Source organism: Dermacentor variabilis, chromosome 7 (genome assembly GCF_050947875.1).
Source record: "Dermacentor variabilis isolate Ectoservices chromosome 7, ASM5094787v1, whole genome shotgun sequence".
Classification (NCBI taxonomy): Eukaryota; Metazoa; Arthropoda; class Arachnida; order Ixodida; family Ixodidae; genus Dermacentor; species Dermacentor variabilis.
In genome coordinates, this window is record NC_134574.1 from 135,343,554 (window position 1) to 135,487,732 (window position 144,179).

At 43.7% G+C, this 144,179-nt stretch overlaps 5 protein-coding genes across 13 annotated transcripts; all 5 read left to right on the plus strand.

The window, feature by feature from the left end:
• Positions 1 to 831: 831 nt before the first annotated feature.
• LOC142587948 (tissue factor pathway inhibitor 2-like) lies at positions 832 to 27,108 on the plus strand. 2 transcript variants are annotated; one of them, XM_075699339.1, is made up of 7 exons: positions 832 to 943; positions 2,590 to 2,634; positions 11,259 to 11,441; positions 14,204 to 14,386; positions 18,023 to 18,202; positions 21,404 to 21,463; positions 21,528 to 21,818. In XM_075699339.1, exons 1-7 carry the CDS (start codon positions 892 to 894, stop codon positions 21,560 to 21,562), a joined length of 738 nt encoding a protein of 245 aa, XP_075555454.1. In that variant the 5' UTR covers positions 832 to 891; the 3' UTR covers positions 21,563 to 21,818. The 2 variants fall into 2 exon arrangements, with proteins under 2 accessions (XP_075555454.1, XP_075555453.1); XM_075699338.1 differs by lacking the exons at positions 21,404 to 21,463; positions 21,528 to 21,818 and adding an exon at positions 26,720 to 27,108.
• A 2,302-nt stretch (positions 27,109 to 29,410) lies between these two features.
• On the plus strand, positions 29,411 to 48,936 carry LOC142587151 (carboxypeptidase inhibitor SmCI-like). Of its 2 annotated transcripts, none has more exons than XM_075698038.1 (6): positions 29,411 to 29,512; positions 34,835 to 34,870; positions 37,523 to 37,705; positions 41,796 to 41,978; positions 43,025 to 43,204; positions 48,553 to 48,936. In XM_075698038.1, exons 1-6 carry the CDS (start codon positions 29,461 to 29,463, stop codon positions 48,801 to 48,803), a joined length of 885 nt encoding a protein of 294 aa, XP_075554153.1. In that variant the 5' UTR covers positions 29,411 to 29,460; the 3' UTR covers positions 48,804 to 48,936. The 2 variants fall into 2 exon arrangements, with proteins under 2 accessions (XP_075554153.1, XP_075554154.1); XM_075698039.1 differs by lacking the exon at positions 29,411 to 29,512 and adding an exon at positions 33,013 to 33,070.
• Positions 48,937 to 54,238: 5,302 nt separating this feature from the next.
• On the plus strand, positions 54,239 to 71,715 carry LOC142587152 (uncharacterized). Of its 4 annotated transcripts, none has more exons than XM_075698040.1 (4): positions 54,239 to 54,377; positions 60,833 to 60,952; positions 61,794 to 61,976; positions 71,462 to 71,715. In XM_075698040.1, the coding sequence occupies exons 1-4, from the start codon at positions 54,248 to 54,250 to the stop codon at positions 71,572 to 71,574; spliced, it is 546 nt and encodes a 181-aa protein (XP_075554155.1). In that variant the 5' UTR covers positions 54,239 to 54,247; the 3' UTR covers positions 71,575 to 71,715. The 4 variants fall into 4 exon arrangements, 1 of the variants encoding a protein (XP_075554155.1); XR_012829371.1 differs by having other exon boundaries at positions 54,240 to 54,377; positions 60,833 to 61,015; XR_012829372.1 differs by lacking the exon at positions 54,239 to 54,377 and adding an exon at positions 60,715 to 60,777 and having other exon boundaries at positions 60,833 to 61,015.
• Positions 71,716 to 75,790: 4,075 nt separating this feature from the next.
• LOC142587153 (amblin-like) lies at positions 75,791 to 114,980 on the plus strand. 4 transcript variants are annotated; one of them, XM_075698043.1, is made up of 6 exons: positions 75,791 to 75,897; positions 78,831 to 79,037; positions 94,241 to 94,298; positions 95,898 to 96,080; positions 105,699 to 105,878; positions 114,826 to 114,980. In XM_075698043.1, the coding sequence occupies exons 2-6, from the start codon at positions 78,936 to 78,938 to the stop codon at positions 114,837 to 114,839; spliced, it is 537 nt and encodes a 178-aa protein (XP_075554158.1). In that variant the 5' UTR covers positions 75,791 to 75,897; positions 78,831 to 78,935; the 3' UTR covers positions 114,840 to 114,980. The 4 variants fall into 4 exon arrangements, with proteins under 4 accessions (XP_075554158.1, XP_075554159.1, XP_075554157.1 ...); XM_075698042.1 differs by having other exon boundaries at positions 75,797 to 75,951; XM_075698044.1 differs by lacking the exon at positions 94,241 to 94,298.
• Positions 114,981 to 117,702: 2,722 nt separating this feature from the next.
• LOC142587154 (tissue factor pathway inhibitor 2-like) lies at positions 117,703 to 140,877 on the plus strand. Its single transcript, XM_075698045.1, has 6 exons — positions 117,703 to 117,835; positions 120,172 to 120,207; positions 128,141 to 128,323; positions 129,724 to 129,906; positions 134,108 to 134,287; positions 140,112 to 140,877. Exons 1-6 carry the CDS (start codon positions 117,784 to 117,786, stop codon positions 140,546 to 140,548), a joined length of 1,071 nt encoding a protein of 356 aa, XP_075554160.1. The 5' UTR covers positions 117,703 to 117,783; the 3' UTR covers positions 140,549 to 140,877.
• Positions 140,878 to 144,179: the final 3,302 nt, after the last annotated feature.

Consider the following 144,179-nt stretch of genomic DNA (forward strand, 5'->3'; position numbering starts at 1 on the left):
ATGTCCGCCTTTTTCCGTCATCCATATCAATGACTAAAATTATGGTATTCACCACAGGTGGTGTGAAATGAAGATGTGATATACACTTACAAATATGTACACTGAGATCCCCGTTAGGGGAGGGGGGGGTATATGGTAATAAAGATTTAATTTAGCACACGACTGGCGTAAATCCGAGGGGATATAGCGTCGTCCGTGTAAATATCTGATACCGCATTGGGGTAGCAATTATTCTAGCTGAAATTTACTGTTTAATGTTTTTGGAGCAATTTAATGTGCACAGACCTTAAGAGTTCCGTTACCAATTTGAACCCTACGAAACGTCAGAACGTCACTTTTATTCGGTAATATTTGTATTGCCAAAAGAAGGAATCACTCTGTGCCGCTCCCCATTCCACATCCTAGTAGACTTGTTTTCCCTTAGAACTAAACTCAACCACAAACCTGTCTCAATCGCTATTTTCGTACCTGATCAAAAAATATTTCTGTGTTGGAGTATAACTAAAACTATTATTTGTACATAAAACTGGTAGCGAATGTCCCTTATTGCGAGGAGTCTATTGCAACTTTTTGACAAACATAGCGGCTACGTATTAGTCAAACTCGGAACGAGATATGCCGGTAGCAACAAATGACGAGCAGCAAAGAATGACGAAATGTCTTTTGTTCACGTCCCAGTTTCTTTTTTTCAAGAACACAATGGGAAACTGCTATCTTTGTCAGATATTACATGAAATAAAGGCTTGTTTTTTGCCCACGTAAACTGTTTCAAGGTCAAAAATGTTCTTTATTGGAAAGAACAATGGCTGTAAAAAAGTGGTCAGAAGGATATCTATTTCTCATTTGACGGTGCAGCAGCTCTGCTTAGGCAACTGAAGCAGACACTTAGCAATGATGCTTCTTGCCAACCTTATCGTGCTGGTCTCCCTAATATGTGTGCATGGTAGGTAACCCCGTTATATCTGCACATGTTGAGCATGAAAACATATGTGCGTCGGCTGAATAATTCTGTCAAATTCTTTCAAACGTCATAGTTCTTAAAAAATCTTGAAGACAAATGAACTAACTACACTTGCACAGAGCATGTTTGACTCCAAAGATTTTAGCTGATTCTACTGACTCACCGTTTTATTAGATAGCGCTCATCACGCCGGCGCTTCCATACTGCCCTTCCCTCTGCGAAACTGATAATGGCACTGGTCCACCGTGGCTGGCAGCCACTGCACGGCACCCCTACCGGTGAGTGAACCCTGCAGAGCACTGCACCGAACTACGATCGGCGAAGCAGGCAACGTCCAAGTCGCGAGGGTACTCCAGAAACTCGAAGTTCCTAAAGTAGGATGGCTCCCTGGAAAGTTCGCCGGAAGGCGCCTCCGCCTGTTCATTACCACCGCACCATGCAGGTAACAGGAGGAAAAGATCGCAGATGGTGACCATCGCCGCTCGAACGGTGTTGCAGCCGCAAGGAAGTGGCCTCGAACTGCCGCAATCTCATCGGAACGCCAGACAACGCTCACTACGCCCTCCCGAGCCAACTGTGCCGAAGTCCGCACCCTGAACCGCAGAGGGAAAAGCCGCTCCCGGGGGCGGTGTCGATGATATCGCGTGGATGCTGTCACCCCCGCTGGCAGTGCCCTTCTACAACGGTGGCGTGGAAGCTGCAGGTGCGCGTAGGAGACCACGCCGAACCCTGCTTCCACGCGAGGCCCGATGACGGCGACAGAGTTGCAGCAACTCAGGACGAGCTCCTCGTCAAACATGAGAGCTGCAGCTCGCACCGCGGAAATCGCGGCGCACCAGTCTGTCGGGGCAGGAGGCTCTACTGGCTGTGGAAATGGTAGCGCCGCCTTTCCTCCGATGATGGTCGGTTCCGGAACGTAGCTGGGGCCCCACGGTACGGGTGCCAGTGGGGGAAGAGCGCGGTGCCACAGCCCCCGCCAGCTGGCGTGGCCAGCCGCGCCCAAGAGCGTCTTGCCACGCCTATATATATATATATATATATATATATATATATATATATATATATATATATATATATATATATATATATATATATATATATATATATATAATTATGTAGAGCGTTGCTTGTTTTGCTTATATTGCCGCAGCGTGAGATTATAAGTACTTGACTTGTTCAGATGGTAAAGTCTAGGCATATATCGCCGCGGCTTCGTCTTGAACTAGAGAACAACGCGGAAGACGACGACTCGGAAGAGGCACACAACGTCTACAGATTCAGAAGTCTCTGCGTCCTCTGCTTTCGCGTTGTTCCCTAATTCAACGTGTTCAACGAACTTACCGACGTGTAAAATTTATCACTGTTAGAGTTTGTGAAAAGCATCCATATCTTCATTTTCGAAGGAAATTTGTGCTTGTCACTTTCATTGCTTGAACGTGCAATTGGAGTTGCTGTTTAGAAGTGTTGCTACACTCTGTTTTGCTAAAAGCGACTCCCCATTGTCGACATTTCATCAATTCAAGTTCTGAAAGATAAGGAAGAAAAACACATGCAAATCAAGGTTATCTAAAATTAGGAAGAAAGAAACTTTTCTAAGCAATTGATAAGCTGCTGCATGTTTATTTCAGGCTTCAACATGTTCAAAAGTGGGAAAGGAAGGAATGGTGTAAACGGTAAGCGGCTTTTTACATTTTTTTCTAACATTTTTAGGAGCACGCTCGGCTTTATTCTGCCTCGTCCTCACAGGGCCCTTAATTTCTTTGAAAAAGTAATTCCTGAAATTCTATAACCAATCATCATAGCTTTGTTGACAGACAGCTGGGAGAAGCATAGTGTTATGACCAATGAAAGCTCCAGAAGGTGTCAAATAATGCTTCTCAAGTGGTAAAACTGGTTTCAAGTGGTATGGATTCGTTCGTTACTAATTGTTCAAGCAATAGACAAAGCGAATATTATGTTCTGGGAGATATTAAACCACATTTTTTTACTGAGCATAGCCGTTTTAGTGCAAAAATGGAATGCAATATAACATAGATGACACGGTGGAGATGGCTTCAAAGATCAGCTTGCACTTCGTGCATGTGCCCTGAACATATGCAAAATTGTCTTGAAACTTTGTATCACGCAAAACGATGCTTTATTATAATAAACCCATAAACAAATATCGTTTTCGCCAGGCATTGTTGTAATATGGAAACGCCGATTTCTCGTTGAATCAAAGCGAGTTTTGTTTGAGAGCCTCATTCAACATAAACGTCATATTCCTACTATTGCTGTTCCCGACAGCTTGCAACGCAATGGTGGAAGAAGTCAAAGACTAGGTGAAGGCTCCTAACTGGTCAAAATTATGTGCTCTATAATGCAGTGAAAGAAGCCACCGCTAGATTCACATATAAGAACTATTCAAGTTTTTTTTTTCTGTAGTTATACTTCAATCATGATATTGAGAACAGATGCATAACTTGTAGGGCTGCGGCTCCATCCTAACGCATTTGGAAGTGAGTAGCTTTTTTAGCCTCCCTGGCTCACAAGTTCTGTGCAGCAAGTGGACAGCATTCAATGCATTGTTGGAAGACACCTACACGCATTTGCCGTCATCGACACATCTAGTACAAAACATTATCACAACATTGCAGAAATAAACATCATATAGCTGAAGCAATACCCTAACACCTGCCGTAGTTATTCGAGCAGCAGCGAGCCATTGGACGCCGTGTGGAAATGAAGTATGAGGGGACTTGCTTTCGCTGTACCCTTAAAGCATCATGATGCGTACTAAAAATTGTGCGCCACATCAAAATGAAGTAGGTAGGCGCAACTGGAGGTCCTTCTGCAAAAAATGTAATCCAAAGAAAGGCCCTTTTCTAAGATTTCGTGAATGGTTCGTGACCTGCCATCACTACCACACTCGTAATCATGCTCCATATAAATTCCTCTTAAAACATTGCTCCCAATGTTTCAACTGCAACGGGCGTGGCTGTTATGTGTATCCGAGTTGATTAGCGAGTTTTATCGGGATCAGTAGCTGCCTTTCTGTTAGTTGTCGCCTAGGTAAGTCGAATGACTCATAATTAACCGAAACTACCAATTTGCATTGGTTGCCGAATTGCATGTTTTGTCATTTGTTGCATTCGCGACTGTGAAGCCGTGCCGTATCCTTATCTCATCTTTCGGCTATATCATCTCTGTTTAGCCTTTAACCAAGGCCCTCTTCTGTATTTGTTCTTCCCATGAAACCTTTCTTCGAATACGTAACTATAGCCTTGGGAAATAGGATTCAGCTTTCAGATCATGTCCCCGTAAAGCACAGGCATGATTTATCGTGATTGTAGCCTCACGAAGATTGTGTAGCATTGCGATTTGCTTTAATGTGGGTAATGTAGTACGAATCTACACCAAATCATGACACCGGTATGACACCGGAATGCAGATGCTGCAGTATTTACTGCAGTCTTTCTCAAGAATTTACAAATGCTATCATTGATGCTACTGAGTACTCACTGACGACATAGCTGTTCGCAGATGCACCTGGAAATTTATGTTATTTTTGAGTGCAATGAATGCATGGGTAACTGACTTATGGGTCATCTCGTGGCATCAGGTTACACAGACCATGGTTTGCGTCACCCATTTGTATGTTATAACTAAACTGGTCTGACATTCCCATTAGACAAGTCAGCATCAACTTTTCTTATACATTGGTTGTATACCTCAACCAACAACATGAAAAATACTTTTCAGTGTAGTATGATAAGAGCATTGATTTATAAAACAGTTGTTTCATTACTGGATTGCAGGCCAGATGTGATATTGAGGAACTCAATTACAGGTAACATAACTGAAAATGTGTGCCAAACGTAGTTACAAATACTATGTGGAACAGCGCTGCGTATATAACTAGCTAGAACTACTGTAACCATGATCCAGCTAGTAAACAACTGGGACCCCGCTGCGTATACAACCCAGTAAAGATAACCAAAGCACTGGTCTGGATATCTTAGATTTTATCAGGGGCGCAGTGTACGGTTAGGTGCACGCAACTTTTTTTTGCAGAAAAGTTCTGCCTACTAACTAGAACTTATGTGGAAGCGAATTAAAAGTGTGTGGCAGTGGTACCGATTCGACATGTTCGCTCCACATCAAAATCGCAAAGAAGTTGATGTCTCTAAAGGTTCCACCTAAATCATGCAGATTACGCGTCGGCGGCTGCAGTGCAAGAGCACCGTTTTGCGCCACCAACTACAGATGATCGCATTCACCCGACATCGTCCTTCATGCCCCTAATGCTGGATTTCTGCATCCATGCTTACAAGTTTATCTGGACCTGAGGGTATCACTTAATCGGCGCTTTTCTATCTCGAATCAGGAGCAGTAATAACAATTATTGATTTGTACAAGTTATGCTGGGAGCCTTCACAAGCATTGAAAAAGAATTCGCATTGTAACTTTACGCATACCTGAGAAGTCACGTTATGATATCCAGTAGCAAAGGCCGGTTTCAATGTAAAATCACGGAACGAATCATAATCTACACCCTGGAAGGTTTCTTTGTAGAAATAAAACGTGTGCCGAGCGACAATGAGATGTTTTTTGCAAGTGCAGCTCATCAATATACAGCGTAATTGATCTGGTTTCTTGCATAGAACATGATAAACGGCGTCACAACATGAAAGCGTCTGTATATATAGACTATAGACATTAAAGAAGAAGTGATACCCCTTAGATGAAGCTAATCTATAGGTCACTAAGAACTATAGCATTGGTAGCCCTCTGTATTATTGGACGGCATCCAGCCTTAGAGACAGGCTGCTATTTACGAGCATACTCAAAAGAGACACAGGATACCCGTATATGTGACGTGCTCTTCACAAAGCACAATCCTTACTTCAATGCTATTCAACATCAGCATTATAGGTATTTCTAGTAAGTTACTTCCCTTCATTTAAATATATGTGTAGGCCAATGACATATGCATCTGCACTTCAGATGTGACACGTCAGCACCTAAAGATTTGGCTCAAGTGAGCTGTCTCTTCCGCGCTCTCTTACGTTTCCTCTGCTGTGCCATAGGGTAGTGTCCTCGGTCCACTACTTTTCCTGATATGTATTAACAACTTACCAAAGAACATTTCTTCTCATGTGTGGATTTTTGCTGACGATTGTATAATTTACCGAGAAATTGCTAGTACTGACGACCAACTAAGTAGGTCGTCAGTACTAGCAATTCAGTTCAGTACTAGTAACTAAGTAACAATTCCGTCAGTACTAGCAACTAAGTTGGTCGTCAGTACTAAGTTGGTCGTCAACTAAGTTGGTCGTCAGCAGTTGGTGTAGCACCTGGCTAATGGCGCTTAATCCAGATAAATGTAATGTCTTTCACTCTCAAACATTTCCTTTCCTAGTTCTCATACTATCTGTAGTTACTTCTTTCAAATACCTAGGCGTAACCCTGACAACAAGCCTTTCCTGGACTACACATATCAACAACATCTGCGGAGTGCGTCCCGATCCTTGGGATACAAACTCCGGAACCTCGTAAGACACCAACAAATGTCCGCAAATTAGCCTATCTTACATTTGTTCGCCCTTAACTTCAATTACCTTCGTCAATATGGTCCCCTCATTACACTTATTTAACCACTATGCTAGAATCACTTCAGAATCGAGCCGCTCGATTCACTTCCCAAAATTACAACTGGAAATAAAGTATAACGCAAATTAAAAACAATTTATCAATTCCTTTTTTCAACATTCGTCGTGATGTAGCGCTTATATTGCTGTTTCACAAATACGTTCACGGACCAAGGCCATCACCAATAGCTCCATTCACAATTCACCTTACGCAGATTGCATAATCATTTTTCTTTCACGCGCATCTACGGCAAAACAGACGCTCTTAACTCATCTGCGCTTCCACATGTCATCCGCTTGTGGAACGACCAACCTGATATTCTGGTAGCTGAAGCTAACAAATAAAAATTCTGTCACGACATAAGCATTCATTTCTTCATCAAAAAAAAACTTCTTGTATGTCTTTTTTCATTTTTTATCTTGAAATTTTAGAGTTTGTGTAAACTTGACTCTTCGTTGTAATAATATTAACAAAGCATTGTATAGTTGTATAATCTTGTATAATTTGCTCTTTATACTGTGTAAAATTTTTGAAGCTTCCCTTACCCAATGCCCATTCTTCGGGCCTGTGAGGTATTTTGAATAAATAAATAAATAAATAAATAAATAAATACTTAAATGCAACGCCGACTTCTTCTGTTGTTTACCAAAGTGAGGCCACTTTTAGCATTCACGAGTACGCCGATGAATTGGCAAGCTTTGACGATTGATGACCACAGCATACCAGTAGACAACCACGAGAAGCTCATTAGAGGATCGGAATATTCCCGGACCAGGCACATCACAGTAGTGGCGAAAAAGAATTGAACCTAGGTCGTCCTATTTATAGCTTCGAAATGATTGAAATATCCAAACCATCTTTTTAGCAGCTGTGTAGGCTGTCTGCGACATAGTGAACCAATATTTTCAGGAATACATGCTTCTGCTATTATAGCTCTGGAAAGCATAGATTTTCAAGGCCTCAGTCTTTCCTTCTGATCATCAACTTTGACGTAGATTGCAGATCAACATCACTTGGGCCCAACGCCATCACGCGCGTAACATTCTTACGGCCAAGCTTAAATTTCTGAACGGCAATAGTTTAGCACTTGCAAGATTTGTCCTGTGATTACTTGCTTTTTCCAATTCCAAGTATTCCACTGTAGACTATGCCTCATCTTATGGTCGTATTAGTGTTCTCTGACTAAAAAACATATTGCCGACAGCTGATTTAAATAACAAACTTTGCCTTGCATTAACAAGAAATACTGAGTCATTTGCCCAGTGTGTTTGCAGACGAACGTTTTGAAACAAAATAAGAAACATGGCGGGACGTCAGTACTACAAACCTAAATGACAGGACTCTGTCTTTTGTCGTTGCGTTACAGTTCGAAAAGTTCTCAAGATGGAAGTCATTGAACTAGCCCGTTTTCTCATCTTGCTAGACATGTTTTTTCAAGAGCAGAAGTCATGATGCTTACAAGCAGCTTAAGGCGAAGCTTCAAGATCTCTCACAAAATATTTTCATAACCAGCGAAAGTAACACCTGTCCGTAAGGTATTGGAATTCATCGGTATTGACGTACCGCGGTAGTGGACTCTACTATCGAACTTTAAGTTAGCTCGGTAAGGAGCCGGATATCAGTTGAAGAGAGGAGCGAAACGAGCAACTGATTATAGAGGCAGTTCTTTTGTATAAGAAAGCACAAAAGAAGGTTCGAATTACATGTTGCTGCAGTAGTTGTCAAACCATTGCAAAATTTCCCGCAGTGAGTCAGCAAATACAGAAGCAATGCTTGCGCATACCGACGTCAGCTCAGAAACCATTGCCTTCTACAAGCACGACGTTACAGCGCTGCTTTATTCTGCGATAAGGAGAGCTGACGCTTTGCACCGGGCTAATCCAAACGCCCCACAGGATTGCGTGTATCCGCTAGATCCAGATTTACTGTTTAGGATTCTACCTAAGGCAAAGCACAGTCATACGACTGTACTATACAAAGTGATACTCGGGGTGGCGTTCACACAACGTTAACTTGTTAACAGAGTTTTTTGAAAATGGATCCCCACGCTCAATAATGTTATACTACAAAGACTACGTTACAGATACTTTGAAGCTGTCCTTGTTACAGCACAGAGCGTAAGAGACCTAGTGCCATATTTCCTGGTTAGGATGACTGGCGCCTGCCTATTGGAGCAGCAAATCCTAGACCCATGACACAGAAATTAAAACGCCCTGGGAACATGAAAACCCGAAATTTGGGACGAAAGCTTTAAGTGGCTTGTTGCAATGGCTCATAGCTAAAAGAAAGCGGGCATGCAGTCGAGTGGTTCCAAAAATATTATTTTCAATTAGTGCAAAAAATTTGAGCAATCATCAGCAATGGCTTAACCGGAAAAAAAAGACAATCTGGAATGATTAATGCCCCTGTAAGCAAGAAAAAATACAATGGGGGACTGTGAATGAAGGCACGAAAGGAAAAAAAGAACGAAGGAAAAAAAGAAAGGAAACACCAACATCAGATATAGCTCCTACCACCGCAAGCAAACAGAGATTCAATCTCTGATCATGAAAGAAGAAAGGAAAAAAGAGCGTACGAAAGAAGGAACGAAACAAAGAAGAAAAAAAAGAACGAATAAACAAACAAAGAACGGGAGAAAAAAGAAGGAAAGAATGAAAGAAAGCAAGAAAGATAGTAATAAAGCATTCAAAAAGAAAAAGAATGGAGTAAGCTTTAGATAGTGCATTAGCGCTCGCCTTTGTCGCTGAGGAAATCGACCTACAACGCAATACGTTTACTTCCCATTGCAGCTCCGTTACAACATGCAAGAAATCTGCCGCTCATTCAGATAACGATGCATTACCAAGTGTGCAACAGGGTTTCGCCTTCACCTGTTACAGGAGTGTTACGTGCTGCCGATTTCATTTTTAATGGAAAACAGCCTTATACCTCCGTGCTCTACACCTTCGTCAAAGACGGCTCGGCATTGTGACTTGGTGACGTGTGTGAGCAGAACATGTAGTACGCGTTCGTACACTGAACATCTTCGTAGCTCACTCTGCAGTGTCGTCCTCATCCTCAGTCCTACTTTCTCTCTTTCATTCTGTTTCCCTCTTTTCCCTAAGCAATGTTGCATGCCAGAGACAAAGCACCTCCCGGCCCTTCTTTCTGCTTTTCTGAGACCGAAATATGTGCTCTCTCTACATGAACGAAAGTCAGCAAAACGAACATAGTGCGGCGGTCTTCACGGTGGGAGAATGGTGCTGTTGCAGTGAATTAGTTCACATCAGGAAGAATCTCTAGGGAAAAGCCTCGTCGATTTTCTTGCATTCTCTCGGCAGAGTATGTTAGTGAGCAGGTTTCCTATTACTAACAGCCTCTTTTAGAATTTTTATGTTGTATTTCTCATCAACTTTGCTTAATGTGACCCTTATTGGAATACTATATTGTTTCAATGCTTCTTTCTTTGTGAACTTGAATATTGCGTGATTGTTGGGAATAACATTAGCGTTTATCTTGTAGACAAAGAAACACATTCATTACAGATTTCTTATTTTAATTTTCGACAACTGCGTGGCTTGTTTCTGTATCACAATTACGTGGGAGGTGTTGACAAGTATAAAGTGACACCAATGATTTGGCGAAATAAAAATTTGTAGGACGCTTATGTTCGCCTTTAAGAGAGTAACGCGATAGCATTCAAATGTCACTGATGGCTTCTCACTCTTCCCGGCAATTGCAACTTATGTAACCGTAATATAAACCGAGAAATTCTGGCGACGGACGGTATGCACGAAGGAGAGCTTTCTGGTAGAAACGTGGCCTCTTGCGTGGGCCACGAATGTGCGGAGGCGAGCGATCAGGATGGTGTTGCTGCAAGTAACCGGGCTCGGCGCTCCACTTTACAAAGAGTTGAAACGCTGGAAAAGGGGCTTATGTTTTAGTTTCCGCGTAACAGAATTGTGTTCTCTCGTACATTCGAATTACATTCCGAAGCTATCATTTCCGTAGGTTGTGTGTAAGTTGTACTTTATAATTTTTCTACGCATTTTACTTTCAGAAATTCAATTATTTCTGTAACGTATCTGTGTTACCTGGAGGGCCTGGGTTGTAGGCTATGCGCGGTTCGGGATGACGTTTTGCTCAATGACGTTCGACGCTGGACGAGTAACGCCGAGACCTGATTTTCTGAGAACCCAGAAGCTCTAATGATATCACGTTAAAATTCCATGACTTGTTCTTTTTCCATAACGCTATTTGTGCATACACTGAAAAAGCCGTTTGCTTCAGTCTACTTCTTCTATATTTTTTTTGAAACGCCAATAAAAGGATTTTAGGCGATTCTTGAGCCCTATTACAAAACGTTGATTCCTAATACGACCACTGCAACTGGGACGCCAACCAATGCTCTTATGTAGCAGATGGGCGTTTTACTCCTCCTGCTGTTTTTGGGGAGTTCGCCGAACAGAATATAAAGAATAAAACAACATCAAATAAGAAATAGGTTTGCAAACTACTTGCCTTGCGGCACTGCATGCCAATTTACACTCCGTCACCCGACAAGGGTACCCATTTGGCTTCAGCCGAGTCTTTCGTAATACCGTAGCTGCTGCGCGGGGTCGCAGACTAGTCAACGCTGCAATTAAGGCACTTCGAAATAGTGACCATTCTTTTTTCTTTCTTCCAGCTCCTCTGGAAAACCTTCCAAAACCGTGCAGGAAGCCGCCGTTTGTTGGCGTCTGCCATCCATTGAAGGAAGCTTGGTATTACGAACAAAATTCGAACTGCTGTAAAATGTTGCAACCGGGCACATGTGCAGGAGGCAACAACCTGTTTCCGACAATGAAGAAATGCATGAAAGAGTGCATGCGTGAGTACATTGTGTCAAATAGGAGCTCTCGTTGGATCTTGCGCTGTGCTTGCTGTGCTTCGTTTCGTAGTGAGATAATCATAATATATATATATTTATATATATATATATATATATGGAAAATGGCGACCGGCCTTATACCGTCCGCCCCCTGCTACGGTTCCCTTCTCTTGGAATCCAGTCCGTAGCTCCTAATGACCGTCGGTTATTCTCCTTCCTCATTACATGTCCTGCCCATGCCCCTTTCTTTTTCTTGATTTCAACTAAGATGTCACTAACTCGCGTTTGTTCCCTCACCCAATCTGCTCTCTTTTTGTCCCCCCCTCTTTAACGTTACACACATCATTCTTCTTTGCTTACCTCGTTGCGTCGTCCTCAGTTTAAGTAGAACCATTTTCGTAAGCCTTCAGGTTGGTGCCGCGTATGTAAGTACTGGTAAGATACAGCTGTTCTGCGCTTTTCTCTTGAGGGATAATGGCAACCTGCTGTTCATGATCTGAGAATGCCTGCCAAACGCACCCCAGCCCATTCTTATTCTTCTGATTATTTCAGTATCATGATCCTGATCCGCGGTCACTACCTGTCCTAAGTAGATGTATTCCCTTCATATATGTATATAGGGCTTTCTTTTCAAACTTCAGCACGCAATACCGGACGTAACATATGCAGGAAAGAGACGACTAACGTTTTGGAAGAAAGGCGTGGTAAGGTTTTCGGCTGGTGGACCTGCGCTCGTTGGAGTGCAGTGTTCTTCAGAGTACAAAAGGTTCGTCGTCTCTTTCCTGCGTAGATGTGTATATGTATTAGCGCCGACATTTATAACCAACGCTTGCACACCGCCAAAGTAGTGCGAATGAGCACCTTCCTGTTATGCATAATCAAACTATATATGGCGGCACGAAACAAATATATTTAGTGTATCCACATAAGTATCCTTGCGAGGGAAGCGAGTGGGTCTAAAGAAGGCCGACGCAAGCGATGCGTGCTTCACGAGACACAACATCCAACTGATCCAATTTTTGGGCCCTTCAGACCTTGGCAACTCCACAAGGCCTCCTCGCACTATGACTCCATGAAAGAACTCTTGGGTTATACGTCCCACAACCCCGATTGGATTGTGAGTCACAGCGTGGGGGGGGGGGGGGGTTCCGGATTAATTTTGACAATCTCGCGGTTGTGAAAGTTCCCCCAATGCACGTACCACGGACGTTTTTTTTTTTGCATTTAACCCCCATCGTAATGCGGCCGCCACGGCCGTGCTTTGCATAGCAGCGCAACACCGTAGCGGCTAAAGGGATTGTGCCATTCCCCATCCGTGACTAAACGATAACCTTCGACTAAACCGAAAGTCGCGAGAAGACGGTTCGCCCACCTTGTTCATGTGCGGTGGCATTTCCCTGAGTCCGTCACAATATCTCCAAGGCATATGATCCTATTACCTTATAGCGTCTGATATCGAATGGCCGAATTAGTTTTCATAATTTAGATGCCCGCATTCTAAAAAGCTGAGCATGAGCCACTGGAGGCTACACACAACGGCATTTTTAGAACAAAATAGTGACACTTATCAAGCTTATATACGATGTGCATTTTCGCGCATTATACTACAGAAGATCTGCAGGTACATAAGATGTCTAAAGCACACTACTAATGGTATATGCTAAGCGCACAGTACTCCTTATAGAACAGCGGCCGATTTCCTATGCAATCTTTGTCGTTTCAGTATTATTTATGATACTTTGGTGCCACTATTTTTTACTGAGTATGTGTCAATTATTGCAGATAGACATACAAGTAGAAGCCCTTATTGTGTTTTCGTGTGCTTCGCACTTCACGCTTCCTCTCCTCACTATTGTTCCAGCGACCTAAATCAAACATTGCCTTCCTCTTCTTGGCATTTCTGCATCGACGTCTCATATTGTGCTCACCCCTGAACTGCTTTCCCGTCTGGGCATGAGCTCTGAATAGTGTAGGCATAAACATCAACATTACATGATATTAGATATGGTAGCTGTACGGCGAATAAACATAAATATCGTACCATGACACATGCTGCTAGCCAAGCGATACCCGCGAAACTTTCCTAAGGATGCCATAAGTGAAAAGAACACACCGTACGCTGACCTCCTGAGCCATGGAATATAATAAAAAAATCACGCAGCCATGTCACGTAGTTTTTTTTTATTGTGCTCATGTTACTCTTGTGAACAATATTCTGTATATTTCTTGTCAAAAACATGATGCCTTCCTTGCTAATCTTACAAATGCCATGAAAAAGTAATGTCAGAATAGTACAAATACGAAGCTACGACTGCTTCAAGGAAATTCGGCTAAGACACCTGTGTGGTTGGCATGGTGGCACCTAGTAAACTCACGGTCAGCTGCACAGAAGTAATTGTGAGCTCCAGTCTGCCGCAATGGAAAGAGGCATGCGATGAAAGACTCCTTTTTAACGCATAACATAGGCAAACACATTTTCTTCATGAGATATCGACTGCATGAATGGGCATAGATTTACTGTAGAAGTCCTTTTTATTGTCTCTGTTCACAGGGACTGTGAAAATAATGCGACGGAATAATGTCACACTAGAACCTGCATTTGCAATCTATTTTAACTACATGTATGCTTTCTTCTTGGTTGGTGACGAAACAAATGTACTCATGTATTTGTAATGGACAACCAAGTTGCAGGAATCAACTTCGCATAGGCGTATTTCCTGTTCAAGGTGCTGTCCCTTTAATAGAACGCTCATTTTTTTCAGCCCTCACACCGAGAAATTCGAGAACCTGCCTTCAGCGACCTGTGGAAGGGACCTGTGCGCCACTTCTTGTTGCTTGGTATTTTGATACCGAGAGCAGCTATTGCAAAATGTTCAACCATACTATCTGTGGTGGAGGTCCCAATTTGTTTTTGACAGAGATGAAATGCCAGCAGGCCTGCCTACGTGAGTAAAAACTATGCCCACGAGAGTCGACGAGACATCATTTGATGTGAAAATGATTGGCGCCAAGTGAATTACGCTATCAACGCAGTCTTCTTTACTAATTATTAACACATTAATTTCTTGAGTTTCAGGCATATGGTCACTTTTGAATAATGCTGCTTTTGTTACGTTGGAGAAATGGTGGTCCAAACTTGCGAATTGTGATCATAAATCTTGCTTTTATCTTATAAGTCATTGCACCTAGGCCGTCGACAATGCGCACACACAAATGCTTGTTCTGGAAAGTACTGCCAACGTTTATTCACTTTGAATATGAGAATGAATACTAACTCTAGGGCTTTAAATTTTTAAATATGTATTTGTGATAACGTACCAAAAATGTTTAAGGAAGGAAGTATACACAATACGTAAGGTATCAGTAGACTGATTTTCACTCTAAGTACCTTGGTAGCGAACTATTTAGCGAGAAAGAAAGCACATGCCTGGCAAAGTAGGCATTACGAGACCTAAATAAGTACCCGCATAGAATATGTATTCCTAATTTAAAGTACCTGTGGCCGAAAACTGTATTTGTTAGTTTATAATAAATCCACTCTTGTACGGAAGCCTGTATCAGCAGTTTCTCATTTTCTTCGTGTTGCTTCAACCGACTCGGACCTACGCCTGCAACATTGCTATTTCCATGGCATCACTTCATCCACTTTGAAGCGATTTGGATTCTCTGGTATACGCCCTCTTTATAAGTTCAATTACACTTTTGCCTCGTAGTCAAAAGTAAAATATCTACCTCAATCTTATGCTCTGTAATCCATGGATATAGAGATATGTTCCTACTGTTTCTTTTCTTATTTAAGCGCTCGTTGCGCAGAAATTAGCATGGTTTAACAGTTCTATTATCCCTCAAATTCCAACCACATTTGTAGAATGCGACTGTCACATTACGTCTTTTCATAGAACAAAAAAGTGTGACTTACTGATTACAAATTGTTTCAGAAAGCTGTTGTGACACCGAACTACACGTATGCATGCCCATTTTGGCCTTGGTCTTGTTCCACCAGTTTTAAATATCTGGGTTTTCAATTCCACTACACTAGGCAACCACAAATTAAAAGTACTTGAAAGACCATCTAATAACAAATTTACCCTATGCGCTTGTTTCTTGTTATCTTAAGAACATGCATCATACTCACTATAACTATCACTGCTTTTGAGTGTAGTTGTTGAGTCGGCTACACTGTGTGTATATTTAGCGTGCTATTCTCGCAGCAGCATACAGTTTCTTAATTTTTCCTCATATGTTTCCATAAATAGTTTTTCTTGTATTGGTGGTTTTCGTAATTATGAATTTCTCTTCCAAAATGGAAATTGCCCAAGTTTCATACTAACTCATTTTCTTGTGAAGCACATCTTGTCTATCTGTGTGGTCCATTTTCACGCTAACAAAGAAGTATATTAGATACACTGACACGTTGTGCGAACTTTGATGACAGTGGAACCATCATTGTAGTGCTTACCGCACGAAAGCCGCAGCGTAAATATATATAAACAACATTTTCTTGCTAATATCATTTACTAATTCGCGTGAATAATATGTTGGGCCTTCAATTCGGATTTCTTCTGTGGCTATAGCTGCATGCTTTCTTTTTTTTCCGAGTCACTTTTGAACTCTCAGGTGCCCTGCCTTTTGACCGTGACAAGCAATGTCTGGTACTGGTGCTTCCAAGCACTGCCTGAAAAAAAATGGCGGAGCGATCGTATAAATAGCGCATACAGAAACCAAAGGACTGCAAAAGCGCAGCTTCGGTTCGAGCGAAATAAGTGCTAAGAGAAATAGTGCGAAGTAGGCCCTGGGCATTACGTTACGGCAGCTTTTACAAAAATAAAAAAAAAATCTGTACCCATTCCACTCTGTGATGGTGGATTACCAGCGCATCTGTATAGGTCCTATAATGCACAACACAGGGGTGCTTGAATATTTTGGTGCTGTTTATTGTTTCACGGAAGGTACTATAGCTATGGGGTAGCTATGGCAGACAGTCAAGGGTTCGGTGACCACGATGGGCACGTTCCTGGTGAAGGTCCAATCCCAACACGAGCGCCCAGCGGTAGTCAGCGCCTTGGGGCCCGTCTAGCACTGTAGGTAGAACCGTTCCAGTATAAACGAGGGCAGCCAATTGCCATCTGTCCGCGACACGTGGACGTTGAAATCGCCAGTGACGAGGGCAGGAGTTTGATCGTCACTGGCCGGATGGAGCAGCCATCCAGAGTGGTCGTTCATAAAGCCCTCTACGTCGCGCTTGGAAGAGGCAGAGCGAACGTCCTCAGTGGAAACGACCGTCCCATCGGCGCTGTTACCGGCACACACGTCGGAACAAAACACCACGCTTTCTAGTTCTTGGGTGGTGGAACAAACGTGGCTGGCACGACAGTGGTGGATACGTCGTTCATCACGTATATGGCAACTCCGCCAACTGGTTAGTCGACTCGACGGGCGCATGCGACACCGCTGTAGCCGTCGACTTGAAAGAAGAAATCGGACCACGTCTCGCAGACACACAAGAGGGACAGCCGTCATAGTAGAGCGTCGTAGACCGCAGGCGCAGCGACCTGACGTTGAGAGCCGCCAGCTAGGTGATCCCACGATCCCATTTGCTCTATGTTCGCGGATGGCCAATCCACGTACGAGTAAACCGCGGCGAGCCCGCTAGCATGGTGAATCTCAAGGGAATCGGGACGTTCTCGTTGGCGCGGAGTCACCGGCTTGTGAAAAAACACTATTTTGAGCATGTCTACTGGGCTGGTGAGGATATTTGTTTTAGAGCGCAGCTGTTAGGCACCCGTTCCTACACTGATGGTCGGCGTCCTCGGTGTAACCGAGCGAACGAGGGCAGCTAAGGATCAAAGAGCGAACGTGGAGCGCAGCGGAGGATGAAAGACGGCGATAGCGAAGAGAACGCGACGAGGAAAGCGGAGGAGGAGGGTATGGCGAAAGCATGAGAATAAAAGCGTAGGGCCACGCAAGATGGGCTCTGCGGTGATCCCCGCTACGAGATGGCGTCAGAGTAGCGCGCCGTCGTCTGTTCACAGATGACGCTATCGATAAGGTATGCAGAGAGCGCGTCCGCCGGTACCATATACGCAAACAAAGCGCTGCATGAGCAGAGCTTTGTCTGCGGAGGCAGTTGTAAATCACTCTCAATCGCCACCCACGCACTACCTCTCCCCATCTAATGATTAGCGAAGCAGTCGCGCCACACTGCGGTTCTCTTGCAATGTGCGGCGAGCTACAGATTGTTCGCACCAACCACGCTATCCACATCGCTCACATTCTAATATAAATCGTGTACCTACGTAACGATAATACCAATAATTGATGCGCATACGTCTTTAACGTATAGCGCTTCGCTCAAGTTTTGCATTAGGGAGTATCGTAATGGTCGGTGAGCTTATTGGCTAATTCTCACATAGTAAAGCAACCTGAAACTCCTATAATCTGGAAATGCGTCTTTTTGGTCCAAAATTGCAATTCTTTGCCTCTTATCCCCCCTTGAGATTCCCATCGTACACATTACCTAATAAGCTTTTTTATAATGTCAATAGAATGGCTGCTAAGTAATCAATTCCATTATTTTTCAGCAAAGGAAAAACCAAAGGCCTACTGTAGCATGGCGCCAACTCCTGGAAAGTGCTGGGGCGGAAAGCGCCACTGGTATTTTGACGAGAAAACAAACAACTGTTACCTTTTTGCTGGCAAACGTTGCGGAAAAAATAATAACGCATTTTCATCGTACCTGAAGTGCATGCAAAGATGCAGCCGTAAGTTGGCACAGTTTCTTCATAAGCATGCCATATATGCATGATTTCTTGTCGTTACTTTAAGGCCGGGACGGCCCACGTGTAACTGATGTAAGTGCACCAATAAATGTAATGTATATTGGTAATTGCATGCTACAAACGACATGAGAATGACCAGTGCAACAAATGCAAGTGATGACACAGTAAGTTTTCCGTTTGGTATTTCCAGCCCATCCTTACCCTTGTGCCTTTTCACGCGTTTGCATTAGATATATCACTATCATCCAGTTGATTGAATCGTTCTACTCTGTACATGTCGCTCACATTAAGGTTACATCAAGCGTACTACGCCGAGAATCCTTTTCAACCATTCAAAATTTCAACATTGAATTGCTTTGTCGTTATCACTGCAGATAACACTGAAAACAGCAGCCTACAAGAAGGTACATGTGTTCGTAGACGTACGCAATAGCGGACATTTTCAGTTGCCTGGAACTCATAGCGTTATGAACCGTTTGCACACATCCAAGCGTATAAAAGGGCCACAAGATGACAATACGGCACAAACCAACTGTCCTCTAGAACAAACAAAACTTCCTTCAATAATGCGCACCATTAGGAAAACCTCTACATCTCATTTTGCGATATGCAATGGAAGCAATCACGCAATCGACAATTAAGCCGGGATCTCAAAAATGCAGACTGGCTTCATAGAGCTCTTTGTATTTGCATTCCTTAGTCCTCCAGCAACGTGAGTGGGGGGGGGCGGCACTTGAAAAGACAGTACCCCAGCTGACGTCACCGCTAAATGTTTCACAGATGAGTGGTGACAATATTCTCAACTGCTGTGCTCCACTTCCAAGAGGGTGACGTCCATTGACTGCATACGGCGAATATCCTTAAGGTTCTTAGTTTTTCGTATGAAAGAAGCCCAACAAACACCTGAAACGCTTCCGAAAATGTTTAGGAAGGTAAACTTTGATCATGTTTTTGTGTGAATCGGGAGGTTCTAATAGAAGAAATGAGCGGTATAGAAAATACTCCTCATTCGGGCAAACCTTTAACAAGTCATACCTGCAAGACTGACAAAAGGGTTCGAAATACAAACAAGAGTCGTCGGTACAGAAATCTCAGAAGCTACTTGTTTCCATTTAAGCTCTTGTGAGTGCAAATTGAGTGTGAAGGTATTCTTGCGGCGTGTGCTAGCGTTGTGTATTGCCCATGTGCTCACAAATATTTCATGCAAAAAAGCGGAAATCACTTTTTCTTTCAGAACATGATCCAGATAATTACATTGAAAGGGACCAAAACTTTATTTGTTGAAACATTAACCTAGGTAACGTACGTTCGAGCTATATAGGTGCGATTCCAAAACCAAGCAAGTTTTTAGTTAGCTGACGAATTCTTCTTCACCAAGGTCAGAAATATTCCGGAAACTGTGCCCCTTTGAAGTCGTTTATCACCGTTTTCAATTTTTTAGGATAGTTTGGAATTATGGTGGGTGCATTGGCTTCGGCTAAACAGAATGTCAATCCCCAATTTTACCAAAGAGTATTATAGAGATTGAGTAGGAATGTCTGAGCGAACTGCGCAACCTTCTAGAATGGTTATGGCTTTGACGTAGTATTTAGCCTCTCAGATATGGGGCAGAGTCGCTCCCGCACCTTATTCACGGACCGAAGTGTCCGTGCTTTCTTTTTTACTGAAGTGAATTTATTAAAGTAAAATGACTTACCACTGCAAGCAATATGAAGAGAACTTCCGAGAAACGACTCGACATCATTAGGCTTGAGGAGCTCTAAAGTTACTCAGAGCAGTGAGAGGAAAGGTTAAACACAATTACTGACTTAGGTAGAGCTTATTTTGAAAGGAACTATGTACATATTGTTCTAAATAAAAATATTTTCAGGCCCCCTTAATGATTGTGCCCTGTAAGAGGCCAATCGGCGAAGAACAGTTCATGCTTTGAAAACATAGCTAACACCCGGTCTACTGCACGACATCTACAGTATATGCAGCTGTCTTTACAAACGCGGTACCAGCCAGCTTTTAAAACGACGGCAACTACATGGACACTGCATAGAAATTGTCCGTGCCGGTGAAGGCGTCCCGTTATGTTCCGGATATTAACGTATATATATATATATATATATATATTCCTACGTGTAACCTCCGTTTGTTTAGATGATAGGGCGCGGTTCCTTCTGTGCACTAGGCGTTGTGTTAGTAGTTGATGTCGTAGTTCACACGCAATTAGCGAAGATATGGGTAGATTATTGCAAATTAAGACCGCAAATAAATACCAAAGATGCGTGTAGAGTAAGTTTTCGTGGAAAATGGAATTACATGCTGAAATGAAAGCAGTAATGGAAGGAAGAATAAATAATCAATAATTGCAAAGGACATTAAAAAGCAAAACATACAGACTTAGTACGGCAATGGGTTGAAATAGATCAGAAATTCCTGCACTGCCCAGAAAAGGTCGCTGCTGAGGTAAGACCAATGTTAGAGTGGAGGCCCCAAAGAGGGGAGTCAAATCGCCACGCGAGACCCCCCTATCGTTGTCAGTGCTTTGACTTTCGGGAGAAACTACCCTTTCTCTTGTCTACCGACAGCGACTTCGCTGTAGCGATTAAACAAGTATGAGCGCTACGCATTACCTAAAGTTACATTACATCATAAAATGCACTCCTTAAATAAAATGAACTGGTGCTACATTTCATTCCACCCTTATTTAACATTGTTTTATAAAAACAACTTATTGTCCGCGAAACAAACAGGGACCATGAAAAGGAGCAACAACGACGAACGCTTCTAACAGCTGGTTTTATGTTTGAAGAACCGCCTGTTTAAATGCCCCCAGATCTGCGAGATCTAGTCAACAGAACAAGCCTATAGCACATATAACAACACTTTTGATAAAATGCCGTTGATCAGCGCTACCCGCTCAACATAAAAGCAGCAAAGCGCATAAAACAAGCACATAAGTTGAAAATGCGTTGAAAATATGATACACATGATCACATGATACACATGATCACACGTCATAGGAATCTGATAAACAGCGTTCTTCGCGCAATCGACAAAATGGTTCTTACATGGGTGTTTAATACTACATTCTTTCTTTGCATCATCGTTACTTCGAACTTACTTTTAGCCTAGAACACACAGTACCTGTTGTGTTTCTAGCCGAAAACACCACTTTTACTTCGTAACTCCCAGCCACCCTTTTAGGTCGGTGTGACAGCCCGTTTACATACGGAATCACTGAAGCCTTGGAAGGTAAATCTTTCTGCCTTTGATTCTTTGTGCATAGTTCTTTATGCTGTTTAAGTTTTTTCATTAGTCCAGCGACAGCGAGCGGCTCCCCAGCCTTTCTAAGCCGATCAACTTGCTCAAGAAATGCAACGTTTACAGTGTGGTAACATGACTTCAACAACGCTGACCGGAAACAGGAAATGACTATACCATTCTTTACAATCCTGGAGTGGTTTGGGGCATAGTTCATTAGTGGTTTTCGAGCTCGGGGCGAGAATGACCAACAAACATGTTCCGGTACAAATTCTAACTTGGCGTCAAGAAACTGTAGACTGTTATCTACCGGTACTTCCGAAGTAACTGTCAAACCCTTGCCCAGAGAATTAAAGGCTTGTACTACCCTATTCCTGAAAGCATCCTTGTCTTTATGACCGCCAAAAATCAAGTAGTCATCTACATATCTGTATACCTTATATACTACACCTTCTAAATCTTTGTCCAGCTCTCTATCTATGCTGCCCAGTAAAATGCTGCTAAAAATGGGAGCTACCTTTGACCCGATGCACACACCCCTTGCTGTATATACGTTTTATTAGAGAATCCTAGATGTGTATACGCTAAATAAAAATGCTGAAGTTCAAGAAAAGATTCCACAGCCATCCTGCCCGTGTTGCGTAATGACACCTCATCTTTCTCATTTGTTATACAATGATTAACGCTGCACATTAGGGTCCCATGCGGCAAGGAATAGTAGAGACCTTGAACATCTATGCTGAATCCCCAGCTGCACCTTGTAGCATCTGATGCCAGAAAATTCACAAGGCCTTCAGAGTTTTTTAATAAGTATAAATCCTGTACTTCTAAGGAATTCAATATTTTCTGCAGGAACCCCGCTTCCAGAACCTGCCAACACCCTCACTCGGACACAATTGGCCTTTACGGAATTCCTTGACCTTTAGGTTTTTAGCGCACAAAAGGGACGAGAGACAGAGGTACGACGCGGAGTGTTTTCTGTCTATCGTTCCTTTTTCTGCGCTAAAAACCTAAACGTTGTGGAATACCAACATGCCCAAACCTACAATCTTTCACGGAATTCCTTGCTTGAGTGTTCCTGCAGTAAAAAATATATTCAATATCATTATTGTTGAGTTCTTTATGTATGACGCGAGCTTTTCTTGGTTACATTTTTTCAATAGCTCCACCGCCTTCTTTTTTACGTTTTCTACAATCACAGCACATTTCCTAAAGCACTTGTTCACCGCTAGGAACGCCTTTTTATAAATAACAATCATTTGGTACAACAATCAGAAAACCTTCCTTGTCTGTTTGAACCACACGAGGATTGTTCTCAACCAAATACTTAGCAGTGACATCAACATTAGGTCTGGACCTATCGCTTACCAAAGCGTTGGCCACCATGTCCGCACATTCCACCACACATGGTTCTTCGAGGAGCACAACGCACGAGACTGACGTAGTGGCCGCGTCGCGGTAAAAGCTTGTCCTCCCTGCGTGGAGGGAGCCTAACCGACTATGCAGGCATTTTCAATAAAGTTGCTCTCTCTCTCTCTCTCTCTTTGGTACACTCCTGGCAATGTCCCTTGTAAGTGCCAACCTGTCGACGATGCCGATCCTTGGCTCCATGCAGTATGTTGGCCCCAATTTGAGCTGCTCTTGATGCCGTTATTCCACCGTTGCGCCCCCTAGTATTAGAAGGCGTCTCTCTGGCACTTACCTTTTCTTCTTCTTAGGCAATTTCCGACGCACATCGTTCCACGTAGCCTCAGTAACAATATTTGCCTGTCTGCACCTGTCACGAAATGCTTTCACATTGAAAAGACCATTGGAAGCGGACGAACAGGCCTCCTCTAGACATTCTTTGAAATGCCTAACCTGTCTCCGGCTCTCTGATCTCAAGATCATGATCATTCTTCTCACGTGTCCTGCAGACGAGGGCAACCACCCAGTTACCAGCAACACCCCATCATGCCATTTGCCAAGTTTAAGGAACCAGCTTAAGAGGAAGCTTTAGCTCGGGTGCTCCTATCTAAATTCATGTAAAAAGGAGAATTCCTTTTTCTCGGCAAGCAGTGCACCAAATTTGACAAGATTTGTTGCATTTAAAAGAAAAACGTAAAATCTAGTGACTGCTGGTTTCGAATTTTTGATTTAGGTGGCAAATTTTTTATTAAAAATTGGCAAGAATAAAACGTTTTCAAAAAACGAAACTATCAAGTTTACAACTCCGTAACTCAGCAACGAAAATTGATAATACAATTCCGCAAATTGCCTCTAATAGTACATCTAAAGCGGACAAAATAATATGTTACACATGAATCTCAAAATATTCCATAATATGGAAATATAGCTGTTGCAGAATCCTTGTAAACAACGTAACAGATTCACATAAGATATAATATTACATATCGAATTTGTCCGCTTTCATTGATATAATGGATCCCGTTTACAGAACCGAGATATCTGTTTTTTATGCAGAACAATGAATCTGTAAACTTCGTACATCTATATTTTTCAAACTTTCGAATTTTCGAAGATCTTTTAACGAAAATTCAAGACAAAAAGAAATTCCGCGACCAGCAGTCACTAGAATTTCGCTCGTTCTGTCAAATGCAACAAATTAAATCGGTGCAGGGGTGCAGGGTGCAAATAAATCGGTGCAACATTAAAATCGGTGCAGGGGTTATCTCAGAAAAACATTTTTGCGTTTTCACATGTATTTGAATACGCCGCGTCGGAGTTGGGCCCGAGCTAAAGCTTCCTCTTAACACCCGTGCTCTCCATTCACAGACCACGATAATTGGCACTAGAACAGCTAGGTTGTTTAAGCCATATGCGGCCAAGTAGAAAGTGGGCCGGAAGAACTAGAAAGGAACTGAAGCATAACTGTGAATCGGCCTAGTTGGAACAGATTCATCTTTAAAAAACCCATTGGGCGCAAAACAAAGAGGGACGAAGAAAAGGAGCAACGAGGACGAGCGCGTTCTTTCTCTAGCACACTCCTGGCAATGTCCCTCGTAAGTGTTAACCTGTCGACGATGCCAATACTTGGCTCCACGCAGAGCTTTGGCCCCAATTTGAGTACATATTGATGCCGTTCTTCCACCGCTACGCCCTCTAGTATTCAAAGTAAGCGCTCGTCCTTGTTTCTCCTTTTCTTCGCCGCTGTTTGTGTTGCGCACAATAAGTTTCTTGAAATGAATCTGTTCGAACTAGGCTGATTCGCAGTTATGTTTAATTTGCATTATTATGATTTTATTTTTTTATGTTTGATTCTCTGTGCAAGGGCTTGATATTTACTTTGAAAGTACCGGTAGAGAATAAGCTACAGTTTCTTGATGTCCATTAGAATTTCTACCGAAACATGTGTGTTGGTCATTCTCGACCCCAGCTGGAAAATCGGTAATGAAGTATGGCTCAAACCATCCCAGGCTTGTGAAGAATGGCATAGTCACTTCGTGTTTCCAGTGAGCGATGTTGTTGTCATGTTACCACAGTGTAAACCTTGCATTCCTTGAGCAAGTTGATCGGTTGAGAAAGGCTGGGTAGCCACTCGGTGTGATGCTCGCGCCATGCACTAGGCCAATGAAAAAACATAAACATGAGAAAGTCCTATCCACAAAGAATCGCAGACAGAAAGATTTAGCTTCCAAGGTTTCTGTGAATGCGTACGGGCACGGCCTGTCACACCGACTTGAAAAGGTGGCTGGGAGTTGCAAAGTAAAAGTGGTGTTTTCGGCTAAAAACAAAATAGGTAAAGTGTGTTCTATGTTAAAAAGTAACTTCGAAAGTAAGGATGATGCAAAGAAAGAATGTAGTATTCAACGTCCGCGTAACAACCATTTTGTCGATTGGGCGAAGAACGTTGTGTATCAGATTCCTATGAAGTGTGGTCATGTGTGCGTAGGGCAGACTGCGAGGTGCATTAACACGAGACTAGGGGAACACTTGTCTAGTCTGAAAGGTCGCCCTAGTACGCATTTTGCAATGCGTTGTCAAGAACATGCTTGCTCACCCTGTCTTAGAAGCACCGACATATTGTTTAGGCATAGAAATCAAAGCGTGAGCAAAATTGTGGAAGCTCACTGGATTGCAAAACTTAAGGAAAACTGCATCAGCCATCCTCCTGTTTCATTTCTGGATAAAGAAAATTTGCTTCTGCCATCATATCTTTAACAAATTTTCATCCTTAGTGCTTGTTTTATGCACTTTGCTGTTCTTATGTTGACCGGGTAGCGCTGATCCGCAGCGTTTTATCGCATTTATTGGTTATGTTATAGGCGTGTTCTATTGAGTAGATTGCACAAATCTGTGCGTATTTAAGCAAGTAAAGCCAGTTGTTAGAAGCGCTCAATCCTTGTTGCTCCTTTTCTTCGTCCCTGTTTGTTTAGCGCAAAATAAGTTTAAGAAGAACAATGTTAGGTAAGCGTGGAATGAAATGTGCCACCAGTTCGTTTCATTTAAGTAGTGCATTTTATGTAGTAATGTAACTTTAGGCAAAGCGTAGAGCTCATACTTGTTTAATCGCTACAGCGAAGAAGTAGCTGTGGGTATAGACAAGAGAAGTGGTAGTTTCGCCCGAAACTCAAAGCTCGTACAACGATTGGCAGGTTTAGTGTGGCCATTTGACTCCCCCGTTTGGAGCCTCCACTCTAACATTGGTCTTTTTTTTACGTTCCAGTGCTGGCTTAACCATTAATCATAGTTTTTTGTGTCTTTCTCGCAATGGGGGCATTCCTCCTATTGGGACGGTGTAGCAGAAAACTTAACATACCCTACACCACAAGTTACGGATTCCTGGGTCAACTGCTTGCTGGCCGAGTGACAAATACGAGAAATCTTCTCATTGCGAAAAAAGCTGTCAACGCAGTATTGCAATGAAAGATCGTCCAACTCGCAGCATTGCCACCGTGCCACCATTCGAGACCGCGAGAATGTCCTACCAGCGCGCTTCGAAATATTGATATCTTGCACTGTACCGCGTTTGCTCTTTCGACTCCACAATATTTACCGCTCATACCAAACGGTCCCATGAATAATGCACATGAACAAAATCTCTACGCAATTGAAAGTTTAATACGGCTACAGGAAACATCTCTACAGCGATGTTTCCCCAGACTTTTTCTCTCGTCTCGTTGAATATAGTAAAGTTCACACATTCAGTCTCTAGATTGCCCACTGCCCATGGCAACAGCCACTATGCTTCCGGGCAAGCTATACACCTATATCTCCGTGAGCGTGCCATCATCTATTCTTTTGCAGATAGGAAAGCTGTTGCCTGCCCAACGTGCACACAAATTCAACAAAATGAGCTGCCTGCCCCTCAAATACCAGGAAGTATCGGCTACCCTGGCGTGCCAAGCCTGCCAAGCCAAAACGACCTCCCCGGCGCACAAAGCCTACCGAATCTACCAAGCACACAAGGCAAACCTGGTCAAACAGTGCTACCTAGTCAAAATTTATCGGCGCTACAGGGTCAATAAAGTCAGCTCCGCCCCAATTTTCAATCTGTCCCTTAAAAAAACTGCTTCTAGCCCCTAATGTGGGATGATTGCAGAACATGCTCGCAATAATAAAACTGACACTTCTTTTTCTCTTTCTACAAAACGTTGTAGGTTGTATACGACTGGATAAATGTGGCTAATCCGCAATTACGCCGTAGCAAATCTGCAAATATAAACTCCAAGAACGTGCAGGTATTTTAGGCTGTCCGAAATTGAAACTTATTTTCTATGATGCTCAAACTGGTACTTTCGATAGTCTTATGTACACTGAAGCCTGACTGCACGCAGACTGCCAGACAGACATACTTAGCCAGATGAAAGGGTCACATGCATCGAATCTACTGTTACTCAAAAAAGATGTTCAATACACTCTTGCAAATCTGAAATAAATTCATGAAAGACAAGATGATAGAGCGTTAAAAGCAAACCCGAAGACAGTATTACAACCTTCCCTCTACGTGTGTGTGTACTTAGTGCTATTTGTTCTTTTCACAACTCCAACTCACCCAGCCACCCTGACCTTTGCGATGTAGTTTTCTAGAGGGAAAAAAACACCGTCGAGCGAAGAAAGTTTCTTTTGACGGTCATAATACGGCTGAGGTTGGCGCATGAGGTTCGAATGGTTCGTCGCCAACTAATTAAGACGAGGGCGACCCCTTTCGCGCCCCATCTCAACGTTGTCCGTGTAAGGCTCACATCTCACATGAGCGTTCTTTGGTTTCGGTGGTGCCAAAAAAACTCCCTTCCTGTATAAATTCCTAAGGTTCTAGAAACGGCTATATCAAATTGATTGGTTTTTCGTCCAGCAAATGAGCTATAGTCAGCGCAGTCACTTTCGAAGATTTCCCAGGGCTAAGCGAATTTCGGGATCGGTACGAAGCTGCATGAAATGTCGGGTGCGGACCTTCCTTAGGATAAGTACAAAGATCTGCGAAGTGCATATTTTGCTCTTACGGTGAATGCCGCCTAGAGGAATTTACGCGCAGTAGTGTGGTCGCTTATTCCGATATATAAATCCCTGCTCAAGGGAGCGTTTATTCGCCTTCCGTGGTGCTTACAATTACTTGTAGGACATCTGAAGCACGTACGACTTTTTGTTTCTTCACAGAGAAAGTTTACCCCTCCCAATATTTAACTTGATTAACGCGATATCATCGTTCGAAAGTACTTTTGCGAAACAAAAACAAATTTGATATCTCCATATTTGGTTCCTGTTACGCAGCAAGAACTTGCTGCCCAGTGGACTATCCCAAATTTTATTCCTCTCTATTGTACATTGTTAACAATATTTTTGGGGAACGTTCCGCGCCGACATCCTCGAGCGGACCCTGTCCCGGACTATTTAGTTGCAATGACGGGTTTGCTGTAAAAGAACAAAACTAGCTTAAACGCTGACATCACCTGCACTGAAATAAAAAATTCAATACTCCGGCAGATACCCACAGAATGTCTGATGTGTGCCTGATTCCTATCGTTTTAACAAAAATTATATGTTTGTTGAAACAAGCCGTTTATACAGTCTCTTTGTATTAGGTGGAGTTCTACGGAAATATTAGCGTTTTCAATATCGTGGCTCAACGACTAGCCCATCAGTATCTATTAACCACAGGTATATGCCTAAAAAACGATAAAACTTTAATATATTATACACAAGGTTTCGCAATTATAGGACATTACTTTTTGTGACTATATTCTGAACGAAAACTCACTCTGAAGGATACAAACATAAAGCCAATTCTTCATAAACCCGTGTCCCGCAGCGAGCTATTAGTTTTAGCTACTTGGACGCAGTCTCAAAACATTTCAGAATTCTTACCTCCAAATCTACAACGTTTTCAAGCATAGTGGGAAAACGTATAGTTATTTAACTGTATTTCAAAAGAATAAAAAAGATGTTTAATAAGTGCATTCTCAGAAACAGCTCACGGCAGTCTCAGTATTAGAATGGCTCATTATTTTGTTTTGTTTTTACTGATGGTAGAGAAGGCACGCCTACTGTAGGTGATTTGTGAAGAGCCGGACGGCATTGCAAAACGCGTTTACGTTTTAGTAAGAGCACCAGACATATTTGGGGAAAGTGAGGGATAAATAATATATCATAGTACAAATTTGTCAAAAATGTGTCCTTCAAGCAAGTAAATGTTTCTAAGGAACGTAAAATTATATATTCTCGTTAGTCTTTCTCCTCGATTGTGTTCTTTTATCGTCACCGTCTTTTAGCTGTGGGCCACATTGCATGCTTCAAAGCTTCTCTAAGATGAAACATGTACGCTGTCCAACGTGCACGCCGAAGTTCTTGCCGGAGCGACAGATTCGAAGAAATGCAATATATGAGCAAAGTAAGGCTTGTTTTTCAACGATAAAACATTGCTCAAGGTTAAAATTAAAAAAAGAACAATGAAGGACAATGGCTATGTGTAATACACGGCATACGGTGATATATCTCAGCTGCAACACACCCGCACTATATATGTCACTGCCGCCCAAGGAAGGTACGCAATGAAGCCACTCGCCACTCTTGCTATCCTCATCTACGTCAATTCCATCCACGGTGAGTTAATTTTCGTAAGCTTTATCTATTCTGCCCCTCAAATCGGTACCTATACTATGTATTGTTCGTCGAAGGGTATGTGCGTATGTTTTAAAGATACTGTGGCACTTTCGTGTGAATGTCTCATCCAAGAAAGTTTGTCACTACGAGCTTTCTTTGTCCGTTTTGATGGCTCGGCAGCCGTGGTCGAAAACTCGCGTTTCTTTCAAGTGCATGGTGCGAGCTTTCACCGTAGGGACCTACGGTGAAATATACCTAAGGCCACATACGCCTTGTGTCCCCTTGGGATCCCAATTCCGAGTGATGGGCAAAGAAGGGCACAAACCAACAGCACACGCGCAATGCCCAGTATGTATGCCGAGGCGCATACCCTCTGGTACTTACCCACTGACCCAAACTGTCTACTAGGCCTGCCAGCATCAAGTTGCACGTTCGGCATATACACAGTGGCCCGTTTTAATTAGTCTGCAGGACAGCAGCCGGAACATTCCTTATTTGCCTCATGTAGAGAGCAAATTGGGCCGCTGTGTGTTTTCATATACTTTGACACAAATACCAAACTGATTAAAGCTTCTAAAGAACGTTTCCCGCATTCAAATGTTGGTTCTCTTTCTAGCAACGCTGACCGCATCGTGAATGCCGCTTTTGTTCTCAGCCAATTTCTGAAACATAAGTGCTTAAAGTGTTTACTTAGTAGTTTGCCGTGTAGTGCCTATCTTTAGTGAACGTGATCCAAACGCGCTCGCGGCCTCACGAATAAGTTACGACCGTCCACAATGGTGACTTGTTTACGGCTGATGATACCTATTTCATATCTATCCTGTTTTTGAGAAAGGAGACAGTCAATAGTTTTATTTGCAGGCAATTTAAACGGATTATAGAGCATTGACTTCAAGCACAGCGCTCACCTAAATTCATCTCAGTACACCAGGAAACCGAATTGCAACGTATTCTCAAAATAAAAACCCTCAGAAAAGATGTGTTTTCGGAGGCACTAAATATGAAACTGTGGTTCCGAATTCTCTGAGCTCTAGAGGAAGTATCTTTGAGTGAAGCTGTATTTCTCGCGAGCTTCCCTGCATGGTGAAGCTTACAGGTTACTTAGTGTCGCCACTCTAATATTAAAAGCAGCTCTAATTTCAGATCCCATTAAGCTTTAAACAGTTTCATGCCTCATGTATGTAGCGCATAATAAGGGTCATCAGCATAATCATGGTTGCAATTATAATACTTATAATATTCAGCCTAACTTGTATGAAATTCTGGATGAATGCCTCCGCCACGGATTCATTATTTGTTGGTACATTTCGCAAGCTCACTCGGTCTTGTGACAATACATTTCGTAATTCAAATGCAGAACTTAGCACTCGAATCCCCTTTCCGACCCTTGGCAGTGCCCACTCGGCTACTGTAATGGACCAGAAGTTATATGCCTTATGCATCCGATGGCCTCTCTTATTGTATTTCACTCTCATTATCGCAAATACACTGCAGTATACGCTACTGCTTTTACCACTTAATCCCAAACCGAAGATGTGTAATTTGCCATGCTCAATTACGCCCTAGTATCACAGAAGAAGAAATTCGACAAGGTTGGACACTGGGCGAAAAGTGGCAACGGAAAATACGTCCCGCTAGCATTAAGGTCATCCGTTAGCTGCCATGAGCATTGGAAAAGAATGCGAAATGCAGTTAACCGGAATTGTTTTTTGTAATTATTTCCTGCTAGAACTGAAAGCTTTGCGTACAAGTGAACGTATACTTTGCGACTGATATTTTTTGCGTTACCTAACAACAAGCTAAATACATACTTGACGAGCTGGATGCATGTGTACGTATATGTACACATGGTAGCGAAGGTTCCATGACGTCCATACGTCCTGTAATGGCGGCTTGTGGAAGCACGGTAGCGCCGTCTGCAATTCCTGGGGCCAACTTCTCGGTGGAAAGGGAAAAAACAGCTTGCCGTACACTCGTGCCAAGTCGGCTATAGCGCCAGGTATAAAGTTTGCGAAGAGGAATAAGGTGCCTCAAAAAGGAGGGCCAATGTTTTCATAGGAGGACGTAACTTCGTCAAAGGCGGCCTCGTCATCCTCGGCTTGTTAGTTTAAAGGTCACGTGCAATTTTTGTCGGTGGTGGTTGGTTATAAAGTTTTCCTCTTGGTGTCCCCCCCCCCCCGGTTTTTTGTCTCTAATTTTTTCTCTTTTCTTTTCTCCCCGCCTTCCAAGGCCTTCCCACTCTCCCGCTCTTGTCCCCTCGTCTTGGGAACGACGCTCGCAGACGTCAGGCGACAGCGCTCATTACCTCTGAAGTCTCTCCCTTTATAACCAAACGCTACCGACAAAAACTGCACGTGACCTCACTGCACTAAACCTTTAAAACTAACACGCCGAGGATGACGCGACCACCTTTAACGAAGATAGGTCCTCATATTGAAACGTTGGCCAGCCTTCTGAGGCACTTTATCCCTGTTTACAAACTTTACACCACAGTGTGCTATTCCATCTGTTAGCCCCCTTCTTCATTAGAGCGCCAGGTAACATCGCATCTCATATACAAAGCACGCAACAGTACAAATGAAGCGTAAGTGAGAATGTTCGCCACAACATTGAGTCACAACGGAATTTGGATACACCCATATTTATATATAGACCTCCTTTTATAACGGCACGCGTTACACGGGTGAGCCTCGAGAGCTTTACATGAATTCATAGGAATGGGTTCACGCAGGTTTTGAAATAAGTAACGTATGCATGTATCAGTAGTGCCAACACCACCTGTTAATTTGGTGTTAAGGTAAATTCAACATAACATTGAAATAATTCACAAAAATCACAGTTTAACGTTCACTAACATAGCACGCGCGCCACCTGTACTTTTTATATTGCTGAGTACATACAAAAGCTTTAATTTGCAACTCCCTTTTCAATAAATATGAAGTTGCCATCTAAACCTTATAAGCTTATACCATACATATTCCCATTAGCTTTTATGGCTACGTATAAGAGAGTTTTGACGACATAACAACGCTAAATACGGTGTTCCATTGTCGGCTTATCTCAGCGCGCGTCGCCATGAGCAAACTTATGCAAGCCTTCACAGTTTAGTAGTCATAATTATTCGTGGATGGAAGAAAACAGGCTACGACTTCACATTTTTTATTGTAATTACATTGTCTGTACTTTTTTTCAAATGTTTACACTGGTGACCTATTGGATGAATAATTTTAATCAACTAGTGTTTTGCCGCACGATGTGTAGTCGCGCTTCAATCGCACGACCATTATCGATGTAGCTGCGCATTTGCTTGGAACCGTATTTCAACCTCGCCTTCGCCACCAGGTGCGTTGACCTTGCGTCATGCGCCAGACACGCCACAGAAGGGAGCGAGGCCGGCTGCGCATGTGAACTTCGCTTGTTCCGCGGTCCGTCTTTTTTTTTTCTTTTTTTTTGGGGGGGGGGGGGCGGGATGTAGTGTAATTTCTTGGGCTGTCGCTATATTCTAGAGTTCCTTCTTCGCTTCGACGTGACATCGCTGCACTACTAGACTAAGACAAGGTGAGAAACTTTGCTTGACAGTCTCCACGCATTAGAAGCTATCATGCTTACTGCACATACCGTGGCTGCTAATTTGAGTTAATGACTGGTACTGCAGGAGGAGTTTGCGACGCTTTATGTGAGTGCCAACATTACTGTAACTTATTTCGGTTGTTTTTTGGTCACGCGCGCCCCCACTCAGCTTTGCGACACTGCGAGAAGCAGCTCGGCCGTGTTACGCAGTTACTTTCGCGTGTACAGTATCCTGCTGGGACAAGTTCGTTGACGCATTCTCTGATCCGCAACAATGCTGTAATTAATTTCGTGACAGGCGTGGCGAGGCCCACTCGCCACACCTGTCGTGACGCAGTGAAAAGCAGCTCGGCGTGCTGGACAAGTTTGGCGTGTACTGAATATTACAGGGACATATTATTGTGACGCTTTCCTATGGCCCCGCAACATGTACCCGCTTTTGGCCCTCACTCTTGTCGAAAATGCGACGAGCGATTGCCTGGAGTGATAACACGTGAGTGTGTTGCTTCTGCCGGATTAACGCAGAAACGATAACGCTGAGGAGCAAAAGAATGCCACGAACTTGTAATTGGAGAATTCTGTCGTAAGAACAACTAAAAACAGTCTTTGAAGCCATGCGTTTGCCTTAAGTGTCAGGGGAAGGCATTGTGCGAGCGTCTATCGCGGTCTAGATTAGAGCCTGCGTTGTGGCCTCCTCTGCCGACGTAGCATACCATCGCGACGGATGAGCCCAGCCTCTTTTAGGAACAGGCCCGCGTATTGGTGCTCTCAAAGTACAGGAAATAATGCCCTGGTATGCGGGAATGATCGGAAATCAAACGTTTTCTTTGTATTGTATGGTATTGCTTGGAATGAGTGGAGTATTTTCTACGTCATGTATGTAAAAGTGAATTTCTTTTGTTTCTAGTGCCGTCCATCCACGGCTTTGGCACGTTTCGCCTCAACACGTGGTTTTTCTATGTGGTCTAAATACGAAAAGGACACATGCTTGTAATTTTTTTTTTTCAGCTGATGCCAGCCGGTGAAGCTTCGTGCGGGAACTACTGCTGCTTACGTGGTACCGCGACGTTGGATACGCACAAAAAGCCCGGAATTAGCATTTATGTAGAGCGAAATAAACACTTCATTTAACTAGGCGTATTGCGTCTGCATTATAAAATTTCCCGTGGCACAGATTCTGTGGAGGCTTGCAAAGATCGTTCGCAATCATTTTTACGAAATAATAAAACGATCGCACACAGACCGCGTGGGACTGAGCGGTAGAAGCGAAAAAATGCCTCGCGCATCGGTTCAGTCAGCGTGACCCGTACCAACTAGTGTACAAAATGCGCTCGCTCAAAACCGAAGCCAGAAGCGTTGTTTAGGTATTAATACCGGCGGCTTGGTGAGCTGCAATCGATTCTGCCACTGGGCTCTATGGCAGTGTCCGCTCTTGTTGAATTTCTTTATGCTGGAAGGCTCGACGAGTCATGTATAAAAGCCTATGCGCTTCATCCGCAGATTAAATTTTCACCGACTGCCGACGGTGGTCGCCGCGGTTGTTATGCTTATCTGTTGTTTTTGTTCTTCTTAGCACCGTTTCGCCCAATATTGATTTACTTTCGTGAGTTCAGAGTATTCGCTACCGTGTTCTTCACCGTCACTACAACGTGAGGTACGGAAGTACGAAAAAAATTATTAAAGTAAATGGCTAAACCATATGTTTCGCCTAAGCGCAGTGGTTTAATCCGTATAACATTTTTTTTCTTGCAGGGCAGAATTGGTTCCAAGGTATGAAGAAGGGAGAAGGTATTAATTTATATTCCCTAATCTAGATTTCTTCTAGAACCTTAGTCTTTGGTATGTGGCATATTAGCTTGAGGGAGCGTTGCATGGCCCGATACAACGTATACAGGTAGACATCGTTGAAACGATCCTCCAATTGGATGAACACAGAACATCTGGAGAGATTGCATTTGAGGCAGATGAAAGGGAAAAAGACGTTGATGCTTGTTTTCTCAATGTTCGATCACTTGCAGCTTCTTTCTTGTGCTTTTATATGAAGGCCTTCGAATAATTTAACTAGAATTTCAACTAATATTGCACAAAAACATCGAAATGAACACGAGTGTTAGTCATAGGTTTTTCTGCTCGAATAGCAACTTCGTGCCCAACTTTGGCACCCTTTATGCCAGTTCTAATTTATGAAGCTGAAGTTATAACAAATAAGTGCCCTCGGTACTCCTGCAGAAAATATAGCAAGGAAAGTAAAAGATCTCTTCGAAGTAACAAAGAAGACATTGATAGACTGTATAGGAAACCTAGCTGCAGTGGCTTGTCTAACGTCTTGGGCATGCTCCTCTGGGTCCGTGGGCACTAGTGTACAAAAATGACGTAACTAAATACACTAGAAATATTTATTAACCCATTTGATGGCCCTACAGCCTTATTTTGCAATCGTTCTCCCTCCCTATTGGTAGTCGGCCGGCCGTGGTGAAAACTGTTGGTTGCAAATTGACATCCCCCTGTCGTGCCGCTGAAGTCTTCACGCTATTTCTGTTTTCTGCGGGTTGAACGAGGGATCGTATTAGCCGAACGACCTGTAAATTTCAGCAACAAATAGATTACTTGTAGGTGTTTCACCACATGGTAAAGTTAGGCTTGAGCTTTATCGAATATAACTAGCGCTGCCAAGCTGTGCCTCTCTGAAAGTCTATCGAGATGCTAGATTTAGCTCAGATTGCGCCGTGCGACATGTGCAGAAACACACGTATGATTTACTAATGTTTTCTGAAGTGAATCGCGTAGATTGTATGGCTGCAAATGCATGACATAATATTATAACCTGTTTTCAAGCGAAGCTTCTATTGGCTCGCAAGGAACCCGGTTGCTCCCAGAGCAGAGCAGCTGAGGCAAAGGGCAGTTTGATGATTTCACAGCTGCGCCAGTACCAGAGCCAGAGTCATTAGCGAAGATTCCTGCTGCATAGGCGCGCGCTTATGCCACGCACCCAATCAGAGTCGCTTTGCTTCCGTCGAGCAGGGAAAGGTTCGAGAATGTTTCGCGCCCGATGCCACCGGCTTCGTTTGCGTGCAGTTCAGTTTCGAAAAACGGATGGGACGCCCACACATTGTGCGTTCCCCTGAGAAACAGCCTGCTTTCGACGAACGGCAGCGAGAACTCGCCTGTGAAACGTCTCACTGTCGGCGCACTGATCTAGCCGATACAGCAACGAGAAGAACGTTCCGAGCTGAGGGAGCGGGAGGCCGAAGCAATCCATACCGTCACCTGTTGGTTACTTAACCGTGAAGAAGGTCGGCTTCATGCAGGACAAGCTTCGCTTACCCTAATTTTCCGGTAGGGGAAGGGTTGGTCACTTATTGTTACAGACAGTTTGATCAAGTTATATCTTTTGCTGATTGAACTGAGACGTTTCAGCTCAAAAGAAGAGCGCTTCAGTTAGAGTGCCATTTTCTTCCGAACTATTATTAGGGATCAGACAGTTGTTGTGTTGAAAGAACAGTAAGCAAGAACGAACTAAAGTTATTTGTTTTTTCAATCGTGAACCAAACAAAGATCGCGACCACTTGATACACTAGCAGATTAAAACCCGGAACAGCTTGCATCACATTTGTAAGGCGTAGGTCGAACTGCCAGTAGTCCTGCATTTACTAAGAAATGTACTACATAATGCGTGACGTTTGAGGCGTCTACAGCTTTGCAAGCACGCGAGTGATTCCACCAACAAGTAATACTTGAGTAGCTGACCTTCGGTATTGTAAGAAAAATAACTGTGTTCTATTTCTGATGGTTTCAACCAGCGCCCCACAACAAAAGCGCGTGTTTTAAAGCTTTGTCCTTGCTGACGTGAAAGATGTTCTTCGTTATTTCCCGCATGGTGCTTCAACTGAGTGGTAGACCTCGGCTATGTAGGCTCAGGGAGATGCCAATGTCAACTACAGAGAGATATGCAAATCGATAAAGTACATATCGTACTCTTGATTAAGTGTCAAGCCATGGCATTCGGATTGTCTGAGTGCACCATTAGTAGCACAGGCTACAGAATTGGTTCGCGTTATAAACCGCCTTACCCACCATTTATTGTAGAATTTCTGGTATGCGCTCAATGCAATCATAGGGATTGGTCCAGCTTTACCGTACTAATGATAGAATGCCAAACCTCAGTGAGAAAGGCAAAGGAACATTTCATTGCTCTGCTATAAGCTTCTCTAAGGAACATCCTAGCCAGCTTTGAAAAGATATTGCGCATCATTGCTAGCAAAGGATTCAGCTGTTCGACCAAGACAACATAGCAATAGCTTCTATCAATTTTGTTAATATTGAAGTAATTAATTTTTGGCAATGAAACTAGGATATATACAACAGGAACTTACAAGCAAAAAGGAACCTCTTTCTTTTAGTTTCAAACAGCACTTGACACTAATGTACGGAATCTTACAGGTCGTCCAGAAGACCTGCCGAAACAATGCTCGAAATCACCATTTATTGGCGTCTGCCATCCGCTAGAAGCTGCTTGGTATTACGACAAGAATGATAATTCCTGTAAGTTGCTCCAACGTGGCACTTGCGCTGGTGGCAATAACCTTTTCCCCACAATGAACCGATGCATGAAGGAATGCATACGTGAGTAGTTTTTTGGTTTTATTTTCGAACTTTTCGGTTTTCATGCCTAAACAATCACTAAATTACGTGTTGGAAAGATAAGAACTCCCTCATATCTACTTCTCTTCTGCAAAGTACTTAGACATAGTCTATGACCCCTATGCTTAATAAAAGACACATGAAAAGATGATTTTTGTAGTACTCTACCATTGCATGGAAAAATTAAGGCAAAAATAAATGGATAAAATGGCAGTTCGAATAGGCTCACAAAGATTGTAGCGGAATTGTTGAACTTACGTTTGAGAGATATGAACAAAAGTGTGCCCGCCAATGAAATAATGCTGGGTATTAAGCAAGCCATGCTTCTGAATAAAAAATATAGGTAAGCAAGTCCTAAAATAATCAAACATATCACCTCTCTTTTCGGCAGTGGCACACATAAGTACGCGCGCACGGTTTCATAGAAACCCACACTTTTGCTACGCCAGCATGCTTATAGGGCACGATGCCCTATACTTTGGATAGTTAACTCTGTACTTATCAATTTAACATTTTACCACTTGTTAATACCCAGAGCACAACAGCAATCAAGAAACCACAGTGGAAGCCAGAAACATTTGCAGAGATAAATAACGGCGGATAGGCAGTAGTTAAGGGGAAACCAAGAAACATTCCCCTGTGTTACACGATAGTATCGAATGAAACAATTTTTTCCGTTAGAATATTTTCTCATTGATGATGTCTTGCGTCAGTCGGAGACAATAAATGGTGAAACTAACAATAAATATTGATATTTACTACTTAAGATTGCTTCTCGGAAAAAAAATGAACGCATACGAAATAATCTGACTGAGCTGAAGCCTTGCAACTTGAAGCAGGGCAAGCTGCAAAAAAGTTGTTTCGGTGCCTCTTCTGCTCGGCGACTATGCCGTACTGACAGCTCTTGTTCCGACTCGGTCTGCATCCTACGCGGTCGGCCCTAAGATCCGACGCGCTTCTCTCGTTTGTGGTCATCGAAGAAACCTGAATAAAGTGATCATCTGAATGAATTACAGTACCTATTCTTTAAAAAGAAAATTCGCGGCTTCGAGCCACTTGAACAGTTTCCAGAGCGTTCCTTTCTTCTAAATTCGACAATACGTTTCAATATTTCAAACAAGTAGTTTACTTTTTACGGTGTCGTTCTGCTTACCCATATAGCGCGTAACATTATCATTTTGATCACGTGCATCATTCTAAGGCACTTTCGTTTATGATAGGACAAATGAGCTTCCAGCCGATTTCCAATAACCTCTACTTTGCACCAGCAAATTGAATAACAGGCCCAGGCATTTTGGAAGCTAAACGCGCCATACTTTCGGTTCCTTGGTTGCCTGTTACTTTTTTTAAAAAAGATTAAAGCTATCAGTAACAATATACAATATATTATAACTTAATGTTCAATCACCAAACACGAATCATAACCAACTTGGACGTCCAATTATTCTAATGCAGTGTTTCCACTGATAAAAACAAAATTATGTGCAATAAAGCAATTTCAGAAATTTTTGCTGCCAGAAGGAATGGCGGATTTCAAGTACACTGCCTTGAAAAAGCCAGCAAATCTGTCCAGAACTTCAAACGTCCCACCAAGGTCTAGGTAGAGAGCCGGAATAGCAATGTTGCAACTGTGCACTATGTAGTAAAAAAAATTAACTGTCGTTGCTTGCCATGCTTAACCTATTTTTGGCTGCTTTGTGTTCTAAATTATGAGCGTAAATACTGGATGATGCAAGAAAAATTTCTGTGGAACCACAGCAACAATGAAATAATCGTCAATGCAAGAGCGTCAATAAAATGTCAGCGTCAGTATGCCTCCGATGGTCCACAATATCAGATGCCTGGGACACGTAACTTTTCCAGGCATATAGAAAGCGTGCAATTTAAGCAAACTCCCAAGAACTGAAAACGTAGCAATTCTATTAGGAGACTAGTTGAATGTGCGGTAGAAATGGTCATTGGTGACAATTCATGTCGAAAACACAATACCTAAAAGAGAATGAGACTGTTCACGATATCCTATATACAATGGGATGCTGAAAAGTTGCTGGCTTGGCCCCCTTGAATTTAGAATTTAAACATAAACATGGTGTCATATAAAAGCTTAATACCTTGTTTAGCAATGGTGAAAATGAGAGCCTATCTGATTTTCATAGCTATTTTAATTTCAGACAGAACCTGAGATGGCAGTGGCACAAGCAAGTTTCACGTCTGTGAAGCTGCGGGGTGTCATGAATTTTTTGTCTTTAGAGAAAGTCTAGAAAAGAGATTGACACAGAGATGTCAGAAACATTAGGGGCGAAGTGTCCGGTCTAAAGCACAATACATACCTGGGTTTCTCATTGCAATACAAGGTTTTTACCATTGAATACGAACCCCGCAGTGGCCTCCTCGTAACCTCAACCGATCCGGCAACGAGCGATTATGTACAAATGCGGATTCCTCAGGATAGGCGAATATCCGCCAAAAAGTAAGACCAGACCCTCGACATCTCCTGGGAGCACGTTGGTTTCCTTACTACTAATATCCAACACATGTGCAAGCTTTCAGCGAAGTGGGCACCAAAATCTTTGCACATTGAACAGAAAGAGGTACGAGTTGAGACATTCTCACCTGTTTTGGCCCATTGTGATGATAAAAACTAGTTTTTGCATAGGTTAGTGGCCGAGGATGAAACCTGGCCCCACAAATAAGACCAAGAAACCAAGGAAGATTCATGGGAGTAGCGTTACAGTGGGTCATCATAGCCAACCCGCCGTGGTTGCTCAGTGGCTATGGTGTTAGGCTGCTGAGCACGAGGTCGCGGGATCGAATCCCGGCCACGGCGGCCACATTTCGATGGGGGCGAAATGCGAAAACACCCGTGTACTTAGGTTAAGGTGCACGTTAAAGAACCCCAGGTGGTCGAAATTTCCGGAGTCCCCCACTACGGCGTGCCTCATAATCAGAAAGTAGTTTTGGCACGTAAAGCCCCATAATTTAATTTTTTCATCATGGCCAAGAAAATTCCGCACCCATAAATAGCCCCCCCCCCAAAAAAAAAATGAAACAGTTATGGCGTCCATTTTCTGGGACAAAGACGGTGTTTTCTTGGCGGACTATCTGCCTCAGGGCTATTATTTAACGGGTGAGTACTACACCAAGCCTCCTGGAGCAGCTTAAGGAGGCCATAAAGAAGAAACGCCGGGAAACATAGACCAAAGGGGCCCTTTTTAAGCAGGACAATGCATCTTCGCGCACGTCCGATGTTGTGGCTGCGAAACTGAAGGCCGTGGGTTTCCAATTTTTCCACCATACCACCTATTCAGCTGACCATACGCCTTCCGTCTACCGTCTGCCTCCTAACTTGAAGATACACCTGAAGGGTTACCAGTTTGACAACATTGTTGATATGAAACATGCTGCTGAGAGCTGGTTTGACGACCAACCAGAACATTTTTTTTTCTTAAATGGACTATAAACGCTGAAGAAACAATGTAACAATTGTATAAGTCTAAGGGCGGAATGTGTTGGACAAATGTGCACTTTCAAAACTGTGACTGTATGATGTTTCTGAAATCTTTGCCATATTGCGGGAACAGCGCCATGGCTACTGCATGGAGGCAATTCGGAAGACGACGAATGATGAAAGCAGCGCCGTGACAAGATCCGCATGACGAGAGCTGGGTTACGAAACTATATGCACGGCGGCGGAGCGACCACGCCGGCATCATGGCCTATTGGCCCAAGCTGATAGATAACTAAGTTGACATGGTCATCTTGACAGATATATATAAGGGCTAATTGCGTGAAATACATGCACATTTAAGGTTCATGTTGAAATCAATATATGCTCAAAAATTCTTCATTTCAAGGACCGCGTTGCGCAGCATAGGTATATATATTGCACACCCAGCCGACAAACAAAGGCCGCTCCTGCTGTACGACCCTGCCAACCGCAGATTACACTGTCTCTGGGATACATCCAGCTTTTACTGCATCATTAAAAGCCTAGTACACGAACTTAGAATTATCTTGTCACTAGTGATATTTGTAACCTATGTAACCGCTAATTGAAACCAAAATTTTTCAGCCCTGACTCCAAAAAATTCCGCGGTATGCCTTCAACGACCAGTCATCGGCACCTGCGCTCCTGTAATGCTGGCCTGGTTTTATGATGAACGAAGCAGGCACTGCAAAATGTTCAACCACACAATTTGCGGTGGAGGCGGCAACTGGTTCCTCACTGAACTCAAGTGCCAGGCAACTTGCCTACGTGAGTACGCATTCAACTGACCACACTACTTGCAGATTAAGTAAAATATGTTGCTAAAATTCGGATAAATATTGCTTGGCTTGCTTGAACCATATAAAACGAAGGAAGACACCTGCTTACTGCAAATGGGCAGACTTGCGATATATATATATAGATATGAACAGGAAGATAATAAGCGTTAAAGAATGGGCGCGAATCAGCTAGCTTAAGACGCGTCCCCTGTCTTGAGCTACCTGATTCACGTCCGTTCTGCAACGCTTATCATGCTCCGGCTATCGGCCCTATGCATTAGTTTCCCCTGGTTTGTTTTTCCCTTACTGTGACTAGTATATCGGCATATCTCCGTTTTTTTCTCTCATCCACGGCGCTCTTCGCTCTTTTGCTGTCTCTTAACGTTGCACAGCATTTCTCGTTCCAGCACTCTTTGCGTGGTCCTTAACATGTTCTCGAACTTCTTTGCTCAGACAATATTACACCTGGTAAATACCAGCATCGTTTGTTAAGATTTACGTTTTCGCTGCCAGTCTGTGTATTTCTATAGAGGATTCAAATAAAATAAAAAGATCATAGGAAGAAGGCTAGAAAGACAGCAGTAAGAAATGAAGTAAGCTGTCAATAAGAACTGATGCATCTTTACTAACCTTTTATTCAAGCGCGGTCTTCGTCGGAGAAAGCAGCAACCCAAGAGGCTTCCTATATTCGTATTTGTCTGATTGTCGGTAATGATATAACCTTATTATGGTGTAAAAATGAAAATAGCAGCATATACGAAATAAAATTATAACATGCAAGAAGATTACCGGTATTTAGGTTTCTTTAACTAGAACTATGGGTCTAGTTTGTGTGTTTCTAATTCATTTTCTAAATGTGCTCCTTTGTATTAACTTACTAAATCCATTTCTTGACGCTGGCTGATTCAATTGCGACCTTATTCAACTGGCGAAGCTGGCATTGTTGCAGCCATATCCTATAAGCTTGAACCTGTAAAGCTGTTTCAGATGTCAGAAATGTTTTAGGATGTGACTGTTCTTTCACTTTATTTGCAGCAAAAAAGAAGTCCAAAGCCTACTGCAGCTTGGCGCCAAGGCCTGGGAGGTGTTTTTTAGCAAATCGAAAGTGGTACTTCGACGAGAAAGAGAATTTATGTCGCGTATTTCTTAACCAACAATGCGGAAGTAATGACAACGCTTTCGCAACAAAGGAGAAGTGCTTGGAAAGATGCAGTTGTAAGTCTCCATTATTGCTTGGCCTGTTTGTACTATGCTTGCTTCATTTATTCTTGCGAGCCTCCATACTTCGAAGAAATAGTTGATCAATAGTTGACCCTTATGCTGCACTAGGCGTAAATATAATGAAGCTCATAATTTTGTTACAAACCCTGTATTTGTACACAGACCACCGATTTGATATGCACAAGTGGCTTCCCTTGTAACGTGCGGCCCTTTTAATATTGACGTATCAATGTAGTGAACACATTTCTTTGGAACGTACATATCCTGGGGCCCTAAATATGCTCACAAATCTATTGAAACTGTTTTATTGGCATATGAACAAGAAGAATAATTCTAGCCCTGTTCCTGCACAAAATAACCCATAATGCAACTTCAGTAGAAACCACCGGCACCTATAGTAGGATTGACGATTGTTACTCGCATTTTAACCCAGATTTTATCAGCGGATGCTACAAACTATTTAGCTTGACAACAAATGACACGTTAATTTCTTTGACGACTTAAGTAATCTTATTATCGTTGAAGATACTTTTGAAGCGGCCAGCAACCACACCAAACTCCTTGCTATATTACCTCTACTGTTGTAGGGAATTCTGTCCTACAAGATAAGATATGGGTTATATGCTCATTATTATCTTTGTAAGTTTGCATGAGACACCGTTACCACAAAGCTTGGGTGAGAAAGCTATCTGTTCTGTGAAGCGGTTAAGCAGCGCCGATAACGGTAGACGTGTCCTTACCGCGACTGGAAAAGCTGGCAGTAAATGATGTGTAGCAAGATGAAGAAGGTACGCCACCCTAAACGACTAGTTTGACATCACCAGCAAGACTGAGACTGCTTCATTGCCCTGCTGTTAAGTGCCCGCCGGTTCGCATTAACGTGGTATCCTATTTTAATATTTTGAAGGGTTTCTCTATTTCCTGCAAGAAGGTAAGCACGTGATGTGTAGCTCGCTAGAAGCATCTCACTTTGACATAAGAACTGAAAGCTGGGCGAGTACGTGTGGCTTCATTATTAACTGCAGCACTACATAAAGACAAATAACATGAACGAAGTGAACACTCAGAACACATTAACGTGCTCTATGATTTTGTACAAGCCTTTTATTGATATCTCGACAATTGCAACGACAAATAAACAATATATATCCCGAAAGATAAATGAACGGATGCCAGGGAAAAAAGATCTTGTCGCTTCTCAACAACACTCTTAAGAGCACGTAATTGACCTTACTCGGCTATGGTGATCAGTGTTTTTTAAACTCAATGCGTCATAGCTGGGACTCTCTGCACACAAGCGCGCACGCGCGCACACGCGCACACACACACACACACGCGCACACACATGCATACAATCCAGTATTACTTAACAAGTAATGTTTGTGCCAGAGGGCGATGGTATCGTAATAATAAAGTCGCAATTTCGCCTGAAAGGCGAAGCATCGATGGCGATAGCAAATTAGTGGACAGGTATAGGAAGTAAGGATAGTACTTTTATCGGCTGCATAAGCTTCTAAACATTGGTACACTAACTTAATTAACCAGCACGGTTTCACGCGCGTACAAGCAAACATAAACACATTCCTCTCGATGATCGTGATTACTCGCTGCCATACCATGGCCTGAGGAAACCCGGTGGCAAGTGTGAGCGAAGTGGCATTCGTGCTGTTTATCGCTTTAGTGCAAGTTCAGCCTCGAGTAGAGAGAGCACGCACATAGCTACGAGCAGCCCACGCACCTAGACTGTGCCCCCAACGCAGATCGCTCTGAAGATACGGCCGTCCGACTGCGCGCACCGACCACATGCGCAGTTGAAGCCGGTGTAGAATTTTACCCCCTCCCTCTCTTCGCCACACCCACCACCTCTGAACGTTGGTGTGCCTCGCGCACGACCGAAGACGGCGCGCTCCCACCCCGCTTTCGTCTGTCGCGCAGGCGAGATTAAGTCGCAGTCGTAGGCTCTCCTCACATGCCTTCACTCACACATACAACGTAGGTCACGCGGTGACGGTGTTATCGCCCTTCGACTTATACGAAACCTCAAGGCGACGGCAATGCCAGCGGCGGAATGTGCTTGGAGCGTCCATATAATTGCTGTCGCAATAATAATGCGGTAAAATGCCAAGACCCGGTAGAAAGCTGCGCGCCGCTCATGTACGAAGCACGCAGTGGTCATTTCTGTTAATTTGGCGTCGGACGAAGAGACAGGCTAGAAAAGAGTCGGTGCACTGCATTTATTGAAAGCGTGTTAACCTGATTGTCGGCTACAGAACGTAGCATGGTGAGCGACCAACATTTGTGTAGGTCATGCTTCACCCAACCAATGCAGACTTCATGCAACTACGCCAAGTAAAAGCAACTGTCGGGGCAAAGTGGGACACCATGGCATCGCGTGTCGACCTTACTGACGAATGTGACGACGCGCCGACCACTCTGGAATCCAAAACAAAACAACCAACTCGAATTACATTAAGGCTTCACGAGACACGCGGACCACGCCACTAATACTGAGTTTTTTCGCTGCTGAGAAAGACAGATAGGAAGATGAGAAAGAGGGCGTAGCTCCAGGCGGTACCGGGGGAAGAATCACTGAGAACACAATGGAACGTAATAAAAATGAGCACGACAATAGCGCGATAGCCACAGTGGGGAAGGCGGTAGAACGGACAAGGTTTTGTAGTTGGCAATGCTGATCGGGCCGGCATTCGGCCACAGTCGGGCCGGCATTGTCGTCACCGACCACTTGAGTAGTGGCCGGCGTAAAAACTTCCTTCAACCGTCGATAGAGGCAGCAGCTTCTAGTAGATATATAGTCTCCAGTTTCGCTCATTGTCATGATATGATAATGAACGAAATGACCTACAGTAGGCAGCAGGCGCATGGTAGGATAAAGAGCTACGAGAGTACCTAAAACGGCGAGAAGAAAGGAGAATGTTGCTCCAACATGGGTACTACTCTTGGGCTCTGCAGGGATGGGACGCATGTCCAACTGCGCAGCAACGGAACCCTGTCGTCCTATCGTTCTGAGAGCTCAACTCAGTGGCGCTGCAGAAATGAGACAAAAGAGAGCTCGTGTATCAAGGCATGCTAGCTGGTGCCGGTCCAGAGTTCCTCGGAAGACGAAAGCGGTGGAAGGAAGAGATGGTCAGCTGCATGTTCTAGCAGCCGAGAGTAAATTGGGGCAGAACATTTAGCCTGACAACCACGGTATACAATCTGCGGTACGCTCTTGCACAAAGACTGTGCGGCAACAAAATAACGAATTGACCCAATATGTCGTCGCAAGTGACGGTTCTCGCCCTGCTACTATTGGCGGCACTCCTCAATTATTTCGTCATTGGTTCCGACATTAATGTAAATCTGCAAATAGAATGCTCCATCCGCGGTGTCTGTTAGAACGTGCGGAACATACTAAGCGTCAAACATTTTCTCCTGTACTTTTTTTCAAAGGGCGCACTCGTCCTACATGTAGTATATACACTGCATGGTACAAGACAGCGTTAGTGGCCAGCTATTTTCGTGCTTACCCGAAAACTGCTGACCCAATAAGTTTCTGAGGTTCTCTTTGGAAACCTGACAGCTTTCGAATGTGTCTGGAACTAATGTTCGAGCGAGGCAATCTCATATATTGTGCTGACTGGCAATGCCTCGACATACTTCGTTACTCCTGAGCGCCATGGCCATACTGCCCCTGGCGAATGAACCAGTAACGTGGAAATGAGAAAGTGGGACGTATGTGGTGGCTGGTGCGAAAATTGTAGATAGCGACAAGGTCTAATTATCGGAAGGCAGGCAGAGTACATGAATGAAGCATTCGTTGCGGAGCCGAGTTTCGATTACGGGCAACTAGCCCATGCATTTATATATTTCACGAATGAAGCACTAGAATACTGACGTCTATTTCAGCACATACTTAGGGAATGTATTGTTAGGCAGCTCAATCTAGTTAATAGAGTCTACGACGGGCCCTATGCCGCGTCAATCGCGCTGCGGAATGCAGTGCGGTGGCGTATCACGGAGAATATAGCGGTGAATGCGCAGGAGCAGCTAGGACGTCACAACGCATATCGCTGGTGAAGATATAAAATACAATGTTTTTCCAAGGTAACTTCCTAGTCTATCGCATTTGTATTGAGCGTTTGTAGCGAAAGAATAGTATCTGTAAGTAACGGACATAAGTCACGAAAACCAACGCGAATACACTAATGGCTGTCGTGGAATGGAGTGTTCGCATTAAGTGTGACGAAGCACACGGTTTGCTTCTTATGTGGAGTCAACTAATGTCTATGCAGTTTAAGAGCTTCTGTACCGGTAAAGGTACAATTACGCTGAATTCAAATAGAAGATGTGACTGAGTGAGGAACGTCTTTACGAGTGGAACAGAAACAGTGCTGTACTCGGTGTCATTACTTTGCATTCATGCAATGGAAAAAGGAAGCTGGCGAGCAAACCTCACAAAAAAAAATGTCTAGTTTTCACGGTGTAACTGATTCTCTTAACATTGCATGTTGATAGGACTCCGTCTGAAAGATTTAGATACCGCCACTCCTTTTCTGGAGGTTAGCTTCTGAGATTCCCCAACACAGGATTTCAGATCATATCTAAGGAACAAGCGCTGTTCCTGTGCCATCTTGCTGGTGAGAGTCCGGTCATTTGCAAGGATTTAGAACTACTTGTTACTTCCCTGAAAGCACCTTGATAGAGAAACATGAACATTAATTTATTAGGAATAATTTAAAAAGAGCAGAATAGTCACTAACAAAATACTTTATTTTGCGCTACCTAAAGCCATTGAACCTTTCGGTTAGGGAAAATAGAGTAACACAAGGTGGCGGACAAAAGTACGAGGTGTGCTTGTTCTTACCTTGATCTTTTTCTTTGCGAGAAGTTTTATAACCAAAATCATACGCCGCGCCATTGAACTATCCACCTCATTATGCCTACCGAAGCGGCTCACGTGTACAAAGTTACGTGACGTCTTGTTGCTTCAGTCAGTAGCCGCATACAGTGATGATGCCTGTAGTTTTTCGCTTGGCTTGCTGATCCCTAGCCCTTGCTCACGTTGGACTGTCATATCATTCAACATCTAGGCGTGCTCCCTCTATTGAAAGCACTGTCCATAGAGAGTGAATGCCTATTATTGCCGAGAGAGGCCATAGTCACAGGATAAATGGTAAAATGCTACTAAGTTCCCCTTCCCCGTTTTCACTGCCACACTTTGACAGCTCATTCCGGCGAGGATGTACTTAAGAAACTTGGTTTAGAGGCTATGTGTTTTATAGTGTCAACGTGGCGATATCGGAAGATGATATTTCCATCACAATTTTTTGTTTGTTTTTCAGATAACAAAGCAGCTTCAACGTGTGCAAACTGCGAGCAAACGCATAAAAATGAGCTACCTTCCACGATAGCACCCGCCCAGCCCAGCCAGCCCAGCCAGCCCGTCCAACCCGTCAATTCCAACGGGATCCCTCTCTATAGGCCACATCATCTACCACCCCAACCCAGCTTCTCCAAGAAACCCCTTGCGGGGGCCGTACCTACCTTGCCCGGCATTGGCACACCTATGCCAGCAGGAACAAAGCCTCGATAACTCTGCCAACAGTGCGCTTAAAAGATCACGATTGCTTGTATCTCTTTCATACTGAATGTAGCTTATGAAAAAGTTGGGACACAATTGCCACAATAATAAAACAGAGGATTCCGGCTTAAATACCTTTTCAGTGTATATACCAGCCTAAATTCGTTAGAAATCGTAAAAAAATGGTGTAACTATGTAAAAGCAAGGGTTTTGCCATGATTCGTTGGCGATCACACGCCAATGAAACGTTCGCTGAATACGGGAACGGTTGTCTGGTTGTCAGTTTACATCCGCGTAGTCGCGGAGGTAAAGGTTACACCGCACCTTGAGAAAGGTTCTTACATGTTCTCGTCCCACTAGCAGCAGACAAGGCCAATTTCCCACAATATGAATCGGTCATTGGAATCTGTGAGCATTAGGTAAGTATACCTAATGCAGTCGCAATAATTTTTCTCGATGATAATATTCTGCTCCCGTAAGGTGATTTCCAGTTGCCACGGACTGCATTAACTGTGTGCTACTGCATATGAATTGGCTTTCATGCCTTTTGCACCAGGGCAGTAGTTTCGGCATTATAATGCTGACTACGGCGGCCGCGCTTCAAAGGGCGCGAAATACAAGAACGCTCGAGTGCCTAGATTTTGAAGCACGTTACACAACCTCAGATGGTTATAAATAATTTGGGAGTTCCTCTTTATGGCTCGCCTCACAATCTTATCGGGGTGTTGGCAGGTGAAACTCAAGTATTTAATTAATAATTGGGCTTCGGGCGTTTTGGTAGTTCATAAGGACAACTAAAGAAGCGCGATTACCGCAGAAGGAAAGAAATATAACGCATATACCCCCTCTATAGCGCGTCTTCCAAAAGTTTGTTCTTTTGACGCTATTATTATGAATACCCACCGATATAAGCATAATTCTGAGCGTATCGGTCCGCGCTACCCAGTGCAACCAGACAGAATCGACGACCTATCAAATCTATAACTGGTACAGGTACACCAAGGAAATCAAAATATTTCCGTTGTAGCACGTCCATATGCATGCTTATGCACACTGAATGAAGCTTTTCCTACCGCTTTCATTTTATTTCTGTAATTAGTTCTCTAGTTTACGGGTATCAAGCATCAATTGAGAGTCCCATGTGTTCAGTTGAATGCGAAGATATCATATGGCTATTAACCGTTGTTTGATACCTGTAGGAATGTTGAGCAAAGCAATAATCTGCTTAGGAGAGAGATTATTGAAGCACAAGAGATGAAATAACTTGCTTCAATGCGTATGCACAAGCCATCTTTCGCACTAACAGTGAAAATGCTTTATTTTCCTGGAAGGTGGACATGGATTGGGACATGGATTATTGGGTTGTCAAGTGCTTAAGGTTTTCTGGAACTGTGCGTGCGTTGGCATAGGCGATTACTGATATCTGTGTTGTACCGTAGTGATAGGAAAAGTATAGTGATATCTGTGCTGTATAGTAGAGCATAGTAGCTGCCGAGCCGAGCCTTACTTTTACAAAACTTATGGGGGCAGCGTCTGCAATAATTTCAATTTGGATTTCAATTATTTTTTACAATAGGAATCCTTTCGCATTTACGAGCAGTAATGTCTGAATCCTTATCCAGTGACAAGCATTGGACATATGCAATAATAAACTTAGAAAAGGAATGAACTAATCTTCTCATCAGTGCATTGACTATAATAGGTGGGAGAAAAATAGGAATTGAAAAAACAAAAAAGGATTTTGGTAAGGTATCAACCTAAATAACGTAAATATCAACAAATATTGTCGAATCCTATTTGCTAAAGAAGTGGACATACCTTAGGCAATGGAATATTTATTTCTTCAATTTTTGATGAACACAAAAAAGAACGCTAGGCATTAGCAAGTATATAGCATGGTCGTGCTTTGGCTATCTGAGAACTAGGGACAGGTTTTAAAACACGGGCACTGCGGATATTTTACCTCGTTGTACGCAGACCAAGTTGCTCGAGCTGTTGTTAGCACGGCAACTCAACTTCTTGCCATCTAAGAAATTGTAACCGTCCTTACAGCGAAGCACGCACCAACAAACTACTGCACTTTACATTAATTAGCTATTTGATAACATGAACGTTTTGTTTATTGCTTTGTGAAGAGCACGGTCACATTCGCTGCAGTCGCGGTGGCGCTTTCTTGGGTGTTGAGAAACCGCAGCCTTCGGTCCACTGACATGGAATCGTGGAAATACTTGAGCTAAGCAATGCCTGTGGGCAATAGTGGAATTGCTGATGTACGCCTTCGGCACACCATCCACTTCCACTGGCATCGACAGCACTTTGTCGCCCGAACATAGAAAAACGATGCATGAAAGACCGTTCACAGGTGTACAAGAGGTAGAAAAAATGATTGATATCACTACCCGACAATGATTCTAAATTGATACCACCTGGCGTTCTGCCTGGAGGAACACATTGATGTGCCGAAAGTAACTAACGCGCCATATGAGTGGATAGAAAACTGCATGCGTCAATGCATTTAGAGCTGAAAATAAGCCTCTATCAACTAATTTGTGAGGGGTATAAGCAGCTGGCCACTATAAAATTGATGTAACATCGCCGCAAGCGCGCAGTTCCCAAAAGCTTGCACGGCCGCTGTATGGGGAACTTTTCCTCGAAGGTCTGCTGTACTAACTCTATGGAAGCACCAGAATGGCAGAATCTCCATCAAAGTGCTGGACGTGTTTGTTGCCGCCCACAGCGCGTATATCTGTAACACAGGTAGACCCTTACGGATTTTTTTTGCATGTCATTCTGTCACTTCCTGTATAAAGAACGATACTTTTGCAAAATATAGCACAAATCGTGTAACGATGCTGGCATACGGTATTGCCTGATGTTTAGAAATTAACGCACGCCCATTGTAAGCTTCCTAATTCGAACCGTCCTTGAGATTTTCAGCTCCTAGATGTGCCCTAAAGCAACTGTTACAAAGCAACTAACTGAGTTCAGTCTATCACCAACACACAGACTGCCCTTTGTTTAAATGTATGCTACTTCTAATATAAAAGCTGAAGAAATTTAAACGACGCGGCCACAGAGTTGAAAAATTATCTGATTTATTAGTTGATAAACAAATGAAATTTCTGAGAAAGGCATTAGTGGGGCTGAAGATGACCTGGTGTTGTCGTGCCGTATATAATTGACGAACAATATACGCATCACGGTGGCTTCCTAAACGTAAGTGCAGACCTCCCCAAAAATTATTAATATCACGCGAGTGTCGACCGCGCGCCGAGCCAGCGGCCTTGCAGTGGCAACGGGCACTCCTTAGTCGGAAAGAGCAGCAGATGGTGCTCGTACTTGAAATCGCTTTACACGCCACCCCATACTTTCGCCGAATACGACGTGGTTCACCGCAGCGAGACCAAGCCTTGCTATGACGCTCATCCGCTGATATTACACTTTTGGGAAGCTGACGATCCCTTCTGTTCCGGCAGCATAGCAAAGGCTTGCTGCTAAGGACATACTTTTGGAGATAAGGATATTGCCTCCATTTTAGCATCAATGTTGTTGTTTTAGGGGATGTAGAAGGTGCTGCATCTGTTATGTTGATGTCGAATTCAAAGCAGACTCAAAATTTAAAAGAAATATATTTTTTTTCGTAACATTTAATGCAGGAAATGTGACTGTGTCAGCTGCTCTCGCCAGCATAACTGGCGAGTGAGCACATTACGAAACTGTAATTTAACAAAGTACGTTGACAGGTATGCAGTACTAGACCAACTACTAGAAAGAGCACCAGTTGAATGGTGATCTTTCTGCCTGTCTTTCCCGCCGTGCTTAATTTTTGGGTCTTAACATTGACAGTAAAAGACTCCCCAAGGAATTGTTTAACAATATTATGCGGTAATTTAGAGCATTTAAACGCAGCATATCGTCACGTTGTCGGGATCATGTCGAATCACACAGTGGCAATACGGCGAGACACGGAATCAAAACTATTAGGTAAACCTGCATCCACAAAAGGATTTGCACTCGCGCAGAACTGTAGCGACGACCACAGGCGTCGACCGTCGAAGTCTGACCTAAGAGTCAGAGGTGTGGTCTATATTTAGATGACTCATCGATGATTGCAATTCAATCGCTGGTGCTCGCTTGCCTTACAGAAGATGCAACACTATTAGCATAGCACATGGAATCTGCTTACAAAGTTCCTCCGACAAGATAGACAAAACTTAGAACCGGTTGCAACAATGCTGCTGAATGTTTTGATCCACGCGAGGACGCCTTGGGGCCTGTGATAACTTTAGCAGTTTTAGTAGGTATAAGAGAGGTGACCAGCAAGCACGGAATGCACCAGATGGGGGAGTTTCTTTATACCAGCAAGTGAGCAAGCCGGCAATTTAAAGTGAATTACTGATACAAAAAGCTCAATACGAGAAAGTCGAGGCTAAATGCTTGCCCTTAACGGGAAGTAACAATTACGTAGGCCTGATAGGTCAATTTCAGGTAAGACGGTATCAGTCAACTTGATAGTGCATTTTCGTGATTTTCCTACTCTCTGGCGTTTTCTATTATTGGTTATTCGTTATAAAGTGCAATGAAAGTGCACGGTACGCTCCATGCTGTAGCCATGCCCGAGACAGCCACCCTTAGCCGAGATAAAAAAGCAGCCTATACTTCACTCCCGAGAACAAGCTCGTATAGAATCATTCTTTGAGATAGGAGTCCTGAAATGTGTTCCTATCAAAAAGGCGTCCCTTTCCACTATCACAACTAGGGTTCTCCTTTCACCTATTTTAGGTGATCAACAGAACCAGGCTCTCAAAGTTGAGGCTGCTATTTTTGAACGACAACATCTTCTTTGCAATACGCAACATGTAATCTTCGTCAGTTTCAGTCTATACTGACATAGGCTGTTTTTGTGCAGACTCTCTGTGTACGACAGATTCGCACACAAATTATCGAGCACGAAATTGGCTCTATAGCATAGTCATTAGCACCACCAGCTCCCAAACAGCTAATTTCCTGCGCAGTCTTTCTTGAATCCAAGTAGCGGTTGTGGGCACACTGTCCTTTAACGTACGGAACTGTCAATCTCAGGCTAAGGGACACGCCCAACAGAATGATTGCAGTGATGGGCGCGGCGTAATGAATGCAGTGAGAGAGGACGCAGCAAACAAATTTTCTAGCTCTTATTGTTCTCGCAGTAAGCATACCAGTTCGAAGATAAGCACTGGTTTATTTTTTACTTTCAGGCGCAATAGTTCACCGCCTAAGTCCAGCGGCAACCGCAAGCTCGGTGTGCTGCCCCCATTTTTGAACAATGTACTGCGCATGTAATGCAAGCACTTTGCAAGCTGCTCACGCATGAACAATTGCCTACGTAAGGTACATTGTCTATTTCAACTATACCAATCTAAAAGAAGCGCGGCATTACAACATTGGGAACAACTTATTTTTTGAACAATGGTTATATGCACTGGAGTCAGGATTGCGTTACTGCTCCGCCCTTACATCAGCACTTTCGATATCATCGAAGCAAGTGCTTGGGAATGAAGCTACTATCTAGCGTCCTAGTCTTCCTGTGTGTCGCACAAGCTCATGGTAAGGTGTAAGTAGCACGTTAAGTCGCTGGCGGGGTAAAAACCTCGATGGTAGCTCTCTCGATATTTTCAGACTATCGTGCCTGATGATTTGTTGAAGAAGAAGTGTTCATCATATAAACAGCCTTAATGTGAGAAAACAGAATTTTCTAGATCGCTATAACAAGCCTCCTTCGTACACTATAGATAAAAAATGCTGTGGAATACAAACACTGCCGTAGATTCATACACGCACACACGACAATCAAAATTTTCTTTAGAAAACACGCATACTGTTGTGATAACTGGAAGATTTGAGGACTTTCATTGTCTAGACACATCTCACCATATAGGCATCGGCTACAGAAGACGCCATGATCAGGACGTCAGAAATTACCTAGTCAGTCTAGTAATTTAACGCGGGGTAAACATTAGTACGTCAGCGTTGTTGCATACCATCACATTGTAATGAACCCATCACGGACAACAGTAGAGACTGCAATGGTATGCACTATTGGTAAACAAAATTTCAGCTCATTGGTAGTGAATTCAGTACGATGCAAGCACACATCTTAAGTCCCGATTTCTGCAAGCATTTGTTTATTTGTATGACAGGGTTTGGTAGGTGACCAGCGTGTGCGAATGGCGAAAGGGCTATTCAACACAATGATTTATTCGGGGCTACTAACTGAGTCATGTTTATTGCATCCTTGCATACGAGCGATTTATATTTGCCGCAAAAGTTTCTGCAAGCATAAGATATGTCTTTGTTCGCTGTTTACTTAGACTAAATTCCCATAGGGTAATAGCTAAATTTTCATCAGGTGCATTTATTCGCGTTGGAAAAAGAAAGCACAATGCCTTAGCGCGCACATGATTACCAATTATTTTTTCCGTTGCTTACTCATAAATGAGAATACTGTCTACATGGATAACTCATGTGCTGCGATATGTCAAGAAATTAAACCGCAATGTAGTAAAGCGTAAGTGAAAACTATCTAGATGTAAGTAGCTATTCAAATTTATAACCTACACACAATAAAACGCCGATTTTTTTTCAGTTGGTTATTGTTGCAAAAAAGGAAGAAGGAAAGTGATTTCAGGAGCGCTGCATATCCCTATTTTACTAAGTAGAAAACATCATTGCTCTGAAAAAGTGAAAGCTTCTATGTCCTTATTTTTCGTTCAATAATAGGAATCTTCAAAGGAGGAAAAAAAAAGAAACACACCTACACTTTCTTGTTTTCGTGACAATATCTACCCAATTATTGCTCCTCTATTGTCATTACCGACATGAGGAATCTTCTCAGATATACACAATAAAGTCAACAACTTAAACAAAATTTTGGTACATGAGAGGTGCAATACCGACGATACTGCAATTTGTCACATGCGATTGCTTGTCTCGAAGACGTAAAGGGAAGTATAAATGGCACAGCCGTGAACAAGCCCAAGATTAGTTTAGGTCTCATTGTGTTATTTGCCGCGTAACATGGCTCACAAAACACGTGGCGGGGCTAGTCGGTGAAGCACTATTTTTCTTACGAAAATAATCCAGTGCTACTTTTCTGTCAAGTCTTTCTGTGTTGTCTTCTTAAAAAGTAGTGCTGGTTTACTTTCGCCAGAAAGAAGAAAAAAAAACACGGCTCACAAACGCTATTTATAGCACATTCATTGAAACTTAGCCACCATGACAAGGTGTCGGGCCGGTTAGCTCTTTTCCGACCGGCGGAATGCCATAGATCATGTGCCACCACAGCAGGTGACACGGTGATCGTTGTCTCCTACAGCAAGCTTTGGCCAAAAAGTTGGCGGTGTAGTGACTCTTTAGATGTATTTGGCCACTTTACTGCTATTGGCAATCTATTTGATTCTTGGTGGGTAATTTATGATAACATATTTTATTAATTATTAATATGAGAGGCCACACATACCAATCGACCGATGTTGACATCAAATTATTTCATAAAGAGCGTCCCATCGCAAGTGACGAACACGCTGTGACGCAAATTTGGATCAAAGAGGTTAGTTTAAGAGTCATATATACCCTCACACTCAAGTTGGGGTGAAGGAGGGTCATTGAAGAGTATCTGACCCAAGTTGGTTCTCTCAGCTCAGTGGACCGATGCTCTGCCGATTTGTATACTGGCAATCCAGGAATTCAAGAAGGCGGGAAAAACAGTCACGCGCGAACGCACTAAGATACGTAGAAACAAAGAACAATCTGGGTGAAGCTCGCAAACATTGCTAGCGGAATTAAAATGTGAGACAAGAATAAGGCGGTTCCCTTATTTTGTGTCGATCTCATGTGATGCTTGAAAATCCCTACACGAAGTCGTCGTGTGACATCTGCGAAACATGAAGCAGGAGATTACTGAGCGGTATGGACGACAACGATAAAACCTTATGACCACGTCTCCTGCTTCATGTAATGCGTGCACCTCACTTCCGAAGCCAATTTGAACATTAAAACAAAAAAATTAAAAAAAGGTAGCAGTTCATGTAAGGTACAAAAATTTCAAACTATAACGGATAGAGAATTAAAACAGTTGGAAAATGTTGAGAAAAAATGTGAAGAATATATTTTCTTTATTTCATTTGTTGGATGCGCCCTTCGCAACAAGTGGAATACGTTACAACTAGAACCCAAGGAAAATCGGCATACTTTGGCGCTCCGCTCTGATGTGGTCCTAATCACACTACAAGTTAAATAGCCACCTGCAGCTGCTAACAGATAGACAAACTGCGAGATACTTAGGCTGCAGTAGGTTTCCACTTGAAATGATATTAGTGGTTGCCACGTTTAGGTACCATTACAACTAGCGTAGTCTTAATTACGAGTTTACCAGATAACTGATCGTACAGTCTCGTTGTTCGTAATTACTGAACCTTTAAAAACGTTTCTCAAAGAGCCTTGCTGTCTTTTCCAGTAACAGTTCCTGGCTGTTGATACAATCTGACTCTCTGGCAAAGTTAAAGTTCTTGGAGGCTGATACAAACATTTACAATAGTTTCTCATCAGTGTTCCTTCAAGGCATTCAAGTCGGGTCCCGATGATGCCTTGTCTGATTATGCTGCAGTCCGAATATCAATGCTGAAGTTCTGTACGCATCAGCATTCATTTTAGCATCACTTGCTTTTGTATTGATCGTTGTGAAATTTATTAAATGGCTATGACCAATCACCTGGACCTATATATTCTAATGGCTCTGTTACTGCTCATGCCTTGTATTGGGTCACTATGTTCTAATGAAAACTCTCAGCCACTTACAACAATAAGCGTGCGATGTGCAGTTTCACTAAATGTAGCACCACCTGGGCAACGTAGAAAATATGTTCATACATACCAAACTTCAGTATAGAGAAAGTGGCAGTTTTTGTTTTATAAGATATGAGTGGCCGCTTATATTTTTCACACGTTTTAAAAATTAAATCAAAGATATTACACGTTTGTTAAAGAAATGATACTTTCCAATGCTCGTTTACACGTTTGTTAAAGAAATGGCATTTTCTAATGCTTAATAAAGGTATAATTTCACCATGTAACGCAACTAAAATACGTCACCGACGAGGTTTAGCAGATGAGCACGCTGAAAGTGAATATCAAATAATGAGAGTTGAAAGAGAAAGTGCTCGGTAAGAAAGAATATTTATTTTATTGGTAAGATGGAGTAAATTACTCAGACTACGTTTGTCGGAGAACAACCTATTCACCATTCCCTCAATAGTGAATAATCATAGAAGCGGAGTGAATCATTTTACTGACTAGGTCCGTACCAATACAAATTTATTACTGCGAAATAGACTTATTCGTTTCTGAAAGGATAAGAAGCTCATCCAGGAGTTCAAATAACTTTCTATGAATTTCTAGTGTCGTCTGCCAAAGCGCTACTTCCAAATTTGCGTGAAAAGCTTTTGTGTACTACAGTTGTGGCATACCATTTTAGGCATGAGAACGTTAATAGCTCGTTACGTGTACTTCTGCAACCTTACATATTGCTACGCAACAGTATTTGCGATTATGAAGAGGCGAGCAGTGTGAAGACAACGACGGCGATTAGAGGCTAGCGCGGGATGTTGCCTCTTGGCCAAGTGCGGCGTATTTTCTTGTAAATATACTTGTATATAGCTTTTCGTCTGCGTCTTCCTACGTAACATATCTAGTGGAGGTGCTGGGTGTAGCCGCGCACAACGCCAGTGGGGCCACGACTGTGTTTTTGCTCCATCACTGAGCGTGAGTGTCTGGCCCTAGTTTTGGCGGTTGCGAAATTCCGCCCATACTTATATGGCCGACCCTTTTCCGTTGTCACAGACCATCACGCGCTTTGCTGGCTATGCTCAGTGAAAGATCCTACAGGACGACTTGGTCGCTGGGCCTTACGCCTGACTGCTGACGCTGACGCTGACTGCTCGTCTCGTTACCCGGTAGACAAGCCTGACGACGCCTACAGTAGTAGCGCCAACGACATTTCCTCTGTGTCGGCCTTCGCTAACATCGCCGATGAGCAGTTCCGAGACCTATCAATGCGAGCACTTGTCGAGGGTCAGCGCTCTACACCTACCTACGCATCCGTTCGCCGATATGTCCTCCAGGGCAGCATTCTGTATCAAGGAAACTTCCTCCCCGACGGCTCAGATCTTCTTCTTGTCGTGCCAAATCATCTACGACAGACTGTGCTCTTTGAGATGCATGACGCACTCACTGCAGGACATCTTGGGCTAACCCGCACGTACGACCGCGTCCGCCGCCGCTTCTATTGGCCTGGTCTCGCTCGCTCCGTCCGACGCTATGCTGCTGCCTGTGATCGCTGACAGCGTCAAAAAACACCTCAGGTGCTACCTGCTGGTCATCTCAGGCTGATCATCGTCCCTGTGGAACCGTTCTTTCGTGTTGGACTAGACCTCCTTGGTCCCTTTCCCAAGTCATCCTCTGGGAACAAATGGGTAGCCATCGCAACTGATTACGCCACCAGATACGCTATTACGCGGGCTCTCCCTACCAGTTGTGCCACTGACGTCGCCGACTTCCTCTTATGTGACATTTTCATGCTTCATGGCGCCCCGCGACAGCTGCATACTGACCGTGGTCGAAACTTCCTCTCGAAAGTTATTGTCGACATTGTGCGTTCCTGCTCTATTCAACACAAGCTGACTACCCCATACCATCCTCCAACTAATGGCCTGACAGAGCGGTTAAACTGTACTCTTACCGATATGATGTCCAAGTACGTTTCTAAGGGCCACCACGACTGAGGCATTGCCTTTCCTAACGTCACATTTGCGTACAATTCTTCCCGGCACGACACCGCCGGATTTTCTCCATTTTATCTTCTGTACGGTCGCGAACTTACCCTGCCCCTAGACAAGGCACTTCCTCGTGCTGCGATCTCAACAAGCGAGTATACGCGCGACGCCATCGCCGTCGCCGACCATGCGCGTCAGCTTGCCCGTGCTCGACTGACGGCCTCACAAACCACTCAGCAGTGCCAGTACAACGGCCGTCATCGTGACGTACAGTTTTCGCCTGGTGCGCTCGTGCTCCTGTGGTCGCCCTCTCGTCACGTCGGACCTTCAGAGAAGCTCCTTTCGCGATACACAGGGCCCTACCGCGTGCTGCTTCAGGTGACGCCTGTGACGTACGAAATTGCTCCTGTGGGTTCAGCCTCGTCCTCTCCTCTGGCATCTAGTGATGTCGTGCATGTCGTGATGTCGTGATGTCGTGCTTCCGAGTCCAGCTTTTAGTCGCTCCAGGACGGCGCTTTTGCCGCCGGGGGTGGTGCTACGGAACAGTACTTGTGATCACGAAGAGGCGAGCACTGTGAACACGACGACGACGACTACAGGCTAGCGCGGGCTGTTGCCTCTTGGCCAAGTACGGCGCATTTTCCTGTAAATATACTTGTATATAGCTTTTCGTCTGCGTCTTCCTACGTAACAATATGGTATATGTACATATATAACCTAGCATATGTACACCCACTTAGCATAGCATAAGTGGGTGTACCTCCTGCCAGAGCCACCACCTGTGACATCACCTATACCATTCGCTGGTTAAGGTTCAAAGGTTACAAAGGCTCGGCAGTATCTGCTACGCAAACTAGTCGACACCCACGTATTAGCCAACGAAACCGTTATGTTACCATATTTATGGTGTTTAGGAAAAGACCCATTCAAGTACGTCATCGATGGCTAAAACAAATTATTGAGTTTGTCAAAGGGCCCCTTCCTAATGTCTTTTAACCACGTGGCACCTTTTCAGAAAAAAGCTTCCTGGGCTCTACCACTGGAAATTAAATTACTTGTCTCCACACAATTCACGACTAAGAACGACTGATTCATAAAACTATTTTTTTAGGAAAGAAGCCCAACTTGACGGCTGAATACTGAACTTCAAACATTCTCACCACTAATATTGACACTTGGTAACGAGATAATGATAATCTTTTATATCCCACTCAGGCCAATCATCTTTTCCAGGTTCGCCTACGAAAATGCACCGCAAGTGCATGAAACAACCATATATCGGGAGCTGTCATCCATTGTATGGTTTATGGTACTACGACCCAAACAGATACTCCTGTAGAGAGCTGACACAAGGTACATGTGCCTCTGGGCGAAATTTGTTCCCCACTCTCAACGTATGCAAAAAAACTTGTATCCGTGAGTACATTCTTTCTTTGCCATTGAAGTTTCATCAAAATATTTGTGAGCAGACAGTAAGTTTCAATTCTATATCGCGACTAAATCTAAAGTGCTTAATGTTATAGCAAATCAGTTGTTCTGAAGGGGGCGGAAGCTCCTTGAAAAAAAAATTATCTACAATACTGTTATCACAGAGCTACCAATGCTACGATTCGTTCCACAGAGCAGCGGATGTCTGTTTCTTGCTTTCCCGAGCCCTCTCTTACTTTTGGGGTTCTGCAAATATGGCAGATAAGTTCTGCTGAACTGATTTTCTATATCTGGCAAATGTCATATTCGGAAAATGCATATTTGACAATATGAAAAATCAGTTAGGCAGAACTTATTTGCCATATTCAGCGCCCTTGCACTTCAACTTGTCGAATGATTTCGCCAATGCTCTGCGATCTGCTGACCTCCTGGTCAGCCCAGATGATAGAGTGACTGTGCCGGAATAGTGTGGGTCCCGTGTTTGATCCCTGCACCAAGGCAAGGCTTTCGCCAAATTCAAAGGTTCTTTATTTGTAAAAGCCCGTATTGGTTTTAGTCGTAGCTTCGGGCTATAATTTAAAATAGAGAACGTTGTTTTTCATAGGTGAATTCTACCAGAACCAAACATTTTTGTACATAATAAAAACATGTGCCAATATAGTTCGGAGATTTCTTACATCCTTCCCTATGAATGTGATTTAATGAGAACAACTCTCTAGTACTTACTAAAATTTCTCGTCTTCAATATGTATTCGTATTGTTTCAGCGCTAACACTGGCAAAGGCAAAAATATGCCTCAAGCTACCCATTGAGGGCCCGTGTGGACCGCTATATGTCTCTTGGTACTATGATTATGAAGGCCACCATTGCAAAATGTTCAACCGCACCATTTGCGGCGGTGGCGGGAACGATTTTGTAACGGAAGCAAAGTGTCAAGCTATGTGCCTGCGTGAGTATGAATTGAATGACAAACACAGCAGGAAGCCATTAGAATTTATTCGTTACCGAATACACTTAGTTTGGTGAGCTGAAATTGTTATGACAAGCCTGCAAAGATATTATCGTGTGCGTGTACTATACTCAGGTATGCTGGCACACACATTTCTCAGGCAGTTGTTTTGTGTACATGACGCATGTGTGAGTTTTCACTGTTAATTTACTGCTAACATTAGCTATGGATAATAAAGCAAGATTTAAAGCACTGCTGATTACGGACATCATATCGTATTCAAACTAACAGATTACTTCAAGCATATAACAGCCTACCACGCTTTCCATTCATACTTTCTTCACTCCAAATGCTTAGTTAACTTTTCAGTTCGCCCTCCATCACTACAGGAATCATAATGTTATAACGTTGTGCTACTAAGCAGTGGGTCACACATCCGTTCATGGTAATTTTGTTTCATGTGCCTTACATTTAAGTAAGACACGCGACGTGGAAATTAAATATTTTACAAGAATTCGCTTTTTCCATAAATTGAATTATTATTCCGGCGCTGAAATAGAAGGCGCGATATGATAGCACGAACTTGTGGCAAGAATGAAAATACAACGAAGTGATGAACTGAGATGGAAGACGCGCTGCCTCTAGGTTTTTATTGACACATACGATGTGGAAAATTATTCACCTTCAAGAAATCACACCACTCCGTACTTTTCGATTACCCAAAACAAAAAAAAACTATCCGATCATACTTGGTGAAACCACCACAGCTGAAGCGCAGGAGTCGTCGTGCCATTACAACGAAGCTTGTGAACCAGGCATAAGCATCATTTTCATTCGGCGCTGCCACAGTGCTGGGCTTTCAGTACATTTTTCATATCACAACCTCCAATCAAGAACTCAATTGAAATTCTACTTGTGCGCTTTGCTCCATGTGGACCCTCTCGACGGAGACATTCTGTAGTGTATGGAAATCGGAGATGAGGCAATGAATGCAACATTCCTTCACAGACGAACAATTAGGCAGTTCTAATTTTCATTTCTGTGTCTATCCATCCAATGCAGCATGCACGAGTGTACCCGTGCAGGCTCACACAAGATTCACTGCGCTTAAACTGCCAACTTAGCAAATCGTGTTAATTTTGGTGGTATCCCCAAATGGGGGGGGGGGGGGGGTTGGTCATGTTGCAAGCACTTTGAGAACACCAGGACACTGAAATTCGAACGTAAGCATATTAGATATATTTCGTTAATTCATGAATTACCTTGCTATATACACTGCTGATTGGGCAGGCATACTGAACCCTAGTGCAGTGCAGCTGACAGTGTTCTAAATCAGTGGTTTGTCGAATTTTCAGTATAGCACGAGGTCACATCTACCGCTTGAACGCATTACTACCGGTGGCTTCTGTGACAGACGTGCTTTGGCGAAGAAAGCTGTGCAAGTAACTTCAAAGCCATGTTTGAGGTCTCACATCACTTGCAGTGCAGACGACATGTAACGCTTCAGTAATGAGGGATAATCTGTTGAGCAGCCTCACCATATCTAGTAAAACTGTACAACCTATCGTTTACCATTTTCACAGGCCGACACAGCAGACGCTCGTTTGAAAAAATTACTAGAATTTGCAGTTACTATGACTGAAGGGCACGATAAGTGTGCTCTGCCTAACCAAGACAACGATCCGACACGCTGTGTGCAGGCGCTGTATTACAAGTGCTTCTGTTGAAACAGAGTTCCTCTACCGTCTTGCAAATCATAATTTGGCGCCCACAAGAAACAGCAAGTTGCCGCTCCTGCAAGAGATCTGAACTCTACGAATAAGATTTTACGTCTTCCAACGTGTGTCTCACAAGGCGAGAGGAGGACAATACGCCTCCTCTCGCTTCGATAACACAATGCGCAGTTTTGCTGCATCTATAGAGCGCATATAGCATCTGATTGTCGTGAACAAATTGCTCACATTCGAGGTAACCTCCGACATGCCTCGTCACTTTGTAAGTACTTTCCTGTAGAAAAACAACCGTCTCAATCAGTTGTTTCCGAGGCAAGAAGGATCTTCCACGTGACAGTCACGAAAAGCCCCATCCACTGCCCAAAATAACGTCTTCATTCTCAAATTTTGAGTCTGGTCTGTTTAAAAGAAAATTTTTACAATAAAGGTAGGTAGCACCGAGGCCATGTAATGCAAATATTTATACACCAGAACATCTCCGCTAGCTAGGAAATGGCTGGTGCTGATTATGCTGTTTTGGGTATGAGCAATTTCCACCAGGCTGCCTAGCCATGTTCCCAAAGTAAAAAAAAAATCACCGCCCAAGCACTTTTGCAGATGGTTGGCCAGCAAAAACTTAAACGTGTGGCCCCGGTGTTTATCGCTGGGTTAATCCCGATGGTTCATTATATGACGCCTTGGTAGTCTGCCAGATCCTCGGTAGGCAGTTGCTCGTGGCGTTGATGATCGAAAGCTGCCTGCTCCTAAGGCGTACGTATGACGCGGGGCCTACGTATTTCGGAGCTTGAGAGAAAGTACTGCGCGGGCACTCGGCTGCGTCGGAGAGCAACGACGTCACTATTGGTGCAGCTAATCCAACACCACTTAGCACAAGGCCTTTCCACTCTGACCCATGGCGTCATATCACCTGGCCAGACTGCCATAGACTCTAATTTGGATGCTCCCAAGAAGACAAAAGTGATTTTGACGTCACTGCTTTCATCACTCTAGCCTTGTCAATAGAAATTATGGGCAAGGTAGCATGACGTCGTTGATCGGAGTAAACAGGTCTTGTGCTAGATATCTAGGTCGTGTTGGCTAATCGCGGTCCTCTCTTTCTCTCACATCTTTTTTCGCGTATGTACGCGGGGTTGTGCAAGAGCTTCCGGCGTACAGGCGACCGGCAGACGGACGGCCACACGTAAGGGCGAATCGGCTAGCCATAAGCAACTTCGCTGCAAAATAATTCGCCTGATTTTGCGTAGATAGTTTGTCATCTCAGAGCGCACAATAGAGGCAGTCGAGAGCCTCAAACCTCAATGACCGCCTCAAATAATTACAGGAGTGCAGGCTAATCTCTGATTGAATCCTTTCGACTGGTTGGATTCATGCCATTTCACGCGCAAGCGCATGGGCCCTGTCTGTGAGATCAGCGATATTATGCGAGTAGCCGCGAGGGAAGCGAGTGCCGGCGAAGGTAAGGAGGAGTGCACTAAGTGTGCGGCAAAGCAACATCAGCTAGAGGAAATTCTTGGTAGTCTTGAGCGAAATGGGAAAGAAGGGAGAAGGTGGAGCGTCGAGGAAGAGTAGGGTAAGCGCAAGCACACTGGGTTGACCTTCTCTGCCAATAGCTACGGGTTCTGTGTGCGCTATGTATGTATCTGGTTTGTCTCGTCTTCGAAAGGCCGAACGTAGAGCGAGAAGAAAGGAGCAGCGACGCAAGCGGCGGCATGCCGAGCGCGACGTGAGAGGCCGGTGTCATTGCAAACTGCCGAGCACGAACTGAACAAGTCCATCAAAAGGCCCTCGCTTGGCATGCCCACTAGGCTATATAAAAAGAAAAAGGAGAAGAGGAAAAAAGAATGGTGTTAATAGTGCATTGCCAAATTGCTTGAAATAATAAAGACTGTGCATTTACTTACAGTGTCTTACCATCTTTCTCAATGGTAGTTCATAAAAATAGAGAAATGGAAGTAAAAGACATAAAATAAATAATAATCCTTGAAAGAACTGCCAAATTTACACAAAATGAAAAGCCTTTTTAAACATTTTGCGCGTGACGCACAGAATTGGAAAAGCACCCATACGCTTTCGCGTAACCCGTGTGCACGAAGTGAAACGTCACTAACTTTTTCGATGGACCTTTGAAGCGTCATGCAGTAGGAAGAAATTTTTGATCTCCAACTACATGGGTAAGCGGCTTGCATGCGAGCCAGCTGCCACTGCTTGAGAAGAATATAATGGCGCCAAACTTTCCTTTGAAATTCTGGGATTTCCAGTGTCCCAAGAAAATATAGGTTGATAAATCATTCCCCATACACTGAGTTCAACTTAAGAGAACACAGTATGTACCTCGTTGCGCTGCCGCTGGAAGACAATAAGAAAAATCATTTGGCGCGAAGCAACAGTGAAGGGCTTCTATGGTTGCGTTAGTCTCGTTCGACTAATTCCGAAGGGCGAAGGCAATTTCTCAAAGTACGATGATGTTTTCCTTCAGTACCTCATACACAATCATGCTGCAAGTTATACTAAAAAAATCTATCAGAAAATGCGTCCATTATAAACCCCGCCAGTAACTTTTCATGGTGAACAAATTTGCAACGAAACATAGAGCCTTGTTTCGTGCCTTATTATCAATCAACACAATTTCTTATAATGACGTCTCGATAAAGGTATCCACCTGAACCCAGAGTTGTTCCATCTTTTGTTTCAATTCGGAACGCAACGGTGGAAGCAGCTGCGGACACAGAGAAAGCATTCTTGCAAGTTGGCCTTCAATCAAAGAGCAACAATACCTACCATCAGACATGGCAGAAGTCATTGTCAACGAGCCCTTCTTATGATGAATTGGGAGAATGGGAAATAAAATGAGTTTCACTCCGGGCAGCACAAGGCCTATTTCTGTTAGCCACGACAGTACAGTACCACTTAGCGCAGTAAACGACTCCCGTAGTCGATATCGCGGGCTTTCTGCGCCATTGTTCCTATGTAGAGAATCTAACCATAAGAACCTGAACAAAATAACCTGCAATGAACATTTGCCTAACCTCAAGAAATAATGAACAATGCTGGGATGGAGGTGTGAACAATTGCGCGTGAATTTCGCAGTTCTCGAGAATTGCTTTGACACTAGAAAGTAAGAGCTTAGTGCTGAGCTATACCGTCATGCCATACTAGACATGTCATACTAGTCATGCCACATGGCAACGTAAAATATTAGGTATGAGGGTTGGCGACCATTGTTTGCACCTGCATGAGTCTTCTCTCAATAATACTGACAGCACGAAACTGAGACAAAGCACATTGTGCTAAAAGCCACTCCGTATCTTTCAAATCCTAGGGTCTCTTCTGTATGACAAGTCAACATGGTCAAAATATTTCTCCGAAGTCTGTGTTGGGTGAACATACATTAGAATTCCTTGTTTTTTGGAAGACTCCAAGACTTGGATGTATAGCGCAGAATTTTGGTGAAGATACAAACTTTATCGTGACTGCGATACATTTGGACAAGCGAAAAATGATGGTAGAAAGATCATGCCCTAAATCTCTGGTTTTCGCAACGTGTGCATTGAAGAGTGACATTTCGTTTAAAGGTTGACGCTGTGGCACCTGAAGGGACAACTATAATAACCTAATGAAACACGAGTGCGTCTCCTACATAAACCTTGGCATGTCTGTTCATCAGGAGCGGCAGAATGAGCTCTCAGGAGACACAAAAATTACTCGCAGCTAGCTCATCATATTTAGCCTTTCGACCCGCCTCGGATTCCACACAAGCAGGATGCTGAAAATGATGACGCGATATCCTAGTGTTAGGCGCACACAACTCGCACACATGGAACCCTATTCGCTAGGGGCGCACTAGCACATTACTGGCATCTTTATACCGCCATGCATTTCCTTCGTTAAGTTCTCCGAGGTGAACTGCCGCCCTGCCGATGCTGTGGAGGCTACTCTACCAAACTTCATGTCCTCTGGTCCTGTCCCTACACGCCGCTCATCGCGCTATCCCGAGCTAAGCTCCATCTCTAATCCCACAACTTAAGTGGATGAACTGCAAAAATTAGAATGCACGACAGAATTCATTGTCATCATGCTGCAAAACGCTGTGAGTGAAACTGCAGACTAAGGATCTGACTGTATTACCTTTCTGGAGAAATATTACGCTTAATTCTATCGGGTTTGCACATGACTGGTGATCTACCTCTCTCTCTGCTTCTTTCACTCTTTTCACCCCGTTAGCTGTTATCCCAGTGCAGAGTAGCAAACGGGACCTTCGTTTCGTTAGCCATAGCAGCCTTTCCTTGTCATTCGCTATTTCTTCCTTGGCTTAAGGGGAATTGTGTTCAGTTACAGTCGCGAATGACGAGGCAAAACAACTATTACTATTTTAATTCCGTTCAATTATTTCTACTAAATCATGAGTGCGGAAAAAGCATGATTGCTTTTTTTTATTATTTGCAGACAAGAACAAACCTTTGTGCAGCTTGCGGCCCAGTCCAGGAAAGTGCATGGGAAGCACACTACAGTGGTATTTTGATGACGCTAGCAACAGCTGTCGTAAGTTCGCAGGTGATTTCTGTGGCAAAAATGACAATTCATTTTCATCGAGGCGGAAGTGCCTGGAAAGATGCAGCTGTAAGTCCACACTGCTTTGATATACCCAGCATAAACAGCTACACTTTTCTAACATAAAAAACGGCAACTCTCTGGTAACTGTACACGTTTACAAAGCCACAACCTACGCAGTCAGAGAAACCTGTCTTAACTGTTACCACAGTTAGAAGGACTCGCACAGTGCAGCCTTATTTCCCTACGTGAACTTTATAGAAACATTTCAGGAAAGAGGGGAATCGAGATTTTTTCTACAAATCAATTCACTTGTTAAGTTTCATTCAACGTTACCAGAGATACGTCTAGCGCTAGAGCTTGAAGCTACTTGGCATCTTGGTTGCATTCGCGAATTGTCCTCTTTAACAGCAGGTGCAAGTGAAAGTCGTTGACCTAGGAACAAACCTTTATTTAATAATTAAGCTTTCATAAAAAAAACCACCACGCGTCAGTTCAACTAAACTCGGCGAAAATATTTCCACAAACTTGGCGAAAGCGGCAATTCTCCTCAAGCACTGCACCACAAACAATGGACCTAGCATGGTGCATGACACAGAGATGCGTCCCGCGGCAAAAAGCAGACTCTCCCTTGATCGCATGCGCCATTGACTTATCAGGCCTAGGACGCGCATTTCCCAAGCACCACGTGACCAGATTGCAGCGCCCAGAGCTGTGTCATCATGTAGCGGGAGGTGCGTGTTGGTTGTTGTGGCGAGCGACCGGCGGGATCTCGGCAATACGCACAAGCTTCTGAACAAATGTTTCTGACTCCAATGGTTGCACTGAACAAAAAAAAAAAAAACACGCCACTTATCTCTACATAACAGATGACCCAACTGTGTTGAAAGAGGTAGAAAATATTTGTATATCACATTATTGCTTCTCTGCTGTTGTGATATGGAAACAAGAAAGCATACTTGTTTTGGTCTTTCAACTCTTTAAAGAACATTTCTTTCGTATGGTTTCATAAATTATGGGTGTAATTGAAAAAAAGCTTGAGCGCCTTTGAACTATTCCGTAGTTATAGGCACGAACTGTAGTGTACATTAATACACTGTTGGAAAATTGCAGCTCGTAATGAGGACAATGAATTTAACTACACTTGAGGTTGACGCTTACGTACTCTTTAAGTGTAGGTAAACGCAAAACGAATTCGAAACAAACAAGCCAAAGCTCTCGTAATGACTCCACAAAATAATGCGCAGTCCCAGTCGGTTATTCAGCGAACATGGTATAAAACATTAAACCAACAACCACTAAGCACTCATCAAGGAGGCCGACCGGAACGTATGCTTACGCTGTTGTGTCCTTTTTATCGTTTATCCCTTCTAATCCCTTTGTTAATGTTCTGCCGAAAGATCTCAGGGTAGCTGTTACAATGGCAATATTGTAATTGTTTTTAGAAGGTACAGCACCACAAGCAATCCAGGGAAGGAATAATGAAATGAGAGACTCCGACACTTGCGGCAAAATACGTCCCATCTAATATTTGCGCAGTCCTCGACAAACACCACAAATTTTAACACCCGCCCATCGGCCAACAAGATTTTGTGTTGTAATATTGCACATTCACAGGCCGAATTCCAATCATGTAAAAAATAACGACCGCCGCAAAAATATACTTACGTACAGGCGCGTACAATGGATACATACAAAATCACACAAACATGGAGTTTAGCTGCTGGCATCACGGTGGGGGGACACTATTGCGATTTGGCGACCCACCACCTACTTCCCATCCCACCCGGACGGTGTGGCAGGGCGTTGTAAAACACTGTCACCATGCGGCGACATCGTTCGTAGTGAGTCAGCGGGCTGCTCCAATGCCGCAATTTTGTCGGGACTCGGGTTCTCGCTGGCACGTGGCATCTGTGGGCATGCGCATGACGGAAATTAGCGCAGCATAAAGTCATCGCATGGTTCACTAATTAGCTTCTTTGGCAATCGGCAACCCTTCCTTCATCACTGACCTGCGAGTACTTCAGCTAGAAGGGACTTCATTTTTTTCGATCTCTCTCGAAGTAAGTGACCCTTCCAGACGACTCCTAATTCCATGCTTCTCTGCCGTGCTCACCGACGACGATCTGACTACTTTGTGTAATCCTATTTATTGGGATAGTGAAAAAATTCTCCGACGATTACGATACTCCAAAATGCGAAATTTGAGTGCAGCTCAATACGTGTTCTCATTTCGCGATATATTGAGGCAAAGAAGTTGATAGAGATTTGTAGCGGAGTCGACTTTCATCGAATATTTGATCTGCCGGTCAAACGCGACATGGCACGTCGAAGTGTCCACTGCAATCACTGCTGTCGCGTCGCTTCTGGAAAGTACTGCACAATTCGCGTCGCGCGTAAAATCAGATTACAAAACAATCGCAAACCATGACACTCGAAACAAGTGGGAACGAAAGTAAACCAAGCAAGCCAAACAAGCGTGCGCGAGAGCTGACGCGGGCATACGAGCGGACCGGCTCAGACCAGTTACGAGCACGCATCGAGCAGTTGGGTGGCTTCGCACGACACCAGCTTCCCGCACGCATGTCACTGAAGGAGCCACTCCCATCGGTCGTGTCTTCCCTTTCCCGCTCCGCATTCCCTCTTTCATCTTCCGCTGTGCTCGTTTGGTCGGTTGCGGCGCCGATGCCACCTGCGCCAACGATCAACATATTTTAGAGCTGCACTCTAAAAGTGTATGCAAACTCTCATCATGAACGTCTCCTATGGAAGGGTCAATATAAGGTGATTCATGCTACGGCACCGAATGCTTTTTCTTTTGGTTTTGAAGTGCTGAACGGGCGCACAATATAGCGCGTTAGAACACGGCACGGAACAGTCGCCTGACCCGGCACCCTTTGGGGCGGGACATGCTACATTTCATGGCGCACAAATATCGTGCGGCAGGGTAAGCTGTTTGTTGCCGAATAATTTTCACGATGGATGTGTTCTCATTAAAAGCGCGCAGATGCCAGCAGCACTACGCTAACAAGTTTGCATGCGATGTGTGGCCAGCAAATTCTTCCTGCAATATGTGCACATTTGTTGTTTCAAATGTTTATTTACAATATCTCTGTTGGCAAACTGGTGGCTCTCTTGAAATTGGAGGTCATTCGTGACGTGTCTCACTGTGATCACATTTTTTTTTTGTTGTCTGCTTCACAGATATGAAAGCTGCGACGGGTTCCTTAACTACCGCAGGCACGATGCAGAATCAGCAGCCGAGGCTGAATAAGACTGGCAAATCTACCCCCGCAAACCTCGCACTTACTACCTGATCTGCACGCTTGGAGCCCATGTGCTAACCAGAAAGCCTCAGTCTATGAGTGACTACATTAAATGCATGGCTGCATTACTGTGCTCAATATCAAATGCTTTCGTTTTAAATGCCATCTCAGCAAAGAAAAGATAAAGTTTAGCCTGAAAATAGTCCCTTTGTCTTTATTTGCTTTATGATGCACTCTGCTCCAGTGGAAGACACACCATTGCAAATTGGGCAGAGAAAAAAAGTTGAGTTTTTGTCATTTAGTTTTCGGTTTTCATTTTGTGGCATCCAGCATGGTTGATACCGGGGAGGCTGACCTACTCAAAAGACCAGGAGCGCACAGGAGCAAAAGACCAAAATCAGCACAGGAGCGCGAAAGTGTGCGCAGCGTAGTTTCGCGTAATCGAGAGCGTATCAACATTATTTCCGAGAAGAAAAAGAAACGAAAACGAGTTAACGGCACCATCTTGTACTTGCTTGCAGATGTGTCCTTGCCCGAGAGGTTCTGTTCAAGATTTAGTCGGCACTGAACCGCTAATAGCTGTGATTACCTAATCGAACATTTAGACAAGGCTAAGCTCGCTGCTGTAAATTATTCTCGGATGCTACCGCTAATTGAAGGGTTTCTGCCACAAAAACTCCTACGGACGGTTTGCTGAGGGATGATTTAACTAAATAAAACACTTTTAGAGCAGAGCTTTGCATATTTTACCTTTTTAGCTTACTTTAAGAGAGCACAATAATGAATTAATCACTTGTAACTTTGAAACAGTAAAATTTGGAATGATGACGAGGAAGACGGAAAACGATGTTTTATATGGCTAGTCTATGCACGGGCTGCCACTAATATACATACTTGGTGACTTGGCTCCATAACTTCACCCCTTTCCACTTGTACACAAAAACTACTGCAAGCACCTCTCTTCATCTTATCAAGAAACAAGCCAGCCAATCAGCGAAAAAAATAATACGTTATTGCCTAAGCAAACCAACTCAAAATATCGGGCTCTTTGCACATGAATTCTGTGGAAGACCACGCGAGAGAGAAAGGTGTCTGAAGATAAGGATTCCCAAACACCCTAGATTGTAGCCCGAAGGTACAAAGGAAACTCATACAGGTTTCAAAAAAAGAAGCCTTTGCAGCTGCAGAAAAGTGCACCCTACGTCGGTGCTCCAACCTAGGACCAGTGCCCTTCGTGAGTGGTCATCCTTTACAGTGGCAGGATGACCGTCCTCCTAACGTGGTCTGGTAGGGCAGAGGGGTCTGGCAGGAAGCTGTGTTCGTTGACAATGTTTTTTTTTTTTGAAATCTATTCGAAATAACGAATGAAAGAGGCAACTAGCGATATTGGTATTTCGCAGCAAATTGCCAACTTTTTCTTTCTAGCGATTTTTCCATTTATTTATCCTTTGTTGAATATTCCTCATCGTAGTTACCAACGTAGGCCCCACCACAGAAAGTTACAGCAATGTCACCAGGCTACACTTGGCCCTTCAAGTACTCCCATGCCGGGTAACATGACCAAACTAATGTAACCGTTGGACGCACTAACAAATTGATCACATGCTTGCTGTTCACATGGACACGAGCAACATGAATCTGTACTGTCATTTTTGTTACACTGTAGAATGATCGACATTTGGGCGAGTTGGCACTGGTTGAACATCACTGCGACCATTGCAAATGCCCCTTTCTGGGCAATAATTTACTCGGAAACTCTATGCCAGCCGCAAGTGCCTCATTGACAGCTTTCGTTGAGCTATGACCCGCAATTACTAAGCTATCAGTTTTCACAAAAGGGTGACCGCAGTTACAAGCGGGGGACGGGGCGACACACCATAGATCAATCACCCTGCCGTCTTATTTTCCCGGTGCTCCCTGGTTATTAGTTCTTTATTGTTCCCGTTGCGTTTGTCTCCGTTGCCTTGCGTGGGGTATGATAGCTATTGATTTGTTGAACTATCTCTTGTTGCGTTATTTTGAGCGAACACTTTAAACTGATCTAAAAGAAAAGGGGGCATGCAGGAGACCTAATTCTTGAATAGCCGGCGTACCACTCACAACAGGATCCTCGTAAAGAATTGGTGACTGTCATGCCGGTAGACCATACTCAAAACCACTGGGTGGCAATAATTGGGCTGTGAATGTTTGGGGCGGGGTATCGAGGGATAGGGGCGTGGCCCCGTTGCTCCGACCAAGCGTCTAGACTCAAATGAGGTGCTATGCACCATCGACTCCGCCAATGTACGGTTACCTTATGTGTTACAGTTCCACCTCGTATTTCTATGTGTAATTCCTAGTAAAAAGTTGTAAACGAAGAGTTTCTTTAAGCTTCATCTCTGCCTCCTTCCATCTATTCCAAGCCCCAAGCAAACTTATCGTCGCTATCCTTAGCAGGAGTACTCTCGCTTGCATAGAACGTCTCTGGCGGTCCCGCACGCCAATAGGAGAAGTAACACCCCTACCCTCGTGGGGGAGGAAGAAGAACCTGATTTTTACTAGTCGTTTAAACATTGCTCCACTGTTGACAACAAAAATCATCCCAATGAATTCTTCTCGCTGCGCGTTAGCATGATATCTTGACATGCTTTTATGCAACGAGAAATTGAAAAGAGCGGTCTTGGCTTTCGCCTTTACCAAGTTATCTTGTCTATCAAAACGGTGTTCGAGCTGATTGCTAATATTTATTACTAGATTGCGAATCGAAACTTCTAAATATCACCGCACGTTCTGCTGTAGTTTAACAGTGTGAAGGCGGAAGATGTTCCAGCAAAAAATAGCACATTCAAGACGACTGTCGTAGTTACCGTCTCTGAGTCATTAGTTTCGCTTACGTCTTTGCATACTTGCGATATCCGCACAACACAATGTATGCACTCGAAGCCAATAGGGTGGCACGTATATATGCGGCACGCAAGTGCCTATGAAAAGGTGCTTCTTTTAATACATTCCTCCCTTTGTTTAGAGAGCCCGCCCCACTTTATTTTCACCAAAATTACCAGCACCGTGACTATTCTTATAGAAATGCTTGGGTTGGATATTTTCCAATAGGCTTTGCACTTTCTCTGGTAAAAGTTCGGCGTATTAGACGATGCGTATTATCGAATAAGTAATCGCTCGTGAATAATTATGTGTGGTTAGAGTAACTAAATTAGCGGTTTCAGTGGGAAGTTATCATCACCGAAGGAATCCTTTACACCAAGTTTGTTGGTCAACATTACGTGACTCCTCGTCAATCGCTCAAGCAACGGGATTAATATGTATGCACGCTCCCATTTGTCTAATATATTTTCATTATTCCTACAGTTCCCTAGAAGCCTGGTAAGAGCATTTACTTGATTAAAGTCGCATAGTCGAAACATCGTTTCTTTTTCAATAGTTGGCACAAGCTAGCTTAAATATCATGTATATAATTAAGCCTCTCCAACAATATCCTCAAATGAACGGACCAACGCCTTCGCCAGCATGTACCTGCGAAAACGAAAAAAAAAGATCAAGATGAATGAAATGTAACGATTGCTCCTGCATACAGGTGTATAACTCGGGATCGACAACGACAGCGAACACAGAGAGCGCGAACCCCATCAAAGCATGGGGCTTATAACTGAGTCCTAAAGATACCGCGTCTTTACCGGCACTAGTGATCACTGTGAGGACAACTGCGCATGAATTCTATTAGAATATGCTCTTTATTGCTTCATGCTTTTAGTTTGACCACAGCAGAAATTCTCGCTCTAATGACGCATTTCACCGCAGCCACGACGGCTTCTGGCGGGGATATCGCGTACGTAATTGGATACAGCGTAGAAGACGCCAAACGACATATTAAGAAACGACGACCAAGGAAAAAGTGTCTTTTCGAGTCTTCTCGTTCGTTTACAGCGTTTTGCGTTTTATGCTTTAACCATGCACGTAGATCGCACTCTTTCACAATAACTTTTTTTTTCAGGCCACACAGCTCCTGTATCACACTAGGCGTGAATCACGTCAAATATTACGTAGGATTGTCTTTTTGTGAAAACACTGGAAGATGTATTTACCTTCCTTCTGGATGGTAAGAAGCATCCTTTTGGCAATAGAAGCAGGAGAATCAACTTTTTTTTCCCTCTTTGAACGCGAAAGAGCAGCTGCTTACCGCAGTATGAGAAATTATAACAATACTACAAGACACGCTTGCCGTTATATTCGCATGAAAAAACTCGCACAGGGCTTCGTCGTACACGTCAAGAACGCTACGGGGTTGAAAGTGTTATTGTGCACGAAAAGCTGTATGTTCTCCTATACCTCCTGCTCAAGGCAGTTGCACGGTGGAGCTTTCCATTAAACGCTGTGCGGGTATGAAATGCCTAACCACCTTTATGTTTTTCTTCCGAATGATACTTGTACAAGGTTAGTTATATGTTGTCCTAGATAAACTGTATATTTACGTGCGAAGCAGTGCTACTTGTATCTAAAGCTTCAAACGTTTTCGTTGGTTTCGTAAGCAATGTTTCTTCTATCTTCAGCCGTCTTCCCCGGGAGGTATTGCCAGGAAATTGGCCGAGAGAGGACAACCATTTCCTTATATGTTTATTGACCTTCTGTCATGTGTTCGTCTATAACTTAACTTGTTGTTCTGGCTAAAAATACCGCTGAAGTTATTGCTATCTACTTCTTCGTGTAAAAAAAAAAGTTAAGTTCATTTCAAAAGGTGTTTTCAAGAGCCAGTGTAGTACGCACGATTGCTTCAGTTTAATCAGTGTTGTCAGGCACGTTAAGCATATCACATGCCAGGGGAAGGGACTGTAATGAACATTGCAAGTCTGAATCCTTCTACAAAACGTTTTTTCATCATTACACAACAGTCCAGGTGACAAAGCCACAAAGCTGTTACCAGTAAGAGCCTTTGCAGTTGCAACAGCCCCTTGTATCTTACTATGCTGAATTTAACGTTTGGCTTGAAGCTGCTATGACAAGTAGTTCTAGTGTAAAAAGTTTTTTTTTCTTTTTTGACGACTTCTGCTGCTTCCCAGTGTCGATTGGTAATTGGGCGAGTGGATGCCGGCATCTTCGAGAGAGTGCAAAATAGAGGGACGTAAAGAAGGGGAGACAAAATAGCGCCAAGTGTAACATGTTACCTTTCTTTTCTGCTTATAATACAAGAACCTACACAGCTCATTTAGATACAGAAAGCCAACCAACTGCGTTAAGAAAATGGCGCACCATTACATGATGATTATAGATAGATTATTGCAGTGCAATTTAGTGCTAAGTAAATTTTTTTCATAGCACCCAATTTGCTATAGGCTATCGAATAAAAAGCTCAACCAAGCCCCCTCCCCCTGCCCAAGACGTTTCGTTAACATTTAAATATGGTCCTAATATAATGGTGTTATATTGATCGCACGTGTTCAGCCTACATAATATTGCTTCAATTACTGCGCTATAAACACGTTCCTAGCGACCATCAAAACTGGAAACAAATATTGTTATGTGAACCATAAGAATATTAATACTTCTACGCTGACCACAGCTTGGCGGTGTAAGAAAGTTCCGTGACAGCATGATTCATTAAAATAATCCTGCGGCGCTATAACGTAAAACTATTCAAAACTTTTCTATTCCAATTTTCCTATCAGCCCTCCACGATTGGTCAAAAACTTTTTTCAACCACCCTCACTTCGCCTGTCTGTCACCCGACGTCACAAAAACCGCGATACCTCCCCATCTGATATGATGTGTACACACTGATTATGCAGGATCTGATAGAAAAAATAAAAATAGTTATTTCTGATTCGACACCTTTTCGCCATTAGCCCTCGGCTATTGGTAAAACGTTTTCGGGCTGTACCCACTTCACCTGTCTGTCACGCGACATCCCAAAACCACAAGAACTCACCGCGTCAAAATGACGTGTACGCGATAAAGATGCCTTAATATGCCGAACAAAACTGAATTTTCTTCGGAATAGCCACAGGCTGCCCCGTTCCGAAAGGAATAAAAGATGGCTGCCGCCGATCGCTCAGACGCAGGCTACTCGCACCTGCCGGAGAGCATGATTATATTTGCGTATAATAAAACTTCTTGCGTGGCCGTGTAATGTTTTCGAGCACTTTCAGCACGTTGACCCCCTCATTCTGCCAACTCTTCTTTGCTGATGGTCTGTTTTAGTGTCATTCTTGAGTTTCCGTTGCATGCCGCCACGATTTTTGACGAGCCACCGCAAGCTAAGTAAGGGAAAGCCGACCAATCGTAGACGCCGGCACCACCCTCTTCATCCGGTTATCGACTTTCAGTGCAGTGGCTCGGCCCCGTCGAATCCCTCTCCACTTAAGCGTTCTCCTCGCCTCTTGTCAGCCAATTAGATACGACAAGCCACTCACTGTAGGCAATGTTATTCGTTTTTCAAGCAAACAAAAGTGACCTCCTATAAACAAGGAGAGCGTTTGATTGGTCTGTTCAGACAAGCCTGTGGGTAACCGCCCGGTGCTTGCGTTGGTGGTTACGCAAATTTGACGTCAGAAGATTGGAATAGAAACATATTGGAATAGTTTTACGTTATAGGGCCCCTGGTTTTTTATGCTTGCCGCCCATGTAGCGAGCACGGTGCATGACGTCGTTAATTTACAAATTTCCCGAATTTTCCCTCAGCGCGGCCACCTTTATTCTCGCATTCTCCCAATCGGCTCAGCCCAACAGGCTCCTTAAACACATCGGGCATCTTTTTGTGTTTGTTTGTTTTTGTTGAGGTTGTCTACAAGTACACAGGCCACACCGCACCACTTTTCACGTAATGTTTCGTCGACCGTTTCTGTACAGTCTATGCTTTCGCATCCATGTACAAAACTTTTTAAACACTTTAGAAATGTAGGAGCAGGTTGTCTCTGATGTAACATAACGTGACCTAATACGTGACATACCATGCTTTGGGAGCAGGTAGAAGATATTCCTGAGATCAAAAGTTATACCCGAGGGCTCCCTAACAGTGAGTGGCCCTCGTAAGCGACTGTGCCTTTTAGGAAAGTTAAACCCGACCCTCTTTTGCAGAGTGTATTTTATGATACAGCCGATCAATCTCGTGGAACTGTTGCTTTTGTAACAAAACTGTTTGCTTTGGCTTTGCCAATCAGACTAATTCTGAACCTTGTACCAAATATTTGTCTATCCGACGACATTTTGACGAGTTGCTAACTATGAAGTAGTAGTTTGCCATTAGAAAACATTACTTTAGGAATGACAATTTATTCGCCTAGTCACCGTGGTCCCATTTCGCATGGCGCAACTTTCAGCATTTTTCAGAAAGCCGCAAGTCAAGAACGCCACAGTGCCACTGATATGTCACATGTCACCGTACGGTGGCAACGACTGTAGGCCAGCAGGGGACCTCTGGTATTATGACCTTGCTCATCAATCTTGCAAAATGCTCAGCACAGGTTCGTGCAGCTCTAGCAGCAACCGCTTCCAGACAATCGCCAAGTGCCAGCAAATATGCCAACGTGAGTATGCGGTATAATGTATGCTTCACCTCGCCAGCACTGTATAGCCAATTCTCGCAAGTTTGATGGAATCACGCGAGAAAAGCATCTTACCTTGCAGAAATGTTTTTTCAGTTAGTTCGTTGTTTCCAGTGGTCTCAGCGGCATTAGTAATGTAATCAACATGTTTCCTGTCTTTTGCACTTGGCTTGATTTTAACGCGACAGCACTAAAGACCCCGTTTCGCAGAAAATCTGCCGTCCCACGTCGGCATCCAGCGTCTGGCGTCGGACGTTGTTTGTGCAAAAAGATTTTCGAAACACGCATACCCAGGCCGTTCATGTGACGCAAGGAATTCAACTACTTGAATATGTCAAGGTAAAATACGCAGAAAAATTTTAAACTACGACTTACACACAGTATACAGACATGACAGCTCGGATTGTAATCTGAATATACGAGAAAGCATGATTCTGTTACGCGAAAACTCAAACAAACCCCTTTTCCAGCGTTTCTACAATGCACAGACAGGAAATGGCGTCCGCCATTTGCGCACGCCGACGCGTAAATATCTGAGTCAACGGAGCGGCGCGCCTACTTCTTTCCAACACATCCAGATGGCGCTCGCCTCAGCCGAATCACGGCCCTTGCAAGAGGCCGCCTTTCTACCAGGAAGCCCACCTTTGTGCATAGCGTTCGCCACGAGCGTTTCCCGGTAGGCATTGGAGTTTCATCCGCTGCAGTTGCCGGGAAGCGTAAGAAGCAGTCAGGGATTTTGAATGCTTTCACGTTCCACCCTTAAAAGCGAAGGTTAAGCGTCCGCCAAGTTTTATTTGTTTTCCCGTGTTTGCACATCACGGATGATTTGTTAGATTTGCTGTGAAGGCTGACAGTCACTGGAGTGAATCTATATTGTTGAACGGCCGTTGAACTCTTTGGTTGCTTACATAGGAAGAAAAGAAGCTGATTATGTTCTAGAGCGGGCACGTGCAGAAACAACATAAAGTGAATTGCAAGGGCGATGAGACATGTAAACGGCAGGTGCCCTGTAAGGCTCACGATTATGTGCATAATGAAATACCTATTCGAAAGGCAAAGTGTTCAATAAAGCACAAGGCGGCGAAACGACTAAGGAAATGAATAGCATTGCAATTTTACTGCTGAAGCACTGAGGTAATAAGAAAATTAAAATTTTATGAAGCTTGCAGTGTGTTTTTCCACTGATTCAAGATCGTTAATGAGACCAGCTTTTGGTATATTTCATTCTTGGGGGCTCGTATTCTAGTCTTTATCACACTAATGGTACATAAGAAAGAAATTTTAGACAAAGCAGTCCGTGGCGCAGATGACGTTAAGAAAGCTCAACGATTTCACAGTTGCTGAGAGGATGTGAGGCTAATTTTGCTCAGTGACAGATCGGTAGGTAAGGTAATGGCACAATATTAGAAGGTACATACCGATTCAAGTTGTGCGTTAGCGATCTCTTAAGGAAAACAAAATGGGTTTCAGGGGTGACTTTAGGACATAGCTTTGCGTTTAGTACAGCCTAAAGGTCACGAAGCAAGCACAACACCATTTGGATACAGTCGAGGACTTCATTACAGGCGGTTTTTTCTGTCCAGTTAGTTATGGTACTCTAAACAACACAGTGTCAGTCAACACGAGACTATTGTGAGATAAATTCTGAGGCAGGTCGTTATTATATGCTAAGAATAAGGGGCAGTTGAGGACTGAACCTTTGCGTACACCAAGTAACACTAAAATTTGTATACATAAATTGGTAAACATTGACACTAGCTGGGAACCATTAGTCAAAAGCTCGTTTACCCACGCTGGCAAGATAGGGTGTAACCAAAGGAAGGATAATTTAGGCATTAGGCGTTGTTGTGGCATCTTAATGAAAGCCTTAGCAACGTCAAACAAATCGCATCTGTCTGAGAGGTAAAGTACAGATAAACATTGAGGTCATGCCTGAAGATGGCAAGCTGCGTCTCGTAGAGGAACCACTGCAAAAGCCAGGCTTGTAGGAATGAAAAAAAGTCCGTGCAATGGAGAATAGTCAGAACGTAAGAGTGTAATACCAGTTCCTGGAGCTTGCAAATTACCCTGGTTATATAGACTTGCTGATATATTATAGGCCAGTTCTTATTACCAGATTTTAAGATGGGAACGGCCTTTGCCACTTTGCCACCGTCGGTATGTTTGCGAATTCCCGGCCTGTGATCAAACAGATGGAATAGGGCCCGGTCATTTTGACTATCAAAGTTCCATGGAAGATTTACTTTGTTTCGAGGCAAAAATAGACTTAGACGCAATAGAGAATTCGTATTACAACCGAAATGAAGTTTTAGTAAAATAACTCAAACCACTTTCGCGATGACTTCTACTTCGCTATTAATGAATAGCCACTGCACTGACTTCATTTCTCTAATGTTGGAAAAATTTCCTATTTAAATAAATGTGACCGTGCCTACCGAACAAACATGGCGGGAGGGCAGCTTCGTAAAGAGAGGGTCGTAAGGTGGACAAGCACCGAGACAATTTCGGGAGTCACTGTGATAGCACAGCGAACAAAATAGTTTCGGCAAATGCTACCTTGTCTCGAACTTTAGGTTATATTCGGGGCTGTCTATCTATGTTTCTGAGTAAGCTTGTTTGTGTTTAACGGTTTTCCCGCCTACCTGGGTCACTATGTAATCCATGGTCGAATAGCTAGCGCATCATGCTGCTCTACAGAAGGAACAGGGCTTAAAACCAACAGTCGAAACAACTTGTGTGGCTGAGTAGTCAGAAATGTGTACATATGTGCCGCTAATAAACAAGCCTCTGACGCCAACGTAGGTCAGTGTAGATGCGGAACTGGGTACGTAGGACTCTCCAGTAAAGTTTCTTGGCACCGACTAAGAGCATTCGGTATTTGCCACTTGCGATGTTCAGGGCGTAAACGAACCTTCTTGATGTCAACTTCGGTCACATGGTATGTAGCAAACGTGTGCGCTGTTAGACAATGACGAAAAAGATCCCTGAGATCTTGCCGAAGATGAGCGTAGGAAAGCAACCCGTCGTTTTAGGAGGCTGCTCCACAAGTAGACTGGCTTTGCGCCGCTTTTCAATGAACGTCGTTCATGTCAACTCTTTAGCAAGCTGCGGTGTGAATGCACTGGGTGTGAGCTGCTGTTTGACAAACTTCTCGCTAACTTGTATCCATGTGTTTGCGTCACTAAGTGTGCTGCAAGCGCGGCGACTTTTGACAGTGTTCGCAGGCACTGGTGTGCCAAGCTTCTCATCTTGGAGTCCACGCGCGTACTTCTCGGCAGCGCGGTTCGATGACTCAGCGTGTCCATTAATAAGCCCGACGCGTTTGAGAACGCATGACGCGTTTTGGAGGACATGCGTGGGTTTCTAGGTGGCACCTCTCGATGGCGCCGTGTGTATTTAGGAGAGCGCGAAAAAATGGTCGCGCTTCAGTGCATGCCTCACATGTAAGTGGCGTCGACGGTGGCTATACATTTTGTCGCAACATTCAGTTAATGCTAAGCGCAATGTTGTCGACAGTAATCATGAGATAGAGCCTACCGGAATATTTAGAATGTTTTCCACGCCATTGTATTCGTGCCATCGTCGTCACGTGGTCATTTTACGATTGCATCACTTCAGTAACACGGTCAGACTTTCCTCACATAATCTTCGTCTTACTGAGTTGATTGATCGATCGGCCTCATTTCGTGTTCCTAATTCTACAGTAATCATCCTGTCGTGATTCACTCACAAATATGCCGCCGTTGGGATGCCATCGCAGTAGTGGCGTCGTCGTCACGTAGTCGCTATCAGGGATCCATTGCCATACCCTCGTCACCATGCCTTCGTCGTCATTGCAGCTGCGTCATACACGCCGTCGGCACCTAATTCTCGTCATATACTCGTGGCCATCTCGTTGTCGTGTCGTTGTCGTCACACTCTCAGCGTCGTGTGATTATTACACAAAACGAAAATCTCCATCATCTGCTCGCATCTTATTCCGACAGTTTTGACATTGACGATCCGCCTTTGGGACAAACCTCCCTTGTGCAGCATCACATCCATTCCGGCGATGCACCGCCTATTCACAGACGGGCCTCTTGCGCGCCTCACGCCGATCGCCGAGTGGTACAAAAGGAGGTTGATAAGATGCTTACCAAGGGCATTATTGAACCATTGTCGAGTCCGTGAACTTCTCCTGCTACCTTGGTAAAAAAGAAGCGTAACACTTGGAGATTCTGTATTGATTACCGACATCTAATGAAGAGAACAAAAAATTACCGACGATTACGTTACTTCCTCATGCGAAGTTTGAGCGCAGCAAATAAGCTGTTTCACCTTTTCGATAGATTGAGGCAAAGAAATCGAGCAACACATGTATGCGCTATCACAGAATTTTTTTTTCACACGTATTCCTTTAACAAAGACTCCACTAACAGTTCTTGACAGTCATGAAGGAAGCTTTGTGGTCGGAGAAATAGACTGATATATGTTCGACTTGGTACACCAATGCTTGATTCTCAAAGACGAGATCTATACAAGTGCCTCGCGAGGTTGTCACAGCCGTGGGACGCGTTACGAGCGAGAGGAACGGGATCTTCTCCCGCATAAGTGTTAGGAAATTGCTGTTTGTCTTTATGTCAAGCCGCCACCGATCTGGCTCTCTGATTGCCACCGCACAGGGCGAACGGCAGCGGCAATTTCGGCTCGGGCGGTGCACATATACAGATCCGCCGCCACCGATCTGGCTCTCTGATTGCCACCGCACAGGGGTTGCATGGGAGGAGGAGCGAAGAAAGGAATTAAGTTCGAGCCGGCGCTTTGACAACCGGAGACTCGCAGGAAGAGGGGGGAGGGGGGCGGCGTGTACACCCAGCGGCAAACGATGGGGGCAGAAGCGCGCGCAGCAAGCGGACAACACGATAAAGGGAGGAGGGAAGAGATAGCAGCGACTGACTGATGCCGCTGACGCCGATAGTGAGTCAACCCCAGCTGCGGAGTTGGTTTCAGGGACAACGAATAACCGGCGCGTCGGCAACTGAAGAGCACCCTATCCGCCACACAAGAACAGGGGGGGGGGGACCCTTTCCTCCTCTTTCTGCATGGCGGCGACGGTGTTCTATGCAGTCACGTTATCTTGACTCTCTAGCGGCGTCAGCGGCATCCAGCGGTATCAGTCGGTCGCTGCTAGCGCTGGGGGGATGAAAGGGGGGCGGAGCTGGTTACGAGGCCGACGACGACGACGACGCGAAACCCAGGAACGGACGCCAAAGAGCTGCGCTCTAAAAAGGATGTCTATTCACTGCCACTTACAGACGAATCGTTGGATTGCCTACGTGGTGCGCCGTACTTTTCATGAATAGACGTGCGCTCCGGTTACTGGCAGATTGCCGTCGATGTCATGGACCCTAAGAAGACCACAGTTGTTACGCAGATGGCCTTTATCAGTTTCGAGTCAGGCCATACGGCTTGTGTAATGCTCCAGCCAAATTAGAGCGCATTATGAAGAAGCTCTTGCACACGTTTAAGCGGTCTATCTGCCTTTGTTACCTCGACGACGCCATCGTGTTCTCACCGAATTCTGCGACACAATTTAAATGCCTTTCGTCTAATATTTCTGCCTTCCGTTCAGGCTGGGCTAGAATTGATTTCTTGGAAGTGCCACTTTTGTCACCACCAAATTACTATACTCAATCATCTCGTCGACTCGTCGGGTGCCCACCTCGGTCCCACAAAATTTTATGCTGTTCTGGATTTTCTTTTACCGACATGTGCCAAAGACATAGGTAGCTTTGTAGACTTGTGCTCCCATTTTCGTCGATCTGTAAGAAATTTAGGGTACATTGCTCGGCTTCTCATTGCACTTCTCAAGACAGGCGCCCACACTTCATGAACTCCTGACCAAGCTGCTGCCTTCAAACGCCTTGTCACCCTGCTCACTACCCTGCAAATTCTTGCTTACTTCGACCCATGTGGCCCGACAGATGTCTGTACAGATGCTAGTTGCTATGCAATTGACGCTGTTTCCGCTCAACGTCAAGGTGGAAATGACAGACCAAATCGCCTGCTTTCGCACGCTGAACTCTACTACTTCATTACAGAGCACGAGTGCTCCACAGTCATATGGGTAGTAAGAAAATTGCGGCCGTACTAATACGGCAGAGCTTGCGCTGTTGCAACGTATCTTCACGCTCTTTGTTGGTTCTCGCCATTTAAAGATCCAACGGGTCGCTTACGTTGCTGGGGACTACGTCCTCTAGATTTCACCAACACATTTATTTGCAATTCTGGTAGGCTACACCAGGATGCAGGTTGCTTGTCTCATCCCGCCGTCGACACTACGGTCTCCAATGGTGCACCTGCTGGAATATTAACTCTTCGACTTGCTCCACATCAGCGAGGAGCAAGACCATGGTAAACTTCGTGCGACCTCATCAGCCGTCTCATTTCTGGCCTGACAGACTCCTCGCTTAGCATCTCATAGTGCCGAAGATGCGCCCACAATGACATAAACAGCTCATAGTCGTTCCCTCTCATCTGCTCGCGAGTATACTAGCGCAGCTCCATGATGTCCTCATTGCTGCCCACCTCGGTATTTCTAGGCCATACGACCGTGTCCGGTGACATATTTTTCTGGTCTGGACTTCAACCTACCGCGCGACGTTACCTCGCTGATTTCTTCCGGCTGGAGCCCTCCAGCCAATTCTTATACACACCGAGCTGTTTTAACGTGTTGGCCTAGACCTCTTGGGCTTTTTTCCTGGCTCCAGAGCTGGAAATAATTATATTGCCGTTGCCACAGATTATTGAACCCACGGCGCCTTCACACAAGCTATCCAGACCTGTTGTGCTACCGACGTCGCAGGTTTCCTGCTCCAAGACGTCATGTTACACCATGGAGCTCCTCACCAGCTTCTCACCGGCAAGAGGCCGGTACTTTTTAGGTAGGATTATCGAAGATCTACTTCGCTTTTGTGCCACGAAACACAAGGTAACTACAACAACCACATTTCTACAAATGGCCTCACTGCACGCCTGGACGGGACAGTTACCGATATACTGTAGAAGGTCAAAAAAACCAATTTTAAATTTTCACTCCGCACATTCCAAGGTGGTAAGAAAGAGCATTGCGTTTTCGGGTCTACTTTCCGCACTTTCGAAATCGTTTTTTCACAAGACGTCTGAGAGTTTCTTAAAACAACTGCAGCATTTGAGAGCGGCAGGTTTTCGAGAGGATGCTATCCGCATGACAGTACAGAAGCTTGTTAAGCGTGTAAAATTAGGAGCACCCACAAGAATGAACAATCCAGAGCCTGCCGACAAGAAGAAAAAACTGGTTGTAATTCCATATGTGCATAAATTATGACACAATCTCAGGAATGTAGCAGGCAGATTTGGTATAAAGGTTATTTTTTCTGCCCCTAACAAGTTGATCAAAATTTGTGGTAAGATCAATAGGATATTGGCCCAGGCTGCCTCCACTCATGCTGGGAAAGGCTGTATTGTTAAGCACACTTCCCCGTTTGTGCACTGTAGAATGGGAGTTGTTTACGAGCTTCCAATTTCCTGCGGTCACGTATACATCTGTCAAACAGGTCGTTGCGTCAATATTAGATTGTCTGAACATAGGCACTCACCAACGGGTAATGCCTACTCGCATGCCCCGCGGCATTGCTCTGAGCATGGGTGCACTCCAATATATAAAAACACCACAATACTTTCCGCGCATAAAAATCAGACTACGAGGGGAGATTATTGAGGCCTTCTATATCAAGAAAGAAGGGTCGTGTTGTGTAACCATGCAATCGTTAAATTTGCACGATAGGGAATTTGAATTTTTAAGCCGCTTCATAGCGTAGCATTAGATTAAATGGTTTTGCGTGTTTTTTGCCAGCGCCCTGATAATGACGCCATGGATGGGAGAGCGCGTGGCTATGGGTTGTGTACATAAGTGTGTGCGCCTTCGAATAAAGTTAGTTGTGAGTTCAGCGCTGTCCTGTGTGTTCCTGCCTTCTCTCATCGTCTTTTTGCGCTGCCCTTCAAGAAGTTACCGATATGCTATCGATGTATGTCTGCTCAGATCAATGTGACTGGGAAACCGCCCTCCCATTTGTGGTGGTCGCGTACAACTCGTCACATCACGACACCGCTCTCAACTCCCCCTTCCATCTCCTCTTCGGACATGACCCGAAATAGCCCTTCGACACGCTCCGGCCAAATTGTCACGAGTTCTCGTCTGAGTATGCTCGCCACGCCATGGATACAGCCGCGAAGGCACGCCATATTGCACACCGTCGCCTTTATGAGTCGCAGGCAAGACCGACATTTCTGTATGATAACCGTCATCGTGATGCCCACTTCTCTGCCGGTGATCTCATCCTCCTTTGGACTCCTTCACGGCGTGTGGGCCTTTCAGAAAAAAACTGTTCTCCCAGTACTCTGGTCCTTACCACGTCGTCCGACAACTAAGTGATGTTTCGTATGAAATTGCTCTAGCTGATGCTTCCCAGGAGTCTTAACCATCAGATGTTGTCCGCGTCCGTCGTCTCAAGCCATACCATGCGGCCGCCACATAGCAAGCGTGGGGTCGGCGCTTTCGCCGCCGGTTGATATACCATGGTGCCACGAGAGCGACCAAGACGAGTATCGCCAACAAGACGAAGGAGGCAGCGTAGTGGAGCTAGCCTAAGGTTCCACCATACTGGTTGCACAGGTGATATCTTCTTCAGAGTAAACACGGTCCCATTTACCCTTATATCCTCTGCCCGTTTCAATATCTGCCCTGCTGTCGGTTCAGGCTGCGCTAGTCTGCTTGAAGTAACTGCATTTAGGGATAGCAGGGGAAAGTAAATTTATCCGCGACAGGGATTTGTGAAATGCGATAGAAGACTCGCTGGCAGAAAAGCAGGGAGGCGAAAAACAATTGAGGCGTACAGCAACAATTACCGCGATCATGGTTCAGAGAGTGCGATGATGAAAATTCTTTGTCTGTGAACAAATAAGGTAGGTTACGCTAAAGAAAATAATTATGGGCCTTTATGTGGCAAAAGCACGACCTGATTATGAGGCACGCTGTAGTGGGGGCTCCGGAATAATTCTGACCGCCTGGGATTGTTTAACGTGCACATAAATCAAAGTACAGGGACGTTTTAAAGCGAAAGTTTTACTAATTTCGTCGAGCCATGTTACGTCGTCACCGTCAATTTCACCTTCATTTTTGACCGCAGCTGCGCCGCAGCTTTGACAATGCATCACGTGAATCGCCGTGTGCGCTAGCCGCCACGGCTGCCGGCAGTGCACATGCGCTCTCCGCAGCTGGGTAGCAACCTGGCCACGTGACTCGCCGGGTGCCTGGCTAGGAGGAGCGCCGCGCTTGCCTAGTCAGTGCGAGCTTGGTCATGGATGAGAACGAGGCCAGGCCGTCTTCGCTGAGCGTTGGGCGGGACCGGGAGGGGCTTTGAGCCGTCGTCGCCAAGCGGCGTCTGACCACAATGCGGTTATCGCCCAGCGAGCTGCTTCACTGGAGATGGTCCGGAATGCAACAGGTGTCGCACTGCCACGATCAGTGTAGCAACCGCGTTTGCGCCCTGTCTGTTTGTGCTTCGAATCTGCGCATGTTTGCTGCGTCCATTTGCATGTCGGCCACTTGCTCTTTCCCTGTGGCACAAAACGGCGCCGCACCACTGTCTGTCCAAGCATAATCGCAGTACTGAATATCCACCGACCTGGGCCCAGCCGTCATACCTGGCTTCACGGTGATTGTACCCCGTAGGGGCGCCTGCGTGAGCAGGCGTTTGGTGCCTTGTGACACCACGCACCGGAGCACAGGAGGCTTGGACCATCCTCAGTCTAACCATGCGCGGCTTAGCCGTGTCCGCGGAAAAGGGGATCCTGGGAGTTGAGACAATGCCCGGTGTTTGGACCTTTACAGCCCCTAGGCGGCAACACACCCCTTTGGCCTCTACTTCATGCAGATGGCAGCCCCGGACAGCCCACCCGGGGAAATCGGTCGTTGCCTTTTCCTGCCCCCCTCTCCATCTATTTTATTTCTTCTGCATATTTCTGCATATTCTGCTAGCGGCACCCCATGCCTGCTAGCAACCTTCTTTAAATTGCGGGCCATCTTGTGCACATAGGGCACAACCACAGGCCTCACCACCTCATCTCGACGGGGATCTTCCCCAGATCTCACAGCCGCACTGTTCATTTTTTTTAGTTGGCTTTCAGCGACTGCCATCACAATCGAGTCAGGGAATCGAGCTGAATACAGCCTGGTCAATTGGGTCTGGAAGCTAAGCTGCATTTGTGAGGGCACGATTTTCCGAGGGCGGATTGCAAACAAAGTGCAGCTATCCCCCTATTGTGTTTTCAGCCCCCCGAAAGCTAGGAAGCCTTTGTTCTCGTATCAAAAAAATACGAGACGATAAAAATGGATGCGGCACCAAGCATGCGCGACCGTTTGTGAAGTGCACCGAAGGCGTCGCGTACGAAATCTCCCTCTCATGCGGCCGCTCCTACATAGGGCAAACTGGGCGCTGCGTTAACGACCGAGTTAGGGAACATGAGAGAAATGTAGAGCAAGATAAAGAAGGGCCAAACATTCCCCTGCACATTAAGTCCTGCCCGTCACGCTCTTGTGAGCCATGTCTTACAGGGGCGCGAATTCTGGCAAAAAGTAAAGATCAAAAAGCTCGGGAAGTAATTGAAGCTTTCCTTATCGGAAAGAAAGGAAGCATGTTCGTCAGTGACCCGTCAATATCGTTATATATGGCTGAAAAGAAATCTATAACCAGTTCGCTTCCATATCAATCTTGATGTGATTGCGGTCCTTGCGTCTAAGTCGGGTATATAAGTGTGTGGTGTGCCTCCGAATAAAAGCCGTTGCAAGTGGCGCTCTGTCCCGTCTCCTTCCTTGTGTCGTGTGTGTTTTCGCGCCAAGTACCCAAGATGAATTGTGACCAACTCGTCCAACAAGACGTCCTTTGGTATTGAAGAAGTGGCCGCCTATATAGCTGAACACATGATTTGTGCCACGAAACAATCTATAGCACAAACCTCTGGTAAAATAGTGAATCCTAAGCCCTGGTGGAATGAAGAGCGCAAGCAGGTACGACAAGAACAAAACAAAGCATGGCGTACATTCTCCGGTATATCTAACAAAAGAAAACTTTACAACTTTCAAACGTGCAAAAGCATATGGAAGACGTATTCGTGAGGAAGCCAAATGGGCTAGTTGGAGAAATGATATCAGCTCAATAAACTCAGACAGCCAGAAAGTGCACAACACTGTTCGATGGCTGAAGCGGCATACCACATTACACCTGCCCGTGATAAATGACTATGCTGCTATATTAGAAGGGCAAGGAGACTCTTTGGGAGAAGAATTTGAACACATATCGAGCTCCGCAAATTACAGGAAAATATTCCTAACATATAAAAAATTTGTCGAGTAAATACCCTTCTCCTTCTAAAAATTCCCCAGCAATGGGTACAATCTCCCATTAACCATGCAAGAACTGAAAATAGCTTTGCCCAACTGCAAAAACTCTGCACCAGGATTAGATAGTATTAATTACGGGATCATCAAGCACCTACATGAGGAAACACGTGAATGCCTATTGCACCTCTTCAATAATTTTTTTTCCAGTGGTCGACCCCTATCCTGCTGGAAGGAAGCTACGGTAGTACTCATATTAAAGCAGTGTACATAGCTATATACACCTGTGTACCCTGCTACAGACCTATTGCTTTAACAAGCTGTGCATTTAATGTGTTTGGAAAAATGACAAATTGCCGACCAATTTACTTCTTGGAATACATTGGAATTCGGGATCCCCGCCAAGCCTGTTTTAGACTAGAAAGGTGCACAACAGATAGGCTAGCCAGACTTGAGAGTTATATACGAGATGCATTTTTTTCATAAACAATACAGTCTATCAATATTTTTTTATCTCGAAAAAGCATACGACACTACCTGGAGGTACAGCATATCGCAAGACCATGCGTCGTATGGCGGGTCACGCAACATGTTTAACATAATAAAAAGCTACCTGTCAGAACGAAAGTACAGAGTAAGGCTGGGAACAGCAATGTCAAGAGTGTTCGTGCAGGAAAATGGTGTAAAACAAGAAGGGGTGCTCAGCTGCACTTTATTCTTAGTTAAAATGAACACACTACAAAAAAAAATTGGCTGGGGCTTAGCTAAGGTTAAGCCTAGATATCTCGAAGTGAAAAGATTCGGTGATGCTTATGGTTTAGCTTATGGTTGTGCTTTATAATTTAGCCTATGGCTGTGCCTACGGTTTAGCTTATGGTTATGCTTTATGATTTAGCCTATGGATATGCGTACGGTTTAACTTATGGATATGCTTATGGTTTAAGTTATGGATATGCTTACGGTTTAGCCTATGGTTATGCTTTATGATTTAGCCTATGGTTATGCTTACGGTTTATCTTATGGATATGCTTTGGTTAGCTTATGGTTATGCTATACCTGTGCCTTGTTTAGGTAATGCAAATTGCTTATCAATGATATATACAATAATTTATGCAGGATTAATCAACTTATATATTCATCTTTCTTGGGCACATTGTATTCCGATTTCTGTACAGCCATAAACACAGCTCTCTGTATCGGTAGTATCACTCGCTTCTCCTTCCACGTTGAATGCGCAAGCCTAATCTCTAGCAAGCGGTTATATAGTCGGCTTCCGCGATAACCGCGTGCTTGCGGCGAACGTCAAACGATGACGCATAGCGCGCAGCAGTGGCCACCTGCGCCGACTCAGAAACGCTTACGGAGCCCATTCTGACATACGCCAGCTCGCGCGAAGCACGGTGTTGACTAGCGTAGTGAAGCTTTTCGCTTCAAAACGCTGCCGCCGTCAATATACCACTCAGACCGTGTTGATTATATATAAATAAGTTTTAAATCATGCAACCTGTCCATATGCGAGAGGCAGAGTCAGCTGGGAGTGAAACGGCTTTCTAAATGGGCGGCTGACACGAATGACTTTCGCTTTAATGAAGAAAAGACATGCACGTTATTTTCACGGGACAGAAGCATGCAGAAGGGCTGAAATCCGGGAGGGTTGGTAGATAGTTGAAGAGGAAAAAATAGACAAGAAACACAAAGGACAAGAGGAGAGGTTCACACCACAACGACTGGACTATCAACAGAGGTTTATAAGAAACAGCGTAGTCCCAGCAAGGCCAGCAGAGCATGCGCAACCACGTCGTCGCTAATCACAGAGCATGAAAACACAAGACATCGCGTCTATCGTAACCGACCTAGAAATACAAATTCTTCTTCAAGTAAGCGCACCGAAGTTGTACTAATGCAGTCGGCACCTAATAAACTGATATAGTACGCTTCCAGGATTTCTCGCTCTTCTTTGCCGTTGCAGTCGTTACATTGCTGAACAAAGGTTAACAGCCACATTCCTTGCAATGGCGAGGCAAGTTTACACCGTTATCTGACCCCAGGGAGGAATGGTGCTCACGCAGGCGGTCATTAATACATCGACCGGTTTGGCCTATGTAAAATCTTTCGCATGTGAGAGGAAACTTATAGAGAACCCCTGCGACACACGCCGTAAAACGGTTTTCATGCTCCGTTGTGCAAACGGGTTTCCCTGCCCTGTCTCCAGAAATGCGCGAGCACACACCTGAAAGTTTTCAAGGGGCAGAATACACAACACTAACTCCCTGCTTGGCGGCAACCTTTTTGATGTTGTGGCTCACTTTATGCACATACGGAATGACTTCAAGTTTTCTACGTTAAGTTGCCCCAACACCTGCCAGCTTCGCACGTTCCTTCTTTAGCCTCTGAAGCAGCGAATCAGCCATCGCTTTCAATCGGTCTGAGGCAAACCTGCGGCTTCTAAACGTTGAAATTGCACGTCAAAGCTACCTTTATTAACATGGTGACAGCTTCTTTTGAGGGCATTGCGGAAACAATTCATTGCAATCCCTGTTTTTACAATATTTGAATGTGGAGATCGAAATGGTAAAAGAGCTTTCTTGCCTCTAGATGAAAACATCCAACATAAATACCCGTCATCAAAAAATGTTAGTTGCAGTTCTAGGAGCCTGATACAATTATTGCTAGGAAGTTCATGAGTGAAATATAAGAGTGCGTGAAGAAGCTTTAAAAACAGTCAATAGACCAGCCGTTGTGGTGTGAACCTCGCCTCTTGTCCTTTGCGTTTTGACTGTTTTTTTTTCTCCAAGAAGCATGCAACTTGAACAAAACATTACGATGAACGGATATGTGCCTAATATAAAAAATGGAGCGGTAATTTCTTGGTGTTATATTGTATGATAAGCTCTCGTTTGTGCAACATATAAAAAACAAAAAATTCAAATGTTTACGAAATATGAATATCCTTAAAATTATTTCGCACCAGCAGTGGGGAATTGACAAGAAATGCTTGCTCTCGTTCTGTAACAGTCTGATTATAACGCGTATTGACTACGTGAACATCGTTTACCAATCAGCTACACGTCCTGTTTTAAAAATTGTGGATTCCGTACACAACCTCGGCATGCGACTAGCGCTAGGTGCATTCCTTACTAGCCGTGTTGAAAGTTTGCACGTAGAAGCTAACCCGTGGAATCGAGACCGACAACGTTAGTGTTGAAGTTTTATGTAGATTCTTAAGATTAACTCCAACCCCGAACACCCGCGTTACAAAATGATGAATAGCACAGAAACTCAAGCCTTCTTTGAAAAGCGGCCAACGTTACCGACGCCACTTCGAATGAAAGCGCTGTGGGTATGTCAACAAAACAACATATTGCTGTCGGATGTTCACCTGCACAACACTAACCAGTTAGCAGCACCATGGGAAACTGTCCCCATACATTGTAATTTCTCCTTCACGTAAGCAAACAAAAAGCACCTCAAGAAGCTGTACGACAACACTAAAACTCTTATCAATACAGAGCAAGTACATGTACCAAAATTTTACACTGATGCTTCAAAAACTGTTGAAACAACATCATGTGCTGCAATAGGTCCAGATTATGTAGGCCATTTAAGATTAAACAAACACGCAAGTATCTTCACTGCTGAAGCTTTTGCTATACTTCTCGCAGTTAAAGAAATGACAATAAAATAAATCCATCAGTCGGTAATGTACACAGATGCAGTAAGTGTGCTCCGGTCGAAAGAAATGCAAGACTAGTGTTTTCTGTCTTTCTAGGCCTTCACAGCTACCGCAGCGAATCACAAGCGTCGCCACCACTTATACCTGCAGTCAGGTTTCTATCATTTCTAACATTCTATCGCACTACTTTACATTGTTACTGGCGCTCTTTGACCTTGCGGCATAAAACACTAAAAACGAATAAAATTATTAATCAACGATGATTGTATATTTAAGCATAATAATTACAGCTCAATCAAAGGTTAAGCAAGTGAAACCAAAAGTTAACTAGGCTAAACCAAGCCTTCGGTCTGCATATCCAAGGTTAGCTGAGCTAAGCCGCACCCAAATTTTTGCATTTTTCCCCATCGAACTACGGCTGCCGTGGCCGGGATTTGATCCCGTCACCTCGTGCTTAGCAGCAAAACACCAGAGCACTATGAAACCATTGCGGGTATTGGGGCCCTATAACTTAAAACTATCCCAATATGCTTTTATTCCAATCTCCTAACATCAAATTTGCGTAACCGCCGACGCAAGCACCGGGTGGTCACCCGCAGGGTTGCCTGGACATACCAATCAAATGCTGTCCTCGTTCATAGGAGGTCACTTTTGTTTGCTTGAAAGACGAATAACATTTCCTACACTGAGCGGCTTGTCTTATCTAGTTGGCGGACAAGAGGCGAGTAGCACGCTCTAGTGGAGAGAGTTCGATAGGGCCGAGCCACTGCACTGAAAGCCGATAACCGGATAAAGGTGGTACCAGCGTCTGCGATTGGTCCACTTTCCCTTACTTAGCTTGCGGTGGCTGTTCGAAAATCACGGCGGCATGCAACGGAAGCTTAAGAATGATGCTAAAACGGATCCTCAGCAAAGAAGAGTTGGCAGGATGGGGTCGTAAACGTGCCGAAAGGGCTCGAAAACGTTACATGGCCACGCAAGAAGTTGTATTATATTCAAATAAACCCATGCTCTCCGGCAGGTGCGAGTACCCAGCGTTTGAGCCATCGATGACAGCCAATACGGCCAATACTGGCATTGGTGCCGACCATCACTTTATCCTCTCGAGTCACGAAAGTAATGGCTATTCAAGAACTCTCTCTTTTGCAAGTGCACTATAACCATTTACTCTGTTTAAAGCGGAAGTGTTTATGGCTAGGATCTGGAAAAAAGATGTGCCCGAGATGTCTACAAGAAGAAATCATGTGGGCACATCCTGGTGATAGTGCAGAAAGTGTGAAAGATCAATGGGCACATACCGCTCTGGGCTTGCTAGTCTATGAGAATGCGTGTCGAAACGTTAGTTTATATGAATAAAGTATGAGAAGGTAACAAAATATGAATCAAAGAAAAAAGAAAAGAAAGTACACCTGTCAGCCGAAAGCTAGCCTATGACGATGCGTGTCGAAACGTCAGTGCATATGTGGAAAACGAAAAAAAAATGATAAAAGGCAGAAAGTAATAAAGAAACAAAAAAATACTGAAAATATATAAAGAAGGCGAACTAAACAGCGAAGTTATGTCTTTGTGCCTTTATTCGATGAATATAACATAACCGCGATATAGAACTTAATATAGCTATTGAGAAATGCCGCTTCGCTGCTATTCCATATTTAAATAGCGGAAGGTCTTTCAATTTTTCACTTTTACACTTGGAGCGATTGAGCAAATTCGACACATTGTGTACATTAATGATGATTTAAATATTTTTCAGCTCCCAATGGACGAGCGGATGCTGTATGCCTGAAACAACCGACCGCTGGAATGTGCTCACTAGTATCTCATGCCTGGTATTTTGACCGGTTAAACCAGAGTTGCAAACTGTTCAGCTATAGTACTTGCACGAAACGACACAACTATTTCTTGTCGGAAATGAAGTGCCAGTCTGTGTGCCTACGTGAGTACACCTGCAGTGATAGTAATGCGCCAGAGTATTTATCACTGTGAACACCATAAATACGTCCTTTAATTTTGAATCGCCTGCTTTTCAACGACAGTTTGTGCAAGAGTTTCCTCTTTCTCAGTGTAGACGGACTCCACAGACCGTCCCTGTGTGACATGTGAAACAAATGTAACGGGTAACCTTTCCAGCAAGTTATTTCAAAAAATAATGCGGAGCATGGTTATTTAAACATTTGGGCAGAACCCACTCATGACGAATGTTGACGTCATTGCAATTAGTATTCAATCGCTATGTCGCCATATCGCTATGTTCTTCCCTTCCGTGTAGACTACTTGCGCAATTTCCAGTTATTGGCGTCTTCGTCACTTCTATTTAGCTCAACGTTCATACCTGAAAGCATGCTATGTCCACATTCTTTTGACTTTTCCCACTCTGATGTTTTTGATGCCGCCTTTTTCGCTCCCGTATAGCCTACTTTTTCAATGACCTGCGTCAACTTGACTTCTTGGGTCTTGTACTGCTTCCTTATAACGGCCTTCACCCAAAGCGTCATGCCCATTGTGGAGTATTGGCCAAGGATGTTAACGTAGTGTCAAAGGTCCAGTTATTTATATGCAATGACCCAAATTATATGTTAGGTCACATGCCTAGGGGCACATGACCTGTTTACAATATCCAGTCGGCGAATTTGTCAATTGTTTCTTATACCCAATGGCACCTGCCTAGTTTACCATACCAAATGACCTCAAGTTGTGCATATAGAAGTTTCCTATTCGGGCACATATTCGGGACACGTTATACGCCGTGGCCCACGTTGACGTTAAAGACGTTTTATAAGGATGGAAATGTGCATTGAACTCCTTAAAATTCTAATAGCATTGTAATCAACCTTGTATTAGCGTTAGCTGATACTGAATGAAATGATTTATCTGAAACACGTGTAAAGGTAAGTTGCCGCGTGCAGACCGATGGAGTAAGCGTTGTACAACACATTTTAAAGTAATTAGCATATTTAGGGCACTTACCACGCTTCCTGGGAGCTAATTTTCCATCTATCTATCTATCTATCTATCTATCTATCTATCTATCTATCTATCTATCTATCTATCTATCTATCTATCTATCTATCTATCTATCTATCTATCTATCTATCTATCTATCTATCTATCTATCTATCTATCTATCTATCTATCTATCTATCTATCTATCTATCTATCTATCTATCTATCTATCTATCTATCTATCTATCTATCTATCTATCTATCTATCTATCTATCTATCTATCTATCTATCTATCTATCTATCTATCTATCTATCTATCTATCTATCTATCTATCTATCTATCTATCTATCTATCTATCTATCTATCTATCTATCTATCTATCTATCTATCTATCTATCTATCTATCTATCTATCTATCTATCTATCTATCTATCTATCTATCTATCTATCTATCTATCTATCTATCTATCTATCTATCTATCTATCTATCTATCTATCTATCTATCTATCTATCTATCTATCTATCTATCTATCTATCTATCTATCTATCTATCTATCTATCTATCTATCTATCTATCTATCTATCTATCTATCTATCTATCTATCTATCTATCTATCTATCTATCTATCTATCTATCTATCTATCTATGCAACTAACTGTTTACCCGTCTACCTAGTTCACCGGGTAGTTCACGGTCACGTGGGTAAACCATGGGGCTGCTGGGTTTAGAGAACAGGGTTCGAGCCCAACTGTCAAGCTAACGTGAATAACTGTGTTATGTGGACCTGTGTACTCGAGTGCCACTATTCAACGAACCTCTCTGACAACAATCCGTGTCACTTGGGATGCGGCACATAGCACACGAAAACGGGTGTGTGCCGCGGTTAGATGGACTTTCCTGACACTAATATTAACCATTGAGTACGTGCTACTGGTTTGTGTTGCTCATCAGTGAAGCTTTTTGACGCCGACTAGGGTCACTTGGTATGTCCCAGTAGGTGTGTGTGGCACTGGTATTTATTTATTTGAACCTCAAGGGTCCCTGGCGGTACATTACAAGAGGGGTATTACCTCTTTGATGTTATATTAAGATCCTTGGTGTTAGCTTAGGTAACTTAGCATGCACCACATCGCCTGTGCTGCTCAAAAATTGACAAATATGATCCTTTACTTCTTTTAAGGTGCTCATCGCAATCAAACCCAGCTACGCACTGAAGGCGGCGGTGGTAAATGACGCAGGTTGCGCAGTAAGAACCACAAGAGAGCAGCGCGGCTACATGCACATTTAGGCTTTGTCAATACAACGTGCTGCTACATTGCTTCAATACTAACTTCGTCAACGTCGACCCTCTTTGTGCGATGGCTTATGCAAGATTTCTCGCTTATATTTTGCGAATAGTGGCATGCGCATATAAGTTATCTAACAAAATAGACTTCGCAAGTTGCATCTGATCATTTCTTCAACTAGACGAACGCAAATTTATTTTTAGATGTTCTTTTTAATACAACGGATATACATTGAATGAAGAATGAATGACTGAGGTTGACAGGAAGGAAGTGACTGCGCATCAGTCGGATACGGTTGCTCGGTGCAATTAATTTATGGGAATCCCGTTTCCAGTACCCGTGCGCGTGGTTATGGTGCGCTTCTTCTTTTTCAGTTCACAACAATGCTCAATAAGATAGAAGATATAATAAAATATAAAAATATACAGGATGAGGTTCCGAATTGAGAGGCTGTAGAGCAGCTTTCTGTAGAAAGGATGAACAGTTGGCAAAAGTGTTGTGAAATGGCAAAAAAAAAGCAAACCTGTGAATTTTATGTGACTTTATTAGTAAAAATTCTATTAGATACGAACACATATACTATGGACATGAAACTTCTGCTAATTGACAAAATATACGATTTCCTAATGTCTTACAGCGATCGAGAAATAATTGTAATAGTCAACTAAGAATAACATGTCAAACCAGCAGAGGTACACGCATATATAAACGTAACGTTTTAAATGTAAATGCAGTGTGCGGCGTGTCTAACATAACTTTTGTTCGTACGGCATATTATAAAGATTGTATCCGTATTGTAGACACGGAACACATTTAGAGGTCACAAGAAAGAAAGACCGAAAGAAGTCCAAAGTAAGCGCTTGAAGAGAAACCATAGTCTTTCACTTTTTGTTTAACTTCTAACTGTTCATGTGACTTGCTAGCAGCAGGTGCTGCGTTTGAGAATAAAATTGATGAAAAATTTGCACTCTACTCACCACAACTAGCGTGCACCATGAGTATCTTTAGATTATCGTTTATTGCAAGTAGAGTTACGTTAATAACGGTTGGAAAAGACTCTATTTGCAGGTTGTTGCAGCGAGGGTTATTTAATTATCGGCATAAGAACGAACCGAGCTTTAGTGAACCAAGCAAATGAGTACATTTGCCCGTGGGAAGTCGCCGCTGCACATTATCGCTTAACGGCTAGCGCGCTTGGAGTGCACCACGATACCCTGACTACGCACGGGCTGCAGCGAGACGACGACAAATCCACACAAGCATGGCACTGCCTCCATAGGTGCTTCTACAGTATGTGGCGAAGAGGAGGAGACGCTGTATCTAAATATCGTCAGTTCTGTAAAGAACTAGGCATAGTGCATCGAAGTCCTGACCACAATTCGTAATATGGGGCTCGCCTCTGTCGCGAAGACAGCTCTCCTCTTTTCAGCAGGCACAGAAATATGTCGGGTTCAGGTGCATAAACGCCTAGCGTCCTTCTTAAACGGACTAAAAAGAGAAAAAGAAAAAGATGAGGTCAAAATGCTTTAGGAAGTTGCGTTTTCGCAATAACAAGAAAACGTCTGCTCACCGTCACAGAAAGCTCTGAGAAGGCGGAAAACAACGCAAAAAACGAAGTATGGTGTCACCATCCCCATGGACTTTCTGCACGAGGACGTCCACACGTTGCATAATTTGAGGGCGCCTGTGTAAGCCCAGTTTACTTCTGGTCATTAAAGAAAGACTACATTGCGTTCAAAAACAGCCGAACACTAAATTTAGATAAATTCACAAGTTTTTGTTTTGTTTGCGGAGCAGTAATGGCGTGAATTGTAAGAGGTAGTTTGAAATGCATGACGTAGCAGCTCTTGGGACTGGCTCCCAAATTCAAAACATTAAACTGCGACCCTTCACTTTCCCTTGTATTAAGCAACTTCTTACGGGAAAAATATAATGAACATAGAAAACTCAATAGGTTTAAATTGATCAAGTGTCTCTTTAAGGCTCTTTTGCCGCTGCGACTGATGCGAAAAAAAGAACAACCGTTTTTCCCATGCGCGCAATACAACAGTTTTTATTTACCGCTTTCAAACATGTCGTCGACAATGTGTTTTACGTAAGAAAGACGCTCAAGGTATCATTGCACTGACAAATAGTCTAGCATGTGGTGTCACCACGAGAACCAGAAAAGCAGTTGAATATTTGCAGTATGTTTCTTTTCCTGTTTGAAAGACCATAAGCATTGTGCTTCGCGCTCTTGAAAGTGATTCAACATTTAAAATAGCCTATTCCACAACTGCCATAGAAAAGAGCGCCAATACAACAGCACTCTGCACTGTAGCCGTCGGCAAGAAAGCTCCTGTTACGACTGCCTCCGTGTGTCGCTCCTTCACCACCCTACCGATTCCTACGTCTTGGTGACGGCAAGGCCAACATAGTGGACACCAGTCCATCACAGGGCGTGGTGGTCGCCGAACTCGAGGGGCGATGTAAATTTCCGTGTCGCAGAGTCATCCTTGTCGGGCTTCTTTGAGCAACAGGTTTCGCGGAGATTACTGAACGCTTAACGTTCTGTGGTGGACAAGCGCGCGATAAGGTTTGAAGGCCGTTGATATTGTAGGGCCCGCCAGGTCCCAGAAGACATCACCTGCCCCTTTTCTCGTTCTTCCAAGGTTCTTTCTTTCTTGCATGCATGTTCTCGTCTATACCAACATTGACACCCTTAATTGACACCCTGAATTGACACCTTGAATTGACAACCCTGAATTCGACAACTTGATATTATTGGCTGAGGGATAACACTGGTGACCGTACGGCACTGAAGCACTTCCATTGTGCGCGGTAGCTCCACTATTACAGAGACGCAAACAGGGTTCCCTTTTTTCCTTTTCGACTGTTGCAATCAGCAAACGATCAATAGGTTTTATTAAATGGTAGCGTAAAGCTATAATGTCTTGCAACCAATGACAGACAGGGGAAGTGCTTGCGCTGAAAGTAGTCATTTAGGCCACCAATGGTGAACTCACGTAAAGCGGGCTCGTAATACCGGGGCTATCAGATACAGCTGGGGACTGGAACACCAGGAAATGCCGAGACCGCGACAGAGAGCTGGCAGATTAGTGCTAGCTTTAAGAATAATGTACCAATTTCGAACGGAGCTGTTTCTCTCGAGCACTTGCACTAATAACTGAAGTCGCGTGCTATAGAAGTGCAGTTTCAAACGCTGCCAACACAAGATACAAGCATTTCGAACCATGCCCCAACAAAACACTTTATGGTACACGCTAAGAGAGTCTTTCACGCAGACTTTAATTTAGCCAGGCATGTTTACGTTAAAGTTGTGACTCGCGATAATTTCCTCCCCAACTTCAGTAAATGTGACAGCGATGCCACACAAAAGTTAGCGGGCAAAATTTAGCGCCCTGCGTGAAACAAGCTTGTAGCAAATCAAAGCATGTGTTAAAGTAATTTATTGAAATAACCCTCCCTCCCCCGACCCCCTTGAATTGTGCATGCACATCACCCATAACAGTACCCTTAATTTAGGAAAATATGAACAAACTGCCTAGCTCATGGCGCCTACAACGTCACAAACCCACAACGCTCACATTCTATAGCTCACGAAACCATGCTGAAGGAAGTTTAAATATTTTTTTCGCACAGAGCCAAATTAAGTAAAATATGCGAATGTTAAGCTACAGATGAGACTTAACATATCTCTTAATTTCGCCAAAATGAACCTTGGTGCTACCCAGAAATGTATGCCGAAAAGGGGGCCGCATAATAAAGTAAAGTAAAGAATGGTTTCCAAGTTGTGTAAAACTCACACACATTTTTAACATGCACTAATACGCAATAACGTCTTATTTTTAAAGAATTCGTTCTCGGTAGAGTTAATAGTTTTCGTTTGCCAGTGCGCGAATCTCTAAAATGTTCCCAAAGCTAATTTTTAATGCTACGTAGTACTTATATGCGTAATTTATTGCAAGCACTGTAATTACCCCCTCACATTCTGAACTTTGCCCACGCATTAGCAAAAGCATACCCTTTGTTTTAACGAAGCCTACAGTACACGAATTCTTCAGCTCAAAGAAGGCGCCGGGTAAGCTACTGCAAACCTCCTGATAGCCATGAATATAGGACAACAATGAGAGATAACTAATTATTTGTAAAGCATCTAGAGCCATCGGAAGCGTTAGTAGTTCTCTACACATTGCAATTAATATGCCCTCCTTTCTTAATTAGTATGAACTCGGGTTTAAGCAGAGTTTTCTCGTCACACTAGAAACATAACATAAACGGCCTCCGATGCTTTCACGCATTCGCTAAAGAAATTCATTGCAATGGCCTCAAGAGACCCACCCACTAAATGGCCTGTGTCCACTTAACACAACCTGCCTCTTCATTTAACGAAATGCGAACAAGCTCTTGTGCGTTCAGTAGATCGAGGACGAGCGTACATAGAATATTTCTGGTACTAATAATTAGGCAATAAAGGGTGAAATGTCGGCATTCATTACACTTATCAAGTCCCCATTTGTCATTAAATGTAAACTTCGTGCCACTTAGAGTTGTCTCAGAACAGTGTAAACATCACAAGGAATGACCGTTAAGGGTTTTAGAGCCCTTGTAAAAGAATTTTCTTTACGGAAACTGTATTAGAACCACGGTCGTTTATCTTGGCATGGTCTGCGAGAAAATACTCCTTATTTCAATAAAATTGAATGAGCTGATAGGTGTATTTCTTCCAAAACCGCAGTATAAATACTGCACTATTCGTATAAGACAGCTACAACGCCCCCGTGCCGAGGTGTGTTTATATTTATTTGAATGCATAAGTTATTACAAACGCGTTAAATAAACCACGCGCTTTTTACGTTGCATACAGATAGCCCATTACATGTTCATTATTTTAGCATTTTAACCAAATATAAGCAACTTCGCGTCTTTGGTTCACCACGAACCCCGTGGACCCTAAAGCAAACCCCAGATCATGCGCTGAAGTTCTGAAAAAATTAGGGTTAATTAAGCTTTCCCAAAGCTTTAATGAAGTTTTCAACATCAAACTTTCCACACAGTACACTTACCATAGCATGCCACCGGTAGCAAGATTACCAAACGGGCATTGAGAATTATAAAGCTATTTCCTCTTATTTGTACAAACACTGAAATGTTTACCAGCGATCACATATTACCGTTCACGTTTTCAATAAAATTATAACACTGCTGTTTTAGTATATGCTAGAGTTACCGTATTTTCGGTAGTGTTGGGACACAGAAACAAAGCATTAAAGAAATATGAACCAGTTCGTTAGGTTACTTTTCGTTGCAAAACACGCAACAAAATCTTGAATCTTACACTCATAAATTTCCCAAGGCAGATGTGTTTATATTTATTTGAAAGTATGCTACATAATCATACAAACAGATTTTTTGAATTACGCCCCTGCATCCATGCGGTAGTAGCAATGGGAAGTGGGCGGGAGGCAACCATACATTAAAGATGCAAACATGGCGGTACATTGCCTGGTTGTGTTGCAAAACGTAAACTTGAGTAAAAGTGGGTTAGCTAATGGGCCCGATAATAATTAATCATATCATAAGAAACCAACACACAAAAACCCCAAGGACAACTTAGGGGAACTTACTTGTACTTACTAATTTAATTAAAGAAGTCCTGCATTATTGGCAATGAACGTGGATGAAAAACATCAACAATTCCACTCTGGGTAGGTGGTTGACAAGCGAAGCTGTTCAGCACACGATATTGATGTGTCACATAATTTTAACAAAGGCACGCAGACTCATTTATTGTCTAGATAGAATGGACACTATTTCACTCGCAACTGCAAACACATTCTTTGATAATGTCATGGCTGGATCAGTGTGGCATCGCAAGGGATATGTCTGCAACACGGAACGCGTAAACCGCTCTCTTTTTGGTACCAACACTTCCACTTTGCAATCACCACCACCGACAACAGGGGTAGCGTCACCGCAGCTAATTCACGCAAAGTGAGCTGCCAGGAATCTTGCGAGACTATGAATCATCGCATTTTTTGCTTGCTTACGGGGGTATGAGCCATTTGCTCGCGGGGATATGAGACATTGAGCATGACAGTTTTCGACATGCTGTTCTGTACGTCGTATGTGTGATTAGAAAGCATTTAAGCACAGTTCGCTTCACTTTGCTAAGTGCTTGTAGCCTCTGCCTCAAGGGTCTAGGAGCCAATGCAAATTTTGCTTGCTTATGGGAGTTAAATGCTTAATGGAGTATGAGCCATTAGTGATTCTAGTTTTTGTTTACGGGGGACAAAGATACTTTGAGCCCTGGCCACGTAAAGCTTCGCTTTAAAAGCACACTGGAGCTTTATAATAAGAACAATGGTAATTTATTCTTTCTACTTGTGAAAAGTGTATGTCGAAATATTTTTTTCAATTCCGTGGAGCTAAAATTTGACTCTTCATTCCACTCCAATTTCAACTTGCGCGTTAGAGTAAATTAGAATGTGAATTGTTCTTTTAAAGTAAGTAACATGTGAATTACATTAGTAATGTGGATATTAAAGTCTATGTCATTCTTAACCTATCTCTGTCATGTCACTAAAATATTTTCAGCACGGGTGTCTTGTAGTGTTGAATGTGTGTGTACTTTGTAATTCTAGTGTATGCCTGATATTGTGCTAACGGTTAGAAACTTCTATCGTGGTAATTATTTGTGTACTACGATTCTTACCGCGATTTCTATTTTGTCTTTAATTGTAAGGTTCCATTCCGTTATAATATTTATGCATGCATGTGAACAATCCATCGAATACCATCTGCTTATTAACTTGGCTTACATATGCAAGTTATTAATATTGCACCGGTAGATAGGTTAACAGGCCACATATAGGTTAACAGGCCATATAGGTTAACAGGTTAACATATGCTTGTAAATATTTATTTTGTACTTTGCAATAAATTTTCAATTGATTGATTCAATAGTTGATTAGACGAACAGCTCAACGAATGACTGGATGAATTTTCCACTTTGCATCGGTCGCTGGTGTGAAGTTTGTGCGGGTATAATATACTTATTCTGAACTTTTCAGCAGGACTTATTGTTCACTGTATTATGCCCTGCACCATATAACATTATGCAATTTCGCATTTACGCGCTATTCAACACAATAATTTATTGCTGATGGATTGATGCTTCGTGCAGCAACCTCCCTGTCTGGAATTCTTAAAGTGAACGGGAAACCAAATAGAGATGTCATACATAGTACTTTTATTCCTCTGCGTGGTTGATATGTCATACATGTATTGATTCCCGGTGTAATGTGACATTTATTTCCAGCCCAGAGGACACCAAAACCTTTCTGCAGTGAACAGCCAATTTCTACATTTTGTACGGGCTCGGCAAACCGCTGGTACTTCGATGAAAGAAAAAACACCTGCCTTGTATATCTAAACAAACGCTGTGGAAAAGGTAGAAACAGCTTTAAAACATTTGCCCAGTGCATGGGACGATGCAGCTGTAAGTACGCATGCTGTTTACTTACATGCCCTCACTCTTGTGCGAAATTTGTCCTCGCAAATATAGAAAAAGTAATTTGCTACTTCTCCGATTGAGGAGCGTATGCTGCAACGCGCTCATGTCCTAATCGAGAAACACTTCTCGTCCTTCAATTTCTAACTATATTGTTGTATGTGTACATGGGGCGAAGCGTTTTGCTGCTTGTGCGGACAGCGGTATTCTTGAACGTAATAGTGAAGCAAAACGTCCATGGAACGACAGAATGGGGAAGAAATTGCGGTTAGGAGAAACCTCATCAGGGAAGTCAAAAGTTCTACGCACTATCATCCACTGAAGGGATGCATATGCATAATATTTATCCTCCAAGCATATATGAAGAAAATACAAAAAAAAAGTCAGCGCAGTACATTGCCTACAAAAATGAATCCCAAACCTACCTGCTTTAAAAAGAGGAACACAAACACTGGCCAAAGTAAGTGAACAAAAGAAAATGAACGTAGACGTTGGAATTCCACTGACTCCTCTTTCAAAACAACTTGCAAGGAGCTCGGCGAGGTTGCTGGTAGACCTCCATGTTTCCTGTTATGCATATGTGGTATTAGTTGCATGTTTAACGGTTCTAGCAGTAATTGCGTATTTCAGAATTATCTCTGCGAAAGAAAAAAAGAAGAACCGACATTCTCACTACGAATGATAGCTGTTGAGTGCCAATCAATATTATGCTGAGTCTACTCATGATGATTGGTTAGTGGTGCATTTATTTATTGCCCAGTGCACTTCTGCCAGGCGGTACTTTCGGCGTTTTTTTTAATAAACCCCACTTGGTCGCCGAAAGGGATTCTAAAATCCTTGGAATTGATATATATATACATATATATATATATATATATAATGTGTGTGTCGAGACGAAGTTAAAGAATAGATGAAATGGTTTGCTTATTTGTTTTAAAAGGGCATGCTGGTAATGATCCTCGTTTAATTGCTTAATTCCAGCTTCAATTAGGCCGTCATAACACTAAATGAAAATTGCTATATTAAGTTGTACACAGCGATTTGGGCTTTCAAATGCAGCGTACGCCCTACAGAAATCTGCAAGATTAAGGGGCGTGGTCTTGTCTACAACCATAACATGTTACAGCCTGATAAAGAGGTGTAGAGCGTACTTAACATATTCATATAGTAGGTTGTATTGTTCAAATTGCACCCTTTCCCTCAACATGTGTTGTGCGACAACTTGTTTTTACATTTCACTTTTTACAGTGATGAGCGTTTTCCTCTTACTACCCTAGTCTTTAAATGTTCGCCACTGGCAGCGGTGTTCATCGCTGGCCTACGAAAGTGTCTTGTTAGAATTTAAAAGTGCACACTTGCCTTCGTGCATTAAATCTCCGGTACCGCATATTGGCAGTCACAAGCTTTACCTCTAAACCATAAGAATGATGTTGCAGCAAGGCGGAATAATGCGCGTGGAGAGCACGGTCACTCTGCTGGCTGTAGGTGCTGTGTGATGGGATGACGCTGCAGTATTGAGGTTATCTCTAAGTCAGTATCAAGGTGAAATTGTTTAGGCGATGTCAGTGGTAAAATTGCAAAGGTAGGATGTAAAACGGGAGGGACTAGTCATGCATTCCCACTTCACTTCCGGGGAGCACCACCTCGACAATAAATGGTGCGTTCTTGTCACCAAAAGATTGTTCTGCACGCATCCGCGAATGACTACTGCAACGGATACTGCGTGAAAGAGTGAGGGACTTAACGCGCATGATATGACAGCGCTTTCGATGCTACACAAGAGAGGACACGCTTCTAGAGAGCTTTGTATGGCTGACGCGTGCATTGTTAGCTGATGCTTTCGAAACTCATCTACGAACTGACACATATATAAAGGTTTCTCAAGCAAGTGCTAAAAAGCAACAAGCAGCACAAGAGATAAAAGGGAATAATAAGCGTCCCTCCGCATCACCTTCTGGGAGGTCATAAACAAGAAGTAGCAGGACGACATCCGAAGCCTGCTATGACTATACATATATGACCAATGATTTGGCACAAAAAGAGAGGAAAGACACCCGTGCGCTTATTTGCAGGCGTGAAAGCTTTGAGTGGCAGACTACCCTTACACTAAGTAAGATGTATCATGTATCGTACGTTCTAACACTCTGTAACTTGTTTAACACACTTTTAGCGCCCTGAAAGAAGCCTAAAAGTACAGTAAGAATGCATAAGGGTGTTCATATAGTGGATACACTCATTTTAAAAATGTTGAATTTAAGCCCATCTCTATAAGTGTTTCCATATCGCTATATATTGGCTGGCGCGGACAATGTATCTCATGCGGCACGTTGCAAACGGAGCGAAGAGTGGCGCAACTGCATCGATAATCAGGACATCGCGAAAAGCTGCGCGCGGGTGACGCGTGGACGCTATTCATAACAGGTGACGCAGAAAGACCTCCCATAGAATAAAGAAACAACTTTAGAGACGGGAAACTGTACCTTCCACAGTGGTTCGAAAATAAGAGGCGGCAGCGCATGGAACTTAGCGGGGGGCCCGACAGATGGCGCTACTTAAACAGGAAGCGGAAATGTCTTTTTTTTTTAGTGCAATATTCAATATGGCCGCTTTATACCGGTGGCTGGCATACGCTGGGTACGCGCCGTGCTCGCCTCGCTGGCTTTGCGGCATGCCGCGTTTTAATGGCCAGGAGACCGAAGAGCCTCTACTGACGCCCATATAAACAAGCCATAAGTGAGTGAACAGGACGTGCGACTTTATTGGCAGAAGCAAAGCATTGCACCTTCTCATACAAGATCAGAAATAAAATTTGCATGTTGAGATGCGCTGAAACCATTAACGCGAGCTCGTAAACTGCTCACTTTCGTCGTCGCACGTGGCGATCTGGTAACGAGCGACAATCAGTAGCGCAAGCAAATTGGGCAATCCACCACCTGTTTGCATCGACAGTCGCCGTAACTTGCATTGCGAAGCAATCGGGTGACGCAAGGCATCTGCTGCCGCCACCAACACAGCGACATGGGCTGAACGGCATTTTAGCGTTCCCGCCTTTCCAACCTGCACGTTTCTTTTTGTTCTTTCGGGGGCCGCTAATGTGTAACTCATAGTTGGTGCCCCACATTCTCAATATGGGCATCACCATTTTGCAGCCACTTTTGCGGGCCTTTCCACCCATGTGGCTATCAACTTCGGACCATGTAACAATGTGCGCTGGTCTCCGCTCACGCCACATCATGGCCCATGAAGGCCCACAAGCATAATTTTCCGGTGGCTGCAGCAGGACATGTCGAATGGGGAGAGCCCCAATTACGGTGCGTGTAAATTGGGAGTCTTTGTCGCTGTGTGGACTGCAGGAGCAGATGGTTACCTCGGGAGACTGTTGCCCGTGCAGCTGACCAGGTCGCCACATCGAAGAAACATAACACGGCGACCATTATCAAATTAGACTCTGCATTCAATCACCACATAAGGTTCACACAATACACTGTACATTGGCTAAGATCCACATGACAACAGTGGGCATTCACGCACTGCAGGTCACTTACAGCACATTCAGCTATGCGATTTTAGGCACAGTGCTTGCCTACATCGCACATGGTGGTCCAGTAACGAGTGACAACCAGCAGCACAAGCAGATTGGACAATGCCCCACCTATTTGCACTGACAGTCGCCGTAACTTGCACTCCGAATCAATCGGGTGACGCAGGCACCTGCTGCCATAGCCAACACAGCGACATGAACTACCCGGCATCCTAGCGTTAACTCCTTTCCTATATGCACGTTTCTTTTTGTTGTTTCGGTGGCCGCTAATGTGTCACTCACACTCGGTGCCCCATCTGCTCTCAATATGGTTGTGGCCTGTTTTGTGGGAATCGGCATTTCGCAGCCACTTTTACAGGCCTTGCAACCTATGCGGATATCAGCTTCATACGCTTCAAACCATGTAATCATGTGTGATAGTCTCTGTTCACACCAATTCACGGCCAAAGAAGGCCACAAGCACAATTACCCATGACTGCAGCAGGAAAGGACAAACAGGGAGCACCAATAGCAGTACATGTAAACGGGGAGTTTCTGTCACTGTGCGGACTGCAGGAGCAGGTGCTTACTTCGAGAGGCCGTTGGCCAATGCAACTGAACAGGCTGCCACATCCCAGAAATGCAACACGGCAACCATGACCAAGTGGGACAACATTGAAACAAGATTCTGCAATCGAATCACTTCAGCATACTCTAACATAACGCTCAATCTATACATTGGCACTATACATTGGCTACGATCTACACGACAACAGTAAGCATACACGCACACGGGTTGCTTGCGGCACATTCAACCGTCCGACTGTAGGGATAGTGCTTGCCTTCGTCACACACAGCAGTCTGGTAAAAGCAACAACCAGCAGCGCAAGCAGATTGGACAGTGTGTCCCACGTGTTTGCACCGACAGTCAGCGTTGAATATGAGCAACTTGCATTGCGAAGCAATCGGGTGACACAAGCATCTGCTGCCACAGCCAACAAAGCGACACGGAGCGCCCGGAATTTTAGCGTTACCGCCTTTCCAAGCTGCATGTTTCTTTTTGTTCTTTTGCATGACACTAATGTGTAATTCACACTTGGTCCCCCACATTCTCTATATATGGGCATGGTCGATTTTGGGACATCACCATTTTGCAGCCACTTTTGCAGGCCTTTCCACACATGTGGATATCAACTTCATACACTTAGAACCATGTAATTATGTATGAGAGTCTCCGTTGATGCCAAATTATGGCCGAGGAAGGCCACAAGCAAAATTTGCACATGGCAGCAGCAGGAAAGGACGGAACGGGGAGCACCAACCACGGTGCGTGTAAGTTCGCAGTCTATGTCACTGTGCGGACTATAGGAGCAGGTTCTTGCCTCGAGAGACTGTTTCCCAGTGCAATTGACCAGGCCCCCACATATGAGAAACGTAACACGGTGACAAGTACCAAGTCAGACAGCAGCGCAACCCGATTCTGCAATGAATCACTTCAATGTAGCTTGCACAAAATCACAGGCTATCGAGCAAGAATAGCAATCTTGAATGAAACTAGGAATTCAATATGGGAATGAGAAAGCTTGCAAGCATTGAAAGCCAAAAACATTAACAAAAGTTAAATGCTACATAGCACGCAGTGTAAAGGTTAATGCAAGACACACGCCAATGCCGCATCAGCTATTTCAGGAGAGGAATTGCACATGGCAACATACACTAAAAGTACTGCTACAGATATGTTATGCTTTTAGACAGTGACTGGTATTAAGTATGAGCAAAGAATCGGTTGACCTTTAATGTTTGGATGAGGAATAGGAATGATCTCTAACAAAAATGTGGAATGAAAAAAGCTTGCATTTATTGAAACAAAATTATAGTTGGCACGAATTGGCAAGGCCAGGAAGCTCACTAAGGAAGGGCAAGCTGACAGAACACTCTTAGCCAGCGTCGTCTGTGCTTGTTCAGAGGTTGAAGGTGCATCTGAAGACAAATAATTTTTGTTGTGGATGTACCTGGATGACTCAGCCAATATCCGTGCTGGTGGAATGATGGCGTAGGCTCTTTTCACTCTTGAAACAGTCGTCCGTAGACTTGATATCTCATCCAAATAATTCTGGAATGGCTTCTTTGTTCGTGGTCTTGCGAATTCAGCTCCAGCCCCTTCCTGTTCGTGTAGATGGGGGCTCCCTTGATGACCAAGATGTACTTGGCACATACTCTGTTGAGGCACAGCAATGGCACATGAGATACAGCAGAGATTATACAAACTCATGTAGTGTTTTCTTTCATATTAGAACCAATTATGCTGAACTGTAAACATGATCAAACGTTCATATCATCTGCTACAAACAAATCACATGTAACTCAAGAGTAGCAAGCCAATACAGCATATATCAAGCATATTTATTTCTGAACCAGGTTTTGTTTACGTTGTAGTAGCAGCCAAAGTCCACACAATGACCTTGTTGTTGCAGACAGCAGCTTCTATTTAGTGCATGGAGTGTGTTGCTTTATACTGGTGCCATCCTCATTACTGCATGTCTGGAACAGAAATTTTGACTGCGTCAGAAATTGCATAAGCACAATTTTGCTATATAAAATGCGAAAAGGTGCGACATATACATTGCTATGGTTTGTGACTACAGAACACATGCAAATGTACACTGTTTGTTCTAGGGTGCTTAAGCAGCATGGTAAATAAATATGGTTATTCTCCGTAAAATTGATGTCTGCGTAACTACAATGCATGCCAACAGCTTAAGTATTATTAAGATCACAAATAAGAACATTTGTGCGCTCGCACAAGCAAATAGATGAAAGACATGAAGCTATTAGAAACGATGCATTCTTTTTGTGCACGAACGTGATGCACCGCTTCACTACTGCAAAAATAAATGTCCTGAGGTAAGCCAAACTGAACAGCAAGAACATTTGGAACCAACAGGTACGAAATATGGGTGAATTATCATGTGTGCAACTGTTTAATACATTAAATTCAGTACTTTAGCTTCAGTTTATCAAAATGTTATTCGGTTCTGTGAACAAAAGAAATTGCTGGCGGACTCGAAAAATATATATATTGATAAGGCAACTCAGTCACTTATGGCTACGGCTGCAACGAGATGAAAAATGTGACGCGCGTTCTGATATCGCTTTCTCTTTCGTGAATGTGTGTATAATGGTGGCTTCGTAACTGAAAGTTTATTTCGGAAACAACAAGGGAGGGTCCTGACTGCCCACATGTAATGCAGCATATAGTTCGTTGACTTGCCTCCGCCTGTAAGTTAACGAGACGAATAAATTACATAGCGATTGAAGCATAGCGATTACATAGCGATTGAATTAATGAAGCGGCATGTTTCTGCAGGAAATAATAAAATGAGTCCGGTTATTTATCAGGTTATAATAAAAAAATTGACAACATTTTTTCAGCATAGAAAGAAAATTCACATCATAAAAGTGGGAAATGATGCGCAATACCGAAATTTAATATGCCATGTTTGCATCTCCGTTTATGTATTTCTGATATCACTGCATCCGCTCTAAATGATAGAAAACGTTGATATCTATATGACACTCTTTTGAGTACTCCTCACAATTAGTTATACTAAATTTACATTAAATGAGAATTGTTCTATTCCTTCAAACAAGTCTCTAGCACAGGCACTGAAATAATTATTCTAAAATCACAGAAATGAACCAGCAGGCATAACTCTATAATGGCACTGTATAATCCGTGCTAATTCAGACAGTGTCAAATCTCACCTCGCCTTTTTTTCACGTCGCAAAAGTTACAGACACGGCGTCTGATGATACGCAATCAGCGACATTGAAGCAATGCCATCATACTCAACAACTGGAAGAATATTATCAGACCTTGAAGGCATGCACCTGTGAGGGTGGTCGTAAGCCTCTCACTGAAATAAATTGCCAATTCTACCTTTACTCTTATGTACCCATGTTTTGCACAACATAGAACAACAATACCCCTAAATATACAGAAACAATCAAGCCCTGCATCGGGTGAACAGCCATATTGCGATGCCCTAATTGCGCACACTTCCCAAACACAAAGCAGGTTATCGAACACGTGATCTTTAAACCAGAAACCACGCACACCTGACGCTTAATAACTCAAGGTACAAAGGGAGTGTTGATAGCGCAATTGCATGTGACTGTGACAGATATCGTCTTATGACATTGGAAAGGCTAGTAACCGCTCTGTCACCGGCCTCTCCACAAACAATACAATATCCAATGAGCATTTGCACAGTCATTCGACTTGCGTTCGCATGGTTAAGGGCTCCGCCGCCACCACCATCGCCACAGCCGTGACGTCCCTCTAGTTATGGTGCAATGCGGCTCAGGCGTCGGGAGTTAGAAGGCCTGTCGAGGCGCGAAAAGCGTGCAGTCCGTTGGCCGGCAAAAATGAGCAAGCCAAACGTACGCACCCACCCACTGCGCAACAGTAACTCTGCAGCGCAGCCAGTGCAGCATTCTGCTGGGCATCACTCACGTCGTCATTGTTCGCACACACACTAGCTTTCCTGCTGTTGAGCTGTGAGCATAATCACAGAGTGGTGCGTTACAATTGTCTGTTCTGAACGGAAAGTGTGCTTCAAAGTTGAAAATCTCACACTTTTTTATGGTCTTATCTCTTACATCATTAAGTTGCGGCTGCAACGTCGGTGGTGCCTCTCGTAATCACTCCAACGTTGTGAGACGCCTAAAAGGGGTCAGAGCTGCGTTACTGCGGCTCTACGGAAGTTGCCCCGCTTGCTGTGTCGCGCCAACATCTCTCATTCGGTTGGGAAACAGCGCCAAGCACACGAGTGGAGGCAACGACGCTTAGGGCAGGACGTGTTCCGCTGAGTGTCTTAGGGGTGTTGACTCGCGCCATAGTCATTCCCGCGAATTCTAAGAACACTGTCTCAGGAGCTTCAGGACGACGTGAAGCCTTCCCATCGCTTTCATTCGTTTGCTTTTTGAGCGAAACTACCCAAGTTTCTAATACCGGGAACAAAGTCTTTGAAAACGGGAATGTTCAACTTTAACCATGAGGTACCATCCTGTAATTGCCATGGCACAACATCCCGCTGGCTTGGCTCCACACGTTACACCCATGTCAGTAAGGACACCGATGTCGACGCCCCTCTTTAAAAATTTCGCACACCGTGCCTAGGTAAGATAAAGTATATATGCATGCCTGAGATGAGCTAGGGTAGCTCATATATACTAAATAATATACGAGGGATCAAAATGTCCCCGATGTTGTAGCGTCAAGCTTTCGTTACCAAGACGTCCTGTGATGGCGTGGATGACGACCTCTGTAAGGATAAAAAAGTCTGTAATTATAGAAGAAAGAAATATCGCGGTGCCCAAAATGAGCTCACATATGTTTTCCATCTTTTTCAGATGCCACGTCTTAGGCGGACTATGCATGACTTCAGGAAACAAGCCAGCATAAACTGGTGGCACGTAATGAGATATTTCCAGACAGCTCTGACGGGCAACGTTTCTTTCTTAGATTTAATACGCATATCGCCAAGCAAAAAATAAATTTCTTACAAATCAAATTTGTCGCTGCTTCCGATGCAGTTGCTGCAGTTTCTGTGGTTGCCTGCCACACCACGTACACGGCAGGATGGAGGCGACACGAGACACTTGTTTAAACCCCACCGCGTCGAAAGTGCACAATGCCCTTTGGAGCTCCATGGGCATCGTCGCATTAGCCTCTTGACAACTCTAATTTTCCGTGATCCCCTTCAAAGGTATTCTAGAAACTGCAGCCCTTGCCTTTCTACTAACCTGCGAGTCCAAAGGGGACGTAGATAGAATTTTAGAGAGGAGTAGGTAGAAGACTCAGTTCACATACAAGAGGAACGGGAGGTAGGTGGCATGAGAAGGCAGGCAAACCATGCTATTATACGACAGTGGTTCCGAGAAAACAGGATAAACTGAAGTTCAAGGTACGATAAAGTACGTTTCTGCTATTTCTGAAAAATAAGCTTGAAAGAGCGTAGGTTAGGGCGTGTTGGTATTCCATAACTGAGGTTTTTAGCGCATGAAAAGGGACGAGAGGCAGAGGCAAGACGCGGACACAGCGCTAACTTCCAACAATTGTTTTATTCCACGAAGTGGTACATATATATATATAGGTAACAGACGACAGCTGTACCGCTTCGTGGAATATAACAATTGTTGGAAGTTAGCGCTGTATCCGCGTCTTGCCTCTGTCTCTCGTCCCTTTTCGTGCGCTAAAAACCTCAGTTATGAAAAATAAGCATCATGCAAATATGGCAAGCGGACAAGTTCCGCAGGGCGTGTGGAAGCAGAGTCGCATTAATTAAAGTGCACCCCAGGGTCCAGACGACACTACGGGAGCGGTCACACGTAAAATCAACAGCTCCGTGCCTGCCGCGGTAGCTTTGCTGCTATTTTAATGCTCGAGGTGGCGGATTTGATCGCGACCGCGGCAGCAGCATTTCTACGAGGCCGAAATAAAAAAACGCACGTGCACTTAGATATTGGGACAAGTTAAATAACACCATGGTGTCAAATTAATCTGGAGTGCGCAATTATTGAGCGTCTGATAATCCGACTGCTGTTTTGGCACATACAGCCCCATAATCCAGCTCAAAGTGACTGTTCTGGCCACAATGTGAGGTGCTATGTGGGGCAATGATAAATCTCAACCCTCTCAGAGGTTATGAAATGTGGCGAAAAAGAAGGCCTCAAGCAAACACCTCTCCCTCTGTGTTCTCTGTACTACGCAGGCGATGAGCCGTAGTCGTGCAAGGCAGCGTGTAACATGTCCTCAGCACTGTCGTGTTAGGCTAATCATTGAAGAAATTAAGCTTTCGCTGTCAACATCAACGCTAATTATCTTTAATAAAAGCAACCAGCAAAGGAAGCTTAAAACTTGCACTAATTGTCAAAGAGCTTTCTCATTTGTATGACCGCAGTGCTGTGCTGCTACCACTGGAAGATTCTGCACAACCCTCTGTTACTAAAGTTTCCTAAGCATGTGTGTTTACTAGATGTAGTCCTTGAAGCTTAGATGAAACATATTGGTGCACGTTAACTTCTTTAAGGTTATAGGGAAGGAATCTTTGTGATGTGCGGAGCGAGCTTAAAGTTTGCGATTTCGCTTTCTTTACATGGTCAGAACTTAAATATGCAAATTTCCTGAGTGACCCAAAGGTAGTCAAATGAACATAGTAATTGTATAGCCATGAAAATCAATGTCCTCATTAAGAGGTCCAAAACATCTTGTGCATCTTGTCACCGCCACAATAAACCACCGAGCAGCAGACCCTATGCGTTTGCTAGCTGATCTTTCTGGTGAAGGTCCTCACAGAAAGTGACAATGCTACAGGTATAGTAGGTGCAATCTGAACAACAAAAATCATGTCAAAGGAAAATTTTCCACGGCAGTCATTGACAATAATACGAAGCTTTTCCTCATGAACCGCCAAAACCTCTACGGGCTATAAGCAGCATGTGGATCTTCGGACTTTTCAGTTCACAATCATAATGAGGTGAAATTGGGCCACAAATTAGTTTAGCACAAATTTATACTGCCCGAGTAAGGTTATATGCATCAGGCTGCAGGCTTCAAAAATAGAGTGCACTTGCCTAACTCACCATGATGGGACGCTTAAGCATTTGTGAAATATCATGAAACTTCATAATTGTCTATGGCAGAACTCAACTGCTTTAGCTTCTCGGACGAACACATTTATGAAAATGGTTCTGTTGTGTTTTTCTCGATGTTGGATATCTTTCTGCAAAACATTATGATTTTACCAGATTCACGCGTGTAGTGTGGGCTAACTAGAGTTTATGCTCTGTAAGGTTACTGCTCGCTTCATTAAGTTCCTTGTGGCGCTCAGGATTGTGGGCTTTATAAATTGCTCACACACCAAACATTTGGCTATTTACCATTGTCATGTCATTCTTTGGAACAACCGATTTGCAGCCTACGCGGAAGTACCTCTAAAAAATTCACAAGATATTTGGTATTCCGAAAAAAGTGTCGTATGCCGATCTAAGAAAAAATGGCATTGTTATGGCTCCTCAAGCAGTGAATTTTTCGCATTGTAAGAGCTTCTTATGTTCTTGAGGGTGGCTGGGATGCAACGGCATTCGACCTCCGTGCACTGCTTAGAGGAAGCATCCGATCCCAAACCCAGCGCGGCCGTTTCAGCTTTAGAAACATGTTTTTAAAACTTCGGTGAGGTCAACACTGTGATCGATGAACTAGTGTTGGCTCAACAATGGCTCTATATAAATAGGGACAAGGTCGCGTAGGCCGCAAAGTGGCCTTCGCCGCGACTGTGCGCTTCCTCATACTGCATCAGTTGCGTAGCAATGAAGCCTTTCACCGACATCCCTGTTTTCGCCTGCGTAGTTTATGTGCACGGTACGTTCTCAGTTTCTTGTGCATGCACATTTGCAATGGGCCAGAATCAAGAGATTCGAGGGGCTAGATTTTTTTGCTAATCGCGAGTAAACGAAGTGTCAGGATGTGAAGTCACAGAAAACATAAAGTAATGCATTGTTATTTCCAGCTTAAATGTAAAAAAAAATCAGGTAAAGCAGAATGAAAACGCACGAACGGATAACCTGCCGCAGGTGGGGACCAAAACCGCATCCACCACATTACGCGTGGAGCACATGACCTAATTATCTACCGCAGCGCCATCTCTCCAGCCGATTTCTCGGGTATTTGTTTACAAGAATAGCCCTGGGTATGCTAACCGATATCGTACGCGGCTAGCGCGGCGGAAGTGGAACGCCCATTTCTGCTGATTCTAGAGAACACATACTTCATTAAAGCCATCGATTTCTGCAAAAAATATAAAAAAATGTTAGAACATGGCCGAGGATCATTTTTACGTGTAGTAACACGTGTAAAACGAACGAGAAGAAAGGAAACCGAGCGGCCGAATTTTTTATTAGTCATATCACAACAAGCTCAAGAGGAAAACACGAAGGGCTGCATAGGGTAAATTACTTTTACTTAAAATTTATTTAAATACTGTTAAATTATTGGAAACGAAGCTGCAAGAAAGAACAACTAGCCGCACGTGGGGTCCGAAAGCACGCCTTCGAATTACGCATGCGATGGTCTCAGCAACTGAGCTGCCCCAACGCTGTTCTGCCGTGCACTTTCTGGGGTATTTATGTTTATCTACATGAACAAAACATGGCAGTGTTAGCCAGCGCCACCACTCACGGTCTTGATGTGGGATGTGAAGTATCATTTCTGGCGGAGGCGTTAGGTGCGCGTGATCTTTTTGTGCGAAAGCAACTGGTTAGTAAACTCTCACGTACTGCCTGAAGGCATCAATGCTCCGGATTCGAGGTCTGGCCTTGAAGAAAGAAAACCGAAGGTGCTATATTTTTTTAGTAGTCATATAATGCGGCCAACAAACAGACACCAACGACAGCATATGGGAGGCTACTTCTACTTATATTTGAATGCAAGAAATTATAAAATAATTGAAATCGAACTGGATGAAAAAACAACCGCACAAATTATTTCTTCTACTCAGTCCTTGGTGTCTGTGTTTTTTGGCTTCTTATGATTCGAATAATACATAATCGGGCCATCGGTTTCCTTTGATCATTTCTCTAAGTGATTTAGTAACTACAAGTAATTTTCCCTCTCCTTTCCTTAATGTATTTGTTAGTTGCTCTCCTATAACATGTGAAGTAAATATTTTGCGCCAGGTAACCACTGCAGTGCCCCCCCCCCCATGATGGTTTGTTTTACAACAAAAATAGAAGGCTAAGTCTGTCCACTGGAACAAAGAAAGGGTAGCTGTGACCGCTTAGTATGTATAGAAATTAGCGAAGCTGAACCAGTTGACGTTCGGCGACGAATACGCCGCGGAATGTAGATTCAATGAGAGCACTTGCTTGTTCCATCGGCGCCTTTGTATCTGCGGGGACTCGAACCTCTGATTCCTAACCTCCGACCGTCGAGCACTGTCTATTAAAATGGGTGAAAGCACGGGAGAAAGCGACTCACTGACTAGAGCTGAAAAGTTTTGATCGCTTTTTCTAGATACCATAATCATCGTCAAATGTAGTGCAGTACAGGCCAAGGAAACCGCTGTCCCTGCTTTGATTTGTTTAGAGAGAAACACCTGAGGCAAAATTACCTCCTACAACCCGACCTTACTGCGTTGACCAATGACAGGTGTAGCTTTAAGAACATCGCACCGAGCTGTGTTTTTTGGTTTGGATTTAATATCCACTGTTTACTACGTACTGTGCGTCACGTGTATTTACCATGTTAAATTTTTCGAAATCTTTGCTGTACTTATTCTGAAACGCCTTCTTTAAGAGAATAGTTTAAATAAGTAAGACTTAGGTGAAATTTTGGGGAGATTTAGGGTTTAAGTAACTAAGTATAGGATTTTTCTCAAGTATGTTTAACCTACGCTGCCATCGCAATCTTTACCCAGCCTAACCCCTTCGTGTTGTTCTGCCCATACTATCACTTCATTATGTGTAAACTAACATTTATATTTATATGGTCTGTTAAACAAATCGGCATGTACGAAGTATGAAAGTTTCAATGTTTGTAAGCTAGGACCTTATACACGCATGGTGCTTAAGAGGAACTGCCGATTTGGTTTTTGTGGATATTACAACACGAGAGAAAGCTTGGAGGTGAATAACTATGTGCCACAAATTTTGCAGCAATGATTTTGATTGTGCTTCAGTGTATATACATTTCTGTTTCAGTGCTCAGCGTTTGCTACGGTCAATATGACACAAAAGGTATAATTATATTTCTGCCATTTTTTTATTGTAATGCTCTGTAGTCGATCCCGCATCTGCCAAGGATGTAGGGAGCTTATGTCCTCAGAATGCTTGCAGTCTTGTGGTTTTTTAGTCTACACTTTTCCGAGCGAGCAAGTGTGCGTTCTCTAACGCACTTATTACATGAGACGTACGTTCTGTTTTGAAACAATAGAAGTTTGCGCGATGCCCTCAACACATGGTATATGTGTAGTTTCTCGCGTAGATGTTTGTTCCTTGACAATCGCCTTAATGAGGACGAATTAGCTACAAGCCGAATGTTATGAAAATTTGCGGCTTTATGCGCTATATCACTAGTGCCGTCAGTCTTTCCCTTTCCGGCACTCGAAATCTCGCAGTATCTAGCCGAAAACGGAATCTTCTAGGGCCTCTTCTCAAAACAAGGAAAAATCTTGATCATTTGTGTAATTCGGTAGAGCAGAGACTGGAGACGTCCTAATAGGAATAATAAACCAGCGAAATGTGGCATATTTATATCGCCTATGCAGATAGGTGATGCCCTTGGATTAAAATGCTCGTTTTGGTGATAGTCGTAGATCAACAGTGACGCTGCACTTCTGTTATCGCTGCCACTTCTGCACTTTACAAAAACCTACAACCTTGTTGCGATGGGTATGTAAAATTCTACAATGCATAGCAACATGTGGCATGAATGGATGATAAAAGCTATTAGAAAAAATGGATGATGATTCGCCTATATTGAACTTTACCTCGCATGCGTGTTTCTCCTAAACTTTAAATTTCAAAAGCGATAATGATGAACAAGTTTTCGCACATCACGGAAGAGCCGTTCAGGAGTGCCTCTGTAGAGTACAGTATTCTTAGATGATACAGTTCGCCACTAGTTTGCACCTTGCGTTTTCGTTTGCACGCTGTATGCTGCCACCACTGACACTTTGTGGAGAATCCGCAGGGGCGTATGGGTCAGCAGGCGTTTGATGCGTCGCTGCACAGCGTACCCGAGCGTCGGAGGGTTGGACCCTGCCGCGTGTAGCCGCGCGCTACTTAGCCGTATCCGGGGAAAGGGAGATCCTGGGGGTTGAGCCGATGCCGGGTGTTCGGACCTTTAAGGCCCCGGTAGAGGCGAAACACTTCTTTGGCCTCTGCTTCACATGGATGGCAACCCGGGACTTACCCCCTTGGGGGAAATCCGCAGTCGCCTTTTCCTCTCTATCTCTCTCTCTCTCCTCAAATCGCCGCATTTCTCTCTCACTTTCTGGTCTTTCCTGTCTTGTTCTCTCTTCCATTTGCTTCCTTTCTTTTTTTCGGCAAGGCTTAACCCTGTGTCGCTATTCTACCTTGGGTACACCATATTTGGTTACAGTGACGGCGTACGACTGGCGTCGTGCAGACTTTTACGCAAGCTCTGCCGCGTCTCCGCATTGGACTCCGTGGTGGGCAGTCGGTGCTGTTGCCGAACAAGCACATTTTATTATGGCAGCGCAAACTTCTGTTGTCTATGATCGCGTCTGAAAAGATGCCGCACCGAAGCCCCGTTCCATCATTTCCCAAGTTCTATGTGCAACGTACCAGTAAGAAAGCTCTATCAATTTCTGGTCGCCAGGTGCCTGAAAGACAAAATCGGACCGGCATAAAAAGCCTCAAAAATGTCTAGCGGAGACCTGCTCTTAGAACTAAATGAAAAAGATCAAGCACAAGAGCTGTCGGAACTTACCAGTATTGGCGACGCGACAGTGACAATTTGGCCACATAGAACACTAAATACAATCCGGGGTGTGATATCAGAGGAAGACTCTATTGGCGCGTGCGGTGAGGAACTCCTTCAGGCTTTCCAGGGGCAAAACGTGACAAAAGTGCAAGGAATTACGAAGAATGACAAAGAAATACTGACAAAATATGTCATACTTACCTTTGGAACAACTGTAATGCCTACCTCGCCGGATGCAGGGTATAAACGTCACACCATATATCCCGAAACCAATACGTCGTTTCGAGTGCCAAAGCTTCGGACATGCTTCACATGCATGCCAAGGCCATACATCATGTGCTAAATTCCGCTCTAGTGATCATCATTTTAACAGCTCAACTTCTGCCCACATTGTATTAAATCCAATGGAGACCACCCACCTCACTCGTGGTCTTACCCTTGCTGAAAGGACAAAAAAGAAGTAATTGCACTAACTGTGAAATAAGTCTTGTTGTTTGAAGCCAGAAAGCCACTATGGTACCTTCCGCGAAGAAGTTATGCCGATGTGATATAGGTGGGGGCAGCATCACAGAAACCTCAGGAGCGCTCAGAGCCCACGCGCCATGGTGCCGAAGTGACCCCTCCCGCCCCCGCGGTGGAAGAAGCCAGTGCTGCTCGGCGCCCAACTCTCAGTCCTCCAGTGTTTCAGAGAGAGCAATGGAGGTCGACCGAAAAATCGCGATGTCATTGGGGTTTTTCGGGGACAAAGTGCCCGAAAAACAAAGAGTGACACAGAGGGGCAAAGCCCTAATAACCACCTTAAATAAGAAAACAATAACCTAAAAGTTATCGCTTCTTTGTATTAGCCTTCTTTAAATCTGTAATTCTAACATCTTATCCATTACTTTTACGTAAGCCGATTTTTACCTTTCCGTTGCATAATGGCTTTTATTACCCACTGGAATTCTGGAGGTCTCTTGGAGACCTTGGGGTGACATCAAAGGCATGGTAATAAATTCTATCCTGTGGCCATGTGCGTAAAGGGACCAAACCTATACGAAAACAGCAAAAAAAAAAAACTTTTCACAAGGTTTCACTGTTGTGAATTGCTGCCGTACTTAGGCGAACCGGTTTGAGGGTGGTGGAGCCAAAGTTATGCAGGGTGGTATTGCAGCTAAAGTTTTCATTGACAGCCATGAAGAATGACCAAGAAATTCTGACAAAACATGCGATACTTACCTTTGGAACAACTGCAACTGTTTTTGGAACAACTGCTGTCACTGTTTTACCTCATTAAACCATCACCATTTGTTCAATATATATCCTGCCGCATTCACATTTTGATGTAAAAGATCTACAATTATTGATAAACCAGCTACCAGAAAATTTTTAACAGGGGGTGATTTACTCGCACATAACACGTTATGAGGCAGTAAAACAACTGACACCAGGGATCCAACACTTCGAGATTTTAGCCTATTCTGAATGGAGTGTTGTTCACAACCCCTATGGTAGTGACCATATGCCTGCTATCATTAAAAAACATCTCCTTTTTCTACTATACCCTTAAGATCACCCCGTTGGCAACTCCATCTACCGGACTGGACTCTCTTTACTTAAAAGGTCACTCTGGATAACATATCAGATGGGCTAACCATAGGCGAAATGAATTATTAGATTACCGCCAGTATACTTCGCCTGTACACTAACGAAAATTATAATGAATTGGAGATCGCGTTCTTATGTGGACTAGGCGTTGTCTACGGCGCATTTGAATACGCGTTGTTAAATTCGTTATTATTTTCGTTATTAAAGGTTCGTGTAAGCCGACCCAGGTCTCCCATGAGGGGACGTCGAGGCCTTGCCTCGTCACCACCTCTCGGGTCCGCTGGACTGCCCACTCTTGTGTCTTGAGGCTAGAACTCCGCACAGCGGCTGTCCACTTCGACGCAAGAGCCTCCGGAGCTACTGCCATTTTAGCTTTTGAATGTCACAGGACACTCCGACAACCAGTTCAGCTTTACATCCAGTTTCACAGGGTGGAACGAAAGCAGTTAGTTTTTTTTCCTATGCTCTCCAGAGATCTGGGGACCCGCGTCAATCACGCAAAAGGCACTGGCACGCCGTTGCGTTGTCGCCAACAATGGAATGTCTGGCGATACCGAAAGCCTGGCTCTTTAATTTCCACAGCATTTGTGCGCGCACTTGCTTGTAGAAGGCTTTGATTGCGTAATTCCTACTTTGGCTCAAAGCCAGTCAAAATTAAGTGGAGTAGGATTCGGATCAACCGAAACAGTCACACTGTACCATGCGAGTTGGGTCATGCAGCCACCTGTAAAGGTATAAGCAATCAGTCATTTTTACTTTTTTCACAGCACCAAGGCAAATTGCCTAAATCAAATAAAATTTTGATGTGCCGGAGGGTGACGCGCCGAGCAGTGATGCAAGATGACAAACTATAATAGTTTTTCTTGCCAGATGGCTGGAGTCCCGCTGCTATGAGACTATGAAGACTTTATGGACGAGTGTTTCCTTTATTGTATGTTAGTAAAATGTTGCTATTGACAGTGCAGTAAATATTTGTAACAGGTAGAAAATCTTGAATTCACAATTTTAGTTATTGCAGTAAGTTTTGACAACCAACTAAGTCGCTCGAGTACGCATGAAGGCTTTCTAAATTACGCGGCTAGGACTTGTGATTCCTTGCGCACCACTGCTTCATGACAGATTACACTTGTTTGCCACAGTCGTAAAGTGCCTTCAAGTGCATTGCTCTCAACTAATGTCGTCGCGAAATTGAAGTAACAGAAGACATCTGCGCGAGGGTTGCCGGAGAGGGGTCCACGTTCTGCGCGAGTAATCTAGGAAACACATCCATGTCCAGAGATTCGCGGATGGACAATCTGTTCTCTGTAGAGCAGCTTCAGGCTGCTTTGCCAGCACGCAAGCTTTCCTTATCACGTTGAGCTGATGGTTTCACTTGCATGACCCTGTATAACCTCTGCCAAAATCTCGGCGTCTCCTTGCAACCATATACAATGACTCGTGGACCAACGGATTGGTTCCTCCCTCGTGGAAGTCCAGCCGCCTAGTTACTCTGCTCAAATAAGGTGAATCTCGGCTGGACCTGGCATGCTATCGCTTATCGCACTTGCCAACTGTTTTGGATAGGTGATGGAGAGTATGGGTACCGACTCTCCTGGAGCGATACCTGGAGCATAGCGAGATATACCCTGATGCTATAGCCGGCTTTCGACGTCAACGGTCCACGATAGATTACGTGATTGACTGTTTCGTCTGTTGAGCAACGAAAAAGCCTAACGAGAACATCTCCAGCGATATTCTCGGAGGTGAAAGCTGCATACGGCACTGTGTATTATGAAGCGATTCGGGGTGCCTTGGAGAAATTTGGATTGAGGTTCCGTGTCTACCAGTGCATGGACAGTTATTTAAGGGGCAAACCCTCCCCCCTTCTTTCTACACACATAAGATGGTACAACGACGCTCGATTGTACTTGTTGCGATTAGCCACAAGATGAAGCCCAGAGCCCCACTCTCTTTTACTTTGCGCCCGTCGACATTGTTGATGTACTTCCGCAGTTCGTGCATCGTGCCATATACGCATACGACATATGCTTCTGGGCATCAGGGGTGACGCGTCTACACGTACGTGCCAGGCGTACAATTAGTGGTTCAGAGAGTGGCTACAGCAACTTCAAACTACCTTCAAGGACGAGGACTAGAGCTGTCATCTGAGAAGTACTCGCTGGTATCCTTCACGCGCAAGACGATGAGCCCATACGTCATTAAGAACAATGACCAGTTTATTAGTTATGAGAACGCCCACCACATTGTGGAAGTATTATTAGACCGCGACCTGTCCTGGAGCGTTCATGTTGCCTACATGTAAAATTAACTCACCGTGATCCCCCACATGCTAAGATTCCTTGTGGGAAAATCGTGAGGTGCATATAAACAGCGATGCTTCAACGTTATACTCTACTTTTCCTCGGGTTTATACGCTACAGCTTAGCAGTGCTGCGCAAGACCCAAAGAACTAAGCTACGCGTCCTGCAGTTGATTCAAGCTCAAGCGCTGAGAATACGCGTTGACCTTCCGAAATGAGCTGCTTCTGCAGCGACTGTCGTCATCGCGCGTGATCACCTAACCATAACATGTATTCCGGACATCAGGCATTTCGCCAGCATTCCGCGACACCACTTCGCCTCACTTCCGGCTTCTAGGCCCCACTATGCGTTAAGCGATATTATCACTTCGCACCATTCGGTGCTTCCATCAAACTTCACGCCTGCAACTAGACCACCATTACAACTGTGGTGCATACATCCCTTCGAAGCCCTCGTCACCATTCCTGGCACCCAAATGAAAACACACTCGTCATTTCTAGCTCTACAGCAAGCAACACTACTCCTCCGGTATGAGAAACACAGCGGACCTCTTCACATTTACACGAATGGTTCAGTTTCTTCTGCAAGCTGAGCAGGAGCAGTGGTTACTCCTGCGATGTCTGTCATCATAAATTTCAAGACATCGCATTTTACTCATCGATGGCGGCAGAAGTCGACACACTCCGTGCTGCACTAGAATTCGTGATTGAAGAACCGTCACAGACATCGCCAATCTTTTCCGACTCCAAGGCCGCTCTCCAGTGAATTAAGTCACCATTTTACCACAGACTGAATGAAGAATTAGTCGCCGACAAAAGACTTCATAATGAGCGCGCAAAGAGAAAAAAACACAACATATTCGATCAGTGAATTCCAGGCTATTGCTGTATCTACGAAAACGACCATGCAGATGAGGTCGTCCGATCTGCTCACGACGGCCTCCACTGTGTAGCTATACCGTTATCCAGAACAGACGCAGCTACAGGTCTTCATTACCGCGCACGTGAACTGACACTGTCACAGTGGAACTCGACGGAATTTAGCAATGCTAGTCTTCACAGCTTTAATTCGAATCTACGGCTACGTCTTCCGACAGTACATTCTAGAGCTCAGGAGACACTTCTGTGACGCGTGTGGCTTGCCGTGGACTTCGCGAATGCTTAGTCATTTCGGATCGGAGTAGCCAGTAGCCGTCCATGCAGCAGAAAGTGCCTCAGACTCCAATTTTTTCACAGTTTTTACTATTCTAAAATAGGCATTGACAGGAACAAATATAATAAATTACCATCGTACATTTCCCGTAGAAGAGACGATGCCTTGAAACTGCGTCAATTTCCTTTTAAAGGTGACACCTTGCGTTATGAATTTTTTTATAGGACCACGAGGGAGTGGAATGCTCTCCCGCCAAGTATTGTTGGCATATAATGTAATGAAACGTTTTACCGTGCCTTGTGTGTTGAAATGAGTGTCAATTGATGTACATATGTATGTACCCCCTGCTGTAATGCCTTCTAAGGCGATGCAGGTACTCAATAAATAAATAAATAATTAATAAATAACTGTCGGCGCAAGAACATAGTATCCCACCTTCTCTGTGAGCGCCCCCGTTCAGTGCGCTCAGGAAACTCTTCGAATAGTGTTACATTGTCTTGACAAACGCTCTTTGTCTGAGAAGAGGGCCCTCGGACGCTGGCCGAGACCATTCTCAGCACAGAATGTTTTGAAGGCGCTGTCGCACTTATTGCGGAGAACTGTCGTTAGAGACACACTTTAAGGAGTGTCATATTCTCGTTTCCTTTTTACCCTTTCTTTTGGGCTTTTTCCGCTTTTTTATAACATCTCTTTTCTATTATATTTTAATCATCCTTCATTCTCCTTACCCACTTTCCGCAGCACAGGGCCGCCAGCAGGTCTGAGATTTGGCTAACCTTCATGTCTTTCCATCTATTCCTGCTTCCTTCCTACCGTCAATCCAACATTCAGTGATTGAATTTAACTTATTGCATTTATTACGCTGTCTAATCATCTCAAGCTATTGCAAATATCTGTCTCTGCAAATGAAACTGCTCTTCTACTACATTGCCAATATTCTATATTCCTGTTCTGGGGAAGCGATTCTGCCCTTCTGCTATGTCAGGCACATGCTTCTCTTTCTTTTTGAAGCGTTCAGCTCCACCGATCGCACTATGCCCACTTGTGCACTATGAAAACCCGGCTAGCATTTACTTTGACAAGACGCTTTGGTCTCGAAATATTATTGAACAGTTGGAAAGCCGAATACGGTAAGCGAGTGCCATCGTCGTCAACGAGTATGTACGTATGTAATATTTTTCAGGTCTCAGTGAAAAGAGTGCGAAGACCTGCACGAAACCCCCCTTTGTTGGCGTTTGTCACCCATTGACGGAGGCTTATTATTACGATGCTCAGACCAACAACTGCAAGATGTTGCCACCCGGAGTTTGCGCCGGAGGAAACAATCTGTTCCCCAGTATGAAGAGATGCGCGAAACAGTGCGTGCGTAAGTGAATTTTATGTGGGCCGTTGTAATTGAACAAATGCTTTTTTGAGAGGTTGCACGTTTTTTTCTACATGAGTGACAATAAAAAAATAATACCGTCACTTCCCTCTCTTCCACACGCTGTGGCAGTGGCGAAGCTAGGGAGTTCGAGGTGGGGTAATGAGGAAAAAAATGTCGTTAGGTGTTGTTGATCAAGAGAAAGGTCGTAATCGACAACACAATTTGGGGTCGCAAGCGCGCCGAACTATCGCTCCAAATCATTGTTTGTGAATTACTGCAAGGCTTCTGAATCCGGATAGCCTCTGATACCAGTACCTTCCGTGCATGTATATCGGATGCCACAACAACCAATTGTGCTGCGGAAGATGATCACTTTATGCGCATTGGATAGAAAATTTTATTCCGGTGTGTTTGCGCGGAATTCGTTTTTGGCAACACTTTTAAAACAGCGCCGCTGCAATAATTCGAAGCGTACATGATAATAATGATGGTATGTCTCAGACGTGACACATACATGCAATATACCCAATTCACACAGTGAATGCGCAGAGGGCAAGGTTGTTGATGGAAAATAACCTCGAAAGCATCTTCAATGCCGCAGCCAACAGCAATAACGCAATAACAGTGCCACGTAGTTTACACAGCAACTCACGGTATTCACAGATACCAAGTGCCATTTAAGGCCAGCACTGCTAATGTAGCGCCGTCAAGACATTTGTTTACATCCCTCTAAGGCCATACTTTTGTTTTCAATCAAAAGGAATCTACCGATATCTTTCATTTTATATAGCTTGCATACACGCACGCACTGCCGCACTAATTAAACTGCTCTAATCTTTCTGATCTGTCCATTTCCTGAGGCTTCAAAGCCACAATTTCAATAAAATCGCAGATATACCATCTCAAAACGCGCTCCGCTCTAGGCTTAGTTATTTGTTGTTTTCGATTTTGTTCAGTGGCAGTACGGTTTCCATTAACGACGATCAGTGCAGATGTCTTTGTTCTACCGTCCGTAGTCGATAAGGCAAAAGATCGCTGCACTGCAACAATTAAGACTGCCCATGCTCAGCTGAAATCTACCTTAGCATACCGAGATCCATGCAGCCACCTGAGCCACTTAATGCAGTCAAAGTTCTCTTGTTCATGCACTTGATCTCGAATTTGCTGGATAGGAGCCAGCTCACATTTTATGTGAAGGATTGAACACAAGGAGGTATTTCATTGAAGAAGCCAATCATTTCACAATGAACTGACCAAATACCGCAAAACATATTGCATATAACTTAGCTTCCAGCAAACATCAAATGTTGTATCAGGATATTTGCCGAAAACGGTGGTGCAGTCTTATTTGTGGCTTATTTCTCCCCCATTGCTAACACTAACAAAGCACACTTTTTCAGCCCTGACTCCATCGTCCTCAAAAGTATGCCTACAACCACCAGTCGTTGGCCCTTGTGGACCACTACAAGTGTCCTGGTATTTTGATCCTCAAACCATGTTCTGTAAGATGTTCAACCACACCATATGTGGTGGAGTAGGGAACGCCTTCCGGAGTGAGTTGAAGTGCCAAGAGATGTGTCTACGTAAGTACGAAATTTTGTTTAGTGAACATATCAACAGTAATTTGCTGCTGATATGCACACTTACCGTATTAGCGTAGCGTGGTTCTAATATCTGCATACTGATCTAGCGTCATATTTTTCACAGCCCTATAAAAATGAATTTTCACAAATACAATGCAAACGTCTGAGTATATCTCACGTTAGATCATTCGAGGTGAGCAAGCTCACTCAGCCATTGGGATAGCTGTACGTCAGCGGTCTGTACGCTCCTCATAATATACATATTGGCGTGGTTTCATGGTCTACTCATCAACTCGTGTTTTCGCTAAGACTTCCCGTACTACCCATATGTTTCCCATTTTCACCCTGACCCCATTGGGCACCGGCATATTACGGGTGGCTTATGTGTCTGCGCACGTATGTCTACGCTGGTGGCAGGAGTGCCTGCAAAGACCACGGCTTCTATTGACCACTCATTTTGTTTGAGCTAAATGGTCAGACACGCTCAGATCGGGTAACCAATGCATAGCCGTGTCGAATATCCAGGGGAACTCAGCATCGCCAGACGAGCCGTGCGGTGCCGTCTATCGCGCCGGAAGCATTCACATAAAATCAGTAAATATTGCTTGATAGGTAGCTCCTCAAAAGGCTCGCAATGGTTCGTGAGAACGTGGGCATAAACAGCAACTTCCGGGCTCCGAGATTTTAAACGACAGCGCGTGAGTGCTAGGTGCTGGCACGAAAACAGGTCCTGGGCCACATCGTTGAAGTTCATTGAATATGGCGAAATTTCCTTCGCTAGTGAAGACCAGCAAACTGCAGGAACCTAACGCAAACTACACCTGCAGGACCCCGGGACATGCTATGACGGTGCCGCGCTGCTAAGCAGCAAGCGACCACTTCCTTTCATCAACTCAAGCCCACGTTTGCTCGCACGCTACCTGAGTCATCGAAGGCTCCCTAAGCCTTCGATGTCTCAGGGATCCAAAAATCCGACGACCGTCCGGTGTTAATGGGACCTAAATTCAAAGGCGTGCACCAGTAAGCCATCAATTCCTTTATCAATAAAGCAGCCGGATTACCTCTGCTCGCACTGAAGGGACATCTTTATAAATAATCAGTGTGGTCACAAAAGTGCCGGCGTGTGGTTTCGCGGTTTTGTTCATATTTACTAAGCAATGTACTCGTGTCTTATGACATTTGGAGCAGCAAAAATACGCCTGGAAGAACTGCATATAAATCCGTTCGTGAAGGTTGGCACTCTGTGTTTGTCTAACCTCTCTTTCCGTGTCACGTTCATTCACTCTGCGCTACCAGAAACTAGCAGGCACTATATGCAGAGTCTTTAAGCGAACACTTTCAAAATTTGTTAGAGGTTGCCTGTGGCCGATAGTTCAATTCTAGATGGTGAGTCGATCTACTCAAAGCGGTACACAATACTTGTACAAAACATTGAAAAGCAAAATGGGCGATTTAACAAGAATTCACTAACTTTTTAGCTAAATATCTTATGACCCATAGTGCAACTTACAAATTCTAGCAGTGTAGTTCGCAAGAAGACGGATTCACTTGGAATGAATTCTCGGGACGACACCAGTTACCAGATAAAAATTCCCCAACTTTGCGGAGAAATGCATTGGCGTTCCTTTTGCTTGTGTGCTTGAGTGCATGAAACGAAGATTTTTTTAAACAAATTATCTGGAACGCCAATGCATTTCTTCGCAAAGTTCGCCAATTGATATGTCGAAACTCGTGACATCTTGAAAATTCGTTCTAACTGGATGCGCCTTGCGAACTCCTCGGCTTTAATTTGTAAATCGCAGTATGCGCTGTGATGTAATTAGTTAAAAAGTTAATTGGTGAATTTTTATTAGTCGCTTTGCCATCTCCATTTTTTTGTGCAAGTAGAGTTCGCCGCTTCGAGCAGGCGAGCTCATGAACTAGAATGGTGACATCTGCCACAGGGAACTTTTAAAGATTTTTGAAAGTGTTGAAACACCCTGTATGCAAGCCCATGTATACAAACCCTCTTCGATTAAGGTGTTAACATTTAAAAAATAATTCAGTGAATCTGCGTATTTGTGGTAGTGGTCTTCATGGAATTCCGTCGACCATTCTGATGTGCCATTAACCGCTGAGAACCACCGACGATGTCTAGGCTACCAAAAAAGAGAAGAAAAAATAGTAAAGAGAAAGAACTAAAAAGAGAACGAGTAATACCAAATAACAACGCATTCGAATTAGGATGCCAATGTAATTTGAGGCATCTACGTTGAGCGCGCAGGCTTTCTCCCTCATTCTCTTTAGCGTAGGCTAAACTGACTGTAAACTTTTTTCATTTTCCTTCCGCGCCAGGGAGCGATTCGGAAGCTGTTTTTTCGTCAGCACTTTTCGTCACCGCCAGGATATGTTACATTTGTTCATAGCTCTGCCTTATCAGTGCATATTTGATCAGCAATATTTTGTTTCATGTTCTGCATTGGCTGACACTCACACCTATCCACACTCACAGGAAAGTCATGCTCACGCCTTTTCACATTTACCGGCTAACAACCACGTTCATGCTTGCATCTGCTACCACGAGCCGTTACCCACTCACAAATGTACTCACTTCAATCATACTAAAAGCTACTCATTAGCGGTCATGCACACATCTTTTCACTCTCTCATATGCTCGCTCCCGTTTGTACTTATGTTAACTCAACTGATGTGTACTCGCATTCATGCTAATCGACTCACGACTGCAAAATCAGTGTTAGTATACATAAGATATCCGCCTAACACGACCGAAGAAGATTGAGTTAGAGTACAGTGTACAACCGCATTATTACGCGAGCGAAAGCCTATGTTTACGTTGCGTGACAATAGGAATAACTTGGGAACCCGACTCTTACCTTAGTCAAGCTTGCTAGGGTGCTAGATTTATGCCACGTTCGACTAGGCTGTATTATGTACGTGTGATTGCCTGTAGTATAAAAATATGACTGCATCTGTAACTTTGCGAAACCACTAAATAGTGCGCTTGGCATAGCCTAGTTCATTAGGTGTGTTATAAAAGATGCAATAAAAAGCTATAGAATGTCAAGCATGTTTCAAGGCTTTGTAGACGTCCACATACCTACCCTGCATAGTTCCTGTACTACTTCGATTATTTTCCATAATGTTGATTCTTTGTAATCACAGACAACGCCTGCTGAAAACCTAATCAGAAATTTTATGAATGAAAATGCGAAAGTGTCCGTGAAAGAAGCACGAAGGTACCAAAAAAATAAGGAATTTTCATATTGAAAGCTTTCCATGTGCAGAGCAGTTTGTCTTTGATCGCCTATTAGAACACAGCCAGCATTATTCCACAATGAAACGCTCTATTTCGATGATATATGCTGTTCCGCAAGCAGGCTTTTACAAAAATTCTGCCATAGACGAGATGACCGAAATATCACTAGTAGAATTGCTAAATATTTGACTCACGTGTTGAAAGCTCGGATGGAGTGGGGTACAGAGGGGAGCAATAATAATTGAGGCCACATGTCCACCTGTTGACACTTCAATTACCGTCTATATCTCTAGGACTTTTCAGTTACGTCAGCGGATGGGCGCGGGGAAGCACAGATGAGGCTTTGCACATAGGCAATGTCAACTCCTGCCAATTTTAATAACTCAAGATAGCAAGAAACAGAAATATATTATTGAAGCATGAGCATGTATCGAGACAAATCCTTGGTACGCGAAGGAGCAATATGTAAAAGTTTTGTCAACAGCGTATTTCATGTTCCTTGACAGCAAGAGGACTAATGAATGCAGTAGCCAATGGGTTCTTCTTATGAAGAGATCTTCGGGTGTTTGTAGCATCTCATCTAGCTGAGTCTCGCTATGTCACACTAATCTAGAGCTGCAGCTGGCACTCATTTCCGAAAAAAAAAACGCTGTTATAAGTGTCTTGCTGGAATTTTAGACTGGCTTCAGGATATTTAGTGTATGTAAAATGACGAAACTGGCCGAAATAGTATTCCAATCTAACGATCAGAACACCCCTCCGTCAAAGCCCCTAGAAATATAATTCGACAAAGAGGAGTAATTATTTCTCACATGCGCAATAACTGAACGTCACTAAACCATTGTGTGGCACGGTGATTAGTTGCAAGTGAATAATATTTGCGATGCGTTTTTTGTGGTTTTGCCAAATGTCTTCGTTAATGTGAATACAATATTTTGTTTTCAGCAACACAGAAGCCGGAGGCTTTCTGCAGCAAACCGCCAAAACCTGGTCGATGCTTTCTTGCAAAGAAACGATACTACTTCGATGATATAAGGAATGGCTGCTTTATGTTCGCAGAAAATAAATGCGGTAGCAATAGGAACGGCTTTTCAAAGTGGGAGAAGTGCATGCAACGATGCAGCTGTAAGTTTTCCTCTTTTTTGAATCCTGAATCTTTGTGAAGGAAATGCCACACTTATATCTAGGACAACACAATATGCCCTATCATATCTGTAATTTCGATATCAAAAGACGCATATCAAAATTTAGGGAAAGATTTTGCATGGGGGGACGTTCACGACTACGGATATGCTTCATCGTCATTACTGTCACAATCATCTTTTATGTTAAGCTTTCAAAATCTCAGCAGCTTGCAAAACACATGAGGGATGGAAAACAGAAGGCAATGCAATATTTGAATCGATCTATTTCCTTTATTATAAACTGGAGATTTCTTAGCGATCTTAAGCAAACGCTCACTGCACGTCGGCGAATTGTATTAATGTACTTGATGAAAAAAGAGAGCGCTACGAAGACAAGGACGAAAGAACAACATGTACGACAGACAAGCGCCTTGTCTGTCGTACATGTTGTTCTTTCGTCCTTGTCTTCGTAGCACTCTCTTTTTTCATCAAGTATGCTCAACCAACTCGCCCACATCAAGCTTCTGCTGTATTAATGTATACTGTGTGCATTTTTCTATCTGCGTCTATGTTGTACGAGGGTCGTTTGATAAGTGTGCCAAAAAGCAGTCAAACATACAATATTCGCAGAAAACACTGTTTTATTTTTCAACATGGTTCCGTTCCAGTTCCACACACTTCCTTCAGCTCCGCTCCATTTTTTTATCCCCTTAAAAAATGGATGGATCGAATTCGTTGATGTAATGATTTACCACTGAGACAACCTATTCATCTGAAGAAAATTTCTTTCCACCCAGCCAATTCTTCAGGTTTCGAAAGAGGACAACCTCGCATGGGGCCAAATCCTGAGAATGGGGTGGATGAGGCACCACCTCGATGCCTAACTCGTGCAACAAGCCATTTGTGGGGCGGAACATTGTCTTGGTGAAAGAGGAGTTCTTCCCGTGCTAACCGAGGACGTACAGTACACAATTATTTTTGAGTGGATATAGTAGCGTTGAATAATACGGCCCTGTTATCGTTTTGCTATTCTGTATAGTCTGCAAAGATTATTCCTCATGAATTACAAAAGACAATAGGCATTACCTTTCCGGCTGAAGAAACAGTTTTCTTGCCTCTTTTGTAGCACCTTCATAAGGCCCTGTCCATTGCTTTAGCTGTGGTTCAGACTCTGGAGTGTAATGATGTATGGACGTCTCGTGAACTGTCACGAATCGACGCAAAAACAGCTGCGGATTGCCATCAAGCACCGCTAAACACTGCATCGAGATGTATTCCCTCATGCGCCTTTGGTCGATCGTCAGCAGTCGCGACACCCAACGTTCACAGACCTTCTTACCTGCAATTTATTATGAAGAATGTTAGGAACACTCTCTGGCGGGATGCCTACAGTTTCTGCTATCTCACGTACCTTGACGCAATTCCATGCAATTCTATGAGTTTTCGATACCATTTCTGGCGTGGTGACCTCCTGTGGACAGCCACGACAAGCTTCAGATTTCGCCGAAGTTCGGCCACCTTAGAATTTATGCATCCAATGAAAAATGGCATTCAGTGATGGGGCAGAGGGTCCATAAACTTCGCTTAACGTGCCTTTAATTTGGACAGCCGTCCAGTGTTTTAAATAGAAGTGTTTAATCATCACTCGAAATTCACCTTTTCCATTTGGGCTTGAATCCCCACGCAGCTCAGTGCCAATGGCTGTCAGAAGCTTACTAAGTGTCGGTACCAGCGTAAACAAGTTCTGCTGTCGTATAAACGGTGCTTCTGGCGCACCTCTTAGAAGAAAACAGAATTGAAGCGCCACCTCCTGTATTTTTACCATCCTTATCAAACGACCTTCGTATTGTTGTGTTTGCAACTTTAGTGTGTACAACATTTATATTAGTAATTTTTCCATCAACGTTTGTCCCTTACGATTGTCTGTATTTGTACATTATAACTGGCGTTTACTAAACTTAAAAGGAATCAGTTTGATGTGCCGTATAGTGTAGTTTTTTGTGATCTATCGTAGTATTCGAAATTTTTCATGTGCGACAATATGTGATGCATGTCACAGAGGTAGAAAGGAGAAGCTTGCACCCTATTTCTGTGCCACCATTTCCTTATTTATACGTATGTAAAAATGTACCACCATGAGATCATATGTTCTATTTATTAGGCAAGCATCTTGCTGTAAGAACCCCTCGCACCACCACTGAAGACACATTCGAAGATATTCTTCTTCATAAGAAGTGACACTTCCTAATGTCGCTGCATAACATATTGGGTTGTCATTGTTTCATTTTGATACTATGAACATTTTCATTAGGTCTCGGTGAATCGTTATATCTGCTTATATAAATGCGCGACACCACAAACAACTTACTTCTGCCTGTAGCACAAATATCGATTGTGCAAAATTTATATTTCTGCGAAATGCTGTTGCGAATTTCTAAGTTTGCCGCGGTGATCATTGCTTTTTTCACCATGCGAAATTAAGTTTTGCACCTGAAGCAAACCACCATCTTCGAAAAGTAATGAGTACAAAAAATAAAACAATCTGCCAGAACTAAACATGGCACACAAACATTCAGATTAAGAAAGACGCTTCAGAAGAAACTGAGGGTCTCTCAATGAGTAATGGAAGGGTAAAATTAGGCGTGACTTTAGGAGGTTTGAAAACATTGGTACAGACGATTGCCACATTTTCTAACTGAACCGAGGGTTCAGTTAGAGAATGATTGCCCAGAAGAAGAAAGAGCAGTTGAATACAGCAAAGAGTTAGGTTGAGTGATGAAATTCAGAACTTTGCAGCCACACCTTGATATCCGCTAGTGCAGGACAGGGGAAACTTGAGACGTAACTTAGATGATGATAATGATCATGCTATGGTGAAGTACTTCGGGATGGTATGACACCGCCTTTTCTGGATGAGTTCTTTCAAAATTATCAATAGAAGAAAGATATATTTACGTGATATCGCTTCCCACATTTTTCTGATGAAGGCAATGGACATATTATAAAATCAGGCACAGTGCAAGCTCTTCATGTTTTCTGATTTGATTATTTGCGTGGCATATTTAGAGTAAACTATATTTTTGTTTATATGCTCCTTCAATAAATGATACTAGCTTCATGACTTCGGAATTCATACTTCAGGTCCTGTAGCATACTCGTTATTATTCCGTGATATGGTAACAAATATTAATAATAAAATCACAGTCAATAATCATTCCACTAATTCAAGCTTATCTCCCTTCCCAGTACAATATCTTATCTGGTAAGAAGTTATCAAGTAACAACCGAATAGTTCAACCTGTGATTCATGTATCGCGTACCACTTAGTGTAGCAGAAGAAATGCATGACCAATTATTTTGTAGCTTTTATGTTTATTACGTTAACACCACAGCCCAATCCTAAACGATCCCACGAATGGATCTTGCTTTCTATCATCCTACGAAAATTATTGCAACTATACTTTCAAAACTACGGTAGGTATTTATTCACAGACGAACACTGCACATACGAAAACGTGTCTCAACATATCAATGACCACAAAAGAGCAGAGATAATGTATCTTAAGGTAAAATTGTCCCTTGATAGAAAAGCATGTGCTTGTTCTCGTTTTCTTCCTATAATATATCTGCGTTGAAATGTGCTAGTTTTGTGTTATTGCTAGTTAGCATAACACCTGTCATAATTCCGATATAACATGCCATTGTACATAAAATTCCATCACAGCTATTTTTCATGAACTGCCAGTGAATGTGCCTCGGCCCACGGTCATGAACCAATACCCCGTCCATTTGTACGCAAAGGACGCGCCAGCTATCATGAGCCAATCTTTAAGCAAAATCGAAGCCTTCTCTGCAAATGAAATTGACAGGCTGTTGTTAGTGGCAACCTGAAAAAGCCTTCAGTATTTTCTTATGTAGCTCACAGTCTGTTGCTAGCGACAACCTGAAAAAGCGTTCAGTATTTCCTTGTGTGGCTCTTAGTCAGTCTTCCATGGTAATATGTACACTGTTTAATAAATTAGTACGATGGCAGGTAGGTGAACATTACGTTTTCACGGACATAGGAAAACGTGAATTTTAATTGTTATATGGAGGCTGCATCTTGCATTGTTCTGGTTTCTCTGTGTAAACAAAAGTCCGCAAACTATAAAAAGCCGATACTGCTGTCCGTTTGTGCACCTCCTCGGTACAACTCCGAAGCACTCGGTCGGCAATATAGTTCAGAGAGCAGAATGAACAATACCGGTCATAAATGCTAGATGTAACGCTTCTTCCTTTTCAATTCTTTTAGGGCGATGAATTTGCGCCAACATTTTGATCCGCCTCGCGCTGCAAATCGATAGCGTGAGCTATTTTCCTCACCGCTATCACAAACAGTCCTGTGCTAGACGCAAGGGTCCTTGCGCAATTATCGCAATTAGTAGCAATTATCGCACGCGTCTAGACGCATGCGATAATTTCTCGGCCACGCGGAGCTTGTCTTGTCAAAGCGATGCAACCGCCCGAGTTCCGCAAAGGCGCGTTCATTTTTCTTTCCGGCATCTTTAAGAGCACCATCGATGGGACTTGCGAGCGGGATGCCAGGTTGGCATTCTTTAACGGAAATATTTCCACACGAATCTTCCCGAAACTTTGCTACCCATGGCCCCTGCTGCTTTCTTGTTGAATAGATCACAAACAGGGCAGCAATCAGGTTCCGAATCGTCTAGAGACCCAACTACCCTTAGGAATGTGCTTGTCGCCGGCTCTATTCTGCGCGAAGTTGATCACTGATGACACAACGAAAGACTAAAATTCCTATTGCAGCAAATATAATATATGAAGCGCCAAATTTTTTATTACATCTAAGAATTACCAACGTAGCATGCGTTTGCTTGGGAGGCTTCTTGCTGAGTAAGGTGGAGGTAATTTCTGGAGATGCGTCACAGTAAACTCTGCTGATCGCAGCGATGGCATGAAAAATAGTGGGGCGATCCCGGAGATTGTATAAATCGTAGTTGCGCAGGTCACATTGGTCATGTAGTTAGTGTTTATGCGTCTTGCTGATTTGTTAGAAAGGACCGTGATGGCTACGTTGCAAAACTTGTTGCAGGAGATGAACAGTATTATACCTATATTTAGCCCTTCACGAGTAGTTCGCTTCCCCATTGATGCTAAAATTTGCATTGGATCTGCAAACTTTTTATGGACTTCGCCAGCTTTCTTTTAAAAGCCGAAATAAATGCCACTGACTAGGTAGCGTGGGGCAAGCAATTGAAATTCAATGTTTTCAAATCTGTGTTCACACGAAGTGATCAATGTTGTACCATAATTATTTAGTCAATTAGGTAAACTTTCCTAATAAATTAACTTAATAATAAACCGCAACACTCATGGCCGGCCTCTTCAGCTTACTGCTGGCAACGTATCATCAGTTCAACCCACATAAGCCTTAAGCGAAAAAACAATGCTGCACGATATCGGCGATACGTATGAGAACATAGTGGGATAGAGGATAAACGCTCCCTTGAGAAAAACTATATATATATATATATATATATATATATAATATATATTCGCAATAACGCATGCATCAAGCTTCAACGTAGCGTCGATATAATTTATGGTCCTATTTCAGCTCTTATTTGCCCAATGAAGACAGGTGATGCGTCACTTGAAGCTCGCATACGCTTTAATTATTAGCGGGTCTATCGTGCAAAAAGACATAAGCGATTCAATGTACGCATATTTATCAATATGTTTGTTATACGGAAATTAATTTTTCTGGCTTCACGAGCAATGTGTCGCTTAAAAAATGTATTGGTGCTTGTTGTTCTCTTCCACAGATACCAAATCTACAATGCCTTGCCCAACATGTGCGCAAAAAATTAATAATGAGTTGCCTCACGGGGGCGTAGCTGGTTATCCCACGCAGCCCGGTCAAGTTGGGCCGTATGGCCCAGCTGGTTACCCTCCCGCGCCCGGAGGTCAACCTGCTCCAACCGGAAGTATCGGTGTACCAAATCAAAATGTCCTACCGGGCCAGGTAAATCATCCTACTCTTCCAGGACAGACTGGTTTACCCGGTCAACCTGTCATAGGTGGCCATCCCAGCAATGTCATACCAACTGGACCTCTCGCCACACCTGGCCATCCGAACCAACACGGTCTACCTGTTCTACCAGGTCAAAACCCGACACCGGGCCAGGCCACCGGACCGTTTCTAGCTGGCCAGACTGCCAAACCGAATATAACACCTGGCTATCCTACCCGAGCTGGCTGACCTCTCTTACCCTTAAAACTCCATCAAGCACCATTGACCCAATAACCATCGCAAAAAAAACGCACGCCACCTCTCTAGCCAAACTCGACTACTGAGAAAAGGGCCGAGCACTCTTAATGTGTACTCGCCGAATTTGCGTTAAAGAAAAAAAATTCAACTTCACTCCCTTTCTAATTAAGCGGAATTTCATTGTCAACACTAAATAAAATTATGTGACTGTGGCCTTAAACAATACGCCAGTCTCATCTGCTCGTGGATACGTGTACAACACGCTCAACATCTTCTGGTCAAGCACTGTATTATTTTTTAATAAAGTTTATTGTACATCTCTCTGTATTAAATGGTTTAAATCAAAGTTTTTGTTTGCCCACCTTTCCGGGACGTTGGCAAGGCTGTTCGGTCACTGTTGGGTCGGGCGTTATCTCGGCGGATAAATTTGTGTTATCACATAATAACGCTATGCACGCGCCCAATGAAAGCACCACATAACTGGTACTATTGCCCAGTTAAGATATCATTGTCAGCTGATTACTGAGGCGCACTTCTGTGCTGCGTAACCGAAAAATTGCATTCGTACGCAAAAGCTGAAATAGAAAGTCAGCTCACAGGCATCTCTGCAGCAGACCGATCGGTCCATGGAATGTTGCATAATGTTGACACATTATTTATTTACTTTATTTTTTTTTATTTAGTAACTCTGCATGTGCCATCCGTTTCGTGAATGTTGTGGACCTATCCTCCGGGATTGTGATGACCCAATGTGGATCCCATCTAAAACCTATACGTATTATTTCGGCGCACCGATATCTCAGAAGCACACAAGCATGTTAACGGCATGATGAATTGCGACAATCACATTATTTGATTTACTTTATCTGTAGTTTAGTCTGTCGGTTTAGTTTAGTTTATTCTGTCGGACCGGCGGCGTGCGCGTTCTTGGCTAATCCTCCAGAATTCATTTGTTCTACTGCGACTCAAGTGGTACCGAATCCCAAAACGTTGCTTGATACTCGTAATTTGTTTTGCATAGACGGTGTTGTCTTTCTATATTGATTTATTACTAAGCGAGTTTCTTTATTTAATGCATCTGATAGTGTTGATCCGCTTGATTTGGAGTTTCAGTTTCGTCATAGCTTGTGAATGATGGAGTGCATAAAGATAAAAATTGCATGAGAAGAATGATGTGAGCTGTGTGTAAACACACATATTCCATGAGAGTACACGTTTCATATAATGAAAGTAAACTCAAATGTGTGCATAACCGTAGATTGTAAATAATTTACATACCCACTTTACTAAAGCTTCGCTTTACATATTTTCCAGCATGTGGATTGGATCTCCATAGTTTAGTACCACAGAACAGGTCATCATTGCTGAAAAAGTGACGCACCTAGAAAACCAACCGAATCTATACTCTCGTTGGATTGCATACCTGAAACAAAACGTTGTAAAATGTTTATGTGCGTTCTGAAGAATTTCGTAACGTGCACAGACATCTACGAAAATCTCCCAAGTCAGAGAGATTTAGGCGATCGAAAAATGTTTAATTGTACTCAGTGCATCTGTCTGCAAATCAGTCCGATTATCCAAATAACACCCAACCGAGTATTCCTATTTGTCTTAAACCAAACAACAATATGTGGCACGCCTACAGGTGTAAAAATCTTTTCTTTCACAAAATATTTGAGATCAAACGCAATCTACCTTTCTTTTTGCTTCCAATAATATAAAATGCTTTGTCCCAATTTTACATAGTGCACTGAAGTGAAAAAAAAAGAACGTTCGTGCACTAAGCTGGCGGTTCCTACTTTAGCTCGTTATGAAGACTGGCAGAGCCTTCTGTGTTTAGAAGCCTATATAAATCACATCTCTGAAACGAAAAATCTGCTTTTGTGAAACGTTATTTCAGGCTCCTACCTAAACAAGCTCAGTGCAAAGACTTACACCCTTGCATGCGGTGGACAGCGAGCCAAGTAACAGCTCCTGAATATGATCGCTTCGTTCGCTCTTAGACCAATGAGGTTACATGTGCTGCCGACGGTAATGTTTGAAAATTTTGCGTATGGAAATGGTTCACAAGCTGCAACAGGGCAACGTTGGCTACAGGGCTTTGTTGAGTAACACACTTGGAACGATTACTAGCTTGTTTTTCAAGACAAAAAACTGAAGCACTTTTCGTCTAAGGAAAAAATGGCGTCTGAGCATCTGGCCCTGGCACTGACTGACGTTATATCCATCAGGCAGCAGGCTTCAAAAATAGAGCGTGGTTGCCTAACTTACCGTGATGGGATGCTTGAGAATTTGTGCAATTTCATGCAGTCATAATTATCTCAGGTAAAAGTCAACTGCTTTAGCTTCGCTGACGCTCACATTTATGAAAATTGTTATGTGGTGTTTTTGTCGACGTCGGATACTTTTCTGCGATATATTATGATTCCTACAAGATTCAATCGTCCAGTGTGGGCTAACTAGCGTTTATGCTTTCTATGCTTGCTGCTCGCTTCCTTAAATTCCTTGTTGCGTTCAGGAATGTGGGCTTTATAAATGCTCCCACACAAAACATTTGGCTGTGTACCGTTCTCCTGTCATTCTTTGAAACAACCTAATTGCTGCCTACGCGGAAGTATCTCTAAAAAAATCACAGAATATTTCGTATCCTGACAAAAGTTCTGCACGCCGATCCAAGAAAACTCACTGTTATAACTCCTCCAGCATTGAATTTTCCGCAGAGCAGGATTTTATTATCTTCTTGAACTTGATGTCTATATTAACGTAGAATAAGTTTTATGTGAAAGCACTTTAAATTGGTGATGGTGATTTACTATTATTAGCCATTCCTCAGGTTATAAAACCTACAATGCTGTTAATACATTCTGAGCCAACGCTCGGAAGTATTTGCTAAGACTAAACTCATTCATCCAAGGCTTACCCTGTGTTTGTTGCCTGGAGGAACGATGGCTAACGAAGCTCCACCACAGGCAGGAGGCGCTAAGTTTGTGAAAGTCACAGTTTCCCCCGAAAGTCGAAGATTATTACCAACACCCCAATAACTCACAACTATACGAAATAAGGTTCGTACTTTTCAGGGTCACATAAATTGCAGTACACTAACGCCTAAGATTGACCCGCCGTGGTTGCTCAGTGGCTATGGTGTTGGGCTGCTGAGCACGAGGTCGCGGGATCGAATCCCGGCCGCGGCGGCCGCATTTCGATGGGGGCGAAATGCGAAAACACCCGTGTGCTTAGATTTAGGTGCACGTTAAAGAACCCCAGGTGGTCAAAATTTCCGGAGTCCTCCACTACGGCGTGCCTCATAATCAGAAAGTGGTTTTGGCACGTAAAACCCCAAATATTATTAACGCCTAAGATTTATATTCGGCTTCTTTCAACTGATAGACGACATGGGTTGCTCCACGGTATTCTGGTATATACAGGAAGGAACGAGGTCAGCTCATCTAAGGTACTAATTATTTCCTACATGCCAAGAAGGAACTTCCGTCATCTCAACGTTTTCCGTGCATCCAGTAGAAGACAGCACAGAGGCCGCAGAGAAGCGAAAGCAGGTCAAGTTTATTCCGTCGCAGGCAGCGAACCTTGTTAATGGCAGGTCCTTCAATATGTCTTGGCCTTT

Excerpts from the sequence above, each read along its gene's own strand:
- LOC142587153 (XM_075698041.1), top strand. The coding sequence starts at position 75,900 with ATGAAATGCCTAACCACCTTTATGTTTTTCTTCCGAATGATACTTGTA. Across the intron at positions 79,038-95,897 it reads GTGCCAGCAAATATGCCAAC|CTCCCAATGGACGAGCGGAT; the intron begins GTGAGTATGCGG and ends AATATTTTTCAG. Across the intron at positions 96,081-105,698 it reads GTGCCAGTCTGTGTGCCTAC|CCCAGAGGACACCAAAACCT; the intron begins GTGAGTACACCT and ends ATTTATTTCCAG.
- LOC142587154 (XM_075698045.1), top strand. The coding sequence starts at position 117,784 with ATGAAGCCTTTCACCGACATCCCTGTTTTCGCCTGCGTAGTTTATGTG. Across the intron at positions 120,208-128,140 it reads CGGTCAATATGACACAAAAG|GTCTCAGTGAAAAGAGTGCG; the intron begins GTATAATTATAT and ends AATATTTTTCAG. Across the intron at positions 129,907-134,107 it reads GTGCCAAGAGATGTGTCTAC|CAACACAGAAGCCGGAGGCT; the intron begins GTAAGTACGAAA and ends TTTTGTTTTCAG.
- LOC142587948 (XM_075699338.1), top strand. The coding sequence starts at position 892 with ATGATGCTTCTTGCCAACCTTATCGTGCTGGTCTCCCTAATATGTGTG. Across the intron at positions 944-2,589 it reads CTCCCTAATATGTGTGCATG|GCTTCAACATGTTCAAAAGT; the intron begins GTAGGTAACCCC and ends TGTTTATTTCAG. Across the intron at positions 2,635-11,258 it reads AGGAAGGAATGGTGTAAACG|CTCCTCTGGAAAACCTTCCA; the intron begins GTAAGCGGCTTT and ends TCTTTCTTCCAG.
- LOC142587152 (XM_075698040.1), top strand. The coding sequence starts at position 54,248 with ATGCACTGGAGTCAGGATTGCGTTACTGCTCCGCCCTTACATCAGCAC. Across the intron at positions 60,953-61,793 it reads CTGTAGAGAGCTGACACAAG|CGCTAACACTGGCAAAGGCA; the intron begins GTACATGTGCCT and ends GTATTGTTTCAG. Across the intron at positions 61,977-71,461 it reads GTGTCAAGCTATGTGCCTGC|ATATGAAAGCTGCGACGGGT; the intron begins GTGAGTATGAAT and ends TCTGCTTCACAG.
- LOC142587151 (XM_075698038.1), top strand. The coding sequence starts at position 29,461 with ATGAAGCCACTCGCCACTCTTGCTATCCTCATCTACGTCAATTCCATC. Across the intron at positions 34,871-37,522 it reads AGGTATGAAGAAGGGAGAAG|GTCGTCCAGAAGACCTGCCG; the intron begins GTATTAATTTAT and ends GGAATCTTACAG. Across the intron at positions 41,979-43,024 it reads GTGCCAGGCAACTTGCCTAC|CAAAAAAGAAGTCCAAAGCC; the intron begins GTGAGTACGCAT and ends CTTTATTTGCAG.